Source organism: Muscardinus avellanarius, assembly GCF_963383645.1.
Source record: "Muscardinus avellanarius genome assembly, chromosome: 4".
NCBI classification, from domain to species: domain Eukaryota; kingdom Metazoa; phylum Chordata; class Mammalia; order Rodentia; family Gliridae; genus Muscardinus; species Muscardinus avellanarius.
In genome coordinates, this window is record NC_137789.1 from 16999542 (window position 1) to 17143720 (window position 144179).

At 41.1% G+C, this 144179-nt stretch overlaps 3 protein-coding genes across 3 annotated transcripts in view; 1 reads left to right on the plus strand and 2 right to left on the minus strand.

Moving 5' to 3' along the window:
- NSMCE2 (NSE2 (MMS21) homolog, SMC5-SMC6 complex SUMO ligase) overlaps window positions 1-21775 on the minus strand; it is a gene marked incomplete at both ends in the record, with an annotated part of 246769 nt that extends 224994 nt beyond the window's left edge. Inside the window, 1 exon segment of the mRNA XM_080693640.1 lies at window positions 21619-21775. Within this exon segment, the coding sequence (XP_080549766.1) occupies window positions 21619-21775 (157 nt within the window).
- Window positions 21776-36152: 14377 nt separating this feature from the next.
- On the plus strand, window positions 36153-108905 carry WASHC5 (WASH complex subunit 5; the record flags this gene model as incomplete). The annotated part of the gene is made up of 28 exons (XM_080694629.1): window positions 36153-36338; window positions 36819-36964; window positions 37701-37785; window positions 39273-39373; window positions 41828-42020; window positions 44078-44230; window positions 50947-51060; window positions 52958-53129; window positions 58186-58313; window positions 61389-61518; window positions 64523-64635; window positions 66004-66170; window positions 66248-66323; window positions 67973-68083; window positions 69343-69483; window positions 70991-71071; window positions 75250-75351; window positions 76535-76714; window positions 91094-91218; window positions 92869-93031; window positions 93435-93537; window positions 93626-93705; window positions 97400-97503; window positions 98254-98383; window positions 100206-100302; window positions 103263-103416; window positions 105603-105690; window positions 108849-108905. The coding sequence occupies 28 exons, from the start codon at window positions 36153-36155 to the stop codon at window positions 108903-108905; spliced, it is 3480 nt and encodes a 1159-aa protein (XP_080550755.1).
- Window positions 108906-111639: 2734 nt separating this feature from the next.
- SQLE (squalene epoxidase) lies at window positions 111640-130084 on the minus strand (the record flags this gene model as incomplete). The annotated part of the gene is made up of 11 exons (XM_080694566.1): window positions 111640-111832; window positions 112577-112664; window positions 113944-114040; window positions 114465-114607; window positions 116481-116576; window positions 119014-119185; window positions 119339-119452; window positions 120906-121002; window positions 122364-122544; window positions 127714-127966; window positions 129794-130084. The coding sequence occupies 11 exons, from the start codon at window positions 130082-130084 to the stop codon at window positions 111640-111642; spliced, it is 1725 nt and encodes a 574-aa protein (XP_080550692.1).
- Window positions 130085-144179: the final 14095 nt, after the last annotated feature.

A 144179-nucleotide genomic window follows, 5' to 3' on the forward strand; every position in this document is an offset into this window, starting at 1 on the left:
GGAATGCGGTGATACATAGTGTGAAAAGCAGCTTACTGAGTGTTCAAATGCATTCAACAAGTGCTCAAGGCCATTCAGTTGGGAAAGAACTGTGCTAAAACCTCTGGACAGCACATGCAAAAGGATGAAACTGAATCCTGACTTCAAATCACACATTAAAAAATACTCAAATCTAAACATAGTATCTAAAACTATAAAACTCTAAGAAAAAATAAGGGTGAATCTAGATGATCTTCGATTTGGCATTAGATTTTTAAATATGAACAAATAACATGAGAAACAACAAAGTTTAAAATTGGACCTCATAAAAATTTAAAACTTCTATGCTTCAAGGAATATTATCAAGGAAGTGAAAAGACAGCACATATAATGGGAAAATATCTGCAAATTATATTTTTGATAAAGGACAGATCTACAATATTTTAAAGGACTGGTAAAATTGAATTTAAGAATGAGCAAAAGATCTGAATAGACATTTCTCGAAAGATACAATTGGCCAATAAACAAATGATACCACTAGGCATAAGGGAAATGCAAATCAAATCCACAGTGAGACACTAACACGTACATGAATGTTCAAAGCAGCATTTATTAACAATATCCAAACAATAATTTATTATTAAAAATACAACATCCATCAATAAACCAACATCTATCAGCTGGCAGATAGACAAAATGTATACTCACAGAGTAGTATATACTATCTATCTATCTATGGATATAGACTGGTATAAACAGAGTGTATATTATGGATACAGAGTGCTATGTTCAGAGAGTATAATATTATTTAGGCCTAAGAGAAACAAAGCCGGGCGTGGTGGAGCACACTTATAATCTCAGCATTCTGGAGGCTGAGACTGAAGGATCCTGGTTCACAGACAGCCTCAGCAAATTAGTGAGGCCCTCTGCAACTCAGTGAGAACCTGCTTCAAAATAAAGAATAAAAAATAGGGCAGGGGGTGTAGCTGGGAGGTCGAATGCCCCTGGGTTCCATTCCCAGACCGGCAAATAAATAAATAAATAAATAAATAAATAAATAAATAAATGAAACAAAGTACTGGCTCTTAGATACTGCACCATGGATGAACCTTGAAAACACTAAGGTGAAAAAGGCCAATCATAAGAGACAATGTATTATATGAATCCATTAACATGAAATATTCAGGATAGGCATATTTATACCATTAAAAGGAGACTGCTTCTCTTTTCATCAGTGATTTCATTACTTAAAGTACACCAAAACATGATGCTGAAAATCTGTCTAGTGTTTACAGGTGGAAAAAGTGATGTGACTTATAAAGAAAATACATGGTCTAGATAAACTCTGTTCAGGTATCCGTTAGAGTGCTTTTGGTGGTAAATGTAATATTAACGAATCAACAATATATATATGAAATAAGGTATTTTTTTAATAAAAATGCTGTGACGAAAGACTAGCAGGAACCTAACTCTGTCAGTATTCAGTAATGGTTCAGTATTCACTAATTCAGTGTTTGCAGAGACTCCACAGGATGTAACTACCATGAAGAATAAGAATTGGCTTATTCTTATTCTCTTGTTCTAAAAGATAGATTCTTTTAGGTGAGATTTGAACTGTTGACATTACTTTCTGATAATGTACAAATTCAATATTTATTACAACCCATGTGCCAGAGGAAACAAATACAATATCATTAAAATCCTTTCAATTTTTCTTTGATTACCTGAGTATTCCAAAGAATGTGGGCGCAAATTAATGAGGACTATCATTTTATAGGAATAACTCTCTTTTGAATATTTTGACTGTATTTTGTTTAGGTAAGTCACATTAAGTAGCGATTGCCTTATCATCTTAACCTACTAAGGGCCCTTCCATAGTTTTCATGTCAAATATAAAAAAAATATTTGTTAAATATTAATAAAAAGAAAACAGACTGATCCTTATATTTGGGAGAAATTTTCTATGAAGAGACATTTATCAGCCGGGCGTCGAGGTGCACACTTATAATCCTAGCATTTGGGAGGCTGAGACCCGAGGATCGCGGTTCGCGGACAGCCTCAGCTACTTAGCGAGGCCCTGTGCAACTCAGTGAAACCCAGTTTCAAAATAAAGAATAAAAAAATAGGGCAGGGGGTGTAGCTCAGAGCTTGAATGCCCCTGGGTTCCATTCCCAAACCCACACACACAAAAAAGAGACATTTCTCAAAAGAGAGTTGGGGGAAACTGTAGAATAGAAAGGTGATAGCTAGGGTATAGGATTTCCTTTTTTGAGGTGATGAAAATAACTTAAAATTGACTGTGAGCTGGGCACAGTGGTGCATGCTTTTAATCCCAGTACTTGGGAGGCTGAGACAGGAGGATCACAAGTTCTGGGTCAGGCTCAGCTACTTAATGAGACCCTCTGCAACTTAGTGAGACCCTGTTTCAAAACAATGAGTAAAATAGGGCTGAATAAACTGACTGTAATGATGGTTGCCTATATCTTATTAATATTCTTAAAACACTAAAAATTAAAGCATTTGGATAGGCAAATACTATAGTATGTGAATAATACCTCAATAAAGTTGTTAAAGTCACCAAAGGAATAGAAATCAAATGACATTCAGAGAGAGTGATTAAATGGGGGGAATTTAAAGAAAACTAGGTTACAAGAGTAAGCTCTCATTGAGTAGAAAGTTTAAGGTGATAAACACTAAATTAATTCTCTGCTGAAATAAATTTCATTATAGCAAATTTCATTCCACTGTGAGGAATTCTTTTTATTTTATATTTTTTTTAATTTTTTGTGGTACTGAGGATGAAACCCAGGAGCATCCTACCTGAGCTATACCCCCAGCTCTATTTTTTATTCTTTATTTGAAACAGGGTCTCACTAAGTTGCAGAAGGCCTCACTAAGCTGTGATCCTCCTGCCAGCCATCTAAGTACTGGGATTACAAGCTTGTGCCACCAAGCCCGGCTGTGAGGATTTCTTAATGTACTAAACTTAATACCTTTACATACAAAGGCAACTGGGACTGGCAGAGGACATGCTGACACGTGACACATGCACCTCACAGATGCTGTTCTGGATCTGAGTACTATCCTCGTCGAACTAAGCTTTGAGACTACAGGCAAGCCACTGAGCCCTCTGAGCCTCAGCTCTTGCTGGTCAAATGTCTGCTTTGCTTTCACAGGATTGCTCAGAAAGCACACATCTGTAACAAGGTCTATAAATTTGTGGAGGACATCTTCATATCTTTATATTTCTAGCACAGTGCTTATCAGCTAATGGACAGTTTGTGAAAATTTGGAATCTTTAGAAAATATAAAGGGCTTTTGGAAAGGAGGGAATTAAAATATATCAACTTCAACACAGATATATCTGACTATAAAAGAATTTAGCAAGTAAAATTTTTTAGTTAACTCCTCACAGTGGAATATACATATATATTCACTGAAAATCACTTCTATCTTCTCCATAATTCCTTTTCATATATCACCTTATATTTTGGGTTTGTAAAATGTTACCATTAGCAGTGCCCTTGAGATATGAGACTGTCACCATAGAATGACTTTTACCTGGACAGGGCCTAACCAGGAAAGAAAGCACAGCTCAATACTAGCCTAATTACACCTTTTGTTTATGTACTGTTCATAGCTACTTTTGAACAAAACTGGCAGAGATGAATAGTGCAACAGAGACTATGAAACACAAAGCCAAAACTCAGTCAGGAACAGGACATTACTAACTGGCTTTTCAAACTCCGTGTCTAGTGGTGGGAAGGCGGCCTCACAGACAAGGGCGTCCAGAGAAGTGCTCTATTGTTTTGATGAATGAATGCACACAAGTACAGAGGATCCAAAGAAGAGATCACTTTGGTCTGGGCCAGGGAAGAATGTGCATTTAAAGATGACACTGATGCTTAGCTCTGAGATGACTCGGTGCCCCACATGCACTAGACAGACAGAACATTCCAGGGAGACAAGTCATGTGAAGAAAGGCAAGAGGTTTACAGAGCACATCCAGCGGCACTGAGACCCAATGTGCAGAAGGAGGGGCTAACCGGTGACGTCAGGAGCATTCTTGTAAACTATACTCCACAGGTTAAAGTGGGCGCAGAAATGAACAGCTACCACGTATTGGAGAACAAATGCTAGATGTTTCAGTCAGATGTAGAGAAATGATCAAAGAAAGATGATTAACATAGACAATGCATGGTAATCAAGCTTTACTGATATAGTCCTAATTTTACAATACTTTTATTGGTATATTATATACATATGTCATACTTAAGTATAGGAAAAATATACTTGGTGTGTTTCCCTCCAGCTTCCGGTCCTCCCCCATATGTGTCACTGAGATCGGTACTGGTAATTTCATTTATGTACATAGCATTTTTAAAATTGCTACATTAAAAAAAAAAAAAAGCTCAGCAGAGAAACCATGTAAATCAACTATTAGCATCAGCACAGGATGGACTCTCCAAAGTGTTTTACTGAGAAATATCCTCCTCAGATGTAATGGCTCTTCAAACAGCTATCTCTGCAATGGTCAGAGATGTGGGTCAATGCTAAGTAGAAAAGAGAACTTATTTTAAAGGTTCAATTCTGCAATTCAGAAGGGCTAAGTCACACTCATAAAGGAAGATGGGTTGAAAAAAATCATTAAAATGCGCATTTCCAATCCGATTATTGTGATTTAAAGAAAAACTTCTTCCAGAGACACAGTACATAGTCTTCAGTCAACCTCAAGGCTAGGCTTATTAATTTATTATATAAAGTGATACTAATTATGTTACCTATGTACCCCACAGCAATGCTGTAAAAATTAGATGAATGAAAACACAAAAAGCATTCAGAACATACCAAGCACACAAAAGGCACCAGGAGGTGGCTATTAATGGGCTGCATACTAAATAGAGTTTACCAAAGCTGTGTGCGTGCCAGATACAGAATCACGTTGTTAGGTCATAAAGTAAAAGGTCACTTACTGATTCTTGCTTGAAGCAGATAGACTGATAGTCTCCTCCTCGTTTGGAACTTAGGGTTTACTGCCATGGAGTTCTCTTATCATTGCATGTACACATATTTGTCTTATCTACTAACTAAATCAGCCTTTTAAGGGCATGGACTGGTGATTGATCAACATAAAATGCTAACAATTACCTAATAACACCAAACAAATTCACATAGAAGCTTTGAATCAGTATTCTACAGGAAAGGGAGAAGTGACCATGTCCAATTTCTGCACAAAAGCAGAGGAAAGTTAAATGTGTTGTCATCACCTAAAGTTTATGAGACAGTAACTCTAAATTTTATAAATATTCTTTCCCCTTCCTGGAGCTACAAAGCACTGCCCATAACTTCACACCCTATATAACTTTTCCATCTTACACTTCTTTCTTCTCACTTATTCAACTACATCATCATCGTTGCTGTTGTTGTTGTTAGCACTGGGGATTGACCCCAGAGTCATTCTACCCCTGAGCTACACCCCCAGCCGTTTTGTTTTTGTTTTGAAGAACAGTCTCACTAGATTGATAAGAGTCTCACTCTTTGTTGAGGCTGCACTCGAACTTGTGATCCTACTGTCTCAGCCTCCCAAGCACTGGGATTACAAGTGTGTGTCACCATGCCTGCTTCTTGCTACCTTATTCTTGATCAGACTCTGCAGCCATTTTTAATAAACACAGAAGCAAGGGGGTTAATAAAAGATGGCCTCCAACTCCCCTTTCAATAAGCTGAGGAGACACAATTAACTAGAGATGAAAATGACTGTGTCATCTTCCTACCAGCAGTCACTATGGCCAACAAGCCCTCTCACTGAAGGGGGAAGGAAGCGTAGAAGGGCTTTCTTTTCACTTCAGTCTAGGGTTACCCCTCTGATTTTACAGGGCCTTCAAAGAAATCCGTGCAAGGAGTGTGCCTCTTGTAACTTGGTCACATGTAAAAATGCATGCAGCAAGACGCACATCTGTTCGGAGCTTGCCCCAAAAGGAGGTTCCTAACTCCCACCCACAGAGAGAAAGCCAGCGCCGGAGGCAACACCCAGGGACAAGCAAATTAGCATTTCCAAGGCCAGCTGCTGACAGGCTTAACTGTTTACAGCAACCAGAATGTGCTGGCTGCTGAAGTAACGAGGCTTAACCTCTCTGCTTGCCCAATACCATGAGAAAGTAATTTACCACATCAGCTACAAAATATCAAACTATTCTAGATGTGGATTCAAATTAACATCTGACATTTCATACAGAAGGAAATATTAACTGGATCCCCAGAAGTACATCATTTTTCATCATTTTTCATTTTAAGCTAGCTAAACAATCTGGGGGAAAAGCTAAAATACCAACCACACTAGTGGGGGAGAAGTAGCAAGTACAAAAGAACCAATGGGTAATATCTCATTCGACCAACTAGTTTGATCTGAAGACTCCCCAGAACTGCTAGCAAGTTGCAAAACTAGTTAAGACCCCTAAGGTCTTGCCTGTCTCTAACAGTCACAGAAAAGTGAAATAACCTACACAACTGCTGTGAAACAAACAAGAGTTGATACAGCCACGTGTGGCGATCAAGCACAGGAAACCTGGCTAGTCCAAGTTCAGATGCTAAGATTCTGATTTTAGTTTCATCTCTCCCCCCAAAAAAAGTCAAAACAACTCATATAGATTACACGTTGAAAGAATATTTTAGATATGCTAAGTTAAATAAAACACTGCTAAAAATTTCTTACCTTTTGTAATGAGAGCAGTAAAAAAATTTCAAATTACACATGTGGCGAGCACTATATTTTTATTAGACAGCACTGCTATATATAATAATACTCTACATTCATATATAATACAAATGTATAATTTCATTTATAAGGTACAGTAAGGAGAAGGAGAAAGAATAGGCCGGAATAGTAATCTCTAGGATAATTAAATTGGTTTCAACTATGTGAATTGTCAAACAAATAAAAGCTCCTTTCTGTTTACCACAAGCCATAAAATTTTGAGTCTTTCTGCTTCTACTGTGGGTAGCCACTTTTGCTTTGTATTAAGCTGGTCTCAATTCTTTCCAATGATCAAAGATAGATGACACAGTGCTAATCCAGTTTTGGTTTGTTTGAGTGTATGTGGTACTAGGGATTGAGCTCAGGGGCATTCTACCTTTGAGCTATACCCTGGCTGTATTTTATTTTTTATTTGGAAAGGGTCCCACTAGGTCACTGAGAGCTACTAAGTTGCTGAGGCTGGATTGGAGACTACAAGACTACAATCCTCCTGTTTCAGCCTCCCAAGCACTGGGATTACAGGTGTGCGCCCCCACCCTTCCACACCCCCAGCTCCAATTTAAAAAATCTGACTATGCAAGTCCAATTCAGTTTTTTTTTTTTTTTTTTTTTTTGGTGGTACTGAGCATGGGACCCAGGGGGCATCTAGCTCTGTGCTACACCCCAGCCCTACTTTTTATTCTTTATTTTGCAATAGGGTCTCACTAAGTAGTAGTTGAGGTTGTCCTCAAACAGTGATCCTCCTCTGCCTCAGCCTCCCAAATGCTGGGATTACAAGCGTGGGCCACCACATCTGGCTCCCCCCCCCCCTATTCATTTTCAAACTCTATTAGGTCACTGAAACCACACATCAAATCTAAGCCTTGACTCCCAAGATTAAAAACAAAAAAACAAACAAAAAAAAGCAAGCAGAATCTAGAAAAACCCAGATGGTATTCAGATACTATACATACTCTGTTTTAAAAAACCAAAGAGTGACTCATTTAGTATTTCAAAAGTGACACCCTAATGTGAATGGGAGAGCTTAGCAAACAGGAGAACACAGCAAGCAATTATTTCCACACAGGTCATCATGTGGTGAAACCAGGCCAACTTTCAGGTTGCTGCAGCCAAGGAAGAGAGAGCCCTGCAGGTGGCAGAATGGCTGGGGTTTATAGAGTAAGACTCCTAGGTAACAGGAGGGGAGGGGAGGCGCCAGCAGCCAAAGCTTTCTTCTCAGTAGCTCTTAAGAAAAAAGAGAAGCTACTCAACTTTCTACTAAGAAGCCAAAAGGAAAGGAAGGCATGTTCCACACTCTTTCACATGCTAAAACTGTCCCTAGCACAATTCACACACTGAGAAAAGGATAATAGAAGTATAAATCTTTTAAATGAAATTAACAACAAAATTAAGGTCCATCAACTCAGAAGAATAAATACTATTTGTACTTAAGAGATGCATGAGATGTATATTTCTGTTTTGGAACAGGGCCTGCGTGGGTAACTGGTAAATGGAAGAGTGACTTGGATAACTGAAAATGAAGGCAGCAGAGATAAGAGGTCAGATACCATCCCCCTTGGATGCACTGATATTGAAAGGTCATACTCAAATAGCCATCCATTCTTCCTTCTTTCCTTCCTTCCTTCCCTCCTTCCCTTTTTTCTTTTTCTTTTTTTTTTTTCCTTTCTGTGGTATTAGGGATTGAACCCAGAGGAGCTACACTTCCAGCCCTTATTTTTATTTCAAAACAGGGTCTAAGTTACTACGTGCTGGCCTCAAACCTGCTATCCTCCTGTCTCTGCCTCCCCAGTACTAGGATTTCAAGTGTGTGCCACCACACCTAGCTGAAAGGTAACAGGGAGATAGGGGTAGGGAGAGTAGGCTAACTTTGTAGTTCTTTAGTTTCTCTGGTCTGATACAATCAAAACATTTTTACTGTTTAAGGATATGTGAAAAAATTCAGACCCAAACCAATAAATTCCAATAATTTAATACCAAGGGTATATCATTTTCTTAATCCTAAATTTTGCATCGGTCCTTAACACCTGGGACTACTTTGTAAGAAGTGTTCTGATGCCATCTAGTGGCACATTTCCTGCCAAATGAGATCCAAGGCCTAGCCCAGAGTTTCCCAAGTGTGTCCCTGGACCAACAGCATCAGCACCACCAGACAATCTCTCAGAAAAACAAATTTGGGGCTCATACAGGCCAACTGAAGCTCCAGTGTTAGGGCCCAATGACCTGTGTTTAATAAGCTTTCTAAGTGATCTGAATGCATCTTCAAGTTCGAGAGCCCTTGGGGTATTCTTTACAAAAAAAAAAAAAAAAACAAAACCAAAAAACAAAAAACACTGGAGCTTCAGTTGGCCTGTATGAGCCCCAAATTTGTTTTTCTGAGAGATTGTCTGGTGGTGCTGATGCTGTTGGTCCAGGGACACACTTGGGAAACTCTGGGCTAGGCCTTGGATCTCATTTGGCAGGAAATGTGCCACTAGATGGCATCAGAACACTTCTTACAAAGTAGTCCCAGGTGTTAAGGACCGATGCAAAATTTAGGATTAAGGAAATGATATACCCTTAGTATTAAATTATTGGAATTTATTGGTTTGGGTCTGAATTTTTTCACATATCCTTAAACAGCAAAAATATTTTGATTGTATCAGACCAGAGAAACTAAAGAACTACAAAGTTAGCCTACTCTCCCTACCCCTATCTCCCTGTTACCTTTCAGCTAGGTGTGGTGGCACACACTTGAAATCCTAGTACTGGGGAGGCAGAGACAGGAGGATAGCAGGTTTGAGGCCAGCACGTAGTAACTTAGACCCTGTTTTGAAATAAAAATAAGGGCTGGGAGTGTAGCTCCTCTGGGTTCAATCCCTAATACCACAGAAAGGAAAAAAAAAAAAAAGAAAAAAGGGAAGGAGGGAAGGAAGGAAGGAAGGAAGGAAAGAAGGAAGAATGGATGGCCCAATGACCTGTGTTTAATAAGCTTTCTAAATGATTTGAATGCATCTTCAAGTTTGAGAGCCCTTGGGGTATTCTTTACAAAAAAAAAAAAAAAATTAAGTTCCAAGTCTTTAAAAATTAATTAGCATGGTGGCACACACTTGTAATCCCAGCATCTAGGAGGCTGAGACAGGAGGATTGTACTTTGCAGTCAGCCTCAACTACTTAGTGAGGCCCTTTGCAACTCGGTGAGACCCTGTTTCAAAATAAAGAATAAAATTTTAAAAATTAGGTTATTACATTAACAAAAGAATTGATTTTCTCATTTTGGAAAGCAATTTATTTTTCTGCATTATGGATCCAAATATTCTTATTAGGGAAATAGTCAAGAGACATATACTACCACGTCTATATATGGATTCAACACCTAAAAAGCACAGAATGAGTCCCAACCTCTGAAGATATTCACTGAATACCTGAGGTCTTCCTTCTCAGAAGACCAAGTTCAAAAGGACGACCAGACACATTACTCAAAAAACACCAACAAAAAGAAAAAAAACAAACTACACACACACACACACACACACACACACACAGTTTAAATGCAGAAAGCCCCATGCAACAAAGAAAACACATAAATTTCTGGACATCAAAATATGGCACAATTCTATATTTTAAGGGGAGAAACACATGAAAACCAAGAAAGTCAAATATCGGCGACTTTAAGGTTAAGTGTCACCTACCCTATGTGGGCCACGTGAGATCTGACTGTGAGGCCTGGCCGGAGGAGGCTGAGAACAAAGGACTTTAGGAGTGGCGGGAAACTGTTTCTAACCATTCCTCCTGCCCGTAGCCTCATAAATCTACCTGTCCTGGCCTGCGGTTAAAACCACCAACTGGAGGAACACACGACAGTTTCTGCCCCCCCCATGCCCCATAAAAAGCCCCTAGTCTGTAAGAAAGGGGCTTCTGACTCATTGCCCCCCCCCCAGTTAATTGCCTCCTACCAGATTTTACTCCAGAATAAAGTCTGTTTTTTCTGTGGAGCTGTGCACTCCTTATCCCGTATTTCCCAACACCCTAGTGATAACAGACACCAGTGCAAGCCTACTGTCTCCTTCTGCTCTGTACAGCTATGTTATAAAGTCATCAGGACAAAAGCAGGTGTGAAGTAGTCTTGTTAAACTACGTCTTTTCCACTTAGGTCTTAGATGAGAACCTGATTACCTTAAAAAGCAACCTAAAGCAAGGGTTTAGTAAAAGACATCCCATATTGACTGGAGACATTTCCACCCCTTTAATTCAGCTTGATATATGACCTTCCTGGAGCTGAGGGGAGAGGGAGGGAAGGGGAGGATGATATACATTTTTTTAAGTTCCTGTTTATTCATAATTACAGGGTTACATGCTTGAAAATTTTAAAAATATATATCAGGAGATATATATCCAGCTTGGCTATTGGCCCTGTCATAATTAAGCACCATCCTTTACTCTGGCTCAAACTACAGACAGCACTTAGAAAATAAGCAACTCTGAGAAGCTAGCTTTGCAAACTGAAGCCCCAGACATGACAGGTGCCATCATGGACATTACTACCGATGACATAAGTAGATTAAGGAATTTCAGACTTTCCCTATTGATTGGTTTCTAGCTTGTCCTTTCAAAATATAAACGTAGACCCTCACACATACACAAAACAATCATTAAACTCTAACACTGTAAGGAATACCATAATTGGGTGAGTTTCTGAGAAAACTTTTCTTTCCTTTTTTCTTTTCAAGCCATTACACACAAGGTAGTGAAAAGAAGTCACAGGAATATGGGTCAGGTAAAACAAATTTTTAGACACACCAAGATTTATTTGATTTTTTAAACAATAATCTTCTTCCTCATCACAGGCATCACACAGAAGGGTATGGTTATGTGGTACGTGGCCCATGTACCACGTCACACAGCTCAGCCAGTTCGGATGCTCTTCTATTACCTAACTAATTCTGGCCAAAAATGAAAATTCTAAGTTTTAACATTTCTCATTTGCAAACCAGAGTATCACAGATGTTATACAATTGCAGTAAGAAGTAAATACAGCAAATAATTCCTGGTACATCACTAATAGCCGTTAAGGATTAATACCATCCATCAATACTTATTAGGAGGAGGGAAGAAAGGGCACAGGGAGAAATGGGTCCAAACTCGGATTCCCTGTCTACACTTGGTGCATGCCCTGTGCTGTTATTCAACTCAGTGCCCCTCGCTCCCACATCTGTAGGGGAAGGGTAATGATCTGTACCGTGCTCAGTGATTTCCCCACATGCACTATTTAACAGGAGGGACCTACTGACCAGGACAACTCCCTTTTCTTCACTTCCTTTACCCCTTCTGTGAATTGTTTCAACAGGAGGCATGTTCCAGGCCAGGGCTAAACAATATGCTAATGGTAGCATACATTTAATGCTAGCACCTCACATTTTTCCAAGGCACAAATCAGCATACATAGAATTTTACCAGTGGAACAATATGATGGCCTTGAAGCTACTCTAATATATAGGATTTATAAACTTTAGAGCCTTTTACCAAATAAATCTCCCACATGCAAATTTGCTCCAGTGTTTGACATGTAACTGCTAAACAACCAGCTCTCCAGTTGTTGGGGAGGGACTGACTTGTGATGATCTCCCTTTCCCATAGGTGAGGCCAATACTCCTACCATGGCTGTTGCATCTCGATATCCAAATTCTACAATCGCTTGACTGAACGATTCGTTCAACAAGCATTTGTGTGTGTGTTGGGGGGGGGGCCTGGGGATGCAACCCAGGGGCATTCTACCTCCGAGCTACACCCCCAGCCCTATTTTTTATTCTTTGAAAAAGGGTCTCACTAAGTTGTGGAGAGCCTCACTAGGTAGCTGAGGCTGGCCACAAACCTAAGATCCTCCTGTCTCAGCTTCCCAAGTAATGGGAATACAAGTGTGTGCTACCACACCCGGCTCAATAAGCATTTAAAGAGAACATTATATAAAGTTTAGTGCCAGGCTCTAACAGTATGAGCATTAAGGATGACTATACATGAATCCTACCTACCCTCAAGGACCTGTAAGTCCTTGTTAGGGAAACAAAACAAATAAGAAATGCAAGGGGAACCTCTGAATATAGGGAAAATCCTTAATTGCAGGCAGGCAGAACAGTAATAACCCAAGCATTATTTACTTAGAGAACCTTTAGTATTGTTTATGCTTTCTACTTTCCAATTTTCAAAAATACATGTAGAGCCGAGCGTGGTGGCGCACGCTTGTAATCCCCATACTTGGGAGGCTGAGGCAGGAGGATCATGCAGGTTCGAAGCCAGCCTCAGCTGGCTTAAGAGGCCCTGTTTCCAAATAAAATATAAAATAGGTCTGGGAGTGTAACCCAGAGGTAAAAGGGTTCCATCCCCAGTACCACCACCAAAAAAATAAAAAATAAAAAATGTAGAAAACATTTAATCAAAGTTGACTAATATGTGAGTATGTATGTATACATGTGCAGATCAGTTTCTAAACCTCTGCACCATTGACACTTTACACTGGATATAGTGTGTGTGTGTATGTGTGTTTTACTAGAGACTGAACCCAGGGGCATTCTATTTTCAGCCCTTTCTTTTACTTTTTATTTTGGAACAGGTCTAAGTTGTGAAATCTCACTATGTTGGTAAGGCTGTCATCGAACCTCGGATCCTCCTGTCTCAGTTTTCCAAGTACTGTGATTACAGGCATGCACCACCACACCAAGCTCACACATATATGCATGTGGATATGTGTATATATATGCAGATATGAATGGGGTGAACATATGGGCAGAGGATATATAGGATCCATAGATGGGGATGTGTGTATATGAATGACTGAATTAGACTATTAACTAGAGGAAACATTTCTATAGTAATTTCACTCTTGGGGGTTTTTTTTGTGTGTGTGGTGGTACTGGGGTTCCTGGAAACTCTTCTACCTTCGGGCCACACTCCCAGACCTATATATATATATATATATATATATATATAAATATACATAAATGTGTATATATATATATATATATATTTTTTTTTTAATTTGGAAACAGGGTCTCTTAAAGTCAGCAAGGCTGCTGGCTTTGAACATGTGCGATCCTCCTGTCTCCGCCTCCCAAGTGCAGGGATTACAAGCGTGCTTGCACATGGCTCTCTCTCGGGCTTTAAACAATTAATCCATTTTTTTTTTTTTTGAGGTACTGGGGATAAAACCTCCAAGCTACAACCCCAGCCCTATTTTTTATTCTTTATTTTGAAACAGGATCTGAGTTGCAAAGGGCCTCACTAAGTAGCTGAGGCTGTCCGTGAACCAGGATCCTCCTGTCTCAGCCTCTCAAATGCTGGGGATACAAGCGTGTTAATCTGTTTCCGGGTGTTACTGTGTTATCAGGTACATACAGGCAACAGCAGGTGATAGGGTGCCTGACAAAAAGCCCTGCTGTCATGGGGCTCACATTCAGGACAGAGACGGAGAACAAACAAACAAACAAACCAATTATACAGTATGTTAGAAGGTACAGTGATGAAGTAGCAGGAAAGAAAACAAAGCAGGGAAGGGGCCTACGGGTTCTGGAGGAATGGGATGAGGGACATGCTGCAATTCTGAATTCCAAGGGCTTAAACATGACAGGTAAAATACTTATGCCCATATTATCAGACTATGTGTTTACAAATAACTTCCTGAGCATACAGTCTGGAATAAGTCTGAATTTCAGCAGACTTAATCATAATCATGGAGGGAGTTTACTTTTTTTGGTTCAGAACTAAAGGGAAGAGAATGCTATCAGATGTGGAGAAGCCCGGCCACACACCCTCCCACTGGCTCTCCTCTGCTCTCTGCCCATGCCCAGAGTCTTTGAGCCTGTCTCATTCCAAAAGGCACCCCTCCTGCAGCAAGACGGAGGGCGAGGCATCAGAGATGCCCTAACCGCAAAGGCTCCTTTCAGCACCAAGGTGATGACAGATTATCGACATAAACATACTCATGAAAAAGGAGAAATGCTCATGAGAAAGAAGAAGGTGACGAGGGGAAATAAGGTGAATTTTACTGTGGTAATTGTTTGCAGGCTAACCTGATCATAAAAGGCTGGTTTACATTCATTATGTTCAGGTCCTCATCTACATCATTGTGAAAATTCTCCATGAGTCTTTTTATCACTGTGCTTCTCTCCTTCAAAAATTTCTCATCGGAAGCTCTTTTTATTCAATTTATTCTTTTTATTCAATACAGTCTACAAATATGCCACAACAATGAAGAATAAACAAGGTCATGGAAACATGAATATATTGGCAAAAAAAAGGAACTGAGATTTTCTAGAGCAAGATTTTTCTGTAGGCACTGCCCCCCTTTTTTGTTAATCTACAAAATATTCACTTTTAAATTTATTTTCTTTGTGAATAAATAAAATATAATTTAGAGTATATAACATGATGTTATTATATAGGTATACACTGTAGAATGGCTAAATCCAACTAATTAACATAGCCATTACAAATACTCTTATAGGTATTTGTGATAACACTTAAATCTTACTCCTTTAGTACTTTCAAATATATGATACATTGTTTTTAACTATGGTCATGATGCTGTACAAGAGATCTGAACTATGTATTGAGCTTATGTCATGATATTGTATAACAGATCTCTCGAGCTCCTGCTCAATAAGCTTTTATCCTTTGACCAGCATCTCTTCAATCCCTCTTCCTCCCTATCCTATCTCTGGTTAATTACGATTCTACTCTATACTTTTGAGTTTGGTTTTATTACATCCCACATATAAGTGAGATCATGTGGCATTTGCCTTTTATGTCTGGTTGTTTCATTTAACATAATGTCCTCCATGTTCATCCGTGCTGTTGCAAATGACAGGAGGAGCAAGGTCAAAAAAGTCCCCATTTAACAGGAGTCCTATAAAAGGAAACAGTTCTCTGGATGGAGAAATGAATCACAGCCTCCAGAATGTGAGTTTCCTAGGAAAATAATCCTTGAAAACATCAGGTGCTGACATATCAATCAGATCTGTAAGTGATTTCAAGTGATTTGTACCCCCAGCCCTATTTAATTTTTCATTCTGAAACAGGGTCTAAGTTGCGGAGAGCCTAAGCAGCTGAGGCTGGCCATGAACCTGCAATCCTCCTGTCTCAGCTTCCCAAGTACTGGGATTACAGGTGTGCACCACCATGCCTGGCTAAGAAATTTTAAATGTGAAAACAAAATGGCTGATTGCTCTTTTTTCCTAAAATAAGGTGACAAGTAATAGTGACCGTAATTTTCTGGGATTTTTTTCTGAAATATCCAATTTTTAGGGTTAAGAATGTCTTCTTCAGGAGTGAAACTAGAATATTCTCCCCAAAGCATCCAAACACAGAACTAACGCTTAACATTTACAAACGTAAGAGGTCAGTGACGCCTGAGGACTGCAAATGGAATGTTTCACACTGATGGCTGTTCTTCATTCCAAGTGTGAAGTAACTGTTATAAGTGAAATTTTCTTTCTTGAATGGTTGGGGACTAAAATGAGAACAAAGGGAATCATATTTTAAAAGGTGATGATTCTGAGCGAGAGAGCACGTTTTCAATATGAAAGGACATCATTGTATATACATATTCATATATATCCCCTAATGATTGACGGTATCACTTCTATCAGACAGACTGCAACTGGCTCAGTGGAATCAGCAGGAGGGAGAGGTGGAGGCCTGTCAATCAGCACTAAGCTAGCTATAGTTAGATGGGAACGATCTCTGGTGCTCCAGTGCACAACAGGATGACTATGGATAACGGTAACATTCTATATACTTCAAAAGAGAAGAATTTTCAATGTTTTCACCACAATGACAAAGTCTAAGGAGAAAGATATACTTAACCTGATCAGAATATAATATGCAATGTATACACATATAGCACCTCATATATATGTCCGATTTTTATAGGTCATTTAAAAAACAAACACTGGAAAAATGTGTCATATTGAATATTAATTTTTGCTATAAAAATGTTGAGGTTTTAAGCCAGGCGTGGTGGCGCACACTTGTATCCCAGAATTTGGGAGGCTGAGACCGGAGGATCGCGGTTCGCAGACAGCCTCAGCTACTTAGTGAGACCCTGTTTCAAAAAATAAAGAATGAAAATAGGGCAGGGGCTGTAGCTCAGAGGTTGAATGCCACTGGGTTCCATCCCCAGACACACACACACACACACACACACACACACACACACACACACACACAATGAAGTTTTAATAGTTTTTTATATAATTTGGCAATGAGAAACTCATTTAATTTACAATTGACTATGATTTGATTTCTTGGCAATTATTATGTATACTTAAGAAATTCTTGTGAAGAGCAAATATATACCTACAAATTATTTGAAAACATAATGAAATTTTCTTGAGTTTTAAACTAATTTTTTAAATTAGAACTATGCTTCATAATATTTCATTATATGAAATCAAAATGCTCATTAATATTTTAAAAGCACTGCTTTCCTAACAATCTCTCACTAAACTACTCAGGGTGAGGGGGCTTTCTCTCTACAGAGAATTTTTGTCATCTACTGCCTGCTTGTAAACATGCAAACTCAATTTTTTAAGTCAGCGGCTAGTTCTCAGAAAATGGCCCCTGGGATACTACCAGGGGATCCACAGGTCAGAACTATTTTCTCAGTAATTTAAAAATTACACTTGCTTATTTTTGTTTTTCTGTATTGGATGTTTGCACTGATGGCACAAAAGCAATTGTGGAAGAAACTATTGGTGCCTTAGCATAAACCAGAGTGGTGGCACCAAATGTACTAGTGTAAATCATTTTCTCTTTCTTCCTCCATGCACTGGTGGTAAAAAAAAAATGTCAAGTAAGTTAAGAATGTCCACAATGAGCTAGTACAATGATTAAATTTGTTCAATCTTAATCATTAAGTATATAACTTTTGCTATTTTGTGATGAATTGGAATATATGCATAAACTTGTGCTGGGTATCAAAGAATGACTGTTGTCTCAGGAGAAAAGCTTGTATAATTGAGTTGCCAACTCAACTAGCTGCTTTTTCATGAACCATCCTTTTGAATGTAAAGAATGACTAACAGACAAGCTAGGATTGCTGATTATTTGGGTATCTGGCAGACATTTTCTTGTAAATGAACAAAGTAAGTGTATTATTTCAGAGAAAACTGAAATAACAAAATGAAGTTTTAAAGACAAAAGGAAAATTTTGAAGAAACCGTATTCACCCTTGCTCGTCTCCCAGTTTAGGCTTTTCTGATGGGATTAGTGGTTGAAGGACAGCCTCAGCAAATAAGACTCTCATCCATCTAGAGATACCTTGTATCTCTAATGAAAATAAAAAAATGAAAATAAAATGAAAAATGAAAATTAAAAAATGAAAATAAAAAAATAGGGCTGGGTGTATACCTCAGAGGTAGAATGCCCCTGGGTTCAATCCCCAGTATCTCTCACACACACTAAAAGGAAGAACTATTTAGTATTCATCTGTACTCTTTTTAAAACCTAAAGCTAAATTATACATAGAATAGACACTGGGTAAATATTTGTTGACTATCTTGTTATTCTAACTCCTGGTATTAATTCAAATGCTTACATGTAGTCAGGTGTGGTGGCGAATGCATGTAATACTATTACTTTGGAGGCTAAGACAGGAGGATCACAGCAGGTTCATGGCCTTCCTTAGCAACTGAGTGAGGTCCTCTGCAACTTCGTGAGACTGTTTCAAAATAAAAAATAAAATAGGGCAGAGGATGTAGCTCAGAAGCAGAACATCCCCTAGATTTAACCCGCAGTACTACAAAAAAAAGGAATATGTTTTATTTATGTGTGTCTCTGTATGTACACATATATGCACTGAGTTCACAAGTACTCTAAACGCCTGTTGATTCTGTACCTATCAAGTTCTTTAGCTCACTTTTCTTTCCACGTAACTTATTCAAAATTTAAACTAGCTGGGCGTGATGCTTGTAATCCCAGCATTTGGGAGGCTGAGACCGGAGGATCGTGGTTCATGGACAGTCTCAGCTATTTAGTGAGGCCCTCTGCAACTCAGTGAGACCTGGTTTCAAAATAAAAGAATAAAAAATAGGGCAGGGGGTATAGCTCGGAGGTCGAATGTCTCTGGGTTTCATTCATCCCTAGACCCGAAAAAAAATTTTTTTAATTGGCTTTTTTTCAATAAATTCAAGACTATGTATTTCCTGAAAAATTAATCCACTATGTAATTTTAATAAGCACTTAATAATTTAATATGGCTCTAAAGCAAAGTTTGGCAATCTATGACCAAATCCTCCCCACTAGCTGTTTTTATAAATAAAGTTTTATTGGGCTACAGCCATTGTCATTAATTTACATACCATTCATGGTAGTTTTTGTACTACAACAGCAGAATCACAAGAGTTCATGAGACGATATGGCCCACAAATCTTGGACAATATTTGCCACTTGGCCTTTTAGAGAATAATTGCCAACACCTGCTGTTGAACATGGGCCTTTTGAAAAATTATGATTTTGTTTCTTTTTATCTACACAATGATTACTATCTTTATGCCAAAATATAGTCCTATAAAAAACAAAATAAAATAATGAAAACCTCTAGTTAAAACACTCAAGAATCCTCAATACAAATCCTGACAAAACTGATGAATTCTCCCAGGGGGCATGTTCTAAGGTTTCTCTTTTATGGTTTAGGATGGTAATGTGACTTTTATCCAGGCCTATCTACCAAAGCCAAATATCCAACACCATCAAAAATATACTACAAAGCAGGTTAGGCAGAGTTAAAACCTTTAGAGACCACACACTAAAAAGAGTATGGTGACATTTGCAGCTAGCCATGAATGAACAATTGGTGTGGACCCGGCCTTCCTGCTATGAACGACTATCAAGCTGGACAAAATATATGAATGACTGTTTTCAGACAGTAGGATGACAGGCAGACCAGAAATGTAATTAGTGCAAACTGTGCCTGCACTTGGGAGGACAGTGCATGCAGAACACAGCCACCGAGAAGGAGCAAGGAGGGGAATGGCTGCTTGGCAGCAGCGGTTTGCAGATTATGAAAAGGAGCTGGGCAGATAAAGAGCTCTAGGAACCTGCACAGGGATCCCCTTGAGTGGCATGCTAACTCCCCAGACACTGAGGAACAATGGCTGAGAGCTGCAATGTGAACAATTCTCAGAATTCATGCAGGACTGAGAGACATTTGGATTCTGTCCAGCCAGAGTAGAATATATTTTATTTATATTCTGTCACTGAACACTCAGGGGAATCGACAGACACTCCAAAAGGGTCACTTTCAGTAGGGCTAATTTAGCCCTCAAGAAAGGCTATAGAAGATACCCCTGACAAAGCTTCACAACACCCCTGGAAAGCGCCACCTAACTCACAGATTACTTAGCTCCCCACCAAACATACCTCAACACTCTAAAGAAAGATAGGAGAGCCAGGCATGGTAATCCCAGTACTTGGGAGGCTGAGACAGGAGGATATGGGTTCGCGGCCAGCCTCTGCTACTTAGTGAGATTGTGTTTCAAAATAAAAAATAAGGGCTGGGCATGGTGGCACATGCTTGTAATCCCAGCCCTTGGGAGGCATAGACAAGAGGACTGCACAGGTTCGAAGCCAGCCTCAGCTACTTAGTAAGGCTCTCAGCAACTTAGTGAGACCCTGTAGAAACACCAAATAAAATATAAAACAGGCCTGGAAATATAGCCCAGAGGTAAAAAAGTCCCTGGGTTCCACCCCGGTACCACAAAAATACATACATACATACATACATACGTAATAAAATTTTAAAAATAAGCCAGGAGCGGTGGTGTACACTTGTAATACCAGCATTCGGCAGGCCGAGACCAGAGGATTGAGGCTCGTAGACAGCCTCAGCTATTTAGTGATGCCCTCCATAACTTAGTGAGACTGTTTCAAAATAAAGAATAAAAAATAGGGCAGAGGTTGTAGCTCAGTGGTCGTATGCCCTTGGGTCCTATCCCCAGACACACACACACACACACACACACACACACACACACACAAAAAAAAAAAAAAAAAAAAAAAGAAGAAGAAGAAATAATCAGGCTGGGGGTATAGCTTGGAGGTAGAATGCCCCTGGGTTCAATCCCCAGCACCACCAAAAAAAAAAAAGGAAAACAAGAAAATCCAAATACTTGAGGATAAAGTACAAAAGTACACACAATGTCCTTGCAAAGAAGCAGCCTTATGATAGACTTAGCCGACAGATGCTCAAATAGATGATATAAGCAGGCTTCATGTACTCAAGAATGGAAAGAAATTATGAACATGACTAAAGAGAAATGGAAAAATAGAAAAAAACAGATTCTACTCAGTTCTTTATTATGTCTTCAACAACCAAAAAATGTAACATCTAAAATACAAGTCAGATGCAGAGCACTCGTAGGTTCAATCTCAGCACAGAAAAAAAAACATGTAAATAAATAAAAAATGGGTAAAGTTCATCAAGGTTGAACTTCTCTCATTCTTGCAGAGGTCTTTCTTTTGCTATCCCTGGCATAACTGTAGTCTACCTGTTGGGTAATCAAGAGAACTAAGTTTAGTTAAACTATAGAAGATAACAGTATCTCAACTACAAATAGGCCTTCTAGTTCACAAACATCACAGAGCTGGGGGACTGCAAGCTCCTTGAGGTCAGAAACGCTCTGCCTTTGACCATAATTCTGGTACTTTCTGGAACCTGACTATATGAACGCATAGGAATGACTCAGTCTTATTTTACCCTCAGTAAGTTGCCAGGTAATAGGTAGAACAAGATGTGAAAACAGACGCCCAAGGGGATTAAATCATTGTCCCAAGGTGCTCAAAAGGCATCCCTGAAATGATGCCACCACAAAGTGTTATTCCAAAGTAGACACAAAGAAGCTTGAAGTATTACTTACTCTGAGTTTCCACAAGATCCAAAGCCACGCTAGAAACGGTGTCCATTCCGGAGCTGATACAGGCTTGGAAGTTTTTTAAGGAGGAGAGAGCCGACTCTACCCCGCTGAAGGATATGAAACCAGCTGAACCCGAATTTGAACTGGAACGTCCTGGCATCTTGAAAAATTATTACCTAAATTTTCAAGCACAGTAACAAGAGTTGTAAGTCAGAAAAAATAATTGTGTAAGAAAATAGTACAACTGTAAACAACCATATGACTGTATTGAATATCCATGTACCACACTATTACCTACATTTACTATCCCTTGAGAGGACACCAGAGTGTTGTACCATTAAGTGGGTCATCAAACACAGATGCCCATGATATATACACAGGGTAACTTCATTTTTTTAAAGAAGATGAATACTGTCTTTCAAAAGATTTTTTGATTCTCTGAAGAATTCAGTAACAGCCTAGCTCTTAATAGCACATAGCACAAATGGGTGAGAAAAACAGACAACTTATATATTTTTTTAAAATATGAAAATAAGCTGGGTGTGGTGGCACATGCTTGTAATCCATTTGGGAGGCTGAGACAGGAGGATCACGGTTTGTGGACAGTGTCAGCTTCTTAGTGAGGCCCTTTGCAACTCAGCAAGACCCTGTTTCAAAAATAACAAATAAAAAATAGGGCTGAGGGTATAGCTTGGACTGCCCCTGGGTTCCATCCCCAGTACCACACACACACACACACACACACACACACACACACAAGAATACTAAAAGTTTAATAAGGCAGTATTTTAAAAAGATGCAATTTTTAACTTAACTGACATACACACATTGTGACCTGTGAAAACTAATTTTAAAAAAATAACAATCTTTTACTGACATCTCCTCTGGGTTCTAATAGGTTTATAAACTTGGTGAGACCCCAGATTCAGTCAAAGGTGAATTTCTACTTAAGCTTTCTTTTTTTAAGTTTGGCTGCAAACTTCCTAAAGCCTAATGGGAGTCACTCAGTCACTACCCTCAGAGGAGACTAATGCAATATTCCCAGGATTCAACAAGATTATGTGAAAATGGGTTGTTTTATAAAGAAGTCTAGTAACTCCCTGAGCCCCTTTTCCAAGTGCACTCCCACCACTGTGTTGCCATCAGCCATGAGGCTCTCATAAGAGCTGAGCACACAGATGCCAGTAATATCCTCTTGAACCTCTATTACTATGAGCTAAATAAACCTCTATTCTTTATAAAGTACCCAGCCTCAGTATTTTGTTATAGCAACAGAAAGCAGATAAAGACAATTAAAAAGAGCCTATTATTTATCTATTAAAAAAAAAACTACTCTGAAGATGGGCATGGTTGTACATGTTTGTAATTCCAGTACTCGGGAGGCTGAGACAGGAGGATCGCAGATTTGAGGACAGTCTCAGCAACTGGTGAGGCTCTCTTCATCTTAATGAGACCCTGTTTCAAATTAAAGAATAAAATAAAAAATCGAGCTGGGGGTAGAGCTCAGAAATAGAATGCCCCTGGGTTCAATCCCTACTAACACACACACACACACACACACACACACACACACACACACTCACACACACTTGAACTACTCTGAGGATTAAATGAGCTTAAAATGCATAATAAAACACTTAGATAAACCGCAGCAAATAAATCTTTAAAAACAAGAGCAAGGTGAGCCTGGTGAGTTTGTGATCCAAGCAGTCAGGAGGCTGAGACCAGAGGATCACAGTTCACAACAGCCTCAGCTACTTAGTGAGCCCCTCTGCAACTTATTGAGACCTTGTTTCAAGATAAAGAATAAAAAAATAGGGCAGGGGGGTGTAGTTCAGAGGTCGAATACCCCTGGGTCCCATCTCCAGACCCCCCCCCCACACACACACACCAAAAAAAGAGCAAATTTTATCATCAGCACATGGGACACAGATTCTTAGACATTTTGTTCTGTCTGTGCCACCTAAAATTATATACCCTTGGTGAAGTTACTTCTCTATCTCCAATTTACTCCTGTTTTTATAAAAAGGAGACAATTCTATTTATTTCACAGCATTACTTCAAGGATAAATTAAATTTTGTAGTTTTTAAAAAACTGTCTGATCTTAAGAATCAGTTTGAACACTTACTAAAAACACATATTTATGGGCAATTATCACAGGCCTATGAAATCAGAGTTCCTCATGGAGACCATGAGGAAACTGTATTTTATAGTCTTAGGATCAGTCAAGCATGGAGAACATCAAGATCTCTGTGTCCCCTCTGCTCCAGATTCTGATGTTCAAGCTCTACCCTGAATGTCACAGGATGTATAAATGGGCTCTCTGAGAGATAACAGGCAAAGATGATGAGCTAGTGTCCTTATGAGAGACACTAGAATTGTCTTTCTCTGCACCATGTGAAAACACAGCAAGAAGGCAGCCATACACAAGCCAGGAAGGAGAAAGGTCCTCACCTGCACCCACCCGCGCTATCCAGCACCCTGTTTGGACTTCAAGCCTCCAGAACTGTGAAGGCTCCATCCCTGTTGTTAAAGGTGCCCATATTATGGTACACTAACATCTTCAACTAAGACAATGATGTCTTAGGGTTTAGATCCGGAAGGTCCCCCAGAGAAGTGCATGTGTTGGCAATTAACAGTGTTTAAAGGTGTAATCATTGAACTAGGGCTCTAATCTCCTTAGTGGATAAAAACCATTGCTGGATCAATTTTTTTTTTTTTTTTTTTTTTTTTTTTTTTTTTGCGGGTCTGGGGATGGAACCCAGAGGCATTCGACCCCCAAGCCACACCCCCTGCTCTATTTTCTATTCTTTAATTTGAAACTGGGTCTCTCTGAGTTGCAGAAGGCCTCATTAAATAGCTGAGGCTGTCTGCAAACCACAATTCTCTGGTGTCAGCCTCCTGTATGCTGGGATTAGAAGTGTTAGCTACCACGCCTGGTTTGGATCAGTAATTTGAACAGATTTAAGGGTGGTAACTGTAGGCAGGTAGGGTGTGGCTGGAGGAGGTAGGTCCCTGCGGGCGTGGCCTTGGAGACAACATCTGTCCCTGTTTCTTCCTATGTTTCCTTTTCCATCTGCTTCCTGGCTATCATGACTTAAGTACCTGTCCTACCACTCCTGGCTGCCATGATGTTTCTGCCTTGAAGCCTGCTGACCATGAACTGAACCTCTGAAACCATTAGCCCAAATAAACCTTTCCTCCTCTAAGTTATCCGTGTCAGGTATCCCATTCAGAGCAACGGAAAACCCGGTATGTCAAAATTAATGCAATCTAGAAAAAACTAGGAAAAATCTACCATATGCTAGCTATCCTTACTATTTGTATGAATATGAAACTTGCATTAGTCCACTGAATCTTCACTCTTACAGAAACCTGAGAAAAACACAGTCATGCCCTTCGGTTATGCTGGTATATTTCACAGAAAAGGATTAAAATTGTGATTGCACTAAGAAGCAAAGAAAGATGGAATAGATAACACTTTTCTCAATTACTCCCAGTAAATAAAGCTAAATACATAAGTCGAAACAATCTCTTCTTTCCCAGACCCTAATAATACCATTTAAAATACGATTGTAGCTTTTCGCAGTTACTCTATTTTGTAACTCAGAAAATATTCTCTAAATGAATAAAACAACTGCCTTGGTCACCCCAGATCCTTTTCTCTCTTTCACACACATTCTTCATAATTTCATCTAAAGACTTTGTTCATCCTGCTCCTACCACGAGAACACCTTCTTCTCACTTTTCTGTCTGCTCCAATCTTGTCCACCTGCTAAATTATAAATGTCTGTGGTCCCTTCCAAATTTATATGTTGCAATGTTAATGCCCAAGGAGATGGTATTAGGAAGTGGAGCTTTGGGGGAGGTAATTAGATCAACCTCATAAATGGGATTAGTGCCCTTATAAAGGATGCTCCTGAGAGCTGCCTTGCCCTTTCACCAGAGGACACAGTCAACAGGTGTCCTACACCAGGAAATGAGGCCACTACACACTGATTCTGACACCCCCTTGATACTGAAATTCTCAGCCTCCAAAACTTTAAGAAGTAAGTTTCTGCTACTCTGTTTATATTTTTTGTTTTGTTTTTGTACTGGGGATTGAACTCAGGGGCAGTCTACTTCCAAGCTACCTCCCCACCCCACCCCCTTTTTTCTTTTTGTGGTACTAGGGATGAAACCCAGGGGCATTCTACCTCCTAGCTACACCCCCAGCCCAATATCTTATTCTTTACCTTGAAACAAGGTCCCACTGAGTTGCAAAGGGCCTCACTAAGCAGGTAAAGCTGTCTACGAACTATAACCCTCCTGTCTCAGTCTCTCAAATGCTGAGATTACAAGCGTGCAACCACCACACCTGGCTTCTCCCCAGCCCTTTTTAATTTTATTTTGAACCAGTCTCACTAAGTTGCTGAGGCTCAAAGCTGCTGAAGCTAGCCTAGTACCTACAATTCTCCTGTCTCAACCTTTCAAGTACTGAGATTACAGGCATAAGTACACCACCCCTGGCGTACGGCATTTTGTTGTAGCTGTTCAAATTGACACTGATACAATCCCTCACAGTTCAGTTTAAGTTAATGGTACTGTCCCTGAACTTCACCTCTGGGGAGCAATGAACAACATCTGAAGATACTTTTGTTACTTGACTGAGGGGTGGGGTTACTCATCAGCACCTGTAGGCAGAAGCCAGGAATACTGTTAACATCCCGGAATGCACAGAACAGTCCCTCACTACAAAAACCATCTGGCCCCAAATGTCAAAATGCATTGGTTGAGAACCCCTGGCTTTTTTCTACCTCTTTTTGGATCTTTCCCCTGAGTAAGAGCAATTTGTTGTCGTTGTTTTTGTTCATTTTGCTCTCCAAGACAATTTACAACAAAATTATGTATTTCTCAAGGTCTTCCTTACATACTATTTACCTCCTCTCACAAGTCTGGAAGCGTTTCTGTTGGCAGAGCCAATTGTAAACAGAAAAGTAAAAACACTTCCCTACTGGTCCTCTTCTTCATGCTTCTGTATAGCATTATGGTAGACACTGAGCAATCACTTTATAGATTACCCCGACCTCCTTGAAATCCACAGTGGCCTAGTACGACTTCCGCCAGAGCTGTCTCTCTTCCGTTGTATGTTATCTCTTTCTCGCTGCCACGATATCTCCATATCTCCCTACACCTACCTCTCCCCCCCTCACCCCCCCCCATTATAGAACTTAACACAGCTATTTGCCCACACTGGGAGCTCCTTACACTACATCACTCACATGTTCTAGATGGCATAAGAAAGCTCCTCAAACAAAAGAGAGGATCAATAAAGACTTCTCAAACAAAACAGAGGATCAATAAAGACTTGTTGACAAGGCCGGACGTGGTGGTGCACGCTTGTAATTCCTGAGCTTGGGGGGCTGAGACAGGAGGGTCGCACAGGTTCGAAGCCAGCCTCAGCTACTGACTGAGGCTCTCAGCAACTTAGTGAGACCTTGTTTCCAAATAAAGTATAAAATAGGTTTGGGAGTGTAGCCCGGAGGTAGAAAAAAGCCCTTGGGTTCCACCCCCAGTACCACCATAAATAAATAAAGACCTGCTGACAGACAAATAACAATAGCGAACACGGCTACTTCTGGTCACCCACGGTGTGTCGTGAACGGTGCCCTGGGCTGGGGCCTCACGGTGATCCCCACGGCCATCGACAGGTGGGAAAAGGAAACTGAGACGCTCAGAGTTCACACGAAGGAACCGCTCAAGGCACCGCTTTCACTGCCGGCTCGGGTCAGATTTACGTTTTTAAAGAAACCCATGGCTTTTCTCACACACACTGAGCGCCGAAGGATGGAGACTGGCCTGGGGGGGGGGGGTCACTGCCGCGCCCCCACTGCCGTGACCAGGACCCCGAGGACCCGACCCAGGGGCCCTGCCGGCGCCCCCGAGGGAGGTGACGCCTCCTCCACCGCCCCCTCGCCCGCCGCCGGCGCCTCACCCGGCTGCGCCGCAGATCTCCGCCCGGTGCACCCTGTCTTCGCACGCCGGGACCCCCAACTCCTTTCTCCACCTCCCTCCGCCTGTCGCGACAACGGCGAGCGCGGGGTCCGACGTCATCAGCCGGCGTCGGTCACGTGACGCCCGCCCGCTCCCGCTCCCGCTCCCGCGCGGTCATGTGACGCCCGCCGGCACAGCTCCTGCGTGGTCACGTGACGCCCTCCGCCCGGCTCCCGCGCGGTCATGTGACGGCCGGCGGAGGCCCGCGCGGAAGCCGGGATCTGGGCAGATCTAGATCTGTAGATTCGGGCCGCGGGCCGGAGCTGACCCGTGCGGCTGGGAGGGCGCGACCCGACAGCGGACCGCGCGCGGCCGCCGGCTCTGCGCGTGCGCGGCGGGCGCGGCCCGGCTGACAGGTGAGTCTAGTGGGGAGCGCGCCTCCCTGCGGGGTCCCAGCTCCCTCCTCAGGCTGGGCCGCGCTGGCCCGGGGCGATCCGCACCGCGGCCTGGGATGGAGGGCTTTGGGGGCTTTCTTGGGGCTGAGCACTGCCGTCCACATGAGCATCTCCACGTGGGATTCATTCCGCACACCACTTCGGCGCGGTGGCAACGATCTTCAGCCGCTGGGTCCGCATCCGATCACCCTTGCAAGTTTCCGGAAGCCCTGCTGTGCAGATGATGTTCCTCTAAGGACTGTCCAGAAAACTTAAGTGGTTCGCGAGGGCTTTTACACGAGCCCTGGTTTGAACTCTAATTCTGTCATGGGTTGGGAGTTTGGGCACCATAATTCCCTCCCCGTGACATGGTAATGCCAGAGTCCTTTGCATTTCAAAACAACGTTCTCCGGGTCCAGATTCCTCTGTGGTTGCACAGGGGAAATTAGTAATAATAATAATAATAATAATAATAATAATAATAATAATAATAATATTGCTCAGAGAAAGTTATAGAATCTGGTCTTCTGATTCCAAGTGCTTGGAGCTCTCTCCATCATAGGTGATGGGGAGAGAGGAACAGGTTTTTACTGCCTCTGCCCACAACTAAGAAGCAATCCTTCACCTGGCTCTGTCGGGATTCATAAATCAGACTAGAGTGACCAGGCTCATTTCAGAACTCTTCTGGAAGAGATGCCTGTCACATTTATCGTTCACAACGGCCATTACATTTTGTCCGTGATCATGGATGCGTGAAGACCAGTGCTTCCTTCTTTATGGAACTGAGGTTTTGTGAAAGGCTTGTCTTTTGTCCTTGGAGTAGGATCAACTGGTGCTTTCTCCAGGTCAATTTAATTTCCTGAAGAAATTTTGTACTGTCCTTGTTTGGTGTGCAATGATGCTATGCTTAGTTCTTGAAAGCATGTTTTGTTTTGTTTAACTGGGAATTGAACCTAAGGGCATTTTACCTCTGGGCTAGAGCTACCTGACTCTACATGACCTGTCTGATCCTACCTCACTCTACATATCTACCTACCTGCCTCTTTTTTTTTTTTTTTTCCAGTACTGGAGATGGAACCCAGGAACATTCTACCTCTGAGCTACACCCCCAGCCCTATTTTTATTTATTTATTTTTTGAGGGTCTGGGGATGGAACCCAGGGGCATTCGACCTCCAAGCTATACCCCCTGCCCTAAATTTATTCTTTATTTTGAAACCGGGTCTCACTGAGTTGCAGAGCGCCTCACTAAGTAGCTGAGGCTGTCCACAAACCAAGATCCTCCTGTCTCAGCCTCCCAAATGCTGGGATTACAAGCGTGTGTCACCACGCCCGGCTTATTTTTTATTCTGAAACAAGGTCTCGCTAAGTTACTGAGGGTCTCTATAAATTGCGGAGGTTGGCTTTGAACCTGTCTCAGCCTCAGTGGGAATGCAGGTGTGTGCCACTGTACCCAGATGAAAGCATAATTTGACAATTATTTCCCTCAACTGGAAATCACATTTCCATACCAAGTTCTTAGAAATGAAGTTCCCACTGCTTTATTACTTGTAAAATAATAATAACAACAAAAAAACTGAGTGAGATCGCTTGTTCCACTTCATGCCAGTAATAATATAGTATAACCTACTTTTGAGAAACTTGTTCTTTGTGAATTTTCTTAATCCCTTGCACCAGGAGGACCTCTGAAAGAATGATTTTAATGTAGCTTCATCTATAATGTTTATTTGTACCTTATTCTTGAGTAATTTTTTGAAGATTCAAACAGAACTTAATACTTTTAAAGCTCCTCTTAGATTGTTGCAACCTGACTAGGTGACTATGTATCTTTAATGTTGGGTGTGTGTGTGTGTGTGTGTGTGTGTGTGTGTGTGTGTGTGTGTGTATGTTACTAGGAACTGAACCCAGTGACATCCTACCTCTACACCCCCAGCCTTTTTTTTTTTTTTTGGCAGTACTAAGGATGGAACCTGGGGGCATTCTACATCTGAACCACACCCTCAGCTCTATTTTTTTATTCTTTTATTTTGAAACAGTGTCTCACTGAGTTGCAAAGGGCCTCAAGGCTGAGGCTGTCCATGAACCTCCATCCTCCTGTCTCAGCCTCCCAAATGCTGGGATTACAAGCATGCACCAACATGCTGGACTACACCCAGCCTTTTTTATTTATTTATTTTTGAAACAGAATTTAACTAAGTTACCATGCACTGGCCTGGAATGTGTGATCCTCTTATAACAAGGGTACTTTGATTCTGTTCTTCTCTGCTGGTCCTTCAGCCAACAATGAATGGGGCTGCTTACAGATAGACCAACCAAGTAGTATTGGTACAGATTGTGAAAATTCCATCTGTTTGGAAAGTATAACTACTCCAGGTTTTGGAAGTCTAATATAAAATAGTCCAACTAAGTTACAAGTGTAATATGTAACTAAGTGATTTCCTTACTTTATTTAATCTGGTTTTAACTTGAGTCCAAAAATTTTGCAAGAGATGCTTGCATTATTAGAGATAGAAAAATCAAGTGTTCTTCATAAGGTGAAATAGATTGCAGTGAGTTCATTTCACAAAAAGAATACTAAATGTAACCCATAATTTGCTTTTACATTTAAAAATTCAATATCAACATTTGTTTTTCAGAATGTTAGACAAGGCAGCCAACCCAGGTAAAATACAGGTCCATAACATTTGTGTTTCGATTGCCACACGTACTTATTTTCTTACTCTCTTTACGTTTATCTGCAGTGTAGTCAGGTGCTGTGGCACATGCCTGTAATCTCAGAATTTGGGAGGCAGAGACTGGAGAATCGCAGGCTCCAGGCCAGTGGCCAGTACTTGAGCGAGACACTGTTTCACAATAAGAAATAAAAAGGGCTGGAGTGTAGCTCAGTGGTGGGATACTCCTGGGTTCAATCCTAGTACTATAGACACACGAAAAAGTTACCCACAGTATGATTCTTGAGTAAAGTCCTAAGGATTAAAAGGAGAGATCAATACACAGGATTCGTGGTTTATGTCATCATGCCAGGCCTAAGCTTCCCTGAATGAGTGCATGTAGGTGCTCTGTATATCTGCCTGCCTGTCCATTGGGAGAGATGGGAAGGAGGGCAGGTGAGGGTGTAATGTTTTTTTTTTTTGCTTTTAAGTATTTTCTTCAGGGTCCCGTTGTCTCCCCTATCCTAGCATTTGAAATCTGGTAGCAGTTATTGGTGGTAACCATAGCTTGGTCTTCTCTTCCTGAATCTTGAGTTTCATCCTGCATAGCCGCCTGGGTTTTTTTGGTTTTCAGAAGACCTCAGTATGTTACTAATTTGAACATTGTTTATTATTTGCCCTTTTCCTCTCTCATTTCCCAAAATAAGACCACAAAAGTACAGAATATGACATTAAAAGCCTGGTAGATCGCAGTGTGGTATAACAAGCATCACAAAAGAAAACAAAAAGGACTTGTTTCTACCTTCATGTGTGTTATTATGGGATTCCCTCCTGAGAGAGAGTTCTAGACCTCTGTCATGACTTCTTAGCAACCCTTGCTCTCAAAACTGATCTGGGTCAACTCCGGTTCTCTCTCTGTCCCTCGCTCACTCTGCTCCAGCCGCATCAGCCACCTGGCTAGCCCTGAAGCATATCGGGGATGTTTCTGCCCTGGGACCTTTGCACTTACTTGTAACTCTCTTGGATCACATTATCTGTTGCTGCATAACTAACTACCTTACAACCTAGGGGCTTAAGACAATAGACATTAACTCACACTTTGTGTAGTCAGATATCAGGGGTCTGGCCTTGGTGCCAGAGCCCTTAGGAGTTTGCAGTTCAGCTGTGAGGGGTCTGTAGCCCTATCTGAAGGTTCGGCTGGGGTTGGGAGGTGTCTGCTTCCCAGCTGACTCCCGTGGTGTTTGGCAGGCTTCAGTCCCTTGTGGCACGTGTCCCTCCACGGGGCTCTCTCACATATAACCATGTGCCCCTAGAGCTAGCGAGCCAGAGAGTGAACCTATGCTAGGCACAGGGGCACTTACCTTGTTCTCCCAGCTACTCGGGCGGATCTCATTTTTTTTTTTTTTTTTTTTTTTTTTGGTGGTGGTACTGGGGTTCCTGGAAGCCCTTCTACCTCCAGGCTACACTCCCAGACCTATTTGGAAACAGGGTCTCTTAAGCCAGCACAGCTGGCTTCGAACCTGCACGATCCTCCTGTCTCCGCCTCCCAAGCACGGGGATTACAAGCATGTGCCACCACGCCTGGCCTACAGGCGGATCTCTTGAGCCCACTAGTTTGAGACCAGCCTAGGTAGCATACTGAGACGCTGTCTCAAAAAAAAAAAAAAAAAAATAGAAAAGGAGTCAGGTGGGTAGCACACACGTGTAATCCCGGTACTTGGGAGGCTGAGACAGGAGGATCACAGGTTGGAAATCAGCCTCAGCTACTTAGTAATACTCTCAGCAACAAAGCAAGACCTTGTTTCAAAACAAAATATAAAAAGTGGTGGGGTGTAGCTCAGAGGTAAAATGCCCCTGAGTTTAATCCTCACTACCACAGAGAGAGAGAGACAGACAGACACACCAAAGCCCAGAACTCAGTGTATTTATAATGTAATCAACAGAAGTGATTTCTTTCATGTCTGTCATATTCTATTCTACAAGAGGGAGTCAGTACTTCAGTCCCCACTCAAGGGAAGGGGCCTAGCTAAGGTGTGGTCACCAGGAGGCATGTCACAGGGGACCATCTTGGAAGCTGTAGACCATATGCAGACACCCTGGATGCTACTCCCTCGCCTCAGTTTTCAGCCTGCTGGCTTCCTTGACTCTCTTCCATCTCATGTCAGGACTTCAGCCTCTCTACCTTCTAGGGCCCATGATCTCTCCAGCAGCATACCCAGATGTCAGGCTCAGCAGCTCAGGCTCACAGAGCACGAAAGATGACATTGCCAGACCTTGATCTTGCACTTCTCTTCTGCAGAATTGTGAGGAAATGTGTTTTTGTGGTTCAGCCATCTAGCCTGTGGCATTTCATTACACCAGATTGAGCACACCAATACATGGGCTCACACTCAAGGGGAAGAGAAATAAGGCACACCCCTCCCGAGGAGCAGCATGAGCGAGCTAGATGGCCAGGAATTGTCAGGAGCCGTCTTTGGAAAAGTAGTTGCCGCGGTAGTGTGATCAGGTTGCTCTGTGAACCCTTGGGACCAAGACAGATGATCTCTTTAAGAGAAGCCACACAGGCCTAATGGAGGGTGCTCGAAACCAGGAGAAGAGGAGCGTATCAGGGCTAGACTGAGAAAACAACTTACCCACTTAACAGAATTTTCTAAAACTTCCTCAAGTCTAAGGAGTTAGTTTTTGTAAGTCTTTCTCCCTTTGTCCTCGTGTTGCTCGGGGCCTTCCCTGTGGGAAGCCGTTAAGGTTTTCCCCTAAAAGAATATTTCTGATTCAGCTGACTGTCCTTCACCCAGAGTCAACAAGGTTTGGGGTCATGAAAGTTCAAAGTCTGAGAGAAGATCAGGTGGTGATGGCACGAGGGTACTGAATGACCTACCTGTAATGTATGTGCTTTGGATTGGTCTTTATTGTATTCTGGTGGTGATAGCACAAGGTTATTGATTGACCTGTAACTGTACAAATACCTCTAGAGAAATAAACCCATAGTTGGCCCAATAGAGAATACTGACCCAGGAGTAGGGGTCGACCAGTAAAGATATTGACCCAGGAGCAGGGGTCAGCCAGTAGAGATAGTAGGCTGGCTGCCCCTCATGTTAGAATTAAAAAAAAATTCTTGGAATCAAATTCTTAGAGTTAATTCTTCATCCTCACGCCCTCTTCGGAACCCGTACCTTTGCTGGCTGGCTCCGGCACTTCCCTCCGCCATCTCTTCCACCCCCATATCTCTGCACTGGCCATGGGGGGACTCTAGGAAGAGGGCACAGGGCTGTGTCATGGGGCAGTGCGTTCATTTGTCTCTGTGATGTAGATGCTTAGCAGAGACAACTCGGGCAGTGCTGAGATCTTGCTGTGTACACCAACAGTTTCACAACAATAATGGCTTTCTGTTGGTTGTTTGGCTCATTGGCTGGTTGCTCTTGTTTTTCCCCAGCGAAGGCTTTTCTTCTTTTCTTTTTACTTTGCTGCTGCCTCCCCTTCTCTCCCTGCTCCTCCTCCATCAAGCCGCCCTCCTTTTATGTTTTTCTCTGTTTGCATGGGCACATGTAAGTTTCTTTTACCTTTCTTTGTTTTACAAAATGGGAACATCCTACTCATATGCTTCTGCATCTTAATTTTTCCATTCAATAAATAGCTCTCACAAATCCTCCAGGTCAACAAATAAAGCTCTAATTCATTCCTGTTCATGGCCACTTAAAATACCTTACTGGTGGGCATTTACTTGGTCCCCAGATGTTTGTGTTGCTTCAGGAAATAGCCTTGAACCTATATCCCAATATGTTGCTGCTTGTTTTTCCAGGGGATGGAATCCTAAGCACAAGAGTGCTGAATTAGACAGAATATATTTTTAATTTCAGTAAGTGTTTTGGTCCATTTTATAAAAAGACCAACAACTCACATTTCGTCAGTAATGTACATCTCTAATCCTTACCTAGAGAAATATGTTTTTAACGGGTGCCAGCCTAATGTAAGTAGAATATTTTGGTATATTTGCTTTAATCTATGGTTCCTTTGCTGCTAGTGAGTTAAAGAGCTTCTCATACAGTTGTTTGTCCTGTGGATTACTCCTCCTGAATTACCCCCTTTGTATTCTTGCCCATTTTTCAGTTGGGCTTTTAATTTGTTCCTTGTCAGCTGTGAGATCCCTTTGCATATTTGACGAGCCAATCTCTGTCTGCCTTCTGCATTTCAACTCTACCTTCCAAATCACATGCCAAGGAAAAAATTTAAGTATTATATACTAAAACATGCCTTTTTATAGCTTCTGGATTTCCATGTTAGTCACTTGTTTGTTGCCATGACCAAAATATCTGGCAAGAACATTGTTGAGGATGAAGAGTTTATTTGGGCTTATAGTTTCAGCAGTTCGGTCCATGGTTGGCCACCTTCAGCACAGAAACAGGATGGCAGCAGAGCTTGGTGGGGAAACACTGGTCTTGGCCGTCTTCTTCACTCTTTTAATGAATCTGGCTTTCTCTAGGAAGTGTCTGGGAAGCTTCTTCAAAATAGCTTCTTACGACAACCTATAACCTACTTAGCAGGAACACTTAAGAATCTAGGTGTTTCTGGTATGCAGCTGTACTTGACAACCACTGCACTAGAAGAAGGATTGCTTAAATATCTTCATCTCCAGCATGAAAAACAGGTACTCAGCCCATAGTTGGTTAAATATTAATGTTTGCCTTCAAGAACTTTCAGAATTTATTAATGGTGACTGAAATAGTATGCAGGTGATCTAACCATCCCTGAGATAGTACATTGAAATACAAAAGAAATGACTAATCAATTCTGCTAACAGTCCTAGACACCTAGGTCCTGAATTATTTGAGACTTTTGGACCAGTTTGACTTAGTGTTTATAAATCATTGCCACAGAATTTTGTAGAACTTGGCACCTGTAATTTTAAAAGGAATCTTGGACCTGTTTATACCTTAACCCTGTAATTCCACTGAGCAAATGCCTCAAAAAATTATGTACAGGGATGTGTCTCTGACCCATTTATATTGTTTGTAGTTCTTTGCTAAAATATCAAACTATAGGGGACAGCTTAGGCAATTAGGGTACACTGGAGCCACACATGCCCAATGGTTCTTCCTCTCTCACTCAGCAATTATCTAGCTCCTATTTTTTTTCTCTTGAGAAGTAAATAAATAGCTAAGGAAGAGGCCAAGATTGTTAATCAAGCAAAATCACTGTACATGGAAAATGTGAAGAATGGTGAATAAAATGCCCTTCCTTCCACTTCAGAACTCATTATTATATTTTTTAGCAAACCCAGTAGAAAAACAGTACGTATGTGTTTGAAAGGCTTATATGCATGTTTCTTATCAAAATGGAGATTTACATGTTCTGTTTGTATTATACAGTTTCTTTAATGGAGCAGCCAGTCAGTCTGCAAACCTGGTTTCATCAGTGATCTACAGACCGCGGCTCTGAAGCCATTCCCACTGCCCGGGGTGGACTAGTTGATCATCCTCACGATGCTGGACTTCCTGGCCGAGAACAACCTGTGTGGCCAAGCCATCCTGAGGCTTGTTTCCTGTGGCAACGCCATCATTGCTGAAGTGCTTAGGCTCTCTGAGTTTATTCCTGCTGTGTTCAGGCTAAAAGACCGAGCTGACCAACAGAAATATGGAGACATTATATTTGATTTCAGCTATTTTAAGGTACTCTTCCTCTATAGCATTCGTAATTGTTCGATTTTTGACAAAAGTATATTTTCCCTGGAAACCATGATTCTCTAAGAGGTCAAATAATTATGGAGAAAGTTGAAGAAGAAAGTTTTTGAAGTAAATTTAATATCAGCTCCTATCTTGAAAATAAATTAAAGGTATTATATGAAAACCCTAACATAATGTAATCAATTTTTTTAAAGGCAGCTGGCATAATGTATTTGACCTGGAAGTATCCTGCTCTTAAAAGCATGCTAATCTTGGTTGCAATTCAAGTTCATTTCTCTCAAATGGAATTGATATTTAGGCTTAGCTATCTTCATTATTTTCTGTTGCTCTGCTTTAAATTTTGATATGTAGGAAGATAAGAATGAAAAATTTTAAAGACTATTTAGAAGCTGTTCCCAACAAATGTGCTTTTACTGACATTTCACATACATGTGTTTTTTGTTTTTTGTTTTTGTTTTCTCTTAGGGTCCAGAGTTATGGGAAAGCAAACTGGAAGCTAAGCCAGAGCTACAGGATTTAGATGAAGAATTTCGGGAAAACAACATAGAAATTGTGACCAGATTTTATTTAGCATTTCAAAGTGTTCATAAATATATTGTAGACTTAAACAGGTATTGATTAATTTAGTAAAAGGTAATTCTGCTAATAAATAGTGGAGATGGAGAAGGGACCCAGTAGAACACACACACTTTTCTGAGTTACTACAAAATTTCCCAGTTTATGTCATATATAATTGTCTTTTCCTTCCTGGGGCACCGGAAGGACCTAAAACTATTCGAGGTCCCCTGTAGCCACGTGCCAGGCCCTGGTTCCTCCCTCAGCCTTCCCACTCATTGGCCTGCTTTCTCCTCTCCCCAATGCCCAGCAGGAAGTGGGTTTTACTGTAATTTCCTCTTGTGAATTATCTTAATAAATGTAGTTATACCAAGTCACCTGTGTAGTATGGAATCATATTCTAGCATATTACATATGAGAAGTGAAAACTAAGAAACTTATTTTATAAATCACCTTTTTGTCTCAGGTATAGTTTTTAAGATTTTATTATTTATTTATTTTCAAGTTGCTATTCCATGTTCTTATGCCATTACTCCTAAGTTAGCTATAATTAATAAATTAGAACCAAGAAATATTCCCTTTTCTGGGCACAGCCCTAAGTATAAATCTGTGGCCCTAAGTCATATGACTTACCGCTCATAAGGTGCTAAGATTCTTAAGAGCATGAAGGACCACACACAAGTCAAGCCAAAATGCCTGATGTCCTGTCTTGTCTCTTAAAAATCTTTCCTTCTTAAAAAATATTAAAGTTTCTCTTAAACAGAAATAACTTGCGCTGGGGTTTATTTCTAGATATCTAGATGATCTCAATGAAGGTGTTTATATTCAGCAAACCTTAGAAACTGTGCTTCTCAATGAAGATGGAAAACAACTTCTAGTAAGTAATAGTGACCACATAAAATAAAAATTCAAGAATATGAAACTTAGCAGCACTTCCCCCCCACCCCCCTGAAAGGTACAAATTTAAAAAGAGGAAAGAATACCATTCCTTAAATAAGAAAATAAGCTAGCTGGGTGCCGTGGCACATGTCTGTAATCCCAGTACTTGAGAAGTTGAGAAGGGACTATCACAGGTTTGTGGCCAGCCTCAGTAATTTAGCAATGCCCTCCACAACTCAGTGAGACCCTGTTTCAAAATTTAAAAAACAAAAAAAGAAATGGGGCTGGATTCAGAGATAGAATGCCCTTAGATTCAATCCCTAGTAACACACACACACACACACACACACACACACACACACTCACACACCAAAAACAACAACAACAACAAAAATTAGAAAAAAATGCCGGGCGTGGTGGCGCACACTTGTAATCCCCGCGCTTGGGAGGCGGAGACAGGAGGATCGCGCAGGTTGGAAGCCAGCCGCGCGCTGGCTTAGGAGACCCTGTTTCCAAAATGAAAATGTAAAAATAGGTCTGGGAGTGTAGCCCCGAGGTAGAAGGGCTTCCAGGAACCCCAGTACCACCAAAAAAAAAAAAAAAAAAAAAATTAGAAAAAAATAAGCTGATAACTATCGTCTAACTAGTAGTCCGTATCTGATATTCTTATCTAGGCATGGTGACACACTCCTGTAATCCTAGTACTTGGAATGCTGAGACAGGAGGAAGATCACAGGTTCAAGGCTAGTCTCAGCAATTTAGTGAGACCCTGTTTCTAAATAAATAAATAAATAATAACAAAGATAATAATTGTAATAATAAGTGACTGGGGATGTAGTTTGGAGGTAGAATATCCCTGAATTCAATCGCCAATGCAAAAAAAAAAATAGTTCTTAATTACTTTTTGCAGCTCATATGTCTAGCCTGGCACCTGGTACATATGACCATTTAGTAACTCTAGTGAATATGTGAATGAACGATGACGAGGTATTCATAATATTGGGATTCTATTTTTGTATCCCAAGTAAAATGCCCAAAACAGGGCAACCGAAAGATAATCACTATGAATTAAAATTATTTTTTGATTAAATCTTTGAAGCCCATTCCGCACAGATGTTGAGAAGCCTTTACAGAAATCCTTCATTTGCCTTGAAATATAAAGCCTTAAAAAGGAGTTTGACCAAAGTTGTTTTTTTTTTTTTGAGGTACTGGGGATGGAACCCAGGGGCATTCTACCTCTGAACTACACCCCCAGCCCTATTTTTTATTTTGAAATAGGGTCTCACTGAGTTGCAAAGGACCTCCTTAAGTAGTAGCTGAGGCTGTCCGTGAACTTTGATTCTCCTGTCTCAGCCTCCCGAATGCTAGGATTACAAGCGTGCGCCACCAAGCCTGGCTCCAAAGTGATCTTTTTACCCATTGTCAACTTTGCCCCATAGATATGGATATGCCTGTGAGTGCAACTGTTGTCCTTTCTGTTTGTAGTGTGAAGCACTCTACTTATATGGAGTTATGCTGCTGGTCATTGACCAAAAGATTGAAGGAGAAGTCAGAGAGAGAATGCTGGTCTCTTACTATCGATACAGGTATCTGTGGGCGAGGCCTGCGCTCTGGATGAAATGCAGTGCATGTTCCTGGACTGCTATGAGAACAGCAGCAATGTGAGGCAGGGTGCAAAAGCATGAGATTTGTCTCTTCTGAACATAGAGCAACTATTTTGTATCTCATTTTATCATTATAAATTATATACCAGTGAGACCTGTTTTCAAAATAAAGAATAAAAAACAGGACAGGGGGTTTAGCTCAGAGGTCAAATGCCCCTGGGTTTCATCCCCAGACCCGCATAAAAAAAAAATTTTATATACCATAGAAATATATATAAAGTACTCTGGTTTATATTAGTAGAGATACAGAGGTTATCCTGTTCATGATTTCAGTTAAAAGAAAAAAAGCAACTCTGAATTCTGAATTTTTTATACTTTGAGGATAAGTTTTAAAGAGTTTTGGAAGTCTGTTGAATGTTCTTTTTGTTTTTTAAGTTTTCCAATATGTCTCTCTGGCAGACATAAACTAATAAGTTTTCTGTTATCATTGTCAGTTCACCAACTTGTAAAAGTTATCATTGAAGATTCAAGTTGAAAGTAAATTCTCACCCATATATACATAGACACAAAAACAAAACAATAATACAGTCCAGAATCTTGTACTGTGCATGTCTGTACAGAGCTGTGAGTCCTCAGGAAGTCACATCCTGAAAGCAGGAGCCACCCTACCAACCTTTTAATTTCATTGTCTAGCATGCATGTTTTTAATTGGTTGAATGAATGAGTCAAACTAGATACAAGGTCAATGTCAGAAATAGATTCAAGGAAAAAACAATCAATAAGCAGGAGTCATTAGGAACTTGAGCTGAAGATATGAGTGGAATGAACATTTTCAAACTTAGAAATTAGGACAACAAAAGGGGGCAGGAGAGGAAGGACAGACGGAGGATTATTTGAGCACATTGTATTTTCAGCCGCACCGTCTCCTCAGCTGTAAATTGATCTTAGGCTCCTCAGCTAGCCTGCTTCCTTCCAGCTCTGTTGGTAGATGAAAGTAGCATCTACCAGTGTGTTTCACTTACTCACATCAGCTTAGCCATGAACTGTTTTAACATTTATGGCTTTAAAAATATGAAACTCAGATGACCTGGCCTATATTTCTGAAAGTAGCCAGAAAACAAGCAATTACTAATGTAAAGAAGAAGAAAGAAAATGTTCGTTTCTCAAGCCCAGCTTTGAAAAGGCTGGCTCTGTCCCTTTGGGCACAACAGTTGACTGATGAGAATGTAAGCATCTATTATCGAAGTCACGGAAAGCAATTGCAAGTCAGTGTCGTGGCAAAAGGGATTCTCGTCCCAAGTGTAAGGTCCTCCAAGTCTAGTTCATTTCTTTCAGACCCTGAAAAGTCACAGGACTTTTTAAATTAGATCTCCACAGGAGGAGCAGCTTGCAAAGAAAACCAGTTAGTATGAATACCATTTTAAGTTTACATTAATTTTAAAATGTTTTTAATGTGTCAGGTGTTTACTGTTTCACGGTTTATAATTCTGAAAAGCAAAATTCTGAAAAAAAATATATATGAATGTATAGACAGACATAGTAACTCAAACCTGATCTAACCTGAAATTATTTGAAGTCACAATCTACCCAGAACAGATGTGAGGTTATCTACAGTATTCACTTACCTGACTGTTATGACTATTCATAAATTCTGCCCCATAATTATCACTGTATATTGATCATGGGATGCCAACTTATACCCTGCTGGGGTACTATATCGTATATTACCTAAATATCATATTGCTTTTTTATATATTTGAAAAATGCGATATTCTGAAACAAATCCAGCCCCAAGGATTTTGGAAATGAATTGTGGACCTTTACATAGAACTAATATCCATCATATAAAGAAGCTTTTGTGTGTGGGGGGGTACTGGGTTCCTGGAAGCCCTTCTACCTTAGGGCTACACTCCCAGACCTATTTTATATTTTTTTTTTATTTGGAAACAGGGTCTCTTAAACCAGCCCGGCTGGCTTCGAACCTGCGTGATCCTCCTGTCTCCGCCTCCCAAGTGCGGGGATTACAAGCGTGTGCCACCAAACCCAGCATAAAGAAGCTTTTGAACACTAGAATTTTTTTTTTTTTTTTTTTTTTGGTTCTAGGGATGGAACCCAGGGGCATTCTACCTTCGAGCAATACCTCCAGCCCTATTTTTTATTCTTTATTTTAAAACAGGATCTCACCAAGTTGTTGAGAGCCTCACTAAGTAGCTGAGGCTGGCTTTGAACCTGTACAGTCCTCCTGTCTCAGCCTTCCAAATGCTGGGATTACAAGCGTGCACTACCACGCCCAGCAACAAACTGGAATTTTTAATATTGAGGTTATGAAGGGACTTGTGGGCATGTCTAAATGCAGTTCCCCACTTGGCTGGACTTTGGAGTTTCTAATGTGTGCGGTTTGTGTTGTCCTTTATTTCCCATTGTGAATGTGTTCAGTGCTGCTCGGTCTTCTGCTGACTCAAATATGGATGACATCTGTAAGCTGCTGAGAAGTACAGGTTATTCCAGCCAACCAGGAGCCAAAAGGCCGCCCAACTATCCCGAGAGCTATTTCCAGAGAGTGCCTATCAACGAGACCTTCATCAGCATGGTCATTGGCCGACTGAGATCTGATGATATTTACAACCAGGTAGGAACTAACTCTAGTAGGATCTTAATAGTTTGAAAGACTGAATCTGCTGCTTCTTCACTTATTCCTTTTCCTTTCTCATCTGCAATAGTAAATCACAGCTAGAAATGATTTTTTAAAACCATTTGAGCTATAATAGAAACAGAATAGAGGAAGGAGAGAGAGTAATTTCAGCAGAATCAGCTATTTTAGAGAGAAGATGGGATACAAGTAATTGGAAAGAAGACTCATTTTTTTAATCATCCATTCAGGAAACATTGAGGATGTGTTCTGTGCCATTCCTGTGCTATTGCTGAAGAAGGGAGCCATGGTCCCAGCCCATAATTAGCTTGTAGGCTGGGGTAGAAGACACCTAACTGAAGGGTTACAGTGATGCAAGCTGAATGTGACCGCAGGCAAGCTCCAGGGGCCACTGGAGAAGCAGAGGGCGTCAGGCCAGACTGCAGCCTCAGCAGGGTCGCAAAGACCCTGCAGTGTTCAAAAGTTCTCCCTCTGCCCTTCCCAGGGTGTGTAGCATTCACTTGCTTAAAAGAATACCAAAGAAAGTTACCATTTGCCTTCTCTCTTCTAAAGAAAGCACCATTTTATGTATTACATATTTTTATTACTGGAAGAGAACACATCTGGACCAATGATAACTCTGGATATCATCTCTCACAGAACAAACCTCCTCTGTACAGTTCTTTAGGCAGCCTGTTCATTTGAAGACAATTCAAAGTTAAAAGCTACTTGCAGATGCCGGGTTTTCATAATAACTTTGTTATTCATTGAGAATTCAGTCTAAACCGGCATCATAGAATGTTTGTCTATATACCATTTTCTCTGTTCCTCACAATAATCTTACACAGTTGATGGCATTATCCCCATGTCACTGTTGAGAAAAATAAGCTTAAGTAATCATCACGAGGGCACACAACTGGTAGCAGAATCGTGGTTTAAATTCAGTCCTGCCAGTGCGCTGTTTGCACTCTGCCGTCCTTACCATGTCTCAGTCCTCCATTCTGCCTCTTCTCACTCAGTCTGTTTTGCTTGTGTCTTAAGGCAATGTATCTCATTTTTCTCCTTCCCGGCAACCCTCATTAACACAGGGGTTAAACTGCGGTGTTCCGTGTCATTCCACACTTTGCCCTCCACCTCCCTATCCCTGAATGGATTAGATTCTCCATCTCCAGGTAATTTGGAACGAGGCGTGGAAAACAGTTGCTGAGTATGGATTTACCCACAGTGTGTGAAACTTGAATCGTGGGAGGGAGGGCAGCCTCATCCAGCCAGATACATAAACTGTGGAGAGAGCAAGTAGACCCATCAAGGGGAGAAAGAGCGAAGACACCCTGATTCACAGCCACAGGCCCTTCCTGTGGTCCCTGCAGAGTCTTTCTGCAGGAACCATGCCGTGTCGCTGTGTCTGTCCTTGTAATAAGTTCTCGCCTCTCTGCTTCTGGTAGCTCAAGAAGGTAGGTGCTCTGTAGCAACAAAGATTCCTAAAGCATTCGAGGATCCTCAGTATTTAAAAGGCAAGGAGCAAAACAACTCAGCAAAGCATACTGAGAAGAAAAAAATGGTATCTGGGAAACCAAGGGAGAATTTCATCCCTGCTAGAAGTGAAATGAGAGCTCTAAAAAGCAGCATGTGAACTGGGTTAGGAAATTCCATTGGGATGATGGTTGTGGTCAAGGTTCAAGAGTTGCTGAGCAAACAGGGAGTGATAGCACAGCAACAGTGAGCAGAGAGTGTCTGGCCTCGGGGGCTGTCTGTGACTGGAAAGACACAGAAGTGGACAGCTACCCAGAGAGGCCAGGTTAGGACCTGTTTCTTTCTTTTAAGGAAAAGACACAGAATTGCAACAGTCAAAGACTGAAAGGAAGAAAGGATATTGTGGGGGTGGAGATGGGAAGGAAGACCCTGGCTACCAAGCACACCCTGAGAATTGCTTCTAGCATCCCAGTTATTAAAGGTGATGGGCTTTGGGGAAACTGGTATGTCCTAGAAGAGATCACTTAAGGCAAGTACAGGTGCATTCAGATGCTGCCAACTGGTCCCTCTTTGGGGTATTGCAGGTCTCGGCATACCCTTTGCCAGAACATCGCAGCACTGCCCTGGCCAATCAAGCCGCCATGTTGTACGTGATCCTCTACTTTGAGCCTTCCATTCTTCATACCCATCAAGCAAAAATGAGAGAGATAGTGGATAAGTACTTTCCAGATAACTGGGCAAGTATTACTCATTTTTTTTCTCTGTAGCAAATTGATTATAGAACCAACTTTATAATCTTTAGGCCCTAAATTCAGAGGTCATAATGTCATAAATAATGGTGCATAAAATCACTTGGGCAGAATTAAGTGTGTTGAGAATTCTATAAATTGTCACATGCAAGGGCTTAATCAGTCAATAAAATTTCCTAACAAGCCCAGTAGTATTTTCTTTAATGGATATTCTCAAGGTTAAATGATTTGTTAAAAATATGTCTTGTAGCTGGGCGTGGTGGTGCACGCTTGTAATCCCCGCGCTTGGGAGGTGGAGACAGGAGGATTGCGCAGGTTCGAAGCCAGCCGCGCTGGCTTAAGAGACCCTATTTCCAAATTAAAAAAAGTATAAAAATAGGTCAGGGAGTGTAGTCTGGAAGTAGAAGGTTTCCAGGAACTCCAGTACCACCAAAAAAATGTGTGTGTGTGTGTGTGTGTGTGTGTGTATGTGTGTGTGTGTGTGTGTGTGTGTCTTGTAAGCCGGGTGTGGTGGTGCACGCTTGTAATCCCAGCATTCGGGAGGCTGAGACTGGAGGATTGCGGTTCACAGACAGCCTCAGCTACTTAGTGAGGCCCTCTGCAACTCAGTGAGACTCGGTTTCAAAATAAAGAATAAAAAATAGGGCAGGGGCTGTAGCTCAGAGATTGAATGCCCGTGGGTTCCATCCCCAGACCCACAAAAAAAAAAAAAAAAAAAAAGTCTTGTTTTAGTTACTGAGAATGCAGCTAAGTTACATAAAGATTTTTAAATACTTTTTTCTATTGGTGCATTATAGTCATATATCTTTAATGGAGTACAAGATGGTAGAGGCATATGTGTACACATCACTCATTTAGCCCTTCCCCGATTCCCACCCATTCCCTCCTTCCTCCCTCCTCATGTCTGACTTAGCGATTGACTTTGATGTTTGTGAATGTACACGATGTATGGGAAATTTTCTCTTCCCTCCTCCCATCCCAGTTAGTTAGGTGGCCTTATTTGCTCATCTGCAGTTTCTCCTTTTTCATCTAGAGTTTCTCCTATGGCCCTTTTTTCCCCTAGCTTCCACATATTAGGGAGAGTATCCAATTTTTTACTTTTTGTGACTGACTAATCTTAGTATAGTCTTTTCCAGTTCCATCCATTTCCCCACAAATGACATAATTTTGTTCCTCTTTGTGGCTGAGTAAAATTCCATTGTGTACATATCCCATAGTTTTGTAATCCATTCACCTGTTGATGGACATCTTGGCTGGTTTCGTAGTTTGACAGTTGTGAACTGTGGGACTCTGAACATAAATACGCACGCATTAGTTTGGTAGTTTGGTTTCCATTCCTTTGGGTAGATACCCAGAAGTGGTATTGCTGGATCATACGGAAGGTTCATTCCAATACTTTTCTATTTTATGAAAATAAGCCAAATTCATCTAACTTGTCATTTTGTGCATAGGAATTGCAATTTTTATAGTAAGTTTTAACCATAAGATGACTGTGATGGATGAGTTAAGGTTTACATTACTGCAGGGATGTGCTTGTAACTTTTAAACATCCTTTCACATGATTCTTTGGTGTGTATGTGATACTGTGGATTGAACCCAGGGACAGTCTACCTCTGAACTATAACGCAGCCCTATTTTCATTATTTTTATTGTAAAACAGGGTCTCGCTAGGCTGAAGAGAGTCTGACTACTTGCTGCGGTTTCCTCAAACCTGTGATCCTCCTGTCTAAGCCTCCCAAGTACTGGGATTACAGGCATGCACCACCATGCCTGGCAAAAATATTGATTCTTAAAGAAATAAAATTGACATACCATACCTAATGCATATAAAATAGTTTCGCTACAAAAAGCAGTTTTATCAAACTGCAGCGAATTAGATCATATTCTCAGGTAGTAGATTGTTCTACCTTTTTTTTTTTTTTTTTTTTGGTGGTACTGGGGATGGAACCCAGGGACTTTTCTACCTCCAGGCTGTACTTCCAGACCTATTTTATATTTTATTTGGAAACAGGGTCTCACTAAGTTGCTGAGAGCCTCACTAAGTAGCTGAGGCTGGCTTCGAACCTGTGACATCCTCCTGTCTCAGCCTCCCAAGCACGGGGATTACAAGCATGCGCCACCACGCCTTGCTTGTTCTACTTCTTACTACAAATTACAGCTACTGAATGAGAGACCTGAAGTTGAATGGCAGCATGAGAGGAGCAGCCGACAATCAGGAGGTGATGGTTCCTGTCCCTCTATGAGTCATACTCATGAGCTCCGAGCTGAGCTGTCAAGAGGAAAACTCTTATATCTTACTTCGTGTTCCTAACCTTAATAAAGAAATTTTGACTGTAAATATTATAATGATGAGCATATGTAGTACTAAGGAAGGTTAAAATCCAGTTACACAACACCAATAAGATACACACCTAAGTAAGGCATGGTCTCACATGCCTGTAATCTCAGTACTTGGGAGGCTGAGACAGGAGAGTCACAGGTTCGAGGCCAGCCTTGGCAATTTAACAAGACTCTCAGTAACCAAACAAGACACTATTTCAAACAAAAAATGAAAAAAGGGCTGGGGGTGTAGTTTGGAGGTAGAATGCCCCTGGGTTCAATCCCCAGTAACACACACACACAAGCAAGCAAACATACATATACACCTACAAAAACACTATACCACAAACACTTGGCATGAATGGCCTAACAAAAAAGATACACCAGTTAAACTAGTGAGAAAATACCATACAATAGAGAATGTTAAAGAAAACATTAATAGAGATAAAAGGGATTATTTGTAATTTTTTGGTACTGAAGATTGAACCCAGGAACATTCCACCTCAGAGCTACACCCCCTAGCCCTATTTTTTATTCTTCATTGTGAAACCAGGTCTCACTAAGTTGGGGAGGCCTTACTAAGTAGCTGAGACTGACTGCAAACCTGTAAGCATCCTGTTTCAGCCTTCAAAGTACTGTGATTACAAGTGTGAGCCAACCATGCCTGGCTTGTAATATTAAAAAGAATAATCCACCAGGGTGAATTAGCAATCATGAACTTAAATACGCTTAGTAACATACTCAACATATATAAAGCAGAAACTCATAGACTCACTAGGAAAAATTGACAAACCATAATCATGGAAATTTTTGAAGACACCTCTTTCTACATTTAATCTGCTCCTCCTAAACTACATAATGTTTACCATGTATATTTAAAAATGATAATGTATGAAGTTCAGTATAACCTTAGACTTGCATAGTATCAAAGTGTTACACCATAAAACTTAGAGGAAATGGTCAAAACTGTTCTTAAAGGAAATGTATAACTTTAAATACATTTACTTAAAAACAAGATAGATTAAAAATAAATAAGTTGGCCATTAAGTTCAAGATGTTAGGAAAAAGTAGGGTGAAAAGAATTCAATAACAAATATATAATCTGAAATTTATTGAGTTAGAGAAAAAGGAAACAAAAAAGACAATACAACCAAAAGCTAGGTTTTTTTTGTTGTTGTTTTGGTTTTTTTTTTTTTTTTTAGGTGGTACTAGGGGTGGAACCCAGAGGCTTTCTACCTCCAGGCTATACTCCCAGACCTTTTTTATATTTTATTTGGAAACAGGGTCTCGCTAAGTTGCTGAAAGCCTCACTAAGTAGCTGAGGCTGGCTTCGAACCAGTGCAATCCTCCTGTCTCAGCCTCCCAAGCGCAGGGATTACAAGCGTGCGCCACCATGCCCAGCTCTAAAAGCTAGTTTTTTGAAGAGTTATAAAATAGATATTTACTAAACTGATGGAAATGCAAACATGCAAAATTAATATGTGAAGTTTGAGGAAAGAGGCCTAAGATACAATAAAGATTGTTTAAAAGTTTTAAGAAATTCATGAGTCTTTTGTTAATACATTTGAAGATTTAGCAAAAATGGATAATTTTGTTAAAAAATAAATTACCATATTTTATTTCAAATTTAATGGAGTTTTTCTTCCATTTTAATATTTTATAGGTTATTTATTTATTTATTTATTTATTTATTTTGCAGTACTAGAGATTGGACCCAGGGACATTCTACCTGTGAGCTACACCCCCAGCCCTATTTTATTTTTTATCTTGAAGCAGGGTTTCAGTAAGTCGCAGGGGGCCTCACTAAATAGCTGAGGCTGGCCGCAAACTGGCGATCCTCCTGTCTCAGTCTCCCAAGTACTGAGATTATCAGTGTGTGCCACCGAGCACAGCTATAGGTACATTATAATTATACATAATATTGGGATTTGTTGTTACATCTTTGTGCATACTCATAACTTAATTTGGTCAATTTCATTCCCCAGTAAAATAATTATCAATTTTTATATGTTAATACACTTTTTTGTAAATTGAACCCAGGGGCATTTTATTTCTAAGCTACTCCCCCAGCCTTTTTTTTTTTGTGTGTGTGTGGGGGGGGGGGGAGGGAGAGAGACACAGAGAGAGAGAGACACTGGGAGAGAGACTGAGAATTTAACCCAGGGACATTTTACCTCTGAGCTTGTTTTGAAACAGGGTTTTGCTAGATCACTGAGAGTCTCATTTCATTGCTGGGACTGTCCTCAAACCTGCAATCCTCCTTTCTCAGCTTCCCAAATACCAGGATCACAGGTGTGTGCCACCATGCCCAGCTACCCCCATCCCTTTTTATTTTTTATTTTGAATCATGGTTAACCTTAGGTTATTTTTTTTTTTTTTTTTTTTTTTTTTGGTGGCACTGGGGTTACTGGAAGCCCTTCTACCTCTGGGCTACACTCCCAGACCTATTTTTACTTTTTTTTATTTGGAAACAGGGTCTCCTAAGCCAGCGCGCGCGGCGGGCTTCGAACCTGCGCGATCCTCCTGTCTCTGCCTCCCAAGCGCGGGGATTACAAGCGTGCGCCACCACGCCCGGCAACCTTAGGTTATTGAGGGTCTCAGTAAATTGCTGAGGCTGGGCTAGAACCTGCAATCCTCCTATCTTAGCCTCCCAAGTGCTGAGATTACAAGTATGTGCCAACATGCCCAGCATAAAAATTATCAAATTTGATTCAAGAAGAAAAGAAAACATGAGTAGACCAATAGCCACTAAAAACAATAGAATTGGTGATCAAATCTCACCACCAATTAGTTCTTATCAAAATAATAATAATAGTCATCAGGACCACAAGATTTCACAGGCAAGTTTTAGCAAACCCTCAAGTGGTAAGTAATCCCAGTCCCAGTTTTATACAACCTGAAGTGGGTAAGTAAAGAACTACAAAATAATGCTTTATTTTTCTGTTTTTCTCTACCCAGGGATTCTCAAACCGTAACCTGGGAGCCCCAAAAGGTCCCCAAGACCCTTTCAAGGACTTAGATCAAAATTGTTTTTTTTTTTTTCTTCTTCTTTTTTTTTTTTTGCAGGTCTGGGGATGGAACCCAGAGTCATTTGACCTCCGAGGTACATCCTCTGCCCAATTTTTTATTCTTTATTTTGAAACAGGGTCTCACTGAATTGCGGAGGGCCTCACTAAGTAGCTGAGGCTGTCCACAAACTTTGATCCTCCAGTCTCAGCCTCCCAAATGCTGGGATTACAAGCATGCACCACCACGCCCTGCCAAAAAACTGTTTTGATAATAACACCAAAACCTTCTTTGCCTTTCTCTCATTTTCTCCCACATACGACTGCATTTTCAAAGACTGCATGACAGGGTCACAGTGGCCCAAAGGCAGTTGATGTGGAAGTCCCGCTGTCTTCAATGGAGCCAGACGTTACAGAGATCTGAAAAGTTGTAAAGCCATGCCACTCTTCACAAGTTTTTGAAAATTTTTGTTTTTATTATTTAAAAATATTTATGGGAGCCAGGCATGGTGGCACATGCTTTTAATCCCAGCATCTGGGAGGCTGAGACAGGAGGATTGAGGTTTGTGGACAGCCTCAGCTACTTAGTTAAGGCCCTTTGCAACTCAGTGAGACCCTGTTTCAAAGTAAGGAATATAAAGTAGGGCTAGGGGTGTAGCTCAGAGGTAGAATGTTCCTGGGTTCCATCCCCAGTACCTCAAAATAATAATAATAATAATATTTATGCTAGTATGTAATAGGTTTGTTATTATTTTAACTAAATTGGTAGTATTTTTTAATTTCTCAATTTTAACATGGAATATGATATGTGTCGATACTTTTTTTTAGGAAGCTCTTAAAGAGTGCTCAGTAACTTTTTTTCTTTTGGTATTGGGGGTGGAACCCAAGGGCATTCTACCTCCAAGCTACACCCCCAGCCCTACTTTTTTATTCTTTATTTTGAAACAGGGTCTCATTGAGTCCCAAAGGGCCTCACTTAGTAGCTGAGGCTGGCTACAAATTGTGATCCTCCTGTCTCAGCCTCCGCTCAGAAACTTTTAAGAGTATAAAGGATAAAAATATTTAGAGAAACTTCTGCTCTAATCATAGCTATTGCTTTACTTTTTTTTTCTTTCTTCCTGTAAAAGTTTAACAAGCAGCAGCTTGAAAGGAAAACTTTATTTCAGTTATTTTTCCATGAATAGACGCTTTATTACTCTTGTTCCAAAATACTCATAAGGAAGCATCCTCATCTGTATATTTGGAAAATCTTGGACTAAATTCATTGATATGAGTTTAAATTGGAAAGAGAGGACAATATCTTGTGTAACTTATTTTCCCAACGCCTTGCCTTGAAGTGAGTTGTATGGATAAATATTGAATGAATGTCTCCTCTTTCAGGTAATTAGTATTTACATGGGGATCACGGTTAATCTAGCAGATGCTTGGGAACCTTACAAGTCCGCAAAAACTGCTTTAAATAATACCCTGGACCTTTCGAACGTCAGAGAACAGGTATGGACCAATCGGCAAGGATCCCCTAATAACAGCAAGCCTTGCTTGTGCAGTAGGAAATGAGCTAAGTAGATTGGGGAATGGTCACATACGTATTTTATTACATGGCTAATGGAAAGTAAAATTTGTACATCAGAATAAGAACGATAATTCTATGTTTTTAACTATGTGGTATAGAATTGTAGATTTTGCTCCTCAGGAAGACTGAGTACCCAACAACAAATCACTTGAGATCTGGCCCAAATTGACTTTGTTCACTTCTGTTTAAAGACCATGTCCCAAGCCAAGCGTGGTGGCGCAGCTTGTAATCCTTGTGCTTTGGGAGGCTGAGATAAGAGGATCGCACAGGTTCGAAGCCAGCCTCAGCTACTTAGTGAGGCTCTCAGCAACTTAGTAAAACGCTGTTTCCAAATAAAATATAAAAAAAAAAAAAATAGGTCTGGGAGTACAGCTCAGAGGTAGAAAGCCCCTGGGTGCCATCCCTAGTACCACACACACACACACAAAAAAAAGACCGTGTCCCATAGATAGAGCTAGTTCCAGAGTATACTGGAATTAGTATGTTTTGATCAGTAGGATGAATGCCAATGATGGTAGCTGAATGTAGATAAATTATGTCACTATGATTTCAAATCACCATTCTAATGTAGTATTTAGTTTACTTAAGCATGAAGACTCAAAATGTTTATTATTAAGTTAAATGCTTACATTTTGTTTCTTTGATAAGAACATTAAGCAGAAGGTAATATTTGAATAAATAGAGGAATAAAAATAAAGTAATTTATTGAGATGCATATGTGATATTTCTGAATAACTCTTATGCCCAGCCTGGCTGTCTATGTTCTCGAGTTTCCAGTGTGGATAAAACACTGTTGACTCCAAAAACTTTGTCATGTTTTATTCAAAGAGATCGAATCCTATAAATAATGTACAAAATAATTTCAGTGTTGGCATATCTCCTAGAAACGTATTAGAGAAAGTGGCACTTCCATAGTATGACATCAGAGCATAAATATTTTATTATTATTATAACTCCTTTTAAAAATTTTATTTTTATCCTTTGTAACATTTTAAGAAGTTTCTTGGTAGTTTTAAGCTAATTTGACTAGGTTAGTGGTGTTTAACATTTGATTTTTTCTTGAACAAAGCAGAATGACTAAATTTTCAAAAAGCTGGTTTGTTTGAAAACTCAGTTTTAATATTGAGTTGTGTTTCTTGTTAAGCTTCATATGTCTGTGGAAGTCTTAGCTTTTGCACATGTCTGCTGTATTCCCCCTCTCTTCTCAACAATAGTAGCAAGAACAGGCACCTTGGCTTCTGTCTTCAAGTGTCTTTTCCATCTATGTTTAGAAGTGATCTGAAAAACCATCCATTCCCATTCTCCATTTGGCATTTGAAGAAGCCGATATGCAGAAGCCAAACCTACAGTCTCAACAATGTTTAATCACCACCCAAACTAGGATTTACCTCAGAATTTCTAGTACAGTCCACTTTTCAAAAATGTCCCAAACCAGTTGCTTTTGAGCCGTATAGCTATGTCATTCATCTCATGTAGAAATGCTATTAGAAAGAAAGAACAAAGCTGCATGTGGGGGTGCACACTTCTATTCCCAGTATTTGGGAGCCTTGACAGGAGGATCATAGGGCCAAGGCCAGCCTCAGCAACTTGGCAAGACCTTGTTATAAAATAAAATAAAATAAAATAAAATAAAATAAAATAAAATAAAATAGGGCTTGCAGTGTAGCTTAGAAGTAGAACACCCCCTAGGTTCAATTCCCAGTACTACAAGAAAAAAAAAAGATTATTTGTCAGAGGATTTCATTGAATGTGATTCATTTTCAATATAAATCATTTTTAGAGGTACTTCTAGTCTTGCTTTGTTTTCGATCTCTGAAGGCAAGCAGGTGTGCGAAGGTCAGTGAAAGAGTGTGCGCCCAAGTGCAGCAGTTCCTGAAGGAAGGCTATTTGCGGGAGGAGATGGTCCTGGACAACATCCCCAGGCTTCTGAACTGCCTCAGAGACTGCAACGTTGCTATCCGGTGGCTGATGCTTCACACGGCAGACTCGGGTAATGCACAGAGCGGTGGCCATTTCTGTTGCCTTCCACCAAGGTTTCCAGAATCCAGCTCTACTTCACAGTGCAAGGTGGTTACTTGGGGAGAGAGCCCTCGTGCAAAAATCAGCTTGCTTTCTTAAGCTAGTTCTTTTTGTGTCAACTTCCGTAAGTCAGTGGCCTACCTTTTCCCTGTTTTTTGAGCCTCATAACTATATGTTTAGGCCCACATATTTGCCTGTCTGGCAAATGCTGGGGAACATGGGGACATTTATCTCCTATGTTCAAAGAGCTCATCACTGATGAAATTGGGGAGCTCAGATGTATGTATATGTATGAGGAAAGATGGCTGCAGATCTGTGGAAGGCAGAATGGGTGTCTTAATCCCTGGAACCTGGAGATATATTATATTCCTAGTAAAGTAGGATTGAGGCTGCTAATTAGCTAACCTTAAAGTAGAGAGACTATGCTAGATTATCCCAGTAGATCTAGAGTAATCACAGATGTCCTTAAATTGATAAGAAGGAGGCAGGAGAGTAGGAATCAGAGGCATACAAGCCATTGCTAGTATTAAAGATGGAAGGGCCCACAAGTCAAGGATTACAGGCAGCTTTTGGAGGCCGAAAGGGCAAGAAAATAGATTTTCCCTTAGCGCTTCCAGGACAAACCCGACCCTGCTGATGTCTTTATTTTAGCCCAGTGGACCCTAGTTCAAATTTCCCAACTCTTAAATGTAAAAGAACACATCTGATTGTTTTAATCTATTAAATTCATGGTGAGTTGTTAGAGCAGCCATCAGAAACTGGCGCAAGGTTCAAGGAAGTAAGTAGGAGCCACATGTGTGAGGCATCTGGACCATGGGTATGGCTTGAGTCCAGAGCAGAGAGAGAAACACACAGGGTAGAAACCAGAGGAGGCCAGCAGCAGCTAAACTAATACCCCTGAGCTGGCCAGAGCTCTTCATATGCTGTAAAACCGTTTCTTACGACCAACATTAATTAACTACTGAATTCACTCACCCAGGGCTGTGTTCATTCAGCAGCCCCATCAAGCCCTCTGCTTTTTGTCATTCACCCAACTTTTCTGAGCACTCCCCTGAAGCAGGCACTGCTTTCAGCACTTCTTGGGTTTGGTTCGGTTTCGTTTCGTTTCAGATGAGACTAAAAAAAAAGTCACTAAAATAACTGTCCAGCCAGACACTGTGTAGCCTCCCGCAGTGACATGGTAGCCCAGTGTCCCTACTCTTCCATCCAGAGGTTCTTGAGAGCCCCTGCAGCTCCGCTGTTTCCACTTCCTGGAGTAATCTACAGTGAAAACAGCAGCTGAACTTCTTCGTCCCACCTGTCTGTGAAAACGTGTGGGACTTCTCCGCAGCCTTCTCTCGAGCATCTTAAACCTTTCTCACGAGTGCTGCTTTCCAGGTTTTTGCATCGTTTTGCTTGTTGGCCCAGATCCATTTACGGTTTACCCATTGTGTGAATACTATGGCTGATGTACTTAATCATCAGATCGGTCTGTTTTCAATGAGCTGAGCGTGTCTTCTGCATAAGCTCCAGTTCTGATTTCAGGGTTTTACGAGGCCGACTCGGCTGCTATCCACCCACCCAGAGTCTTCCATTTACAAGCGCGCAGACCCCTCGAGCCCTTGCTTCATCCTCCCATAAACCCAGCAGTGTTTTTCTAGTGACTCAGGCTCAACTTCATCTTCTGTGCATCTCTGCCCGATGGTGCCCACGCCGGAAGTTAGTAGTCGTCTGGATTCGTGTTCCTGCCAGGGGCAACCTCGGCTTGCCAGAGGTCTGGGCTTTTATCTTCAGCCACATCTGTTTTTCATTTTTGTGCGTGACAATTGTCTGACCTGATTGCACAAGCATTTGATTTACCAGAAACAAATGATTTGCCTGTTTGGGTGTGAGTCAGACGTGGAGAAAGTAACTGCTTCTTTCGATTTTGTGGTGTTTTAGTGGTAGTATATGGAAAGGCAGGCAGGTTTTCCCGCTGCCCCTGTAGCCCTCTGGGGGCCTTCCCCAGCCTCTGGCTGCTTCCCCGGTGCCCTGCAGCTGGAAAGGAAACTTTGAACAGGCAGGGCAGGCTGTCAGCGGAAGCCTGACCCTGAGGTGAGCTTGGTTCTAGGGTCAGTTTGAAGGGAGATGATCAGGCCATGGGAAGACTGAAATCAACCCTGGCTTGTACAAAGGAGCTAAATGTTAATGCACCTGGTAGTGTACAGTGTATTTACCTGCATACTTATGTCCCCTGTCTGAAAAAGAAGCAAACTGATTCCAGAGGTTGGCTCATTAGAATTAATATGAAGCTCAGTAGAACGTCTGAGGTTGGGGGTATTGCGTCTCATTTGGCAGATGCAAAGCTGAACAGTTGCTCTTTGTGTGTTCAGTGTCACCAGCTCAGTCTGTTTCTTCCCAGGCAGTTCTGGAGAATGCTTGAGAAATCAGAACCCTGTAGTTTCCCACAAAAAATAAAACGAGCCCCTTCTCCAGGTTCCCATGAGTCTCATCCTGATGTAGCAACTGAGAAATCAGTTTATAAAATAGCCATCTGCGAGAGAGAGAGAGAGAGAGAGAGAGAGAGAGAGAGAGAGAGAGAGAGAGAGAGAAGGGGAGGGGAGGGGAGGGGAGGGGAGGGGGGAGAGAGAGAGAGAGATAGAGAGAGAGAAGGGGAGGGGAGGGGAGGGGAGGGGATGGGGGGAGGGGAGGGGGAGAGAGAGAGAGAGAGAGAGAGAGAGAGAGAGAGAGAGAGAGAGAGAGAACAGCAAAGATCGCAGACCTCACACTCCATCAGCTCTAAACTTCTTAGCAGTACCTGCTATCTTAATGTTTGCATTTGGACTCTACTTGCAATTTAGAGAGCTGTAATTTATATTTGCCTTATTCTTCTTTCTTATTCTTGTCTTTTAGAGGAATATAAGATGTTTATTTAGGAAAGTGGGGGTGCAGTAATAAAAGAAGGCCATGAAAAAGGGGTTAGAGTGCAGAGGAAGGGTCGGCCTGTGTTCCAGCAAAGGGTTATAAGAGGGAGACAGAGAAGAAAGGGCCACTTCCCCGGGGTGAGAATGGCATGGGACAAAGAAGTTCCGCTCCAGAGAGAGGCCTGAAGTGGTCTGTCATATCCGGGCGCGGAAAATGGCCTCTTATTCTTTCACGGGTAAATCATTGGCCCTACAAACTGATCTCAACAAAAATCAGTACTTTTTATTGTATACTTTTAACTTGATTATTGTATTTGAAATGGTTCTGCTTGGCAGCTGCTAGGCTGCCTGTGAATTGGGGCATCTGCTGTTTTGTCTGAGTTGAGTGCTGTCTAGTTTTATGACCTTAGCCCAGTCCCCTTGGGCTCCCTGTGCCTGGGTAGTGGAGAGTCCGGAAAGCGTCGGTGCCTGCTGTGCCCTCGGGCTCCACGAGGAGCAGGGTGGCCGCAGGGCTGGCTCCTCCTGTTTGGAGAAGCCACAACTCTGTGTGGGTAGTCCTGGCAGCCCCCAGGCACCCCGGGTTTGATGACTCAGTTCTAACAGGTCTCAGAGGACTAAGCATATGGTAGGACTCCCGGCTGCCATTTAACCCTCGCAAAAGGATTGAAAGCAAAATTAGCAAAGGAAAAGGACACATGGGGTGAAGCCCAGAAGAACCGAGGTGCAAGCTCCCAAGATCCTCTGCCAGGGGAGCCGCACAGGCGCTCCTAATTCCCCAGCAGCAACTGCAGCAGTATGAAGAAATGTTGCCACCCAGGCAGCTTCCAGACTCAGTCCCAGGGTGTTTGCTGTGGGCTGGCCGTGGAGGCAGCCTCTTCCTGGTGCATACCCAGACTCTCAACTTCCAGAAGAGAAGTGACGTTCAGCATGTACCACATCATTTGCATAGTAGGCCATTCTTACCGGTTCTTAAAGTGGTGACAACTCTTCCCAAAATCCACGTTCCTGGATACCACCTAGGAGCCGACCAAACCAACCTTTCTAAGGAGAGCGGTCTGGGGCCTCCCTGTCCACAACGGAATGGTTCAGAGCCCTGCCTAATCCAAAGCAGCTCCAGCCAGACAGGACACAAGGAGGCCACCTGTGTATGAAATGGTGCCAGAAGGCTCTGCCCCTGCGTCTGAGGCAGTCATAAGCCAACCTCCCAGTTCTTACAAACTTGGGAAACTTCTGCAGCTTCCTTCTTCATTTGGTATATCCTGGAACAACATTCCGTATCAGATTCAGTTTTCATTTGCCACTTCACAGTTCACTTGTCCTCCATAGCATAGATATATCTCTTTCACCACATTCTTTTTTATCGTTATTATTAGGTGCATCGTCATCATATCATATTGAGGTATAGAGTGACAGAAAAATACTTGCACACACTCTGGGCTCCCTTCCCACTGGTCTTTCCCTCCGCCTCTGCTCTTCCTCTGCATGTCTTTGAGATTTAAATTGGTAATTTTGTTTACATTCATAGCATTATTTTAATGGTTATATTTGTGTGGGGGGGTGATGAAGATTGATACACCTTTATTTATTTATTTTTTTTTAGAAACAGGGTCTCACTAGGTTGATGAGAGTCTCACCACTTGCTGAGGCTGTCACCAAACCTGTGATCCTTCTGCCTCAGCCTCCCGAGTACTGCAATTGACAGGCATGTACCACCACACCCAGCTCTGTTCCATTCTTTATGACTATTCTCCCATCTTCCTTCCCTAATCTCCTTCAGTTACTCCTTTGGTGTCTCTCTCTCTCTCTCTCTCTCTCTCTCTCTTTGGATGGGGATGGAACATAGGGGTCAAGCTACACCCCAAGCCCTTTTCATTTTATTTTGAGATAGTGTCTCAAGAAGTTGCTGAGGGTGTCATTAAGTAGCTAGGGCTGGCCTTAAACCTATGATTCCCCCACCTTAGCCTCCCAAGTACTGGGATCATAGGTACGTGTCACCACACACACCCATCACCTTCTATCGATAAACATTTTGCCTAATACTTCTCAAAAGCTCAAAATGCGGGAAAGTATTTAATTGTTCATCTTATTTCATAGGTATTTGCTATACATTTAATAAGTGGATAACTCTTTCCTTCCTATTTCTAGCCTATGACCCAAACAACAAACGCCTTCGCCAAATCAAGGACCAGATTCTAACAGATTCTAGGTACAACCCCAAGATCCTCTTCCAGCTGCTATTGGATACTGCACAATTTGAGTTTATACTCAAGGAGGTAAAAATATCAAATAACGATGACCAGAGTCTTAGCTCTTTGTGTGTAAGTGTTTTTTAGACATATTTAGCAAGCCCTTCCTGCCTGCTGTCACTGAGGAGGCATTGATGAGGAAAACACACAAGATGGTGGAGGGTGGAGGGCATGGTCTAGTGCCGAGGACAGTCGCCACTCAGAATCACCCTCGTGAAACTAGACAGACACACCAAGATTTGTGCTCTGAAGGGAAGGAATCACACTTCTCCGAGAGCCTAAAAGTAAAGGATCCTGTCCTAATCTAGAAGACTTGCCTGAGAACAGAAGCCAGAGCTCCTGAAGGGCCTGGAGAAGACTCTGTCCGAGTGAGCTAGACAAAAGAGGGCATGCTGGAAAGCATTTCAGGGAGAGGAGATGGTACACAACGGCAGACCACATACGACGGTGAGCCCAAAGGCTGCATCACTGATGACACTGTAGCCATCTCAGTTTGTGTAGGTACACTCTGTGATGTTCACACAGGAGACTGCCTGATGAGGCATTCCTGAAAACATGTCCCTGTAGTTCAGCGATGGGTCACTGTATGTCTAAGTCCTCTTGGCTAGGGAAGAGCATGGCCAGTCCAAGGGCCCGAAAGACCAGTAGGCTGCCCAGGAGAGGATGACAGAGAAGTGATATGAAATGAGCCTGAGAGGTGGGTAGAAACCAGCCTATGATGCCTACAATGGACTTTGCAGGATTTGTCTTTATTTTAAGGACCTGTTGTAAAAGATAGGGTGGGTGACTGTTTAAAACGGTCACCCACCTTCCCGGGCGTGGTGGCGCACACTTGTAATCCCAGTACTTGGGAGGCTGAGACAGGAGGATTGCGCAGGTTCAAAGCCAGCCTCAGCAGCTTAGTGAGACCCTGTTTCCAAATAAAATATAAAATAGGGCTGGTGGTATAGCCCAGAGGTAGAATGCCCCTGGGTTTAATCCCGTTCTAAAAAAAAAAAAAAAAAAAAAAAAAGAGTCTTAGTGACTAAGTAATTAGAGCCTACTGAGGGAAATTCTGAAGGTAGCCTTAGCCCTAAAGAAGCCTCTCTTGGTTTAATAAAAATGGTGGCTACCTGGGAATGCTCAGGCTCTACAGCAGTCACCTTGGGGTTTGGATCAGGCAAGCTCAGTATCTCGCCTCAGACATGCCCTGGTTCTCAGAACCCGTCCTCTCATGGTCTAGTCTGTGGTATACTAGATGCTCCTCAGTCTTCTAGACATGCGAGGACACTATGTTCCCTGTTAAGTAGTTCAGAAGAAGTAGATGCTGCTTATCAACATAATACTATTGCATCTACTAGAGGTTCTCAGTGATATGTCTCCATATGATTTTATATAGGAGTGCTATCTCTTTTTAAATCTCTTTAACAGTTGCGGTGCTTTTTCTCTGAACAGCAGTTAGTTATTGAATACCTACTCTGTTCCAAGCTAGGTGCTAGGAATTAAGAATGCTGCGAGAGCATGTAGGCGTTATCAGTATAGTGGGAAAGAAAAGGCCCAGAGGGGAATCCAGGCGAGGGCCAAGCGCAGGAGCCAGGCGTTGCCTTAGGTGATGAAAGGCAGCACTGACCTTGCGGCTAGTGAGGACGGCCACGAGGAGAAACCCTTAGACCACTTAACCCGTGAACAGCAGCACCAGGGGCCTGGGTCTGTTTGGTTCAGTGGAAATCAGAACAGGTCTGACCGAGCCTATATTTCTAAGTATAAGCCAGCTCTCTGGATTCTGTTGAAAATAGCAGAGGCAGCTTCCTTCCGTCTGTTTAGGTAGAAAGGAAACAGAAGACTGTCTCAGACACTCATGAAAGGACTTCAAGAGGAGAGAATTCTAGTAGATAGAAAAAAGAAAACTGCTGGATACAGTCTGAGCCAGGAAATGACATTTTTGAATTTCTGAACTTTGACCTTCAATATTACATTTATTTTCCTCTCTCCTGTCTCCCACCCTAACCATTTCTAGACTCATTCTCTCGATTCTCCTGTAAACAGAGTAACTGGATGTGTTTTTCATCTGATCTTTATATGGCAGTACATTTCCTTACTCAAGGGCCATCTGCCGGCCCAGTTCTACCTTACAAGATGTGAGACCCGGAGGTTCAGAGAATGAGTGTTTGATGGGCCCGAGGCCATTCTGTCTATAATGAAGGCCTCCGAGTGCTTTTGTGACGGTGCTTTGCCAGCATCAAATGGCAGTGATTGATCCCAAAAACTCAGAAAGATGGGTAGACTCCATAAGTAATTCTCAGTGCTCCTCACCCTCTTATATTTTACTTTATTGTTTGACCTTCCTGTCGGATCAGCAAGATGCCTCCTCCACAGACCCCACAGCACCCACCCAGCCTGGAACCTCCCCTTACAGAAACAGTCTCCCTCTGCTCTTCATCTTTCAAGTGCATCATGATACTGACAGATGAAGAATGAGCATTCATGCATATTTAGCTCCAAAGAGCCCAGTGAAATAAATCCTATATGTGTCCTTTAGTAAGAAATAATAAGCTTTCTTAAAGTTTCTTTTAAGAAACTTTAAAGCCCTAAATTAGACTCTTTTCTCCTCTGCCCAAGTCCTTATAGGATTTAACTTTTATGAAAGATTGAGTTAATAAACAGAAGTGATGTATAAAATAGCAGAGGACTTTCACTGGTAATTTAGGTATTTCCCTGTCATCTGGCAAGATTATACTCAAATTTTCCGACTAGTTAAATTGAATCAAAGGAATTGCTGCCTAGAAAGGACGTATAGCAGTGGGCACTGATAGGATTTCATGTTAGAAAGCTGATTCCTGGGCCTGCCTGACCCAAACCTTCGGGGACAGGCCTGGGAAATCAGGGCCTTTCAGGCCCTTCAGACTGTACTTACGTGCAGTTGATCTGAGAAGCACAGTGTTGGCAGTGGGCTAGCACGGGCCTCGGCTTATAATCCATAATAATGCCGAAGAGGTAGCGCTGAGGTCCATGTTAATTGGGGCATACATCTGTAGTAAACTGTGTTTCACGCTGGGCCTCTTTTTAAACTGCCTGAGGTGGATTTTCTCTCGAGTAAATAAATCTTCTCTGCCTTGCCAATAGATGTTCAAGCAAATGCTTTCAGAAAAACAAGCCAAATGGGAGCACTACAAGAAGGAGGGCTCGGAGCGGATGACGGAGCTCGCCGACGTCTTCTCAGGAGTGAAGCCCCTGACCAGAGTGGAAAAAAACGGTAACCGCTGAGGGGGGAGCTGCTGGGTCTGAAACGTGTTTGCAGATGATTCAAAGCCTTAGGAACTGGCCAGCGGGAGTCCGTATGTCTTCATCATGGTCTGTAAAGCTCTGAAGGTTCGTTTAGGCTGCCTCTAGACTCGTGCTCTCTCGGGCTGTGTTCACACCTCTTCTGGACCTCAGGCTTCATATTTTGTCTTTGAAATATGAGATGAACTACATTATGCTGTGAGACTACAGTGCACCGATAAAAATATCTTTAAAACTACAGAACAAAATGAGATTAGGTTGAACCACTGGTTGTTTTTGTTTCTTTGTTTTTGGGGGAAGATTGAGCCAAGAGGGAGTTCTACCTCTGGGCTACCCCCATCAAGCCTTTTTTATTTTTTGAAACAGGGTCTTGCTAAGTTGCTGAGGCCTCGCTGAGTTGTTGAGGCTGGCCTCAATCCTGCAATCATCCTGTCTCAGCCTCCCGAGTACTGGGATTATAGGTGTGTAGCACCACACCCAGCTAGGGTTTTTAAAACTCTGTCTGGTTCATAGATCAAGTTTATTTAGAGAATCATAATCTGTCTTCACTCCCATAATATACAAAACTCAAGCTAGTTTATGTGCATTTGAGGGAAGAATACATAGCTCTTGTGATTTTCTCAGAAGGATATGTCATCTAAGAATATTAGCAATTACTGCCAGGCGTGGTGGCGCACGCTTGTAATCCCCACGCTTGGGAGGTGGAGACAGGAGGATCGCGCAGGTTCGAAGACAGCCATGCTGGCTTAAGAGACCCTGTTTCCAAATAAAAATAACATAAAATAGGGCTGGGAGTGTAGCCCCGAGGTAGAAGCGTTTCCAGGAACCCCAGCACCACCAAAAAAAAAAAAAAAAAAAAAGAATATGAGCAGTTACTAACATAGATCTCTGAGATGCTTGTCCTCTGATCTCTCGGTTCTTGTTAACTCGTGTACCTGCCATCTACTGGTAGAAGGTGGTCCTGCAGGCTGATTTTGAAGTTGTTACTTTATTAATATGCCTTTATTGGTACATTATAGTTTCACATAATAATGTAAATCATGGTAACAGTTTTGATCTGCTTCTTTTAGAAATTTTTTTCTATAGGAAAATTGTGGCATCACTTCAACTTTTTAAAAAAATAAATAATAACCTTTCAAATTGTTCTCAAAAGACCATTCTGAATTTTTTCTTTTTCTTTCTTTTTTGTAATACTCTTAGCTATACCCGTTGCTCTGTTTTATTTATTTTGAAACAGAGTCTCATTAAGTTTTGAAGGGCTTCACTAAGTTGCTGAGGCTGGTCTCAAACTTGCAATCCTCCCGTCTCAACCTCCCAGTTACTGGAATTATAAGCATGCACCACCATGCCCAACTCCATTCTGAATTTTAAAGTGACAGATTAAGCTCTTTTTATTTTATTATTTTATTATTATTTTATTAAGCTTTTTAATATCCTTACATATCAGATTTATTTCTGATGATTGCTTACTAGTATAATTTTTAAAAAATAAATAACTTTGCCGTCATCAATCAATAAGAGCTTATGATTATTATATTTTGGCTTTTGTTGATTTGTTTGATGCCATTTAGTTGATCTAAAATAATATTTCCAGAGTGTGTGATTACTCCTATTGAAAAAAGTCTGCAAGTTTATGATGATGTGTAAACTGGCAATAATGTTTTACAAATCACCACATTAAGACTAAAAACAAAACAAAGGAAACACCTACAACGATCTGACCACATTTGTTGTCTAGAATCAGCCTCATTAATCTCTGCTGTAGTCGGTTTTTTGGTCCTTATCAGCACTAGCATGGTTTCAGGCATCATTCACATATTCTGATCATTTCACACTTTTTTCTTGGCTCTTCTGTTTATCTCAGCTTAGAAAATATTTTCATAAAGTTTTTTCATTTGATCCTTACAGCCCTTTGGAATAAACACCTTTAGCCTTGTTTTATATTTAAGAAACCAAAGCTTAAAAATGTAATCAGTTGCCAAAGGTAACTAAGGTCCAGCCCCTGGATCTAGCTTGCGACTTCAAATTCTAAACTTTGTGTCCCTACCTTGTAGCTCTCCCTCGGTCTCATATATTAAAAAAAAAAAAACCTTCAAATATATCTAGTATGTCTCATGCCAATTCTTGAAATGACTTAGATACCAAGCCCTCTTAAGAAAGTGCTGCCATCCCATTGATAAACTGTGGGCTATCCGCCTGCGGAGGTGCAAGAATACAGCCTTTGAGCCTGACAGCGAGCCGTGAAAACCGTGGCGCTCCCATCTAGCCACCGGGTAACCTCACACACAATTCGTAGTGTCTCCGAACATCGCTTCCTTATCTGAGAATCTACTAATCCCAAGTTCCTTGGATGCTGTGAAGGCTGAAGACGACCAGGCTGAGAACTTTGCCCTCACGCTTAGGGTGCTCAGAGCCACTTCCCTCCTTTTGCTGCCATGTGAAGTGTCCCTGCTTGTGCACACCGATGGCATCCTGCGCTGTCCAGATTCCCCACAATGCCACTCAGACCTTCCGCTTCTGGCCTGCTCTCCCTCTGCCCGCTAAGCCAGGCCTCGAAGCCGCTGCTCACACTTGCCCTGCGTCTAGCTCGGATACCCTTCCTCATTTCTCTCACTCTCCCTCACTGTCCAGACCTTGCCCCAGCCTCTCTTCTCCATGGAAGCTCCGTCACATCCATCAGTCCCTTCCCACTCCTCTCCACACCCACTGCCCCGGCAGTACTTACTGCGGATATTCACACCCGGGCCCTTCATCCTTTTCTGCCAAGTTTTATAGACGAAACTATTTATGTAGAAAGCACAGGGAGGCGCATGCTCCAGAAACTTCTATTGTTGTTTGAAGATTCCTGGCAGCAACATCAGGCACGCAGTAAAAACTCCAAGAACTGGATTTGTAAAAGATTCTTTATTAAATTTAAATCCACAGCCATGGGAATTCTGGATTTCAGCAGTCTCTTCTTGTTTCTGTATTAATAGAAAATCTACAAGCTTGGTTCAGAGAGATCTCAAAACAGATATTGTCTTTAAATTATGATGATTCTACCGCTGCAGGCAGAAAAACTGTACAACTAATACAAGCTTTGGAGGAGGTAAGGAGAGTCTTCTTAAATTATGGTTTAACCGGGATCAAGAATCTTGCCTTATGACCCACCCAACAGTTTACTTCTAGAAATATATCTAAGGGAATATTTCATCAGAAGCAAAAGTAATATAGACTAATATTTTCCCTGTGCGATTATATAAAATGTCCTAAAATTTAAACAATTAAGTGACTAATATAAATAGAATGATAACAAAACGCAAGATATTTCAACTTGAAGAAACATGTGGTCTTGAAAAAGTTATGAAAACAATATAGAAGCATTGGGGAAATGGTATGAGATGATTAAAAACAAAATTGTGTATCCTGGCCAAAAAATAGGAATATGTACAGAAAAATGAAAGTAGTTATATAATTATAATATGCTCATGTGATATATTTTCGGGAAAATAATTTATATTTTACTCACAAAAATTATTATACCTAAAACAATGATTGTTCCTCACCACTCTTAAAGTTTTAATTTAATTCAGTTTAAAGTGAAAAATAATATTGTCATCAGAATAATAAACATAGAGTCTTCTTGTTGGTAGTGAGGACTGAACCCATAGGCATTCTACCTCCAAACTATACCCCCGTAATCTGTAACCCTGTCAAATTAGCGTAATTGTGCTTTTTAGAGATATAATTAATACTTATTTTTCATTTGACAGACTTTCTTCTAGGTGTTTTCTTATTTCTTTGAGGTTTTTATGTTGGTCACTGTGAATGACGATGCAGAATAATAAGCCATAATGAACATACCAGAGTTTCTCATTCCAAAACAGTTATAAACTTGTACTGTTTCTTTTGTTTTGTTTGAGGGACTTTCTAGTCAGTCCAACTACAAACAACTTTGTAAATCTTAAGTGCTCGTTATCCTTAGCTTTATTTAGTTTCTCATATGGCCCAGGCTTTTTGATTTACATACATGTAAGTTTCAGGACATTGTTCTGTTGTAAACAATATATCAAAAGAACTGAATAATGTACACGTGGCAACACATTGGTTGTGATATAACTTGTGGCTCTTTTTAGGAGTAATTCACATCTTCAGAATTAAGAGGATTTCCCCCAATATCTATTTATAGTAAAATGGAAAATGGGAGCCTTTGCTTACCATGTCTCATATATATATGATAAAAATCAGTGGAGCATATTTTAATCCTAGAAATGTATGTATGTTTTTGTGACTTGCTTATGTATTTCTAATTGTTAGGATTACAATTAGAAGTACATAAGCAAGTCAAGAAGTTGGATACAAATTTTATCAAGAAGTTGTAAGTAATGTGCTCAATTTGAAGCCTTGTTTTCAAGGGAAAATGAATCCCACAGAGGCCATTCAGAATTTTTAAATTAAATTTACTTATGCAACACAGGTCCAGGAATTTCACCAGTTGGAATCAAATCTGCAAGTATGCCAGTTTCTCGCAGATACTCGCAAGTTTCTCCATCAGATGATCAGAACCATTAACATTAAGGAGGAGGTCCTGATCACGATGCACATTGTCGGGGACCTCTCTTTTGCTTGGCAGTTAATTGACAGGTAAGGTGGACAGACTGACATTTGCCCTTGATGCAGGCTTCTAGGAACATCTTCTTAGAATTTCTCTCTTTTTACAGTTTCACATCCATCATGCAAGAAAGCATAAGGGTAAACCCGTCCATGGTCACTAAGCTCAGAGCCACATTCCTGAAGGTAAGCAGGGAACAGTAAGATTACACTCTCCGTTAACACAAGGAAAGAGTTGGCCTTCCTTCCCACCTCCCTCATTAATCAGCACAAGATTTCATCCTCCTAGGAAGTTTGATCATTTCAGTATTTTTATAGGTTAGAAATTGTTGGCTTGCTTGGCGTGGTGGCACATGCTTGTAATCTCAGTACTTGAGAGGCTGAGACAGGAGGATCTCAGGGTTGAGGCCAGCCTCAGCTACTTAGGCCCTCTGCAACTTAGGGAGACCCTGTTTCAAAATTTTAAAATAAAGAATAAAAAATAGGACTGAGGGTGTAGCTTGGAGGTAGAATGTCCCTGGGTTCAGTCTCCAGTACAGGGAGAAAAAAATTGTTGGCAATTTTTTCCATTACAGCATAGTTTTAAAAGATGCCAGAACTATTTGAAGTTTTAATTAGGTTGCAGTGTCTTACTGAATACTCTTTTTAAATGAAGAAAGTGATGTTTAAAAATTTTATCAATATACTAAAAATATGGCTCCTCTGAGTCCTTTATTCTCTGGATGTAAATTAAGTCCTTTTACTTACTCATTTAAAAATGTTTTATTGAGCCTACACTGCAAACCTGTCTGTATTCTAAAGGTTAGAGAATCACTGTGGACCACGCAGGCACGGCCCCCCTTGCTCTTGCTTGCAAGGTAATTTCAGAGCATAGTCAGTGAACAAATTGTTTACTCAGTGTCTTATGACAGAATTAGCAGATAAATCAATTCCAGAATGCACTTTTTAAATACTTAACATCTCTGTCATTGTGAGTTAATATACTTATTTGATGGCCTATAATGGCTTAGTTATCAATATTTAATTTCTTTCTGAGTGTTACTTTAAAAAATGGCACTTTAGCTGGGCATGGGGGCGCACGCTTGTAATCCCCGCGCTTGGGAGGCTGAGACAGGAGGATCACGCAGGTTTGAAGCCAGCCTCAGCTGGCTTAAGAGACCCTGTTTCCAAATAAAATATAAAATAGGTCTGGGAGTGTAGCCCGGAGGTAGAAGGTCCCTGGGTTCTATCCCCAGTACCACCAAAAAAAAAAAAAAAAAAAATGGCACTTCTTATGCAGTGGCATCTAAGATTGGATGAATTCAGTAGTCTACCCATCAAAATGTCTACTTTCTACAGAGGCGTTTCTTTTGTGTGTATGTGTATGTGTAGTATTGGGGATAGAACCCAGAGATATCCTACCTCTGAGTTACAACCTCAGCCTGATTTTATTCTTTTATTTTGAAAAAGGGTCACACAAAGTTGCAATGGACCTCATTAAATTGCTGAAGCCGGCCTCGAACCTGTGGCTCTCCTGTCTCAGCCTGCTAAGTACTAGGGTTACAAGCGTGCACCACCATTCCTGGCTCAGAGGGTTTCTTATCCTCTGTGGTGCATTGGCTTTCTGACTCCAGCCTGTCTCAGGATCACCTGGAGGGCTTGTGCAACCCAAATCCACAGGCCAGCCTTGACCTTTAAGTCAGTCTGGGGTAGGGCCAGTTCCCAGGTGACGTATAGTGGTTGTTGCCCTCCATTGGGTAAGGCCCAGGGTTTTTTTGGTGTGTTATATTTTCTGGAGAGATTTTTAGGACATTTTTGAAATGGAGAAACAGATACACATCTTCTCTTTATTCCAGCTCGCCTCTGCCCTGGATCTGCCCCTTCTTCGTATTAACCAAGCGAATAGCCCTGACCTTCTCAGTGTGTCTCAGTATTATTCTGGCGAACTGGTGTCCTACGTGAGAAAGGTGAGGAGTGCGTGCAGGTGGCTTTTACTGCCATCGGCTCGCTGCATTCTAAATACAGAGGTACATGGGGGCCCTGTGAAAGGTACATTTATGTTCTTTCCCCTTTTCAGATTTAATCCCAGAAATTTGCAATATCTGAAAACAAAAGGTTTTTGGTTATCATCGTTTGTTTTTTTGTCTGTGTGTGTGTGTGTGAGCTACACCGCAGCACTATTTTACTTTTGATTTTGAGACAGGATCTCACTAAGTTGTGGAGGGTCTCATTAAGTAGCCGAGGCTGGCTGGGAATGTGCGACCCTCCTGTCTCAACCCCCCAAGTACAGAGATGACATGCAGGTGTGTTTTACTTTCAAAGATCCTTCATGTTTGTCATTTTAATGCTGATGGTATCGCTGTTCACTGTATAGATACAGAAAGTGAGGAACAGGAATTAGAGTAGCTTCTTCTAAGTCAAAGAGCTAGCTGGTGAGAGCGTCGGGTCTGGATCCAACATACCCTCATCAGAACCCACTCAAGTTTTCGTGGGGATTTTGTGACGGGTCCAGCCCGTCAGCGGTGGGGCTGAGCAGGAAGGAGAGTGCTGACAGCCCGAACAGAAGCACACGAGCCGGGAGTCGAGTCAAGCAGGATCTCGTTTATTTTTTTTCAGGCAACCCAATTTAAAGCAAATAACCACAAGGGGGATTTCCAGCAGGAAACTATTCTAACCTATCAAGCTAAAGGTCACTCTTGCATGAGCAAAGCACATAACTTGCAGCCAATCATTATCCAGTGCACGAGGGGTTCATGAGCACGGAAGCATTATATGAGCCAGTAAGGCTCAACATTACCAAATTGGGCTAGCGGGGGCAAGGGGAGTAGTTACGCCCTCCATATCCGCTCGGCGCTACATGTTGCTGATTCATCGGAAGTGCTGTCAGGCGGTAGTGCAGACCCCAACAATTTTGGTCTTTGTTTTCATAACTTAAGATGGAGCAAGAAGCCAGACAGGCCAGAATTCAAATTTTCTCTGTCACGAACTAACCAAGTATTCTGCAGTGATGTCACTTGGCACCTCTGAACCTCAGCCTTTTTAACCTTGGTCATGTTGGCGCACTCAGTGTGCGAGGGAGGGAGCCTGTGCCCGCAGCGGTGAAGCTGCTCGGCATCCCTTCCATAGACGAGCTGCTGTCATACACGCCGCCGCCCCAAAGATTTGTCAGCCGAGAAGAACAAACCAAGATGTTCAGTTGTATTTCCCCCTTTCTCTGTCGCTAAAGGTTCTGCAGATCATCCCAGAAAGCATGTTTACATCTCTACTAAAGATCATAAAGCTCCAGACCCACGATATCATCGAAGTGCCCACCCGCCTCGACAAGGACAAGCTGAGGGACTACGCTCAGCTCGGCCCGCGATACGAGGTGCTGCCTCTTTTTTAACTTCTGCCTTTCAGTAGTGAAAACTCCAGGGTAGCATCGGCCTGCATTAGCTGCCACCAGACCAATTGGCCCCAGACCAATTCTGAATTGATTTCTCCTACTCTCAGTGATAAACATGGTTTACCAGTTTATTTTATTTTATTTTATTTACTTGCTTACTTATACCTTTGAGCTGCACCCCCAGCCCTTTTCATTTTTTATTTTTAAACAAGGCCTCACTGAATTGCTGAGGGTTAAGTTGCTGAGGCTGTCCTCGAACCTGTGCTCCTCCTATCTCAGTCTCCCAAGTACTGGGATTACAAATGTGCCCCTCTGCACCTGGCTCTGGTTTGCCATTTTCCGACAGTCATGCTTTTATTCTTGACATCTTCCTGGTGTCATTTGAGGCCTTGCGTGCCTGCGCATTCTCGGTAGAAATGGTACTCAGCTGGTCACCTTTCTCTGGAACAGTTTTAGTAAATCCATCCTTGTTATCCTTGGGCTAGATGACATACAATGCTCCTCCTTTTATTGATACCCCTTCATTTACCATGGTTTCCAAATAAAACATCTCCAAGTTGAAAATGTCCCAAGTTAAAAATGAATTAAATGCACCTAACCTGTGAACATCAGAGCATTGCCTACCTACATAAATATGCTCAGAACATAGGCAAAAATCATCCACTTGGAAGCCTATTTTATAATAAAATGCTTAGCCTCTCATGAAACTGGTAAGTACTGTACTAAAAGTGGGAAGCAAACTGTATGAGTACGATTTTGCACCATAGTTAAGTAAAAAAATAAAAATCCAACCAGCAGAGTTGATCCCAAACTAGTGGCTCAAAATAATCTATATTCCATTAACTGTTTTCTTCTCTCAGACTTTTAAGCCCACCCAGTAGTGGAGTAAGCTCAGAAGTTGTTTTCCCCAGATACCTCTGATTTTCTTTCTCCCTGGACTTAAAGTTTAAAGATTTAAAAGGTAAAATCAAGTGAAACTTGAAAATGATGTCCAGTGTCGGTCTCCCATTCCCTGACACAAGTCCAAAGGAATACCTCAGGAATTCAGATTAGCTACCATGGCATTTCTGTGTTTATTCTGACTCCAACTACAGCGTCTGTATTTTTATCGGTGTCTCCTGGTGTTGCTTGAAAAGAATGTGAAGGCCTAGGAAGGAGAGATTTCCTGTCAGTCTCCATTACCGTTTTCTAGCTGGAAGAGACCATCTTTATCACTGAGTCCTGCTCTGGATTTTAGAATGAGAAAACTGAAGCCAAAGAAGGGGAAGTGCTTTCTCAAAGGTTCGAGGACTGGCTGATGTCTCCTGACTCAGTTGCCCAATATGTCTCAACAGTCTCTGTGCCTGTGGACACTGATGTCCTTTAGGAAGCTACATATTCGTTTGTTTTCGTTTCCCACTCCAGGACTGTGAGGCAGTTATTGTAGCCTTCCATAGAAACGATGAGTCTTTTCCAAATTCTTCATGATACCTCTTCTTCTTTGCTAAAGGTTGCCAAGCTCACCCATGCCATCTCCATTTTTACGGAAGGCATCTTAATGATGAAAACGACTTTGGTCGGCATCATCAAGGTAACATCTTGGCGCTGGTCTGTGTGGCTGTGTGGATGGTTGTCTAGGTTTCCTGGTAACTGTCATGTGTGGAAGAGAGAGTGATGTCATCCAGATGTTTCACATCCTGAATTTGGTTTTACTCATTCATTAAGGGAAGAAGAGAGCATTATAATCTTTATTGCTCATAATAATTGAAGGTAATTTATGGCATCATAAATTATGTATTTAATAATTTATAAATTATGAATTGTAAATTGTTAATTTCCTTTTTCACTTAAGGCTCTCAATCTTTATTGTTTTCCATTTTAAAAATTGAGATATAATTTGTTTACTTTCCACCCATTTAAAAATATACAATTTAGTGGTTTTTAATATCTTCACAAAGTTGCCTAACTCTCATCGCTATCATATTCTGGAACATTTTCATCACTCTGCAAACATGCAAAAAAGAAACCTGTATCTATTATCAGTCACTAGCCACTCCTACCTCCTCCCAGTCCCTAAGAATCACTAACCTGCTAGTAAATGTTTGTCCCAAAAGTTTATTTAAAACTAAGAAAAAGATCTGTTTCACTGAATTTTTGACATAGCAAAGAAAACAAAATGGCTCATTTTCTTAGGCAAAATGTCTTTCTGTTTTGTATTTCTCCCTGTCATCTCCTTTTTTCTTTCCTCTTAGTATTTTTCTTTTGCATCTCAGAAGCAGAGAGCAGATATAACTATATTCCTTGCAGACCACGCATGCCGGCTTCTTTCTTCCTTTAGTTTTTTCGGTCTTCTCCTGGAATCCCTGTCCCATCCCATTCCCCATAGCAACCATTCTATGTGCTTAATATATCCCTAAAATATGTAATATCCTCATTTTTAGTCTATGCTATTATTTCATGCATGCTTCTATTTCTGGTTAATCTTAATTATGGGGCTCTAAATCTCATTCTTTCCCCAGCTTTGCTCACTGGTTACTGTCTTTGACATTTATTTATGTTGTTGTATAGGCCACATAGAATTCTACACTTACTAAACTCTTCCACAAGAGACAGACACCTGGGTTCATCACTATCACAACCAGTATCGTGATGAACATCTCTCACCTGTCCCTACTCCCCACCTGTTCAAGAACTTCCCTAAGATCTGCGTACTCAAGAATGGACTCTTGTGACTTAGGGCCTCTTTATACTTACTTTGTCTCAGTACTGCTAGATTGCCTTCTGAAATGAACAGAGTCTACCCACATCTTTGTTAGCACTTGGTATTATCCATTATCTAATTTTTCCCCAAAGAGTATAAAATGATATCTCATTGATATTTTAATTTAGAGTCCTGGGATGACTTATGATCTACCCATTCCCATAGTTCATAGTACTTTTATTTTTTAATTTCTCTGACATGAATAGAATCTGAATATTTTTCACTTAAAAAAAAAAAAATGTAGCCGGGCGTAGTGGCGCATGCTTGTAATCCTCGCGCTTGGGAGGCGGAGACAGGAGGATCACGCTGGCTCGAAGCCAGCCGCGCTGGTTTAAGAGACCCTGTTGCCAAATAAAAATATAAAAATAGGTCTGGGAGTGTAGCTCCAAGGTAGAAGGACTTCCAGGAACCCCAGTACCACCTTAAAAAAAAAAAAAAAATGTAGCCGGGCGTGGTGGTGCACACTTGTAATCCCCGCTCTTGGGAGGTGGAGACAGGAGGATCTCACAGGTTCGAAGCCAGCCTTGCTGGCTTAGGAGACCCTGTTTCCAAATAAAAATATATAAAATAGGTCTGGGAGTGTAGCCCGGAGGTAGAAGGGTTTCCAGGAACCCCAGTACCACCAAAAAAAAAAAAAAAAGTATAGCTCTTGAATTGCCAGGTTATAAGAGATGTGTTACTTATAATCCAAGGAAACAGAGGAAATGAACCTAAATGTGAATAGAACTTTGGTTTGTGTTTTCTGGAAATAGTCTTTAAAAAAAAAAAATCATTGCTACCCTGAAATTGTAATAGAATCTGCGGAGCATTCTTCCAGCCTGATTCCAGTATAATTAGGATGGTGACTAGAGAATACACATGCTGGTTACTCGCTTCTAAGCAATCCCTACAAAATGATAATACCTAGCACTGCAAAGTGGCTGGTAATAAGGCCTAATAATGAGCAACAATTATCAAAGGACAGACTGCTTAATAAAATATACATCTTTCTCCACAATCTTTCAGATAACAAGAGCAAAAGGAATAATTACCAACCAATTTTATTCAACCCAGTAGACTATGGCAGTCAAACAATAACAAATTAGGGCTTTTGGAAGGAATCCTATTGTCCTCACTAATCTTTAACCTCAGAATGTTAAGGATATATTTCAAAACCTTACAAATGTATAGATTCATTTTGGTCAATAAAACTTAAACCAAGTGAAATATACATTAAAGTGTTCATTGTTAGAGATAGCCAAAAGGAAACAAAGAAAAACAAATAATATAAACATCCATTAATAGGGAAATGTCTAAATACACCGTGGTGCATTCATACTCTGGATTGCTCTGCATTTATTTGAAAAGAATTTGCCATTGAAATGTTTCCAAGATAGAGAATTTAACAAGGAAATTGTAAAACAATGTATATTATGCTATGTCATTTGATATGTGTTATACATGTATGTATGTATGTACATTTTGCTCCTGCTTAGATTTTTGAAATTAAGTATGTATGGATGAATAGTTAGATATATGAGTAAATAGAGAGCGGTCTAGAGGTTACGTATGAAAATCTGTTGATACCTGGGGAAGGTGGGCAGGGGTTGAAGAGGATTGTGAAGAAGGGGCTATATGAAAGCATCTTTCCCCTGGCTATGAACACTTCTATAAATTAGTAAAAATTCAGGAATAATGGGAAGAGCCACTGGAGCCCTTTAAATTCATGAAAACATTGAACTTTGTTTCACCGAATCTATCCCTTTTTTTATTTTTTCAAGTGAGTGTGGACTGGGGATTGAACCCAGAGGCCTCACACATGCTAAGTATATTCTCTGCAACTGGACTACATCCCCAGCCCCTGAATCTCTTTGTAATAAGTTTCATGTTACTTCGATTTCGTCCTCAATGATTATATATATTTGTAATTACCTTTTATTATATAATGAAGCACAGGTACTAAAAGCTATAGAGATAATTGTACAGGGTTAGGGGTTATAATAAGGTAAATACCAGTCATTCTAATGACAGTGTAAGTCAAGAATATAATTTAGCCAGCCCCTGCTTCTGCATTCCCATCCTGTGCCCTAACCTAATCTCAGCCTCTCTTCATTAAATTTTGTTATTCAAGGGTAAGTTTTCAAACACTATAGTTCAGATGTTCCCATTTAAGAAAAATAATGTTGTTTCTCTTAAGTCTGTGTTAATCGACAGGTTTCTTCTCCATCTCTTTCTTTGCTTACGGTTGATCTGTTGAAGAACCCAGATCATTTGCCCTCCTGGGTCTATATCATCTAGATTCTGCTGATTGCACAGTCTTCATGGAACTCGGTGTATTTGTCTGGCTTTTGTATTTTCTGAAACTTCCACTAAAGCTGTCTTCTTTGAAGTTTAATTGAAACCAGATGAAATCTGTCATTTTAAATTTTAAAATAATGGTCCCTTACAAATTAAAAGGCCTCTGTCTTCACCTCCCAAGTACTGGGATTACAGGCATGCTCCACTGTGCCCAAAAAAGGCACTTTACTTTTAATGAAATGATTCAAATGTAAGACAATTAAAAACTTTCCGTACTGTAATCCCAGCATTTGGGAGGCTAAGACAGGAGGATCGCGGTTCATGGACAGCCTTGGCCACTTACTGAGGCCCTTTGTAACTCACTGAGACCCTGTTTCAAACTAAAGAATAAAAAATAGGGCTGAGGGCATAGTTCAGAGGTAGAATGCCCCTGGGTTCCATCCCCAGTACAAAAAAAATTTAAAAAAAAACAAACACTTTCCATACTTATCATCTTTGAACCGTGTTGTAAAATTATCATCATGAAGCTTACTGAAATACTCCTGATAATGTGACAGGTTTAACAACTCTGTCCAAATAACACAAGATCAAGTAGGGAGAGGAAAGGAAAAAATGCAAATTATTTAGAGGTGTGGTAGGAAAATTGGACACCATATCATACCTCTGAATTTCTTCAGGACTCACTTTTTCTAACTACCATTTAATTAATTTATTTTTTTATTTCTGCTTAGGTGGATCCAAAGCAGTTGCTAGAAGATGGAATAAGGAAGGAGCTGGTTAAACGGGTCGCTTTCGCCCTTCACAGGGGACTGATATTCAATCCTCGAGCCAAGGTACCAAATGACCAAAATGGGTCTGTCCTGTTCTCTTCCAGCTCATGACAAGCTAGGACACCAAGGCTTTCTTCTTCTCTCGTGTATACCTACCTCATGGTACCAACAACTGATGTGCTTTTTAATCCTATCATAGAATGTATCTACATTATATGAAAATTCTTTTAAAAACCAGGGCTTGGCCATGTGAGGTGGTGTATGATTTTAATCCTAGTACTTGGGAGACTGAGGCAGGAGGATTGCAGTTTGCAGGCAGCCTCAGCTACTTAGTGAGGCCTAATAAAACTTAGTAAGATCCTGTTTAAAAAATAAAGAATAAAAAATAGGGCTGGGGGTATAGCTTGGAGGAAGAATGCACTGAGTTCCATTCCCAACACCACACACACACAAAAAAAAAAATCATGGCTTCTTTTCTTTACTAATTGGACCCCAAATTTAACAATTGAACTGATATTTATGATTCAAAGTACTTTTTTTTTTGTCACTGCTGTGAATGGAATCCAACGCCTCCCACATGCCAGGCAAGTGCTCTACCACTAAGCTACGCTCCCAGCCCGATTAATTAATTAATTTTCTTTTATGCTTATATTTTAATTTGAGACAGGGTCTCTCAAAGTTTCCCAGCCTGGCCTTGAACTTAAAATCCTCCTGCCTCAGCCTTCTGTGTAGCTGGGACTGTAGGAGTATGCCACCATGCCTGCTTGGCTCAGAGTTATTTCTGTAGTTAAAAGAATTTGTTAATCCCAAGGGAATAGGCACTACAAAGGCTGTAACTTCTTATTTCGCTTTATCTGTTAGGAAATATGGTATTTTTTTCTCAAAAGAAAAAGAAATAAACCTAAAATTTACATCTAGGGTGTTCTTAACCTCAGTGAATTTCACTTAAAATATTTTAAGTGTTCTAGAATCAGGTGTGTTCATCAAATGACATGAGAGAAATCATCAATATGCTTTTAATATTGTGTCATGTAGAGCTCGCTTCTCAAATGAATGAAATATATTCTTTACTGAATGTCTGACATCACTTGACATTAATACTACGTAAAGTAAGAAATAAGTATTTTCAAAGTTAAAATAAGCTACAAATCTGGGCCCCTAGTTGATATCATTTGAAAATGACCTGGGGGTTAGTGGTTGACAGTCTACTCCAGTGTAATAGACTTACATTTCCCCTTTTGTACAGCCAAGTGAACTGATGCCCAAGCTAAAAGAGTTAGGAGCTACCATGGATGGATTCCATCGCTCTTTTGAATACATACAGGACTATGTCAACATTTATGGCCTGAAGATTTGGCAAGAAGAAGTCTCTCGTATTATAAATTATAATGTGGAGCAAGAATGTAATAACTTCTTAAGAACAAAGGTACCTAAGAAATTTTAAGATTCTCGACTGTATTTGTTATTTCTCATCTTTAAAATATATACTCTAAACCTCAGAGACACGAGCAAAACAATTTACTTAAAATAGCTGCTAACAGTCAGTACACATTAGATGGTCTGTCAGAGACCATCAGGAGCCATCGGGTGGCAACAAAGTCAATATGGCACCTGACCTCAAGAAGTTAGACATAATTAAATGGCTGTAGAATGAAGCTGATTGCTGGAATCATTACAGTCAAATGGCAGAGTGCGGTGACTTAGGACTTGTTCAGTCGGGTCCTGTCTGATCAGGGTCCATACCTAGTAATTCTGTGTGTAACCTGTTGCAGAGCCTCTGAGCTCCTTCTGTAGCAGCAGCAGCACTTTGAGTTCCCACCAGTAGTTATGATGAATCCACTTCTTTCCCTCCCTCACCAACACTATCTCCACTTTTTACTTTAGCCATCATAGTGGGTGTGAAGGGATATTTCATTGTGGTTTCAATTTGCACACCCATGATCACTGATGACAAGCATCTTTTCACATGCTTATTGCCATTTGTGTATTTCCTTTGGAAAAATATTTGTTAAAATCTTGACTTTTTTTTCTTTTAAATTTTTTTATTGGTCCATTATATTCAAACATCATATTGGGGTAAAAAACTTGTGTGTACAAACATGTACTCATCGCTGATTTAACCCCTATGCAATTCCCACCCCGTTCCCTCCTCGTCCCTCCCTCCCTTGCTTGGCTTAGTGATTGACTTCGATATGTTTAAGTACATTGTGTGTTTTAGAGATTTTCCTCTTCCCCACTCCTTTTTCCTCCTTTAGGTTGTCTTGTTTGCTCCTCTATAGTATTTCCTTTTTCATCTAGAGTTCCTCCTATGACCCATTTCTCCCTAACTCTCACATATTAGGGAAAGCATCTGATTTCTTATTTTTTGTGACTGACTAATCTCACTTAGCATAATGTCCTCCAGTTCCATCCATTTCCCTGAAAATGATGTAATTGAGTTTTTCTTTTGATGGCTGAGTAAAATTCCATTGTGTACATATCCCACAGTTTTGTAATCCATTCATCTGTTGATGGACATCTTGGCTGGTTCCATAGTTTGGCTATGGTGAATTGTGCAGCTATGAACATAGATACACATGCATTAGTTTGGTAGTTTGGCTTCCTATCTTTTGGGTAGATACCCAACGGTGGTATTGCTGGATCAAATGGTAGATTTGTTTCCATTCTTCTGAGGATTCTCCATACTGTTTTCCAAAGTGGTTGCACTAATTTGCAATCTCACCAACAATGTCTTAGAGTTCCCACTTCTCCACATCCTTGCCAGCATCTGTTGTTGTTTGTGTTTTGAATGATGGCCATTCTAGTTGGAGTTAGGTGAAATCTCAGGGTAGTTTTGATTTGCATCTCTCTGATTGCCAGTGATGTTGAGCATTTTTTCATGCATTTATTGGCCACTTGAATTTCTTCTTTTGTGAAGTGTCTATTTAATTCATTTGCCCATTTTGTTATTGGATGCTTTATTTTCTTAGTGTTGAGTTTCTTGAGTTCTCTGTATATTCTAGATATTAGTCCTCTATCGGTTGTGTAGGTGGCAAAAATCTTCTCCCATTCTGTTGGCTCTTGATTGAGGTTTTTGATAGTTTCCTTTGCTGAACAGAAGCTCTTCAGTTTCATGCAATCCCATGTATTGATTATCCTTTTAATTTGTTGTGCCTTTGGGGTCTTGTTGAGGAAATGTTTGTCTGTGCCTATGTGTTGCAGTGTTGGACCTATGCCCTCTTCAAGGAGCTTCAAGATCTCTGGTTTAATTTCCAAGTCTTTGATCCATAATGAATTGACTTTTGTACAGGGTGAAAAAGTGGGATTAATATCCAATTTTCTGCATATGGTTAACCAGTTTTGCCAACACCATTTGTTGAAGAGGCTATCTTTTTTCCAGTGTATGTTTTTGGCCCCTTTGTCAAAAATCAATTGGCTGAAAGTGTGTGGACTTGCTTCTGGGTGTTCTATTCTGCTCCATTGGTCTATATATCTGTTCTTTTGCCAGTACCATGCTGTTTTTATTACAATGGCTTTGTAGTATAGTTTAAAGTCAGGTATTGTGATTCCTCCTGCGTGGTTTTTGTTGCTGAGAACTACCTTGGCTATTCTGGGCTTTTTGTTATTCCAGATAAATTTAAGGACTGATTTTTCTATGTCTGTGAGGAATGATCTTGGTAGTTTAATGGGGATTGCGTTAAATCTGTAGATCACTTTTGGAAGGATGGCCATTTTAATGATATTTATTCTGCCAATCCATGAACATGGAAGATCTTTCCCTCTTCTAAGATCTTATTCGATTTCTTTTTTCAGTGTTTTATAATTTTTTTGTAGAGATCTTTTACCTCCTTGGTCAAGTTTATTTCTAGGTATTTTATTTTCTTGTGGGAGATCCTGAGTGGAAGTATCTTCTGAATTTCTTTTTCAGTGGATTTATGTTTGGTGTACAGGAAAGCTTCTGATTTTTTAAGATTGATTTTGTATCCAGATACTTTGCTGAATTTGTTGATCAGTTCTATAAGTCTTTTGATTGAGTTTGTTGGGTTTTCTAAATATAGTATCATGTCATCTGCAAATAGTGAAAGCTTGAGTTCTTCTTTTCCTATTTGTACTCCTTTGATTTCCTTTTCTTGCCTTATTGCTCTGGCTAGAGTCTCTAGCACTATATTGAAGAGAAGTGGTGATAGTGGACATCCTTGTCTCGTTCCAGTTTTTAGGGGGAATTCTTAGAGTTTTTCCCCATTTAATATGATGTTGGTGTGGGGATTCCTCCCCGGGACTTGGGAGGGAGAGACCTGAAATGAAGACATGGACAGTAGTCTCTTGGACCACTGACAACTTTATTCTCTAGAACTAAGTTTTTATACTTTTTTTCCCTGCACCAAAACCACAACTTCAACAGAAAGAAAAACATCAAAGTACAATCTCAAACACAATGCAGAATGATTGATGTAGAACATACGTCATATGTTTGCAGAATACAATCATGGAGGGAAAATTAAAAAACAAGGAGAAACAAAGAGGCCTGGTTAAAGATTATTAAGAGCATGATTACAGCCAGTTCCCGCTCTCACCGGTGGGGTTGGGGGTGAGAAATTCCGGAAAGACCAGAAGTCACCCAGAGTCTCGGAAAGCTTGACCTTTCGCCAAACTGCCTTAACTCTTTTGGAACCTTTCGTTCCTCAGGTTTCTTCCATGTCCTCCATCATTTCCCCCCTTTTTATTAAGTTGAACGGCAGCTGCAGTGAGAGCAAGGTTAGAGGCCTATGATTCAGACAAGGCTCTCCAGACCCATCCGAATCCTAAAATTATAAGCATGAAACATAATCCTATAAGCAACAATTGCAATATTCCAGCTGGTGTTTTTTATCAAGTTTGACAAAGGATTATCATTTATAATATTGTCCAAAGCATTAAAAAATTTATCATCATATTCAGAGGAAAGTGTATGAGCAAATGTCTCCTTAATTTTTTTTTTTAAGGCATCAATATCCAAAGAGTTGTTACTAGAGATGCTGGCTAGATGCTGACGAATAGAGTTTTACTTATATTTTGTATGGTTGTATTTTAAATTGGTGACACAAAATTGACTAATGTTCCAATGACATCTCAAGGATAATCGATATTGTTTTTATTAATTGACTTTTTATCCATTGTAGAGCTTTTCTGAATTTATTTATTTTATCCAAAAACTGTTGATCTATCTTAGTTTGTTATTCTCATACAAATATGAGAATGATTATGTTAATTAGTTATACATTTTTTATTTTAGATAGAATTATGTAACGCTGTACCTGTAACAGCACTCACAGAGGCAATGGTTATAAATTCTACTATTTATAAAATGATCTATTTAATAATTTGTTGTTGTCGTTGTTATTGTTTGGCCCTAAAAGGCCAGCAGCCACAATGTAAGGTCTAGGTGGAGCCAAATATTCATTGTTTTAAAAAATTATATAGTTTGTTGTCAGAAAGAAACATTATTTTGATACTTAGATTTAGTAATATTTTAGTATATAATATTCTTATTATAATAAACATTATCATTATGCTCTTCATCACAATCAGTAAAATACCCGTATGGCCCCCAATTTACAAAAGTGAAATTTTTATGAGTAGCAATCTGGGCCAATTTTGCTTTACATGTGTTTTAATATAACAGAGCATAATTTTAATTAATTTTTTTTAAGAAACTGTTTTACATGGCAAATCTAAGGGGGCTAAGAAAGTAATGGTGTAATTACTCATATGATGAGGAGCCATCAAATCAGTAGCATTAAGTAAAAAGAAAAAGCAGCAAAAATTTAAGGTGTAATCCAGTCCCATTGTTAACATTGTATCCCTACCATTGGGGAAATATTGGAAGACATAGGTCAATTCCCCCAAAACAAATAGGTAAAGTCTCATATCCCAATGTGAAGTTTATCAATTCTTCTTCTTCATCTGGATGGCTTAGTGGCATCTTCTTCCAGGGCCAAGGGGTGGCATTATTCCTGAATGGTTGGTGAGCACTAGTGGTGCATTATCTGTCCAGTCAACAAGCTTTAAGTCCAATATGTGTAGTTGTCATCTCTCACCCCTGAAGCACAGGACAATATGGCAATTATTGCTAAAAAAACATCTTGTCTGGTGTCACCCGTCCTCCTGCTTCTTTAACTATAGTCTTTGCCTTCTTACTTAGATTCTTTATTTGTACCCATGTCAGGTAGGGTTTCTTTTCCAATATCTGCCTCTGGTGAAGCTGGAACCATAAGTTTTTCATCTTTTTTTCTCCACCGGAGTTTTCATTCGGGGGATCCAGAATTGCTCGCCATTTTCTGAGGAGACAAGAGCATAACCTCTGCCTAGGAAATATAATTTTCCTGGCTTCCATTCATTATTATGGTCCTTAACCCAAACTGCCTGATGTAATAATGGCTTCTTCTTTGTATGGAAATGCTTCTCTGCTCTGGTAATATCAGAAGAATTTTTAAAATTTAAATAGTTTAAAGTATAAAGAGTTGTATATAAAACTTCTCTGGGGTCCATATTTCCCCTCTTTTGTTTAGAAAGAAGAAGTTTAATAGTAGCATTAGCACATTCAACCAAGGCTTGACCTTGGGGGTGTAGGGGACGCCAGGAACATGGGAAATATTCCATTTAGTAAGAAACTGTTTAAATGCTTTAGAGGTAAAAGCAGGTCCATTATCTGTTTTTATTTGTAGAGGCACTCCCATAACCGCAAAAGTGTTTACTAATGTCAGTATTGTTGCCTTGGAAGTTTTACTTTTAGTAGGTATTGCCCATGTAAAAGAAGAATAAGTATCTATAATTATCAAGGCTAAGGAATAAAGAGGCAAAGAAATATGAGTAAAGTGTACCTGCCAGAGATCATTAGGTTTTAGGCCCCTAGGTTAACACCTGCAGGTTGTTCAGTTAAATGAAAAGGCCGGCATATGGGACAATTTTGTATAATTTGTTTTGCTTGAGAAAAAGGAATTTTATATGCTACATGTAACCTGTTGGCATTTGAATGAAAAAACGTATGTTCCTCCTGAGGTGAGGAAAAAACTGCTGCCAAAAGAGCATCAGCACCAGCGTTTCCTTGTGTTAACGGGCCAGGGAGATTGGAGTGTGATCTAATATGGGTAACATAAAAAGGCTCAGATTGGCGTCTGATTAAACATTGGAGCCTGAGAAAAAGTTGCGTAATAGGTGCAGGGCCATCAGGGATATATGCGGTTTCAATACCAGGAAATAAATTAACTACATAAGCTGAATCAAATACCACATTTAAAGCACAAGAGCATCTTTCTAACAATGCAATCAGAGCAAACAATTCATTTTTTTGTGTAGATTGATAAGGGGTTGGGAGTTGTCATTTTAAATCAGGACCATAAATGGCAGCCTTATGTTGTTTAGTAGCATTGATATAATAAGTGGGAACTTTAGAAATGGGTTGTGAGACAACAACAGAATTAATAACCCAATCACATCTAGTGAGGAAATTCCATAACTTTCCTTGAGGATAATGAAAAGTAATATTATCAACAAAATCAGCCAAAGCAATTTGTAATGAAGTATAAAGATTAAGAAGACTATGAAAGGTTTCTTTGTTAAACGGCATAGTAATAAATTTAGCATCATATTCAGAAAGAGAAATAATCCCTTTTCTACCTAAAACAATTAACATAGAAACATGTTCAATATAAGGGGTGATTGTTTTTGGCCTCTTATGAGGGTGGGTATACATCCATTCTAATGGTTTGTCTTTTTGGACTACAATTCCAATAGGTGTATTAGGAGTTTTCATGATTAATAATCCTATTTTTTTTTTTTTTTGCCAGGTTGATATCATTGAACAAATGCCTCAGAAATTCTTTGTTTTATCAATTTTAGCTCTTGTTTTGCCTGGGCAGTAAGCACCCGTGGACTATTTAAGGAAGGATCCCCTTCTAAGGTGGCAAAAAGATGTTGTAAGGCATAATTTGGAATTTCAAGAGTGTGTCGAACCCAATTATTGTCTCCTAACAGTTTTTGCATATTATTTAAAGTACAATTGGCCGGAATGTTTATGCGAGCAACTTTGGGTTTTACTGTTTGTTTTTGCACCACATAACCTAAATAGTCATAAGGAGGCATTGTTTGAATTTAAATCCGCAATACAAGGCTGGAGCAAAATGTTAGTTCCATCAGCAGTCTCAATAGGTAAAATTTCTTTATTTTGATATACACTATCTTGTACTCCCAAACCTACTAAAGTAGTAGGGGGTTTTTGTTTAGGCCATCCTTTTGGCTATTCAATTGTTCTTATAATAGATATGTCTGCTCCAGTATCTAGCATGCCTGTGAAAGGCCGCCCCTTAATAGTAATAGTAAGAATAGGTTTATTATTTTTTTGTAAAAAAGCAGTTAACCCTATGATATCATTATTTTTTTACCTTTCCACCTGTTTCTTATTTTTAGTGTTACACTTAAAATAGGGAAGGATTAACAATTGAGCAAGCTATTCTCCTTTCCTTATCTCCACATTATCAGAGACATGGATCAAGATGGAAATTACCCCCATATAATCCTCATTAATTACACCAGTATGTACCAGAAGGCCCTTCAAAATATTATCACTGAGACCAAGAAGTAATCCCACAGTATTTTTTGGAACAGGGCCCATATATTCAAAATCTATTTTATGAGGATTATTAACAACCAACAGTCGTTGAGAATGAGGGGCTGGTAAATACATAGCAGCACTTCCTTGAGTGACTGTAGCAAGAGTCATTACATTTTGTAAAGTTATAGAAATGGTCTTGTCCTTAATTATCATATTTTCCAAAAGTCCTTTTAATTTTTTGAGTTTTTGTTCAGAAAATTGTCCCTCATTTTGTTTGGGGTTGAGAGAACATCCCCTTATTAGTTTCCCATATTTTATTTTTTTTGTAACTCATTTCCATTCTTATCAAATTTAGATTTACATTTACTTTTTCAATGTCTCCCCTTCTTGCATCTAGGACATATCCCAGGGAGTGTTGATTTCTCCCCCTTTTGTCTGTAGTTATTTGTTTGTAAGGGGATTCTACATTCTTTCTTTATATGTCCGGGTCTTTCACAATTAAAACACTTTTGCTTATCTATATCCTGTATTCTCTTGGTTTCGATTGCCGCTATTGGTGCTTTATGTTTCACTGTTCCTGTATTTTGACATATCTTCATATACTCTAAAACATTCCCGGCCTCTCTAATGGGCCGGATAGCGGCCTGACAATCTTCATGAGCATTATCAAAAGCTAGTTGCTTGGTTAATATTTTCGACAATTCTGCGTTATTTATGGTTTTCTGAATAGAATCCTTCAGTCTCCCAATGAAGGAACTATACTCTTCAGTGGGTCCTTGTAAAATTTTTGTAAATGGCTCTCCTGTTCCTGTATCAATTTTTTTCCAAGCCAAAATAGTAGCTTCTCAAATCCAATATATATGCTGCAGTTGTACATTTTGGATCTGAGTTGCTTGGTCTGACCAAGCCCCAGTTCCAGTGAGTAACTCATAAGACAACTGAGCCTGATTTCCCCGAGCCAACTGATCACGCATAATTTGTTTTGCCTCCTCACTGAGCCACATTTGCCATTGTAAATATTGCTGTCCTGTAAGGACCATCTTTGCTACTGTATAAAAATCATAAGGGATCCAGTTCTCTGCCCAAGAGTGCAAGAATTCAATGCAGTAATTAGAAGCGGGCCCATAAAGCATGCATGCCTTTTTGAAAGAAGAAATAGTATCAAATTTAAGCCCTCTCCATTCAATTTGCTGCGGCAGACCAGGGTTAAAAGTGACAGGGAAGGTAAAAGCTAAATGAGCAGGATAGTCTCGAATTTTGAGAGAAATAGATTTAGGCGAGACTGGATTCATTCTGTGCTCTAAAAGATTTATGTGGCTTTCTGCCACAGGGGCCGAAGGGGGAGCAGGTGTGGGCGCCAAGATGCTCACTCCGACTTCTTTTCCTGGGCTTTTGGAGGCAAACATTATGTCCTTTTGTTTTTTGGCTTGATCTAAATCTTCCTTCGACAATTCATATACTTGAAGTGATTTTTTAGTTTCACTCTCTATGTCTAAAGCCTTGCCGTCAATTTGTTGAATGGTCATTTTTAATTAAAGACTAAGTGACCCACCACTGAGGGAGGATTTTCTCCCCTTGCCAATAGGCTGTCATAATATTTTTTTTTTGAACTCTGTCCCATATTTCTTCATCTAAAGTTCCTTCATCAGGAAGCCAAGGATTATATTCTACGGCTAAATCATAACAATTTTGCAACTCTTCTTGTGATATCTTTATCTTATATTGCTTTAAAAGATAATGTACTAATTTTGTAAAAGGATTCTTACTTGATTTCCCATAGTTGCTTACCTCTTTCTGCAGCGGCCTCCTCCCTCTTCTCTTTGGGGGCTCCTTCAAGTCCCTGATTGCGGGCGCCACATGTGGGGATTCCTCCCCGGGACTTGGGAGGGAGAGACCTGAAATGAAGACATGGACAGTAGTCTCTTGGACCACTGACAACTTTATTCTCTAGAACTAAGTTTTTATACTTTTTTTCCCTGCACCAAAACCACAACTTCAACAGAAAGAAAAACATCAAAGTACAATCTCAAACACAATGCAGAATGATTGATGTAGAACATACGCCATATGTTTGCAGAATACAATCATGGAGGGAAAATTAAAAAACAAGGAGAAACAAAGAGGCCTGGTTAAAGATTATTAAGAGCATGATTACAGCCAGTTCCCGCTCTCACCGGTGGGGTTGGGGGTGAGAAATTTCGGAAAGACCAGAAGTCACCCAGAGTCTCGGAAAGCTTGACCTTTCGCCAAACTGCCTTAACTCTTTCGGAACCTTTCGTTCCTCAGGTTTCTTCCATGTCCTCCATCAGTTGGCAGTGGGCTTATTGTAGATTGCCTTAATAATGTTGAGATATGTTCCTTCTATTCCAATTCTCTGCAGTGTTTTTTATCATAAATGGATGTTGAATTTTATCAAATGCTTTTTCAGCGTCTATTGAGATGATCATATGGTTTTTGTCTTTGATTCTGTTTATATGATGAATTACATGGATTGATTTTCGTATATTGAACCAGCCTTGCATCCCTGGGATGAACCCTATCTGGTCATGGTGTATGATTTTCTTGATGTGGTTTTGAATGCGTGTTGCTAGTATTTTGTTTAATAGTTTTGCATCCAAGTTCATCAGAGATATAGGCCTGTAGTTTTCCTTCCTTGAACTGTATTCGGTTTGGGTATTAGTGTGATGTTGGCTTCATAGAATGTATTTGGGAGAGTCCTGGTTTTTTTCTATTTCCCGAAATAGTTTGAGTAGTATTGGGGTTAGCTCTTCTATAAAGGTTTTATACAATTCACTTGGGAAACCATCTGGTCCTGGGCTTTTCTTTGATGGTAAGCTCTTTATTGCTGTTTCAATCTCTTTGATTGTTATTGGTTGGTTTAAGTGTTCTATATCTTCTTGACTCAGTTTAGGAAGGTTGTATTATCTAGGAAGTTGTCGATTTCCTCCAGATTTTCCATTTTGTTGGAGTATAGTTTTTCAAAGTAGTTTCTGATAATCCTCTGGATTTCTACGCTGTCAGTAGTAATGTCTCCTTTTTCATCCCTTATCTTCATAATTTGGGTTGATTCTCTTTTTTTTAGTTAGGTTGGCTAGTGGTTTATCAATCTTGTTAATTTTTTCAAGAAACCAGCTTTTGGTTTTGTTGATTTTCTGTATTGTTTTTTTATTCTCTATTTCGTTAATTTCTGCTCTAATATTAAAAATTTCCCATCTTCTGCTGGCTTTGGGGTTCAATTGTTCCTGCTTTTCAAGGGCTTTGAGGTGTGTCGTTAGGCTATTTATTTGAAGATTTTCTGTTTTTCTTATGTGAGCACTCAGTGCTATAAATTTTCCTCTTAATACTGCCTTCAAAGTGTCCCAGAGGTTTTGATATGTTGTATCTTTATTTTCATTTGTTTCTAGAAATTTCTTGATTTCACCTCTTACATCTTCTATTACCCATTCTTCATTCAGAAGTGTGGTGTTCAGTCTTCACATGTTTATGTTGTTTCTCTGGGTCTTCTTATAGTTGATTTCTAGTTTCATCCCATTATGGTCTGAAATGACACAGAGAAGTATGTAACATTTATTAAATTTGCTAGTGCTCATTTTGTGTCCCAGGATGTGATCTATTTTGGAGAAGGTTCCGTGAGCAGCTGAGAAAAACGTAAACTCCGCTGTAGTTTAGTGAAATATTCTATATGTGTCCAACAGATCCATTTGGTTAATGGTGTTCTTTAGTTCTGAGGCATCTTTACTGACCCTTTGTCTGGAAGATCGGTCTAGTATTGTGAGAGGTGTGTTGAAGTCTCCCAGTATTATTGTGTTGGGATTTATGTGTGACTTCATGTCACAAAGAGTTTGATTTATGAAAGTAGCTGCCCCTATGTTTGGGGCATAGATGTTGATTATTCTTATTTCCTCTTGCTGGACTATTCCTTCTACCAATAAAATGTGATCTTCTTTGTCTCTTCTAATAAGTTTGGGTTTGAAGTCTAACTTATCTGATATCATAGTTGCTACTCCTGCTTGTCTTCGAGTACCATTAGCATGGATTACCTTGCTCCGGCCCTTTACCTTGAGTTTGTTCCTATCTTTACTTGTAAGGTGTGTTTCTTGTAAGCAGCAGATGGATGGATTCTGGCTTTTAATCCATTTTGCCACTTCATGTCTTTTTATTGGGGAGTTGAGGCCGTTTACATTCAGTGTGATTATAGAGATAATTTTTAATTCCCAACATGTTAAGATCTTATTTCTGTTTGAGATACGTTTATTCTTCTTTGCTTAGTTGTCTGCCGGATGGGAATTCTTGTTTCTTTGGTTCTGCCGTGTATTACCCATTTCCTCTTTGCAGTTAATCTCCTTGAGTATTTTCTCTAGTGCTGTTTTTGAAAACATAAATTCCTTCAGTTCCTGTTTGTCATGGAAGCTTCTTTTTTCCCCGTCTAATTTGATGGATAGTTTTGCTGGGTAGGAAATTTTTGGCTGGAAGTTGTTTTCTTTCAGAGTTTGGAATATGTTACTCCATGCCCTTCTGGCTTTCATGACTTGGTTTGGGAAGTCTGGAGTGATTCTAATTGGTTTGCCTCTGAATGTCACATGGCCTTTTGTTGCCTTTAAGATTCTCTCCTTGGCTTCCACATTAGTCATTTTGACAATTATGTGGCGTTGGGAACCTCTTCTCTGATCCTGTCTAAAGGGAGTTCTATAAGTTTCCTGGACCTGTGTATCGACCTCTTGCTCTATGTTTGGAAAATTTTCTGCTATTACTTCCTTGAAGATATTATTGATCCCTTTGGTTTCATCTTCTTTTCCCTCCTCTATTCCAATTTTTCTTAGGTTAGCTCTCTTAAAATGGGCCCATATTTCTTCAATGTCAGATTCCTGCTGTCGGATTTTTTTTCTGAATTAGAAACTATGCGTTCATTTTTGGAGTGATCATCTTCAAGAAGCGAGATTCTATTCTCCATGTGGTCTAATCTGTTGTTTATACTTTGAATTGAGGCCTTTATTTCAATGATTGCATCCTTTATCTCTTTTTGACTCTCTCTGAATTCTTTTCCAAAGTCCTCTATTATTTCTACAGTTATTTTCCTAATTTGATCTTCTAGAAATCTCTGGATTTCTGTGTTATCAGATTCTGATGTTGTGGGGTTGTGGGCATTCACTGCTCCATTGTTATTTCTCTTTCCCATAATTTTATAAGTTTTTGTCTTCTCTGGGTTCTTCCCTGGGTCACTACGAGTTCACTTAAGATGCTCTGGATCTCGAGTCTGTGGTATCTCAGTCACCACTACTCCTTTACTGGGTTGTATCACAAAGTCTCAGACCCAGGGAGTCAATCGAGGCTGCTTAGACTGTGGGGGGGTGCCAAGTTGGGCGTTCTCCAGTGGGGAGTTGTGACTATGGTGTGATATCTCTGCCACTGCCACTCCCCCACTGGGCTGCACTGCTAAAATCTCCGACCCAGGGAGACTATCTGCACAAGTCCTTGGGAGTGCAGTACTGGGATTTCTCCCCTAGGGGCCGCAATTTGACTCACGGTTGTTGAGTGCACTGATGGAGCTGTAGTGAACTTGGTGGATTCACAGCTGCTGCCACTGACAATAAAGCACCACTGCCACGCCCTCGGCCGTGATGCTAGCCTGTTTCTTCTCTGGTTTTGAGCTCCACTCTGAGTCCCTACCCGGTGTGCTGTGCCTGGCCCTTGGGAGCTTTAGATTTTCCCTGAGCCGAAAAAACTGTTGACTGCCGCCCAGCTGTTCAGCACCTGCTCACCTCGGCTCGCTGTCCACCTCTCCTCTCTGGAGCCTGGTGGCTGGTTGAGTGCGTTGGTCTTCAGCCGTCCGGTGAACTCACTGCTGCTGCCGGCCATAAGGCGCTGCTGTCGCATCCTCGGCTGTGAGGTTGGCATAGTTCTTCTCAGGTTTTGAACACCGCTGAGTCCCTGCGGGGTGTGCTGATCTCGGCCCTTGGGAGCTTTAGATGCTCCTTGCGCCGAAAAAACTGCTGACTGCCGCCCGGCTGTTCAGCAGCTGCTCACCTCGGCTCGCTGTCCACCCCTCCTCTCTTGTGCCTGGTAGCTGGTCGAGTGCGTTGGTCTAGAGACGTCCAGTGAACTCGCCGCTGCTGCCAGCAGTAAGGCGCTGCTGCTGCGTCCTAGGCCACGAGGCCGGTGTACCTCCTCTCTGGATTTGAGCTACGTTCTGAGTCTCCCTCCTCTCTGGAGCCTGGTGCTGCTAGGGAAGATGTGGACCGCGCCGCAGCTCCGGCTGCTCTGGCTGCTCCTGGCGCTGCCACGGCTCTGGCTGCTCCGCGCCACAGCTCTGGCCTCTCCGGCTGCTTCACTCCGTGGCTCTGGCCGCTCCGCGCCATGGCGGCCGCGGCACTTCGGGGTGATTTCTTTCTGGCGTCTCGTTTTTCCAGCCCTCTTTTTCTCTGTCCCTTTTATTTACAGTTTTTATTTCTTTGCTGGTGGTGTTTTCTGGCTCTGAAAGGCGCTGGTTTTCTGGTAATAGAGATCGATTGTTAGCGGGACTTGTAAGTGCCACTTTTCTCCGTCGCCATCTTCCCAGAAGTCCCCCTTGACTTTCTTTATATTGAAGATTGAACCCAGGCACATTCTACCTCCAAGCTGCACACCCAGGCCTTTTCATTTCATGTTGAAATGGGGTCTCATTAAGTTGCTGAAGATCTCACTGAGCTGCTGAGGCTGTTCTTGAACCTACGATCCTCCTGGATCAGCCTCCCAAGTACTAGGATTACAGTACTTGACTAGCATGCCTCACTGCCCTTTTCTTTTTCTTTCATTTTTTTTAATTGAGTAAAAAGAAGCACCAAATATGTAAGTGCCAATGTTGAGATTTTCATCAGTAGTTAATTAAGAGCCACTCTTAATGTTTTTATGTAAGGGATTGACATGATTCCGGTGATTTTTTCAAAAGTTGAAGTATTTTCCAGACTTAGGATATTTGGAGTTTTTATATTACTCCCAATAAATGTCAACTAATAAGAAAAAATAAAAAGTTTTTCTCTTCTCACTTTGCTGTAGTCACTTCACGTTTTTTACAAATATTTTTTAATTAACATATAATATTTCTGAGAGACTATTAGTATAGCTTTAAAAGTTTCCTCCTGGAAACCAAGGGACATTTATTGTTACTTTCTATGCAATTTATCTTCAGAAAATTATGGAAAAAGATGCCTGGACTACCTTATTTTAGATGTCCTAAATATTTATGGTTTTGTCTTCTAGATTCAAGACTGGCAAAGTATGTACCAGTCCACTCATATCCCAATACCAAAGTTTACCCCTGTCGATGAGTCCATCACGTTTATTGGTCGACTCTGCAGAGAAATCTTGCGGATCACAGACCCAAAGTAGGTGTTTCTGGATTCTGCTGAGCCTCCAGCCCGCGGGCACGCTTGTCTGAAGCACTATCCCTGTGGTTCATGCCCCATTCAGGCCCTCCCAGTCCTCAAATCTTGTAGTTGTTACCTCACACCCTCACCCTTAAAGATGGCTTCCTTCTCTCTTAACCCAGCACACTCTCTTCCCCTTTAGTATGTGTGGTCCTAGGGATTGAATACAGAGACATTTTGCCTCCATGCTGTACCCCCAGCCCTGTATTTTTAATTTTGAAACAGGGTCTTGCTAAATTGCTTAGGACCTTGCTAAGTTGCTAAAACTGGCCTCAAGCATGCAATCCTCTTGTCTCAGCCTCCCATGTACTGGGATTGCAGGTGTGTGCCACCACGCCCAGCAACCCAAGCCCTTCTAACAGTAGCAACTCTGAGCATTTAGCCTGCAGTTTTCTTAGTACATTCTACATATCCAGTCTATCCATTAGAACAGTCTTAGGAGGTAAGCATTGTTATTATACCCATTTTAAAGATGGAACCACAGGGAAGATTTGCCATTTGCCCAGCATCACACAGTTGATCAGTGGTAGACTTAGAACCCAGAATACGTGCTAGGCCCTCTGACTCCGGACCCTGTTCCAGGGCAGACCGCGGGGCTCTGTGCACAGCGAACCCCAGTCTACATTAGTGTCATGTAAGTTCTGCATTCAGCAGGGACTGGACAAAAATCCCATGCACTTGAGACTGCCCCTGACAATATTCTAGGTGGGCACCACAACACAGAGACTGGCAGGTGTCTCTTGTGCGTCCCATGGGACCCGTTTTCCTTCTTTCTCATTAGAGCCAGACAAAGCAGTTGGCACTGAGCCCAGCTGAGAGAAGGGCGGGTTCATGTCTTCTACTCTGGAAATGGAAAGAAAGGTGCTGTAGAGAGACAGCAGGCTGACAGCTGAGCCTTACCTGGTCTCCTCAGCATGATTCCGAACCCAGAACCCAACTCGGTGGGAATAAATGCCCAAAGCCCATGAGGCAGCATTTGGAGGGCCTGGCGTCTAGCTGATTTTACCTCCCTGGGCCGATGCGTGGTCACCGAGCGAAGATGGTGGGTACCTAGAGGTGGAGTTTAGCAGGCACAGTTCACCGACTGTGGTAGCATGCTGGTGATCCCAGTGACCTGACAGGCTGAGTCAGTTTGAAGCCAGCCTGGGCTACTTAGGGACACTTTGTTTCAAAATAAAAAAAAGAAAGGGCTGTGGGTGCTGCTCAGTGATAGATTGTTCCCAGGTTCCATCCCTGTACTCAAAGAGAAAAGAAAAGCTGGGTTTGGAGGCACATGTCTATAATCTGAGTACGTGGGAAGCTGAGACAAAAGGATCACAAGTTCGAGACCAGTCTCAACAAGTTAGCAAGACCCTCAGTACCTTAGTGAAGTCCCGTTTCAAAATAAAAAAATAAAAAGGACTGGGGATAGAGCTCGAATGTACAATGTCCCAGAGTTCAACTCCCAGTACCAAAAAGAAAAGAAAGCAAAAAAGGAAAGGAAGAAAAGGAAACATGAGTCGTGTGCCTGTTGCTCCCATTCAACTCCCTAAACCCTGTGGAGACCCAGTGTCTTAGGCTGAGTCCTCAGCTGCCCCGGGACTCGGCTGGGTGCTGCTTTTGTTTCAGGATGACCTGCCACATAGACCAGCTGAACACCTGGTATGATATGAAGACTCATCAAGAAGTGACCAGCAGCCGCCTCTTCTCGGAAATCCAGACGACCCTGGGGACTTTTGGTCTGAACGGGCTGGACAGGCTTCTGTGCTTCATGATAGTCAAGGAGCTGCAGGTGAGGCTCGGGCCGTGCAGGGCTGCGGCTCCGCGGGGCGACAGGACCGTGCTGGGAAGTTAAACTTTACCTTCATGCTCTCTTATACTGACACCAGGCGTGCATGTGTTTACTGGGCAGGTGGGAACTGAGAGGTAACTAGAATTTCTCTGGCCGGCATGGTGTTTTTATGGGTAGACTCCTCTCAGGAGTCTCATCTTGGAAAGAAGAGTTTTTATCTTTCAAGTCAGCAACTCCTCCCTGTCGGGGCCGTTTCTCAGAAGAACCTGGGTTGCTGGTCTCCTCGGCCAACGTATTTAGAGGCTGTGTGGTTTGGGCGCAGTCTGCTCTACAGAGCATTGAGTGCACAGGACCATTTCCTCATCTCACCATGTTTGGTTCTTCGCTCTTGCCTTCTTTTCAGAATTTCCTCAGCATGTTTCAGAAAATTATCCTGAGAGACAGGGCTGTGCAGGATACTTTAAAAACCCTCATGAAGGCCGTCAGCCCCTTAAAACGCATCGTGGGTAAGTGTCCTGAGGGTAAGTGGCCTGAGGTGGAGGTTGTACTGTGGCCTCTGTGCATTAGCTAAATAGAAAATTGTTTTCATTTCAGCAAATTCAAATAAAATTTATCTCTCTGCCATTACCAAAACACAGAAGATCTGGACTTCTTACCTCGAGGCTATAATGAAGGTATGTTGTCATAGAAATGGGGGCAAATCAATGCTATATTTTTAAAGTTTTTAAAATACCTTTATTGCCCAAAGAATGCTACTCTTCTTTCTTTTGACATTAAAATAAAAATATTAGCCAGGCGTGGTGGCGCACACTTGTAATCCCCGTGCTTGGGAGGCGGAGACAGGAGGATCGCACAGGTTTGAAGCCAGCTTCGCTAGCTTAAGAGACCCTGTTTCCAAATAAAAAAATAGGTCTGGGAGTGTAGCCCGGAGGTAGAAGGATTTCCAGGAACCCCAGTACCATAAAAAATAAGTAAAATAAAAATATTATTGTTTATTGTTATTTCTTAGTTCATTTATTATCTTCCTTTCTGGGGCTATTGCTGACTAGGCTCTTCATGGGCCTATTTCCTCCCTTTTGCTCAAGGAAACTAGTTCTTTTTTAAATGCTTTTGGCCAGGGGTTGTTTCCATGCAAGGAGAGAGACATTTTCCTCCAGGTTCATTTAATGAGCTAATCTGTCCATTCACAGACCCGGTCTGCCCCAAGTAGCTGTTAAAAGAGGAAATTTGTCCCTCTCCCTCCTATGTCCACACAGATGTTAGGAAGCCACACTCTTTGGGCCATACATTAGTCTCCCTGTATGACTAAAACACTGTGTCTTTGGAAATGGAGATGAAAAACCTATAAGGAGATTAATTGGCTGGATGGAAACCCCAGTTTATCTTAGAATCTAGTCACCTACTTTCCTGCCTTTACCTGTGGCTGAGGCTCCCAGGGACCCTCTGTGTCCTCCGCATGTTCCTCTCTCATAGAGAGCTGAGATGTTCAATAACACTTTATTAGACACCCGTGATGTACAAGAGAAAGTGACTGGAGAGACAGTTGAATGAAACCCTTCATGTCTCCTCACACAGCTTGCTTACAGAGCAGAAGGAAGAGTGGATTTCCTGGTAGGAAACTAGGATTGATGGCTAAAAGTGTCACATACCATAGGAAAAGTCTAGAATCTAAGGGATTTAGAAAAGTTCCATTCTTAGCTGGGCTTGACGGTGCACGCTTGTAATCCTAGTACTTGGGAGGCTGAGACTGGAGGATCACAGGTTCAAGGACAGCCTTAGCGATTTAGTGAGGCGCATAGCAACCTAGTGAGACCCTCTTTCCAAATAAGAACTAAAATTGGTCCGGGGATGTAGCTCAGATGTAGAATGCCTCTGGGTTCAATTCCCAGTACCACAAAAAATAAGTAAAAGATCCCATACTTTTATTGTATAACTTATTTATTAAAACAGTACTGAGTGTGTAGGCCAGATTCATAATTTATTTCCCGTAATTACGGTGAGTAGTTTTTTTGTTCTTTTTGTTTTACTTTGAAATGCTAAAGGAACAATGGATGGTGTAGGCCTTCAGTCCCCTCGATGTCCTCTTGTCCTGTCGTGCTCACGTTTCCTTCATGATCTTTAGGTACTGAGAGCTTGCTTGTTAGGCCAAGTTTCTGATTCCGGGAGAGCCCTGTAGGCGGGGAGGAAAATGGCCCACAGTTGGACAGGCCGAGTCTGAACTCCGTGGGAACCTAGTGAGATGACAGGACCCTGCGAAGGGCCCAGAGGTGTCCTCCCTACCCACCCAGTGCTCCTTAGCCCAGCAGCCACTGCAGACTGCTGTCAGCTAGAGCTGCTGGTGACTCACTGGTAGCCAAGTGGTTGTATCTGGGCCAGTGATCTCTATATAAAACCCCAAGGAAAACGCTGTCTTTCTTCTCAAATTAGGGAACTTGCAGTCACTGACACAGTGTTGATCGTGAAATATCCTGTGTGATGGTGACAGCAGCTACTAGTCCCACAGCTGTTGAGCTCTTGAAATGTGGCTTGTGACTGACACTCAATGTATAGTTGTGTTTCATTTTAATTAAATTTAAATAACCACATGAAGCCAGGCGTGGTGGCACACACTTGTAATCCCAGCATTCCGGAGGTTGAGACACGAGGATCCAGGTTTGCAGACAGCCTCAGCTATTCAGTGAAGCCCTTTGCAACTCAGTGAGACCTTGTTTCAAAATAAAAAATAAAAAATATGGCTGAGCATGGAGCTTGGAGGTACAGTGCCCCTGGGTTTCATCCTCAGATACTGGGAAGAGAAAAAAAAAAAAAAAAAAAAAAAACATGAAGCAAGCAGCTGCTGTCCTGGACGGTGCCACTGTAGTAAAACCTTGGAGAAAGAAGGGGAGCCAGATCTCTCTAAATAGGCAGATGAATAGTGAGTTTATCTCCCAGCCCAGGCACTTTGGTCTTTTAGTAGCTTCCTAAAGCTGGAAGTAAGTACCAGAAATAAAAACGTTGATCACCCAATTGTAATAGTCACTAAGTTAGAACAAGTTACATTAAATTGGCCTTATTTGTTTCCATTTCTCAATGATATTTCCAAGAGAATCTTTTACATACAATATCTTACACATAGAGGGTTAAGCAAGGAATTTTATGGATCATATAGAAAGTTCAAGACTCATGTGTATGGAGGGGGTAGTGGGGCATTCCACCTCTGAACCATACCCCCAGCCTAATTTTATTTTTTGTTTTGAAACAGGGTCCTTCCAGGTTGCAGAGAGTCCCACTATATTGCTGAGACTGGCCTTGAACCTGCAATCCTCCTGTCTCTGACTCCCAAATACTGAGATTACAGGCATGTGTCACCATGCCTGACCTCAGGACTCTTTTGAGGGACCTGAGAAAACAGTTTTTTCTTGGCCTTGCTTCATTCTCATTTTTAGATAGTATGTTTCTCTGTTAAAAGACTTCTTATTTATCAATAGCATCTTCACATCAGTGAAATAATAATCTCATAAAAGAAGTGGTCCAAAAGAATTCACTTAGCCCTGTGACTGTTACACGCTCCATTTATGTAAATAACTTTTCTCCAGGCTGAGAGGCCGCTCTCTTCCTTCACTCGTTTCTGCCTCCAGTGACTCACAGGAAACACGCTCATTATTTTGGAATCCAGATAATCACATGACCTGTAATTCTGTGTGACATGGACCTATGTATTCACCAGATTTGAGTACGCTGGAGCAAAACGGCGTCCTTAGGACTTGAGAAAGTTCAGGTTAGGATAGGTAGCAAGGTACCAGGCTGCTTATAGCAGCCACTAAACTTGGAGTTTACTCCAAAGTCAAAAATATTGTTTCAACAAAAGCATCTTTGAGCCAGACATGGTGGCACACACTTGTAATCCCAGCATTCAGGAGGCTGAGACAGGAGGATCACAGTTTGCAGACAGCCTCAGCTACTACTTAGTGAGGCCCTTTGCAACTCAGTGAGACCCTGTTTCAAACTAAAGAATAAAAAGTAGGGCTGGGGTGTAGCTCAGAGGTAGAATGCCCCTGGGTTCCAAACCCAGTGCTGCAAAAATAAAAAAAATTAAAAGAATCTTTGATAAAAGAACAGCTGAACATTATGACATTGTGGGTCACACCGTCACTCTTAGATGTCAGGCTCCTTTGAGGTTGGCAGAGGGAAGTTTCCCGGGACATTCCTTGAAGGGTCTCTAGTGTTCCAGCGGGTATGTCTGGTCTTAACCTTGGGCCGTTCCAGAGAGTCTTTCTGTGTCCGTGTAGAGTGCTGTGATCCCTCCAGTGGAAAACTGCCACCCCGTGTTGGCCTCTGCTCACTGTGAAGTGCTCTGAGCCACCTCTTCTTTCTCGCGATTGTTGACAGGTAGGGCAGATGCAGATTCTGAGACAACAGATCGCCAATGAATTAAATTATTCCTGTCGGTTTGACTCCAAACATCTGGCAGCTGCTCTGGAGAACCTCAATAAGTAAGCACCAGGATTTTACACCACCGTCCGCGGGCCTGGGTTGCTCATCATCCAAGTTCCCTACTTCCATCAGTTCTTAACTGTTTTAAGGTCTTTGGGGGTAAGAGATCTCTCTGAACTTCTAGGCCTCCTTCACATGGATTAAAAAAATCTCTCTTTTTTTTTTTTTTTAAAGCTTCTCCCTCAGTATTCTTCTCTCTTACACTCTCTCTTTGAGGAATTCATTATTCTGCCAATATATGTTGATCACATAATAACTGACACTGTGCTAGGTACTTGCACTGATTTGGAAAGCAGTTGTTGCCAAAGTGCACAGCGGGCTTTCTACAGGGCTGACCACTGACCACACAGAACACAGGAGAGCATGTCAATCGCGGGAGAGAGGATGGGCGCACGTCCTGGGGCACACGCGTATCCTCACCCTCACCAGCACCCTCCATCTTATACTGAAAGAGAATCCACAAAGCAGTGCTTCCCACAAACTAGCTGTTGAAAACAGTTCAGCCAGTTCACAAAATCTTAGTGGTAAGAGCATTTGATTTAGGTTGAATCCAAAAGATAAACTGGTTCTAGGTCAAAGTCCCCACTTCCAAGTCATCACAGGCATGATAATTGGGAGTTAGAAGTGGGGAGTTGCTGTTCTGTGGAGGAGGAAAAGGAGGCCTGGAAAAGCACATCACCAGCCTGTGCTAACTGTTGTGTAATTCAGCGAGTGGCTCGTATTGACTGGTGTTATTTTTCTCCCTTTAGGGCTCTCCTGGCAGACATTGAAGCCCACTATCAGGACCCTTCACTTCCTTACCCCAAAGAAGATAACACCCTCTTATATGAAATCACAGCCTATCTGGAGGCAGCGGGCATCCACAACCCACTAAATAAGGTTAGTGTTTAAAGCATAGAGTGGCCGGGTGTGGTGGCACGCACTTGTAATCCCCGCACTTGGGAGGCTGAGACAGGAGGATCACACAGGCTCAAAGCCAGCCTCAGCTACGTAGTGAGGCTCTCAGCAACTTAGTGAAACCCTGTTTCCAAATAAATATAAAATAGGTCTGGGAGTAGAGCCCAGAGGTAGAAAAGCCCCTGGGTTCTACCCCCAGTACCACCAATAAATAAAAAAATAAACAAACAAACAAATATAGAGTGGTGTGGTGGGCATTGCAGCGTGAAATAAATAAAACCATAGAGTGGTGTGGTGGGCATTGCAGCGTTAAATAAATAAATAAATAAATAAATAAATAAATACAAATATAGAGTGGTTTGGTGGGCATTGCAGCGTGAAGGGCAGGCTAGCCCAGGGAGCAGGTCACAGTATGAGAATACTTAGAGCAGCAGGGCTCAGAGCCTGGCCTCTGTCCGGTCCCATTCCCCGCTCCCGAGCGATGACCTCACCACCCCAGCCAGGGTCAGGGCTGTGAGAATCTAGTGCTGTAGTGTTGGTCAGAGCTGCGCCAGTGTGGGAGGTTGGTGTGGGCTTTGTCTGGGGCCTGGGGCCTCACTGCTGCTCTGCGTCTGCGCAGTCTGTCTGACGGTGCTTCTTCTCCTGGCCGACAGGAGGCGCAGTCCAGTGTGCAGCTGCTCACTCCTTCCTTCAGGGCTCAACTCCAGAATCCTCACGTTTTATCATAGGTTAATGCCACATCATTGGTGGCAACGCCCATCCTGATCTGACACACGGCTATTTATACTGCTTTGTTTTCCTCCCCCATGTGAATATTCATGCTTTGCTGCAGAAATACTTTGATTTAGGGCACTACCCTGATGACTTCCTAAAATGTATGAAATTTGAAGATCTGAAACCTCAGCTATCCGTCAGGTTTTGAATAAAACATTACGAACCACAATAGCAGCTAACATCTTTTGAGTGGTTACTCTGCGTCAAGCACTGCGTTAACCCTGGATCATGTCACAGGCCTTTGAAGGATGCCCTTATCAGGGAGGCAGCGAGGTGCCACTCTGAGTGGCAGAGCCAGGGGTCCAGCTGGAGCCTGTGTTCCTAACCAGCATGCCACCCTGTCCCTCATGGACAGGTGAGGCCGTGTGTGCCCTTGGAGGGAGACCGCTCTGTGACAGTAGCCAGGCCCAGCCAGTGACAGCAGCGGGCTTGGCTTTCTACTTTGCACCATCACTAGCTGCTGCCTGGATCTCCTCTTCTCCCTTCCAGACACTTTGTGTGTGTGTGTGTGTGTGTGGTACTTGGAATTGAACCAAGGGTGATTCTGCCTCTTAGCTACACCCCATCCCTTCTTATTTTCTTGTTTTGAAGCAGGGTCTCGCCAGGTTGCCGAGGTTGTCCTTAAGCCTGCAGCCCTCCCTCAGCCTTCCAGGGTCTAGGATTTACAAGCGCGTGGCCCACGCCCAGCTCTGCCTTGACCACTCCTGACCATGCTCTCCCCTCCAGTTCTGGCTCATCACCCTGACTCCTCTCCTTACTAATCCCATTAGGGATTTGGAGAGAAATACTGCAAATCTCCAAGCAAAATCACCTTTCCAGAAGGACTAGGTTGTGATGGAGGTATTTAAGTTGGATGGAGTCAGGGGTGCTCAGTAAGACTGTGAAGGTAGAAACTGAGCAGCACCGTCTGAGTTTTAGGGAGTCTGAGGAGCGAATTGAAATAACATGGAAGTTTTCTATTTGGAAATGTATTCTGTGTTGTTGTACAATATAAAGAAGCCATCCATTTTTCTCACCCTTTTCGTTACAGATTTACATAACAACAAAGCGTTTACCCTATTTTCCAATTGTCAACTTTCTGTTTTTGATTGCTCAGTTGCCAAAACTTCAGTACAACAAAAATCTAGGTACTGTATAACATTTAATTCTTTATACTAAGTAGCAATGACAGTAGATTGATATTCAGATAAGAGGTCTTTTCTTGGTTAATTGCTTCTTATGAAATCCCTGTCTCCTTACCTCTGAAATCTGACACCCCTACATGAAATATAGAACGTGGATTGAAAACCAGCCAAGCGTAGTGTTACTTCCTCGGGGCTAGTGATCCAACCTCTACGGTGTGTGAAACCCAAGCACCTGATTATGGTGTGAAAGAAACCTGTGGGATAATGTTCTGTTTTTTCAATAAGCCGGGTATCTCCTGTGCCTCAGGACTGTACCTGTATGAAGAATAACTATAGGTAAGGAGATAAAACTAATACATGAGTGTCTTCTACTTATGATTACATGTCAGATACTTAATACAAACATTGGATACCAAAGGATTTCAGTGTATTTGTCCTGTCCCGGAATAGAACTCTGATTTGTTGGTCATTTATTAATTTGTTTTGTACATATTTATAATTACCTAACAAATTCCCAAGTACTTTCTCTGTCTCCAAACTTTATACCCAACTAAGTGAAATTTTTAAAAATCCACTATAATGTTTAATTCATTTTAAAAGTACTATAAAAGCATTTCTACAAATGTCACTGTATCTTTTTTCAAAAATGGAGATTCCAAAATGTATTTCTTCCTTAAGCTATTTCCTCTTCTATTTCATAAGCTTTTTTAGGGCACAAATATGGAGTCTCCAGAGTGATTTTATTCTCTCACTCAAAATTCTCCATTGAGTTGGGCATAGTGGCGCAGGCTTGTAATCTCAGTACTTGGGAGGCTGGGTCTGTAGGATTGCAGGTTCGCGGCCAGCCCTGAAACAGTGAGGCCTTGTTTCAAAATAAAGAGTAAAAAATAGGGATGGGGGTGTAACCTAAAGCTAGAATACCTCTGGGTTGAATCCTCAGTACCACACACACCAAAAAAAGTCCCCATTGAGCTGGGCCTGGTGACATACACTTACATTCCTGGTACTTGGAATATTAAGACAGGAGGATCTCAAGTTAGAGGCCAGCCTCAGCAACTCAGTGACTGGGGATGAGGCTTGGAGGTAGATTGCTCCTGGGTTCCATCCACAGTACCAAAAAAATATTAGAGATTCATCTTCTCTCTTAGTGACCCTGTGTTGCTTGTTTTTCTTCTTGTGTTGTTTGTCATCCTTGTATTATAATAATATTATATTATTATTATTATTATTATTATTATTATTATTATTAGGTACTGGGGATTGAACCCAGGGATATTCTACCTCTGAGCTACACCCCAGCCTTATTTTTATTTTTTTTATTTTTTTGTGGTATTGGGAATGGAGCCCAGGGGCATTCTACCTCTGAGCTACCCCCCAGCTCTATTTTTTATTCTTTATTTTAAAACCAGTACCACACTAAGTAGCTGAAGCTGTCTGCGAACCACAATCCTCCTGTCTCAGCCTCCCAAAATACTGGGATTACAAATGTGCACCACCACGCCCGGCTTACTTTTATTTATTTTGAAATAGGGTCTCACTAAGTTGCTGAGACTGCCCTCAAATGTGTGATCTTCCTGTTTCAGCCTCCAAAGTGCCGGGATTAAAAGCATGTGCCACCACGCCCAGCTCCTGTGTTGTTATTATATAAGAACATTTTTTCACAAAGTGTAGCTTGTCTATTCATTTGCCTACTGGTAACTTTAGTGAGCAGAAGTTTCGAATGCTGATGGTGTCCATTTTTTTCCTTCTAATTAGTCCTTTTCTATGTCTTGTCTGTGAAATCCTTGCCTATCCCAAGGTCACAAAGATATTCACTTGGGTATTTTTCTAGAAACTTTTTGGTTTTAAGTTGCATATCAAGATTTGTAATCTATCTCAAATTCTGTTTTGTGTATAGCTGAGGCTGGAGTCAGGTTTATTTTTCCCTGATAAGGCTGTCCAGTGTCAGTACCAGTCACTGAAAAAAATGTCTCCTTTTCCACTCAATTGTTTCAAATATCCATGGGAATGTAGCTGATCAGATAAGGGTGGGGTTATTTCCAGACTCTGTTCTTTTCTGTCTATCTATTGATCTTTCTTATGCCAGTACCTCTTGATTTCTTTTACTTTATAGTCAGCCTTGAAACGAGGCAGTGTTAGTCTTCCTGCTGTTCAAAGTGTGTTTCTGTGCTCTGTCTCGTTTCCAGTACAGCCATCAGGCAGAAGTCCTTAATGGAAAAGCCAGTTTTACGTTCACTCATGCCGTAATTTTTCTTCTTCTACTGCCTCCACTGTGGCAGATTCTATTCTTGTGTAATATCCAACATTGTTGTGTTTTTGTTTTGGGGTGTGTGTGTGTGTGTGTGTGTGTGTGTGTGTGTGTGTGTGTGTCTGAGGCTTGAACTCAGGGACATTCCACCTCTGAGCTACTCCCCAACCCTTTTTATTTTGCTTTTTATTTTTGAAACAGCATCTTGCTACATTGGTAAGTCTCACTGTATTGCTGAGGCAGCTCTTGAAGCTGCGATTCTCCTGTCTCAGCCTCCCAAGTACTAGGATTACAGGTGTGCACTACCACGCCCAGCTTCAACATTGCTTTTAAGATATTTTATCCAGAATTCTAATTGTTTTCACTCACAAGAATAGGGTGTCTAGTATTCCATGAGGCCATTAACAGAAGTCTTCGTTGGATGTGATTTTTACTTTTATCTATTTCTTAGAGTTTTCTGCAATAGCATGCACTAATTGTATAATCCAAAAGAAATAGCAAGTATATTTATAAAAATCAGCAACTACTTCAGTGTTCGGAATCCTTCGGGCCACTAGGATGCTTCTTGAGTCCTGTGGCGAGTTCAGAATTGTCATTCCTTCTAAATGTCACTGCCAGTGATGATGGCCCCATCACCTCAACAGGCGTGAGGGTTAATATGTAGCGAATGTGTCCAGGCAAGTGCCTGACTTGGCCTGTAATTTGTCCCCTGCAGGAATGGTCTGCCGGAAGCCTGCCGACCCTGTGGACTGGCCGCCGCTGGTCCTGGGGCTGCTCACCCTGCTGAAGCAGTTTCACTCTCGGTACACCGAGCAGTTCCTGGCCCTCATTGGCCAGTTCATCCGCTCCACAGTGGAGCAGTGTACAAGGTACAGGAGACCCACCAGGGGCGTCCACCTCGCGTGCCAAGCTCCTCTTACTATCGCCCTCACAGAGATGAGGACGGCCGTTCGTCCTCCTCTGCAAAGCAGGACGGGCGCATATCCTCATTTGGAGCAACCGCCAGGGCAGCCATCCCTAGTCACCCTGCTGGGAAATCTCCTGTCCATGTGCTCACAGGGATGGCTCAAGAATGAGTCTTGTCCACGATTAGTAGCCACCGTGGGGAGGACAGTGTAGTCGCGTTCTCTGCCATCTCAGATCCAACTCAGAGCTGAGCCGGGCCCTGCACTCCTGCGGCGCCGCTGCCCCACGCTTGGGTGGAGTCAGAACCTGGACTCAGCCCAAGTCCCAGGGTGTAATGAAACAGGAATCACCTTGAAGTTGCTATTTGACACAAACTTGTTCACCTTACTTCCCCATAGTATGATCTTAATTCCTTCCCCCTCCTCCCCAACTGTGGCTTTTCTAAAGTAGAAAGAAAAAAGTTATTTCCCTGAGAATCTGGGTCCTCAGCCTCCTTCTCTGCTACCCTAGAGGGTCAGTGGGCTAAGTAGCTTCTCCATCATGTTACACATACAAAACATGAGATTACCACTTGGTCGTCTTGCCAGCATTAACTAAAGACTACTAAGATCAGTCTCCTGATGAGTCTTCACAAAACACTACTGACTCCAAAAATTGGCAGTGACTGCAGTGACTAGACCAGTGCCATGAAGATACTTATCAGTGCCTTAACTGACCTCCCCACAAGTGCACAGCTGCCACCAAGCCAGCCCTGGGGGTCATCGGTCATCCACACAGAAGCTCACACAAAGTGAGTGCTCACTCACAAGTGCTAAGTCCACCTCAGCACAGTAGTCAGAGTCAGTGTAAAGGAGCATCCCAAGATTAATGTGAAGGGCCACCTGGAGTTTCAGAGACTCATCGCCAGGTGTGGTGGCACAGATCTGTAATCCCAGTGCCTGGGAGGCTGGGGCAGGAGGATTTTTTGAACTGAATAATAGAAAAGAGCCCAGAAAGATATGGAAGTATCCAGAATAAAGTTATTGCAATCATAAAAAGAAAGCAATAGCAACAGAGCTCTGAACACCGAGGGCTTGAGGCCCAGGACCATGGAGAGGGCTGAGGCCTGCAGCCCAGAGTACAGGGGTGACTGGGAAGTGGCCATCCGCCTGGCTGTCCCTGACCCCAGTTCCCTCTGTGTCGAGCGTTGCCTGGGCCTCCTTCCACGGTCTTCCCCTCACTGATAGCTGGAGAATCACATGTGGCTCCAGGCCAGCATGTGGCTGGCAGCCCTGGAGTGGCCGGCAAGACACGGAGCTCAGCTGTAGCTCAGCACTAGGTGCGTGGGGTCCCCCCCCCCCCCGCCAAAGCAGAGCACGCACACTGCGCGGTTGAGAGCAGCGAGGACCTCCTTGGCTGTGGCCACTCTTGAGCCTTTTATAAAGCAGCTGATCATCAGAGAACTAGATCAGTGCCATGAAGATATTTATCAATTAGAAAATGCCAATATCTGATTTCTTTCTCAGCCCTATAAGAGTGCTTTGTAATAGTTACTGGAGGAATGAATACATGAGGACTCCATGTGAAAAATTGATAGGCACTGTATTTATTTGATACCTTCACATAACATAATAATGTACCAAACACAATCCCAGACCCAGAGATATAAAGATGGAGTGTGGCCCAGGCCCTCAAGGAGTTGACTTCAGATAGGAAGCCAATGCTCAGAAAAAATGAAGAGTCTCTGAGAGTGACCCTCAGGATAGTGATCCCAGGAACAGGGCATCCACCCAGGGAGCCGGGGAGGAGGAAGTGCCCCAGCTGAGATTGAATATGTCTAGGCATTTACTTTCAAATAATTGTGTGGAACAAATGTAGCTGCAAAGACTCGGGGATGAGAAAGTGGAGCCTGCCAGGAGAGGGGGACCAGAGGGAGATGAGTGTAGACAGGCAGCGGGGATCTTATTGTAAACCAGAGAGACTGTCCTGTGGGTGGGTTCCTACAGTCATCAGAGCAGGCTAATGGCTTGTTCAGAATCAAGAGAGTGCCCTATGGATTGTCCTTTATATGATACTCTGTCTCTTGTCACACATTCAGTCTTTCAGGGTTTTGACTGAGGACCTATCATGTGTAAGAAAATGAACTGATCCAGGCTGTCCTCTCTTTCAGCCAGAAGATACCTGAAATGCCCGCAGATGTTGTGGGTGCCCTCCTGTTCCTGGAGGACTACGTGCGGTACACAAAGCTCCCCCGGAGGGTAAGCCGCGAATAGTACAGGGCATTCCTAAAGACAGATCTGTGCACAGATGCTAATGTGGTTTTGCTGGACTGAGCAGGAATGAAGCAAAAGGCCTCCATCCCTGAGCACTGCTCTCCAAGTCCTGCCTGCCTGCCCCACCAGGCGGAGTGCTTTGAGAGAGGATGGAGGGGGACTCGGCCGCCTCCTCTTCTCACTACCTGGTGGCCTCCCCGAGCAGCTCCCCTGGCTCAGGGGAAGGGAGCTCAGTGCAGTGGGCAAGCCAGGAGGGGATTCCTAACTGGCCAGGAAACAAGAGAATTGCAGGTCTCCCTGACAGCCTGGTGCCCACAGCTACTTTGGTTAAGTTTGTACCCTAGCCAAAGTTATAAAGGACCACTGCTTCCTAGGGTGAGAGACTACTTTTACCTTCTAAAAAATTCCTTTCACAATTAGTTCCACTTTGGTTAAGTTTTAGTTCAAAGAGGAAAACTTGGTACTGAAATATAAAAGACTTTCACTAGATGCTGAAGTCATTTCTCATTTAAAAATATTAGTAAGTCAGCAATTGAAGGTACTTTTTTTTATAACAAATGCCATAGGTAATGTTTTAAAAATGAACTAGCAATGCCATACTTAATCGTGAAATGATAGTGGCATTCTCACTATCTATTTATAATTCTCAGGATTATAAAAATCCTATCATGTGATGATACTGATTCTTGTGCTACTTTTGTTGCACAGGTACAAGATAACAAGAAATGAAATTAAAATATAATGCAAATTGGGAAAGCCTCATTTATATTATTGCTTGAGAATGTAATTGTCTTACTTGAATACGTAATAGAACCATGTGAAAAATAATTTTTAAATGAGCTCAAGCTGATTACAGAATAAATGTACAAAATAACTACCCTAATAACCAGTTTAAAATATACTGTTGAAAAGGTCCCATTTACAGAAATGACAAGGAAAAAATAATTGGGAATAACCTCCACAAATAATATGTAAGAACATTGTAGGGAAAAAAACATAAAATTTTGAATCCATGTTTCTGAATGAGATTAAGTATTATAAAATGTAGTTCTTTCTAATATACAGATTTACTGTAATTATAATAAAAAGCCTAGGTAATTTTTAACTTAATTTTTTAAATTTCATAGAATGTAACCCAAGAAGGACTATTTTTTAGGAAACTATTAAACATTTTATACCATATGTTAAAACATTGTAAAACTGCAAAAGTCAAAATAGTATGGTACTAGCCGGGCGTGGTGGCGCACGCTTGTAATCCCAGCATTCGGGAGGCTGAGACCTGGAGGATCGCGGTTCGCAGACAGCCTCAGCTACTTAGTGAGGCCCTCTGCAACTCAGTGAGACCCGGTTTCAAAATAAAGAATAAAAAATAGGGCAGGGGGTGTAGCTTGGAGGTCAAATGCCCCTGGGTTCCATCCCCAGACCTGCAAAAAAAAAAAAAAAAAAAAAAAAGTATGGTACTGGTATGAAACTCAAAAGTAAGATCCATGGACAAGATTATGCGGTCAAGGAAAACAAGGCATAAAATTGTATCTCAGGCAAATTAGCATCTCAAACTGAGCAGAAAGGAAGTACCAACACTCGCTTTCTATTGGTAGTGTCCCAGTCAACACTTAGTGCTTGGGACAATTCATTCTGTGGTTGGAAAACAGGGAGTTAATTCCTTCACATCATCCATGTTATCAAAATAAATTACAGATGAATTTCTGTGAAAGGTGAAGCAAATAAATTAGAAGTTTTAGACAGATGTGTATCGGCTTTTACAATGTCCTAAATGTAACACCAAAGGAGGAAACTATAAAGGACAGACTTAGGGGTTGGATCACAATAAATGCTGAATGTAATTAAGATTCTGTTAAATGTCTCTCAAAGAAAAGAGACAAAATCAAAAAGACAGGTCTCTTCATTTATAGTGTGCTCTTCCAACTCAAGATTATCAACCCAGCAGGGAAGAGTGGGCAAAGAAATTAACAGGCAGATTTTACAAAAAAAAAAAAAAAAAAAATACAGAGGGATAAACATTTGGAAAATGCTCAACTTTACTGTCTCCAAAGGGCAGAAACCAAAATAATAGTAAAAGTACTGTTTCCACTCACATGATTAGTGAACAAATGTTGACTCAAGCTTGAAGTGGTTTGGAGAAACAGGACTTCTCAGCCATGCTAATGGAAGTATACACTGGCTGAACCTTTGTGGAGGGCAATTTAACTCTCTATTTAAGGCTTTAGTAAAATATTTACTTTGAGGAGAACAATTCAGCTCTCTTTTTAAGGCTTTAGTAAAATATTTAAAATATTTAGTAAAATTTTTACCCTGATCCCCAAAATTCCACTATCCAATAACCTGGGGGTCTCAGCATCTCTTCTGTAACACGTCCTAATTTCAGTGCAGGAATTCACAAAGATACATGCAAAGATGTTTATAAGACTTTGCACAGATAGAGGACACAAGATTACGTGCTCCCAACTTTGAGAGAGAGGGTATGTGTGTGTGTGTGTGTGTGTGTGTGTGTGTGTGTGTGTATACCTCAAATTAGTTGTAACTTTCTCAAGGTGGTTAAGATTTGAGAATATCTAGCTGTCTGACTTGTTAAATTTCCTCTCATTAGTGGTGATACCTTTATAATCAGAAGAAAATTAGCCACTGGTTATAAAAACTACTCCAGGACTTGGCCACCACCTAGTTCCACATCCCACCCATTCCAGCCTCAAGGCTTCCTCTAGAACAGTTAAGGGACATGTTGAGGACCTTCCTCCTCGCCCCTCCAGTGCTTTCTCCTTAGGCCCCTTCCTCCATGGTCATTAGCCAGACATCCTATTCTTCCTGGGTTGACCATCAGTTAATAAAATGTGTCATGTGGCCTGAGATTACCTCTTAGTACTTTCCAGAAGTGTAAGAATTCCTGGCAGTTCAAAGTGCCCTTAAGAGCCAAGTAGGAACTCATGTTTGGAGCCAGAGAAGTTGCGGCCTCCCTTCCATATCAGTGCCGAGGAATGCGACGCCAAGACAGAGGCCACCAGAGGTCTATCTGCTTCCGCAGCTCTTCGCATTACTCACCTCGCCCCTGAGGATAGCTTCATGTACGTTCATAGGAAAGTTTTGAATTTAACACTGAATCATTTAACTCTTGTTTAATATTTCAGGTTGCTGAAGCACACGTGCCTAATTTCATTTTTGATGAGTTCAGAACAGTCCTATAATTTTTTTTGTCTACTTCTTTAATGAAAGGATTGCCCTTAAATCTTCTTACCACCACTAAAATGAAGTTGGAAATGAAAAGAAACCCAACTGCTCATAAAACTGCATTTCCCTCCTTCATTGTGGGAAACTTCGGACATTCTGATGATGAAGATGTATCTCACAGCACTAGTTAATATAATTAATATTGTTTAAATCATGGTATTATATGAAATTTATATCACGTAGAAGCAGAACACATTTTTGTACGGCCTCTTATAAATGCTGAATGTAATTGTTATGTATAAATCCATTTAGTTTTATGTTCTAAGGAACTATTTGTGCAACTCCAGATTTTCAGTAAAATAGTATTACCAGTACCCAAAGGCGTCCTTCTGCTTATGATTTAAAAACGACATAGCCATCCTGCAAAAATCCCTGCTTGAGAAATAAGAGATGGCTGAGATGGCTGTAGTAGGGACAGCAGCCCACCCACAGCAGACTGGAAGACACCTGGTGGTAGCCAGACTAATCACATATATAGTAACTGTACGATTCAGCCCCACGTCATGGCGGTCTTTTGATGTCCAGGCTTCACTATCCAATACCCTGGGAGTCCCAGCATCTCTTTGTAACACTTCCTAATTTCAGTAGCTTCTTCTGCCTTTTTCCTTCTTGACCCCAGCTGCCCATGATCATAGTGCTATCCCTAAGCTTTTTCTTTGTATTATTTTATTTAGTACAGGCTTAACCATAAGCCTTTAACTCTCAAATGTCCAACTCACTTCCTCATGAAAATTACTCTAAAATAGGAGCTGCCATTCTTCTTTCGCAACTTGGGATGTTGACAGCTTGGATGAGAGCAAGATGTTTTTGCTCTGAACCTCGAGCTAGCTATGTTTTCTGGAGAGGAGAGAAGCCAGCAAAAAACACTGGATCTTAGCTCTCCCCCAAAGGCCCATGCACTGAGGGCTTGGTCCCCAGCCTGTGGTGCTAAGGGGAGGTGGTGGAACCTTCAGGAAGTGGGGCCAAGTGGGAGGAAGTTGGGTCACTGGGACACTTTGAAAGGGACAGTGAGGCTCTGGCCCCGAGCTACGTGTTTTCCAACTTTAATGAGGTGAACAGACTTCCTCTGTTTGCAGCCCAAAGCAATAAGGCTAAAGGACCATGGACTGGAACCTCTGAAACTGTGAGCCAAAATAAACTTTTCCTTCTAATGCATGGACTATCTCAGGCATTTTGTCACAGCAACAGAAAGCTAAAACAAACAAAGCCCAGAATCTAAAAGTACTTCACAGTCATTCAGCAAACTGTAGAAATACCACCACTTTATAGTCAGGTGGTAAACTTGTTGAGTCCTCCTGCCACCAGCTATACCTTGTTGCAAGCCAGCCTATTAGTGTCATCTGTAAACTTAGGGCTAAACGATTTTTCAAGTTCCTTCACTTTTCCAGTTTTATGATGTTATTTCTTATCAGAGGCCTCAAAACCTAAGATACCGAAAGGAAAAAAGGGTAAGACTTTACAAGCTTTATTTCACTCTCACAGCCTGAAGGATTTTAACCGAAGTCAGTGGAGGGGAAGAGAAGCTTCGAGCTATGCCCCAAGGCCAGGAAAAGATTTTAAGTGAACTGTTGCTCAACATGTAAGAAGCTTAGAAATCTCATATACTGCAAGTTTCAGAAAAACCACGCCTCATATCTTATTTTCATCTGTAATCAGCCAAGAGTAAGCTCACAGAGATGTTTAATTCTCTGATACAAAAGTCATAAGATGCTGGAAAGGCCAGATCCCTGGAGACGACTGGGAAAGGGAGAGTGAGCCTCATGGAAACAGGTGAAAAGTCCCCATGCACTCTGCTAAAACAAGACCGGGGACAGCTGAAAGGGATTTTACCAGTGATTTGGCCAATGAAGTATTTTCTCAAGTTAAAGAGAAAACTGAAAAAGCAAAATGAAATTTTACTGTAAAAGCTACAAATCATTTTACTCTAGTCATTAGAATCTGAAGTCATTTTCCAGATTATTTACTATAATTTATTTTCATGATATCTGAAGATTTGCTGAGATGAAAGCTTCCATAACCGTTCCACATTTACTATAAACACTAAATTCTCACTGGTTTTCAGGCACTAGGGCAGGTCTTACAAGTATTTATTTGTTCATTCACTTTTCTTGAGAAAATATCATACAGTGGACTTTATAACGCTCTTGATTGCTATTCCTGGAGAGTGTGAGACCTGAGAACTCAGCAAAGAGCCTTACCAAACTGTCTCACTGGCTAAATGAGGGACACAGGTTCCACAGACATTAAGACATCTCCAAAGTCAAGAGTTACTCAGAACAGGTTTCACTCCTCACTCTGCACCATCCCTCTTGGTTTCTCTTCCATTATCATGAAGCTATGTAAAGAATTACACGAGAAGCAACAGGACAAGAGCGTTCACTCGTCGTTTTATTCACATGTCCCAATGACTCATTCTAAATACTGAAATCAAGAGAAAAACTGCAGTTCCTCAGTATTAGCACTAATTTATGGTAACAATCATATCTTTTAAATATCTAACTTATTTTACCCTTCATTTTCAACTTCAAATTATGGCATATATTTACATGCTTATTTACAAAAACTTCAAAAACAAAGTAATCCCAATGTTGGTCCAGGTTTCCACTTTAGAAGTGGTATATTTCTCTGCTATATACATCCTCTTCCAAAAGCTCTCAGAGGACTTGAGTTCCAAGTGGTTCCCTTCTAAACTTAATGAACCACATACTTAATTTCAGAGTAAATTAGAGGAAATATTACAGAACACGCTTTGTACAATATAGCACCACTACTGAAAATGGCTCGGGGTTTTGTGATCCAAGGTTCCGATTTAAAGCAAAAATACGTAGCATAGACTGCAACGGCAAAGAAGTGTCCAATCAGAACTAGAGGGTTAGGAGACAATCTATAATAGAAAAATAAAAGAAAAAATTGTTAGGATTTAGAAATTAAAAATTGTAAAAAATTCCAACTAAAGCCTAACATATATTCCACATTTGAGAGGATTTTACAAACCTATCTATAGATGATGGTAAGAAAAAAAGTCTTTTCTTACATGAGAGTACTTGGATCTTTCAGAGAAGCCAGTATACTCCTCTTACTCGCATCCGTAAGTCATATATTTTGAGCTATTTTCTCACAGTACACTTAGAGATCCTAGGCTGAAGTGTTAGATGACCTGACCTACGTTTTTAAAAAAGCATATCAGTATAGATATTCAGATAATTGATGAATGGGAAATGACTTAAAGAATTCCACTTTGTAGGTTTCCAAGAGTAGTTCCTTGTATGCCTGACTGCAAAAACTTATGCTGAGTTTCACGAGTCCCTCTACTTCAATCAAATTAATTTCTAATCAAATTTACTGATTATCCATGGCTCCCACGGATCAGCTCATGTGGATAAACCCACAGGTGAAACAAGCTTCCATTTTGATGGAGGGTTTCCATCTACACCAGTTCTACTCCATGCTGTCTCCTGGAGGTCACACGCAGCACTAACTGCTGCCTTCTCATTTCGAGGGTCAGCTTCTGATGGGGATACTAACAGGTAATGAAGTGACCACGTGTGTAAGGAAGAAAGACGCACATAAACTCAAGTCCTAGGAAGTACGGACCATGCATTTCCTCTGTGCACTCAAAACAACTTACACAGAAAGCAGCCCAACAGGACCAGATACACATTCTCCACCCAGTTTGAAATAAAGAAAACAGGCTTTTCTTAGTTGGTGCAGGGAATCTAAAATAAAATTTAAGAATTACTCTCAATCAAAATATTCACACATTTATATTAGGGCACTAGTGTTATGTCAGGGAAAAAAAGGATGCAATTGGTAAACTTGTTCTAAGTTCTTTTCTCCAATGTTTCATTTTTTAAAAGTCTCATTGGCAGATACAAATTTATAATGTAAGAATTCAAAGGTTTAAAAAATGCTTAGAAAAGCTGGGCATGGTGGTACATGCTTGGCTGAGACAGCAGGATTACAATTCTGATGACAACCTCAGCAAGTAGTGAGACTCTCATCAACCTAGCAAGACCTTGTTTCAAAATAAAAAATAAATAAAAAAATAAGGCTGGGGGTATAGTTTGGAGGTAGAATTCCCCTGGGTTTAATTCCCAGTACCAAAAAAAAAGAAAAAGAAAAAGAAACAAAAAACCAGCTTAGAGGCTGGTGGCTCCAGCATTCAGGAGGCAGAGACCAGAAGACTGTGGTTAGCAGACAGCTTCAGCTACTTAGTGAGGCTTTTCACAACTCAGTAAGACCCTGTTTCAAAAAAATTTTTTTTAAGATGAAAAAAATAGTCAGGGTGGGGGGGGGCTTAGAGGTACAGTGCCTTGGGTTCCATCCCCAGGACTGGGGAGGGGGGGCTTAAAAATAACTTAGAAAATCTAAAAACTTAAAATTTTCTTTTTACCCAACAGCTATTTTAACTTCCTTGCCAATTTGAACAAGGTCGGGAAGAAAAAGACCATACCACATCACCTTTTAACACATGACCAGAAAGACCTCCTATCACAATCTTATTTAAGGATATGCATGATCTACTCTGGTGCAGAGAAATTGAAAACAGTAAATACATTATTGAAGTATTGCTTTAATGTTGTCTAAGCAAAGTCAACAGTCTTCCAGACAAAGTGATGAATACATGATGACTGCCGAGGAATGAAGTTTAAGCCAGGAGTGGTACAGTAAGCCTGTAATTCCAGTACTTAGGAGGCTGAGACAGAAAGATTACAGGTCTGAGGTCAGCCTCAGCAACTTAGCAAGAGCCTCAGAAAATTAGTGAAACCCTGTTTCAAATAAAAGATGAAATGGGTTGGGGGGTATAGTTTAGAGGTAGAATGCTCCTGGGTTCAATCTCCAGTACCAAAAAAAATAAAAATGAAGTTAAAAAGAACTACCAACATGGGAGTCAACAAAACTTGAGTAACATTTTGATATCTGGATTAATTAACTTTCTTTCCTATGCAAGAAATCTACAGTTAGCAATGTTCATTAAAAAATGTCTATACTTACCATCTGTGCCAGAAAATAATTCATACAGAGCCTGAGCAAGAACATTCACAACAAAGGAATGAGAACTTTTTCTTGACCAATAGAATGATTTCTTAGCCTAAAAATGAAAAAGATCACTTATTACATAATAAGGGAGGGTAACATAAGCTGATGTTTATAATAAGCTCAAACTGATACTTATCCTGAGGACTATCTGCAAATTATGTCTTGTGTTTGCCACTTACAGTAAAATAATCATTTTCAGAGCAATGGGTGATATGGCTCTGAAGCTAAATTTACAAGCTCGACAGTGGCCCACTGCAACCTGGTGTTATGTAATATTAAAATAAAGACGTTTACAAATTTCCTAAGATTTACAGATCGCAATTCAGGTTCTTGAAGCCTGAACAAGACTGTTTAAGAGCCATTCTGAAGCACAGGCTCCCAAGTACAGATTTCCAAATCAAAGCCCCACTGCTCTTAGGCCATAGAAGGCAATCTATTTTGTGTCATTTTTGTCAAAGAAAAAAAAAAAGTCTTACCTGGAAAATAGCTGCATCATCATAAAGGTCAGGAATACCCTTAAGCAGTTTTCTCCATAGTTTTATATCTTTTAAAGCAACAGTCATTCCTCCGCCAGTAAGAGGATGCCTCAAATTATATGCATCTCCCAAAAGAAGCACACCTGTAGAGAGAGTAAGATCAGGACATCCTAGAGCGACAACTCGAGACAAAACAAAGATCATGCTCTTAACTTACAAACATTATGATGAGCTAGTAAATACAAAGAATGTGAAGATACAGGGAAACAAATTATGACTCAAATCAGTTGAGGCAGAAGTTCAAGGGTCGGTTCACAACCAACAGTTACAGGGTACCTACTATGTGCCGGGCACCGGAGGACTGGTCCATTGTCTCTGCCTGCATGACACCCACATGCAGATCTAATTTTAAGTCCAACAATGTCAATACATTTACAAATGTCTTTTATCCAAAAAATTATGAAAAAAGGAAAATAAAATCTACAGGCATAAAAAGCAAATCTTCTATTAAAAGATAAAAATCGAGATGCCTTTGACATTTCACAATAGTCATGGTCATAGTCACGTACCACAGAGAAATGACCGCTCGGCTCTAAAATAAGTAGGCCCCAGGAAGACCTTGTGTTCAAGTAGAAGATAAAGTAGGCCTTTCATCAGATATTAAGTTAGGAAAATAAACTTTAGCTGAATCTTATCTGAAGATTACTTCTCTTGAATCAGAAACCACCTCACAATGTGGCTGTGAGTGCACCACCTAATAGAGCTGCAAGATTCAGGCTCCTACTAATCCTTTGCCAAACTGCTTAATGACCTGCGGCACAGTGACTTTTAAACAAAGCATGGATTCAGTTTTTATCAGAGAAATAGACAATGGACAATGATAATAGTGCCAAGGTAGTAGAATTATGGATAATTCTTTTTTGTAAAGTTATCTGTAGCTAATTTTAAAACTTATCATTATAGTTGGGCGTGGTGACGCACGCTTGTAATCCCCGAGCTTGGGAGGCGGAGACAGGAGGATCGCGCTGGCTTAAGAGACCCTGTTTCCACATAAAAAAAGTTAAAAAATGGGTGTGGGAGTGTAGCCCAGAGGTAGAAGGGCTTTCAGGAACCCCAGTACCACCAAAAAAACAAAACAAAACAAAAACTTATCATTATAATTAATATGTACTAACTTATAAAAAGAAAGCCTCTAAAAGTTCGTTCAGATTTTTATGAACTGGGCATGGTAGCATATGCCTCTAATCCCAATACTTGGGAGGCTGAGACAGGAGGATCACAGGTTTGAGGCCAGCCTCAGCAACTTAGTAAGACCCTGTTTCAAAACAAAAAAGTGAAAATTTTAAGGCTGGGGGTGTAACTTGTATCTCTAGATTTTTACATATTACTCTAACATCCTCATTAAAAAGCCACAAATTCTCCTCCACGACACACGCCCAGTCGCAGCATTTGGGATCTACTTCCACCGTGCTAGTGACTTCGATGGCACTGCTCCATTCTTGCTTACACTGCAGCTTACTTCTACAGCAGGCAGAGTCTCCTGTGCTCAGGAGCAGTCTGGAGGCTCCCGCTCAGCCTCTCTCCAAGCTCTACACACGATTCCCACATCTCCACTCCAACACTCAAACCCAGTATGGCCAAAAGCGAAAGCATCACCTCTCCCCAAATACAACTATTTTTCCTAGTCCTACTGAAGCCTAAAACCTGGAATCAATAGAGCCCAGAACCCCTCCCCACCACACACACACACACTTGCCTTCTCTAGGGCAGTGACTGGCATGAGGACTTAGACATGGTCAGTATTATATAATTATACTGTAAAGTCAATTAATTTTGGTATTAGTAATACATCAACCCACAGTACCGCATTATCTCAGGTTACTCCCAGCAATATCAAGTTAATCCACAGTAACTCATCCTCTGTCCCGTATGCTCCTCACAACAGTATAAACTTAATTACATCTGTGTCATCCGGAATACTGACTCCTGGATAAAATAAGTCCAAGAAAATAATACCTCGCTTGTTTACTGGTGACGGAGGAAGGAAGCTTGCTGGCATAGACCTCAAACGGGAATTCTGCGCAGCTTCCAGGAACATTTCTTTCAGGTGATCTGCAATAAAGCCCACCGACCCAAATGAATGGTCTATGACACTGTGACGTCAAGTTATCACTTATTTTTTATCAAGTATAAACAAGTACTATTCTACTATACATCCTTTATGGCTGTTACATCCCTCATGATAAATCAAGAATTAATCAGCTATTTTATTAATAAATATTCACTAAGCGCCTCGTTATTCATGCTAGGGAAGACTAACATAAGTAGAACTGTAGACAGCTGAATAAACAAAGAAATTAGAGGAGGAGTTGACGATATTAGGTATTCATGGCTCCTCCGCCATTTCTGTTCTCAGTGAGAGCTGTAATAGAAAGTTTAATTTGGAGTTCATTATGAGACTTTATGAGATTTTTACACATCTTTAAAAACTCATAGTTTTGGGGGGTTTTTTTTTGATAATGAAAGGATGTAGGAAAAATGTAAAGTGTTAATTCTGACAAAAGAGCTGAAGAAATAGCTTACTAGCAGAGTGTGTGCTTAGCATACACAAGGACCTGGTTCAATTCCCAGCATGGAAAAAACACTTATTTTCTTTATAAAACTTAAGAGAAATCCTGCTTGTTGAATTTATGATTAGAGTAACAGGAAGCTATTCTTGTATGAGTACTTTTTTAAAAATTCCAATTCTATTCAAGCTACCTTTAAACTAAGTACAATCACTATGCTTAACAAAACAGAAATAAAGTAAAATGAAAAAGATTTTTGGGGGGAAGGGTAATGGGGATGGAACCCAGAGGCTTTCTACACTTCCAGACCTATTTTATATTTTATTTGGAAACAGAGTACTAAGTAGCTAAGGCTGGCTTCAAACCTGCATGATCCTCCTGTCTCAGCCTCACAAATGCTGGGATTACAAGTGTGTGTCGCCACACCTAGCTGAAATCGATTTTTAATAATGATATTTTTACCATATGCATATGAAAACATTTGAATTTTCACTCAAACCATTTTTTAAGTTTTCAGATGTGAAAATTAGCAATGTAATTTAGGAAAAGGATAGTTCTAATCCTGTATGAACAGAATGGTTTCAACATAGGCATTCGATTCCTTCAATCTCATACTGGGAACTTTACGATAGTTTGTTTCCTATACAAGTAGAAGCACAAAACTTTAAAACTGAAAAGCATCTCAGAGATGAGCTAACCCAACCATTTCATTTTATAGATAAAGAACGGAAGCCAGGCGTGGTGGCACATGCTTGTAATCCCAGCATGTGGGAGGCCGGGACTGGAGGATGGCAGTTCACGGACAGCCTCAGCTATTTAGGAAGGCCCTTCGCAACTCAGTGAGACTGTTTAAAAAAAACCACAGGGCCGGGATGTAGCTCAGTGGCAAAACGCCTGCTTTGCAGGTGTGGCACTCTGGGTTCGATCCCCGGTTCCAAAAAAGACAAAAAAAAGAACCCCTTTAAAAAAAAACAAAAAAAAACTAAAAATAGGGGTTGGGGTGGAGCTCAGAGGTAGAATGCCTCTGGATTCCATCCGCAACACAACAACAAAATAATAATAATAATAATAATAATAATAACAACAACAACAACAACAACAACAACAACTATTGAAGCTCAGAGAGGTAGAGCTGGCCCATACCTTTAAAATAATTTTTCTAGAATACATGTTAATTGGTAATATATTTCACCTACAATTGTCAGAATACATTAATTGTAATTAAATCTTGGCAGCTGTCAGTTACTTTTAAAAGAGAGGTGGATAATTTTCTCTGTCTCATTTCATCTAGATTTGGATTAGGGATGCTCAACTTGTATCCGTGGCAAAGCTTAAAACGTTCTAGATTTGAAAGCATTTTAGATTTTTGGATTAAGGATGGTCAAGTAAAGTCTATGTATATATTCCAAAAACTTAAAACCATCTGAAGTCAAACATTCCCAGTCCCAAGCATTTCAGATAAGGGACACTCCATCTGTAGTTTATCCTTGGAGAAGCTAAGTAATCTCCCTGAAGCTTAGTTCTCTCGCCTGCAAAATGGAAATAATGATGATGTCCACACCTCACAGAGTAGTTTCATAGATAAAAAGAAATTGTTTATGAAACACTTCTTATACAGCTACCATTACTATTAAGACCAAGTACAAAAATAATTAAGCATAAGAGATATCTCAAGAATTCAAAGACCTTAGACTGCTGTCGGACTATCTTTAAAAATACTATATATGCTAATATTATTCTGAAAACTATGCTTCGATTACTACCACAAAAACATACAGAAACCCTTTTTTATTTTAATTCAGAGTTTGTTTTCAAATAGTTCAACGCCAGTATAATCATGCTGGCTGGATGCATTTTTTACCTGGCATACTTACCTCTGGCCTATTTCAGATAAAGCATTAGGGGGAACTGGAGATGAAGAGCCTTTTATATGATTTGCTTTCAGACTGTAGATTACAATGGGAATAAAATCCTGTTCTTACCAGGGATTTGTGGGTAAATATGTCCAATTATGTATTCTCTTAAATTCCTTGGCATTTCTCCACGAATGTCAACAAGTACTCGAGTTTCACTGGATGAAATCTGATAGATGAGAACTGGACTTGGATTAACTAAAACAAGTTCAGCATGATCGGCTTTAAACTGTGGTGCATCCTAAAAAATTAAAATGTTACAATAACTTTCAAATTTCTTTTTTCTTTTCTTTCTTTCTTTTTTTTTTTTTTTTTTTTTTTTTTGCGGGTCTGGGGATGGAACCCAAGGGCATTCAACAAATTGCTTTTTTCAACAATTCTACCCCTACCATACCTTCATAAGGAAGCCAACAAAATGAGATGAAACAGAAACTTTACTGGAGACCAGATTTTTCCTGAACTTGGAGAAAAGCCCATCTGCAACAACAGTCAATGGAGCATGCAGTTCCTATGACAGAAATATTAAGAATACTCTGCTAAATGATAGAAAATACACAGAAAGATGTTCATTCTTAAAAAGAAAAAAGTATAGAAAGATTTAAATATGTCCTAAAATAACATTACAGAGGGCAGCTGAAGCCCTATGTGGACTTAAGATAATGCAAGGCCATTCGTTTTTTGGATACTGGAGACTGAACCCAGGGGCATTCTATCTCTGAGCTGCACCCCTAGCCCTTTTTATTTTTTATTCTGAAACAGGGTCTCACTAAGTTCCTCTGCTGGCACTGAACCTGTGCTCCTCCTGCCTCCCGAGTACTGGGATTATGGGTGTGTGCCGCCAGGCCTGACCCTGACCGATCTTTGGAGACACTTCTCTTGTGTTCCTGGGGATCATCTCCCTTTGCAGCTCTATCACTGAAACTATCAATGATTACGCCCTGCTCTGATGGACAGAGGGAAAACAACCTCAAGGTAGCATGAACCACAGAAACTAAATCTCATTAAGTGCCAGGAGTAGCCTGATTCACTCTAGAATTTTTAAACTTCATATCATGCTTTTTTATTTAAATTTTTTTTTTTTTTTTTTGCGGGTCTGAGGATGAAACCCAGAGGCATTTGACCTCCGAACTACACCCCCTGCCCAAATTTTTATTCTTTATTTTGAAACAGGGTCTCACCAAGTTGTGGAGGGCCTAAGTAGCTGAAGCTGTCCTTGAACTGTGATCTTCCGGTATCAGCCTCCCAAAGGCTGGGATTACAATTACAAGCATGCGCCACCACGCCAGGCTCATATCATGCTTTTTAATCAGTAGCTAGAACTTAGAAAAATTTTTATACAAATGACTGTATATATTTATATTACTACACTAAGAGCAGAGAAAACTTTGCAAACCCTTTATTAGAGTACAATTTCTAGAGGATGGCCCAGTGGAGCAGCCCAGAAGGGTCCTTTGGACCTTTCTCTCTACTACACCAACATAAACACATACTAAAAACTATTTTATTTTGTTATTTCCCCCAATTCTCTTACTTCTACCTATAACAATTATATAGAGCACTAATACTGTATCGCACACTTAAAAATTGTTAAAAAGATAAACTTAAATGTCTTTTACTACCATTGGGGAAAAAGTAAATAAGGCTAAATCATTTTTTTAGAAATTTCTACTTTTGTCCTTCTGATTTAACTGCTCACTTTCTCTTACTCATGTTTTACATTGAATCCTTTTTTTTTGTCCCCTTCTATTTCTCTTTGTTTCTCTGATGACGTGTTCCTTATTTCAGTTTGTGATATTGTAAATATGTTGGGTTTTGTTTGAAAATATTTTTATAGCACTGTGAGGTGCTAGAGACAATGCTGCAGTCTGCAACCCATTCTGTTGCATAGGCAGTCCACTGGATGAATTACAAATCAACAGAGGAAACCATCTCTTAGAAGAGATGACACTGGGAAACCTTACCTTGATATCTCCAGTCTCTTTATCCTTGTACTGAACTCCCATCACAGCATCATCTTCCTCTAATAACTGTAGCACAATGCCTTCAATAAACTTTACACTGAAGGATAAACAGAAATAGATTTCTATAGAAGCTCATTTGAGCAATTTATACATAACAAATTCCTTATTCTCTAGCCCTAGTTTACCCATATGAATTGGCCATAAGAGTGTGTAGACACATGTGTATAGAAAAAGTCTGGTATAACAAAAAGCAAAATCATTAGTAATTTTTAGAATTACGTGTGGTTTTTATTTTGTAATTTACTAATACTGAATATATATTACAAATGTAATAATCTTAAAAATTGCTCTTATCATTTATTTATTTATTTATTTGGTACAGGGATTGAATCCAGGGCCACTCTACCTCCAAGCTATACCTTCAGCTTTTTTAAATGTTTTTGTTTTGAAACAAGTTCTCGCTAGGTTTTGAGAGTCTTCTACGTTGCTAAGGCCGTCCTCAAGCCTTCAATCTTCCTGTCTCAGCCTCCCAAGTACTAGAAATACAGGTGTGCACCACCATGCCCAGAATGATTTTAGAAGTATTTTCAAAGGGAATGTTTGATTTTTATTTTAACTTGTTAAAAAATAAAATGTATAAAAAAAACTTAACATATCCATTCACTCATGGGTAGGGGAAGAATTATGGTTTATCCATCAGATTATTAAGACTAGTTATTTATAGTCAGAAACATTATATATAAATTTTATGATCTTTGTATTTGGGCTTTTCCATTTTTATACAATGAATATATTCTACTTCCATGGATACCAAGTCTTTTCAATCTCCAGGATAAGTCCACTTATGTTACTTACTGTTAACATTTAAGTCTATGTCAATCACATAGACTTACGTGATTGTTCTCATGTTTAAAACTTCCTTAATTACAGTATTTAAAGGTTACAGGCAAATACTAAGTTAATAATCAGAAAAGCAGTCAGTCCTGTCACACTAGGTCTTCTTGAGAACAGGAATTTCTCTTTGCAGTCCTGTCTGGCTTTTATAAAAGGTATCTTACCCCAAAACATAAACTCCCTAATGAACATGAATCAATTTATGCCTTACTATACAAGTATATCCTCAAAATCCCAATCAAATATAAATCGTAGAATTTTTATTTAGTCAAAAGACAATTCTCTACAGCTGGATGTCATTCAAAGGAAAATATTCAATATTCCTAACAAAGGCACTTAATTACTAAATATTCTTCTTAGTTTATTTTAATTCGTCTATGTTCTGGACTATGCCCAAAATTTTCATGAAAATTTATGAAATCTTATTTGTACTAAGTTTCAAAAGGCCTCACTAAGTAGCTGAGGCTGGCTGAGAACCCAGGATCCTCCTGCTGGGTCTCCCAAGTACTGAGTTTACAAGCATGTGCCACCACACCCATCATACTTTTGAAGTTGTGGTCTTACTTGGGCTCTGCCATGGCTGCTTTCCGGAGACTCATGATGAATCTTCCATGGTGGAAAGCTCTTCCACACTGCACCTGATTGTTTTCCGAGAGAGGGTAAGGAATTTGAACCTCTGATTTGCTTTCATAATCATGAACTATGTAACCATTTACAGTCTGAGCATCAAGACCTTCTACTGTATCTGCAAAATAATTCAGGTCAAAACAGTTTTGTTAAAATACCAGAGTTATAGTAGGTATCAAGGACACGAGACACTGAAAATGAGTCTTTGCTTCATAAACTACAAGACCATTTGAAGAACTAAGCAATTATATAATATTTCAGAAATCAAAATGTTTCTGGAAAGCAGTGGGAATCATAGCAAATCTGTAGTATCATTTAAAGATAAAACCATTATTTCAGTTCTGCAATTTCACTTCACCTCAGAAAGATAAGCAAAAAAATACAACATGAAGCCCGGGTGTGGCAGTGCACACTTGTTTTTTTTTTTTTTTTTTTTAATTGGTGCATTGTAGTCATATATCACATTGGAGTACAAGACTTGAGAGGATATACAAGCACACATCATCCAATCAGCCCTCATCCAGCCCCATCCCATTCCCTCCCCCTCCCTCCATCCCATGCTTGTTTGGTGATTAACTTTGAAACATTTGTTTATGTACCTCCTGCCTTTCAAAGAGGCTCCATCCTCCAGTATTCCATACCCTCTGATTGGTCACATTAGTTGCTTCACTATAGGGCCCTTTCTATAGCTCAACCTCTTCCTGTTGCCCCTTTCCTCCTAGTTATTGCTGATTAAGGGAAGCATCTGATTTATATTTTCTGCGATATTTCTCTGTGCATGCCACGTTGCAAGTACCGATCCCACTCTTGATGGCCCCAGTAGTGGCCTGGCTACCCGGTGGACTGATCCAGACCTCGCTGGCTCAAGCAGCAGCCTTGCCTCATGGGAGGCCCCAATTCTGGTCTCGCTGGCCCTGACACCAGCCTAACCCCTCAGCTGGCTCCAATCCTGGCCTCGGAGGCCGCAATAGTGGCCTTGCCTCACGGAAGGCTCAGATGCCGGCTGTTGGCCCCGGCACCGGCCTAACCCCTCGGCAGGCTCCGATCCCGGCCTCGGGGGCCCCAGCACCGGCCTAGCCTCGCGGCAGGCTCCGATCCCGGCCTTGCTGGCCCCAGCACTAGCCTAACCCCTCGGCAGGCTCTTATCCTGGCCTCGGAGGCCTCAGTAGCGGCCTTGCCTCATGGCAGGCTCCGATGCCGGCCATTGGCCCGGCAGTGCACACTTGTAATGCCAGTACCTGGGAGACTGAAACAGGATGTAGGCTTGCTGCCAGCCTCAGGTACTTAGTGAGGCCCTCAACAACTTAGTGAGACCCTGTTTCAAATAAAGAATAAAAAATAGAGCTGGGAGTGTAGCTCAGAGGTAGAATGCCCCTAGGTTCAATTCCCAGTACTGCAAAAAGAATAAAAAATGAAAAATAAAATACAACATGAGATGAAATAAGCAACAATCCTCTCCCAGTTAATCTGTTCTGCCCATAAAAATATAGAAACACATTCAGTTCTTAATGCTTTTTTCAACGTATAGCTAAGTGGATCGCGCGCGCGCGCTCGCTCTCTCTCTCTCTCTCTCTCTCTCTCTCACATACACAGAAATAAAAAGAATAAAAGTAGTATGGGAACGAATTTAAAAATAAGAAAAAGTAGGCCAACCACGGTGGCACATCCTTGCAATCCCAGCAGCTGGAAGCTGGGACAGAAGAATCGAAGATGCGAGGTCAATGCACAGTAACTTAGAAAAACTGTTTAAAGAGCTGAGGGTATAGCTCAAATGTTGAACATCCAGGGGTTCAATTCCCAGTACCACCAAAAAAGAGAAGGAAAAAAAAAAAAAAAAAAAAAACTACACTTCCCAAATCTACAGAAAAAGTAGATTTCCTAAGCCAAATGGAAAGGATAGGATATTTCCTAAACTTTAATGATTTCATATTATCTAGTAAAACTGATTTAAGAAACTACAGAACAATTTTTGGTAAATTAAATAACAAAAATTAGCAACATACAAAACACGGAAATCATTAGATTTATGTTAAAAGGATTTTCTCAAGTTTAAAATACTAAAAGATATTGGAAAAGAAAAAAATTGGCAAAAAATTTAGCATTTAATTTTATTTATTTAGTTATTTAATTAGTTATTTGATTATTGTTGGTACTGGGGATAGCTACCATTAATAATACCTACCACTGAGTTACACCCTCAGCCCTGTTTTATTTATTTTGAGATAGGGCCTTGCTAAGTGCTAAGCTGCCCAAACTGGCTTCCAACTTGGGATCCCTCCTGCCTCAGCCTATGTAGCTGGAATTAGGGCATGTGCTGTCACAACATGAGAAAATACATCTTTAAGGTACCAAATGAAAATTAAGTTTAAAAAATTATTTTAAAGATAAGATTAAAACAATATTTTGGAGAAAACAAATCAAATCAAAGATTGTTTATATGTAAATATAAAATCAAATCATATAAATCAAGTTAATAAAAATACTATTTATATATAAAATTTACTCAATACAAGAAAATACTAAGATATCAATAATAATGGCCAAAAAGTATATTCATAACTCACATAAAACAACACATAAACACTAAAAAAATTAGAAAAAATGGTTTAAAACTTGGTTTTTAAAAATCAAAAGAAGTTTAGCAAGACACCAAATCTATCAAAATTGCTTTTGTAATTATGATAAAACATATAAATCCATATGTTACTTATGATGCATAACATTTTAGAAAGTAATTATAGCAATAATTACTAAGAACAATGAAGAAGTTAAGCATCTTTTGAGCTAATAATTTTAATCTTAGAAATTCATCTAAGAAATGTATCCTAAAGATATAATATTCAATTTTTTTGTAGTATTAGGGATTGAACCCAGGGGCATTCTACCTCTGAGCTACATCTTTAGCCCTATTTCTTATTCTTCATTTTGAAACTTATGAAGGGTCTCACTAAGTAGCTGCGGCTTGTCTCAAACCTATGATGCTCCTGTCTCAGCCTTTCAAGTACTGGGATTATATGTGTATGCCACTATGCCCAGTTCATAATATTTAAGTTTTTTAAAAATTTGAGTTACATGCAAGAGTTAAGTTTACTACAGTATTATCTACATAAATAACTGAAAATAACCTAAACATTAATCTAAGTTCAAAATGTAATAATTACATTATGAAGTATCAATCAAGAAAATACTATGAAGACTTAAAATGATAAACAGTGACTAGCAGAATGAGAAATACATATATGTCAAAAAGTGAACTTTAGCACATATATTATATTACAGAGACATGAAATATGTCTAAATATGCCATATTTGTGCCTTCCCCCCAAAACTCAATTCCTATGTTGAAACCCTAGTCCCCAATGTGATGGTATTGAAAGATAGGGCTTTTAGGAGATGATTACATCAAGGCTTAATAATCCATTTTGTGCTAGTATGACAATATCTGTGACTGGGTAATTTACTTCTCATTCCGGAGGTTGGGAAGTCCAAGATCAAGAGGATTTCACCTAGCCTATGAGAAACCAGTGAGGCTTATTAGCCATGACCATGGAGATGCCCCCTAAATAACCCTGGGTTCCATCCCTAGTACCATAAAAAAAAAAAAAAGACTTTGTGTTTAGTCATTAGTTATGGAGCACTTCTGGTTGCCTGATGTTCAAATACAAAGTTAACAAAATCCTGTCTTTGAATGTAGTCCTATCTCTTTTTTTTTTTTTTTTTTGTGTGTGTGTGTGTGTGTGGTACTGGAGTTGAACCCAGGGACATTGTACCTCCAAGCTACACTACACTCCCAGTCCTATTTTATTTTGAAACAGGATCTCACTAAGTTACAGAGCGCTCACACTCACTAAATTGCTGAGGTTGGCCTTGAACCTGCAAACCTCCAGCTTAGCCTCCCAAATACTGGGGTTACAAGTGTATGTCACTGTGTATAGTGTGGATTTAGTCCTTTCTGCTTCAAGAGAGGCTCTCATGCAAGATGGTGGCTACAGAACCTAAAAGACCAGGCATGTGGTTTCCCTTCTTTATAAAGCACTCTTTCCTTGGTTCCAGGCCCTGCAGTCTTCTGCAGGGCCTTCTTCCTTCTCAGTCCTTCACTGAATGCTACACATTCAAGGAAGTTCAGTCTTGAACTTCTTGGTGAGGTCTTTGTCTTCTAGTCTCATGGAAGCACAACTTTTCTTTCTCTCATACCTAACTTCTGATTCATCAGCAAGTCTACTGATTCTTCCTTCAAAATATATTTCCAGAATGTGTCCACTTCCCACACCTCTACTGCTGTGCTCCTATTCTACATTAACTCTTATGGGTTCTGGAATCTTCCCCAAAACGCATCCCTGTTTCTGCCCTTACTGCTTCATGACCTTTTCCACACAATAATCAAAATAAGTCTAACCCCAATATTTTTAATAATAGTTTTTGTTATGTTTTGGTACTGGGGATTGAACCCAGGAGCATTCTACTCGGAGCCACACTCCCAGCCTTATTTTATTATTTATTTTGACACAGGGTCTCGCTAAGCTGTTAAAGAATGTGACTTTTATGAACTTTTCTTAAAATTCTCCCCAATGACTTCCCTTTGGAGTAAAAGCCAAATCCTTACAGTGGGCAGCACAGTCCTGTGGGCTCCAGGCCTCTGTAATCCACCTCATCTCTAGCTGCGCCTCTCCTCTCACCCACACCAGCCAATCAGGCCAGGCTGGCTCTTCCCCCAAGGCAAGGTTCTCCCATTTGAGATGCTCTGCTTGGAATCTTTTCCTCCAGATAGCAGGGCTCACACCCTCAACTCCTCCAGCTCTTTACTCAGTGATATCTTCTCACCATTTGAAACTCTCAACTCTCTATCCCCATTTTCTGATGTTTTTCTAAAGCCCACTAGGACCTTCAAATATACTATAGATGCTCTAAATGTTATTCATTATCTTTTATCACTCCCTCCTTACCCACTAGGATGTATTCTCCATGAGGGCTGGAATTTTTGTTCCTTCTGTTCACAACCAGAGCCCCAGCACGTAGAACAGAACCTGCCATACCACTGATGCTTAAAAAATACTTGTTGAACGAATGAATGTATGAATGTCACTCCTTTAGTCAAGCTCTCCCTCTCTCACATCATCAGTTTCTCCCTCTCTGCTTAATCATCTCTTACCAGAAAAAAAAAAAATACCTCCAGCACCCAAATGTGTGGTACTGGAGATGGAACCCAGGGGCATTCTACCTCTGAACTACACCCCCAGCCCCTATTTTTTATACCACATAACTCTTCTGAAAATCAGTATGAACTTACCTCCAAGACCGAGCTCTTTTAGAACATGATAACCACCTGGCTGCAGAAGCTCTCCGACTATTCTGTCAGGCTCTTTTAAATCTCTCTCAATTACTGTCACCTTTCTTCCATCTCTAGAAAGCACTGTTGCCAAAGCAGAGCCAAGTACGCCAGATCCCACGATGATAACTTCTGGATCATTTAAAGAAGATGTTGACATAGAGGTAGCTGCTCCTACTAAGTTTGTTTCTGAAATGTTGATTCCTTTTCTGTGCTGTTTAATACGAAAAGGCAATTATTTTCCAAATTTGTCAACTTTAAATTGTGCTATAGCCATATATATGAGCTGAATTTTTGCATCTTGGACAAAAGCTAGAACCCAAACATTATTAAACCAAATGAACTACATTTTAAATTCCAGACCATATATATAAAAATCAATGATATCAAGATAGCAATTAAATTAAGTATATAATATTCCGATAAAATTAGGTACATATTTCTTTTTCCAAATGTGGTATCTAGAAATTGGCTGTTATACATATTTAGAAATCTATACTGGGCCAAATATAATACATATCTATAAAGGGATACAAAGACATTTTACAGGGCAAGTTCTATCATTAATCATTCAATTTTTCAAATACCTACTGAGAATCGACCTAGTTTCTAAGGAATAAGAAGAAAGCATGAGGAATTCACAAAAATGAAACTAATATTGACTACTGGCAATCCAATTTTCCTACTCCAAAATTTTTCTACATAACATGATGATAGTAACAGCACCCAGTCATTTGGACTAGTGCTCAGTGACCCTAGGGGAAATTATCTCAGATAAAAAAAAAAAAATCAGTTTTAAAAATGAAATTAAAGATCCCCTGTCCCTCCATGTCCATTCCTCTAATCCAAACTTACCACAAAAGTTGAGTTGGCAATACTCAAAAGGGTTAGGTTGAAGGCCATATACTACCTTTACACTAACAGTAATAGCTACTATTTATTAGATGGTTGTGGGTCAGACATTTGGCAAATATGAAATCATTTCACTCCCTAAATATCAGCAAAGTCAGTGCCATCCCCACCTAACAGAAAAGGTAAATTAAACAATTTGCCCAAAGTCTCACAGCCGCAAGTGGCAGAGCAGATATCAAGTACCTCTCTTGTATAAACCCTGCTGATCTGCACCGTGGATATAGCAAAACAATGCAGATCCGGAACTCTACCTTGCTTTGTAGTTCACTCATCTTAATGCTAAGTCACTAACATCCATGCCTCGATGGGTCTCCTGCAAAAGTCTCTTGCCTGATTTCCTGGCTGCCATTCTTGTACCCTTAAATCCATTCTCCATCCCACAACTGGAATGTTTCTAAAAGTAAAAAGCAATCATTATTTCCCCAGTGCTTAAAACCTCCTATGCTCTTGGAAAAAGACCAAACATCCATGTCAAACACAACCTTCAGCATCTGGCCTCCTTGGTTCCCTGAAGTTAAGGAGTCTTAACTTCCTATGTATTTTAAGACCCAACGTCTCATTTAGGAACATCACTATACTGTTAACACCACTCAATTGTTCGCTTGAACCGGGACACTGCATTCATTTACTCAATGTGCCAATGATTTGGAGGAGGAGAGCTTCCTGCCAAGGCTTTAAAATGTTAAGTATTTGTTACTGCTTTTCAAATTGTTCTGTCACTTTCCCCAGTCAGCTGTCACTTTTTATTAGTGGACTTACCTGCAGCACATTTCTTTTTTCTCAGATACATATACAAGCCTTAACCAAGTATTTAAATAAAACACTTTTATTTTCAGCAGCAAAACTGATTCTGTCCCCCTTCAAAATTAATTCTAACATTTCACTTACTTCACATTTCCTAATCAAATGGATATCCAGCCTCCATCCAAGGATCAATCGGTGCTAAGTTAAATGTTTTCAATCTTTCCTAATATCAAGGATGTAACCAAGGCATAGTGCAGAAATTTAAAAGTTTTCTCAACTAAACGAGAAATTATACTTAGATACTAGAGTATCTAAGCTGCGACCTTCCACCCTTTAAAGAAAACTTACACTTGAGTGACCCCAAACCAAGTTGAAAGCAACCTACCCTCCTGGACTCCAGTTGCTCCTTCTTTTCGGATCCAGGGGGCGACTTGGCCCAGAAGAAGCCAATAAGAGGCAAGGCAGAGAGAATATCAGAGAAGAGGGCGAACTGGGAGCCACTCTGCTGGCGCCCTGGGAGGCCCGCGTTTCGGTGGCGACAGCGGTAGGAAAGCACCAGGCCCAGCGACAGGAAGACCAGCACGCACAGGAGGAGCTCCTTGTTGGCCAAAGTGATGAAGTCCCCGCATTTCTTATAAAAATAGGTAAAAGTGGCAAGGCCGAGAAAAGTCCACATGGTTCCCAAGGCTTCTTTGGTGGTACTGTTCAAGTCTGAGATCGTTTTCCCCTCCGATAGGATTTTGGTAATCAAAGGTGCTCCCCAAAATGTGGTACAAAAAGGAGCACGAGGCACCGGCCGAATTCCAGTAAACACCGTTCCAGGATTACAAGTGAGGCGTGATCAATTTTTTAAATCATATAAAGTTAGTATAAAAGCATCTGAAAGATAAGTTGTACAGAATTTAGAAAACAGTATTACAAATCCACCTGCTCTAACAGCTCCCGAGTAGATAGATGCTCTTTCCTCCTTTTTCAGGCAATCCGTGTATTCCTATTTGTTAACGGGATTCCCGAGGGGGAGAGATGCAGGTGATGCTGTGTGTTGCCGTGGCTCCTCTGGTGTACAATCCTCCTCTTCCCTCGAGGGCCAGCAGCAGGTGCCCGTTCGGAAGGGGCTGGGGACGGGCGAATCCGAGGGCTCCCGGCGCTGGGAAAGCCGCGCTCTCGCGGTGGCGCGACTCTCGGCCCGCCTCGGGCACGCGCCGGGCCGCCCCGACGCAGAGGCGGGGTCCCGGGAGGGCGCGGGCCGGGGCTGCTCGGCGGGCTCCGGGCTCACCAGCCCGCGACCCGGCTTCCTCGCGGGCGAACGGCCGTGTCCAGAGAGCCTCACCTCAGACGGCGGCGGCTCCGGGCGGCCTCCTCGCCAGCATCCCAGCGGCGGCGGCGCTCCCGCAGTAACCAGAGCAACCGCCGCGCTCGCCCCGCGCACACCCGCTCCGCGCGCTGCGGCTGCCGGGCCGCCCCGGCGAGGACCAGTGGGCGGGGCTCCGCCAGGGTCCGCCCCGTCCTCCAGGCCCCGCCCCGCGCCGCCGCTGGCCAATGAGGGCGCGCGCCGCACGGTAGGCCGAGGTGGCGCTATGGCGCGTTTGGCCAATCGCAGGCGGCGCAGCCCGCGCGGCGACGCCCGGAGAGGCGCTAGGGCGATGTTGCGTGGTGTAGGGTGGAGACGTGGGAGTGGGCGCCGGCCGCCGGTGGGCGGTGCCGGCTGGGGTGGGACCCGGTCGGCCCGAGCGCCTGGGGCCCAATGGACTCCTCCCCGACCCCGCCCCTGGAGTCGCACCTGGAGACGGAGGCGCTCCGACTGAGGAGAAACCGCCTCACGTCGGAACGTGCCCCATTGATGCCCGGGTGAAGACCAGCCCCGGGGCCTCGGCTCCTGTCACGTCAGGACAGAGGGCGGGGAAAGAGACCTGAGTACGTGGGGAATGTGACGCGGGCCTCGGCCGTGCTCCCACGTGGTCTAGCGGTTAGGATTCCTGGTTTTCACCCAGGCGGCCCGGGTTCGACTCCCGGTGTGGGAACATAGAATTTTTTACTTTAAGAAAAAAATTAAGAGATAAACCAAACCGAATCTAGAATTAGTGAGCAATGCCAGAAGAGACAGCCAGGCTGAAGAGACACTGCTGGGTATGGCCCCTGTGCTCTCGAGAGGGCAGAACCCAGGGGACGGGACGATGGCAGAGATGACATAAGATGGATGGGGAGGCAGCCCTTCTCTCTACCTGGAGCCGGGCGTGGTGCCGCCTGCTTGTAATCCCAGCATTCGGGAGGCTGAGACAAGAGGCTTGAGGTTTGCGGACAGCCTCCGCTACTTAGCGAGGCCCTTTGCAACGTAGTGAGACCCTGTCTCACAATAAAAATCGGGCTGGGGGTGTAGGAGGTAAGAGTGCCTCTGGGTTCCATCCCCAGTACCACAAGAATCAAAAAGGGATATTGGGGTTCTTGTCTTCTGTCCGTCTGTCTCTGTCTTCTCGCCCCCGCTCCCTGGTTCCCAGCCTTTCACCACCAGGTCTACAGTGTCTTCTGCACGCGCTTCCACCGTCATATATGGCCTTTCCACGGGCCCAAAGGCAGTGGGGCCCAGTTACCATATATTGAAACCATGAGCCAAGATAAACTTTTCCTTCATTTATCTGAGGCATTTTGTCACAGCAAATGAAAGTTAACACTAGTGGCGTGACAAAATCACACCTTATAAGTGATCAAACCAAAGCCGGGCATGGTGGCACACACTTGTAATCCCAGCACTTGGGAGACAGACAGGAAGATCTCGCTTCGCTGACAGCCTCGGCTACTTAGTGAGGCCCTTTGCAACTCAGTGAGACCCTGTTTCAAAATAAAGAATAAAAAATAGGGCTGGGGGTGTAGCTCGGAGGTAGAATGCCCATCCCCAGTGCTGGAAAAAAAAAGAAGAATAAAACAAATATAAGTGATGAAACCAAAAGTTAAACTTATCTCCAAATCTGTGTCCCCCAATACTCTTATTATCAATAAATGCCCTAACTTTCCTGTTATAAAACCAAGACTTTCCCCAACAATATTTTTTCTTGTTATTAATAAATTGGCTGTTTGAAATCTGCCAAGTTAAAAAGGTTGCAGAATCAATTCATTGTGTGAGGAATCATTTTCCTGGTAATTCTTCAATGAACTCCTTTTTGGTATCTGAGTTCCTGTGTTAGTAAAATAAGAAGTAGACCGTTTTATAGCTGACTACAGTTAAGGATGCAATATCACCAAGATTGTTTCTTGCTCACTCCTGTATTTGATACTATCATGATATTTTTTTTTATTAAGTAGGTAATGTTTTAATCCCTTGAAAGCAATCTTCATGTGTTTGTAGCTCTACAGAATTATCCTAGAGGGTCAGGTCCTCAATCTTTTGGGCAGCTCAAAATCTACTTCTGAAATTGTGACAAATAAAGCATTGGTAATACCTAGCGTAGGGTACATGCTGAATGCCTATTTTTTTTAACTGAATTAACGGTACGTAAGCATTACTTAAATATTTTTGAATCTTGACAAATCTTCTTTGTTGAAAAACATCAATCTGTCACTTAGGAATGAACTGAAAACAATGAAATGTAATGCAAAGTCAGTTATTGGCAGAAAGTAAGAGTGTTGTCAAATAGGTCCATGAGAAATACTTCTATAACCATGATGAAAGCTAATATATTTATGTATAGACAGTATTCTAAGTGCTTTTCATATATTAGCTCTTGGTGTTGGGGTGAGTCCTCAGCTCAGGAACTCAAGGTCTGCAGGGTCCTTGGCTAATGTGACGGAAAAGAATTTCAGCACACGCCAGTTAGAGACATGGACAAAGGTTTATTTGGGAAAGAGAAGGAAATACACATTCAAGAGAGAATGCAGGCCACCTCAAGATGAGGAAGGCATATTGGAGAATTCAGGGTTCTCTTCTTATAGGGGACTTTCGTGAGGGGTGGGCTAGAGAAGGTATGCGAGGATGAGCTCAGTCCGGTAGTCCCAAGGCAGTTTATGATGGGCAGGTGGTCTGGTCAGCCTTAGGGTGGATGATCTTGGGTTGATTGGGGTCCTCATTAGTTGATTGAAGGATAAGCTGGGATATCCTAAATTATAGGTTTTCTCAGAAATATTGTTAACTCTAGGATCTACAGGTTTCCCAAGAATTTATGGTAGAGTCAGGCCTGGGAAAGAGAACTGGTTTGTGGACTAGAGGCAGAAGCATTTCAGCTCCAGGTTCTTATGTCAAAGTTATATTTTTACTTTTTCTTCCTGTCTGCCTTCTTTCTACTTACTTATTTCTTCTATTCTACATCATTGGCAACACTATCCGTAGGTACCGTTTTTAGTTCATTTTTCTAGAGAAGGAAACAATGCACAGAGGAGTGGGCACATACCTGATTCATAGCAAGGTCTGAATCCAAGCCCAGAAAATCTAAATGGGGAATCTAGGAATGTTTGTTGTTTTTTTAATCTTCAGCACTAGTTATCTTTTTTTTTTTTTTTCAGTCCTGCAGATGGAACTCAGGGGCATCCTACTTCTGAGCTATATCCCCAGCCCTATTTTTTATTCTTTATTTTGAAACAGGGTCTCACTGAGTTGCAAAGGGCCTCATTAAGTAGCTAAGGCTGTGAGCAAACTGAAATCCTCCTGTCTCAGCCTCCCGAATGCTAGGATTACAAGTGTGTGCCACCATGCCCAGCTCTAGTTATCTTAAAGAAACAAAAAAGCACACATGATCTCTTTATTCCTTTATTTAGGTATATGTTGGCCCAGCTTAGTACACCAGGCCCTGATTTATAACCTTTTTAAAAGTACCAGTCTCAGTCGGGTGTGGTGGCACACACTTGTAATCCCAGCACTTGGGAGGCTGAGACTGGAGGATCACAGTTCACGGACAGCCTCAGCCACTTAGTGAGGCCCTTTGCAACTCAGTGAGACCCTGTTTCAAAACAAAGAATAAAAAACAGGGCTGGGGGTGTAGCTTGAAGGTAGAATGCCTCTTGATTCTATCCTCATTACCACAAAAAAAATAAATAAAACTGCCAGTCTCAATGCTGGGAAAAAGCTTTGCCCCCTTTCTTGAACTATCCATTCTTTAAGACCCAGATTTTAATCATTTCTTTTCCTTCAGGTTTTCATAACTCTACCTCTTTATTTAGCAGTCACCAAAGTATTATAATTATCTATTTTCTAAATGATTCAGCTCCCTAAGGCAAGGTTCATAACTTACTTCATATGAGAAGCATTTTTTAATGTATTGAATACTGTCTTCCCTTTCTTCACTCTATCCCTATCCCTTTTTTTTCTTTTTCTTCCCTGCTCCCTTGGTGGTAGCAAACAAAGCCACTTAAAAAAAATGTCTTTATTTGTAATACATTAGATCAAAATCCTCAAAACTATTTTGCTCACAGTTCACCTCATTCCACAATTTGAACTCTTTCATTGTTCAAAATCCCTCAGCACTTATGATCTTTTACAAATTCTAGTTACAGGTGATAAAATCGGTTGTGTTAACATGGAACTCGGTTTTCATTTTCTTTGCCTCCTTCAGTACTGTTCATCAAGACATAATTAGAGTGTCCATCAATCCAACCTAATGTCATAAATAGGAAGTGTCTGTTCACGTCAGGAACCACGTTTGGTTGGTGCTGAGAATAAAGCAACACACAAAGCAGCACCTGTCACTTTGGAGCTTAGCATCTAATATGAAGATAGCAGTCAGAAGTAATTAAAGATATTATGTGTGTCAAAAATAAGAACAAGCAGATGTTGCTCTAGAGAGTAAGAATCTATAAATGAAGCCAAGAGTCAAGGAAGGTTGACCAGAGGGAATTACTTTTAAGCTAATGTTATAAGAAGTACTAGGAACCGGGCCTATATGGCACAGACTTGTAATCCAGCATCTGGGAGGCTGAGACAGGAGGATCAAGTTCAGGACAGCCTCAGCTACTTAGGCCCTTTGCAACTTGGTGAGACACTGCTTCAAATTAAGAATAAAAAATAGAGCTGGGGTGTAGCCCAGAGGTAGAATGCTCCTGTATTCCATTCCCAGTACTGCTAAAAAAAAAAAAAAAAAAAGGAATTACTAGGAGCAACCAGTATAACCTCTGTCAGTATCAGTGATCACACTTTATATTTTTCTTTTTCTTTCCCACAGGTGTTTTCTTTTCTTCCCTTCTCCTCCTTTAGTACAACACTTATGCAAGCAGCCAACAATTCAGGTTTTTCACTGTTGATAGCAGTCTAATTGGGAAAACAAAGGTTCTACTCCTCTGAGCAGTCCAATTCGGAATCTTTTCATAAGCCTCAATTTTGAAACTAAAAGAGATACTCATTCACCTGGCTATCCTGATTTTAACTTACTGCCCAGCTTTAAGCTGCACTTCGTCTCCGAAGGTGGCAATCTATAATGACCTAGCCAGCTCCTCCTCATCCATTCTTCTCTCTTCCTTGTGGTACTGCCAGGCTGTCCCATTTCTCTATAATTTAAAAACAGCTCCTGATGGTATCCGTTGGAATTCTGCCTAGTGCCGCACAAGGAAGAATCTAAAAAAAATTTTTTTCCAGGTAGGGCCCAACGCTTGACCCCAGGGAAAGGGTGGCTTTTTTTTTTTTTTTTTTTTTTGGTGGTACTGGGGTTCCTGGAAGCCCTTCTACCTCCGGGCTACACTCCCAGACCTATTTTTACATTTTTATTTGGAAACAGGGTCTCCTAAGCCAGAGCGCTTGGCTGGCTTCAAACCTGCGCGATCCTCCTGTCTCTGCCTCCCAAGTGCGGGGATTACAAGCGTGCGCCACCACGCCCGGCTAAAGGGTGGCTTTTATTTCCTCTCTAGGGGAAGGAAGTGGAGGGGAGCTCTCCCAGGCATCTCAACCTAGGGAGGGGTGGGTGTGCCCCGAGGACTGGCTGGAAGAGCCAGGCAATCACAAGGGCTCATCCACACTGCAGGGTGTGGGCAAGAGTCATTCCTCTTGGGGTAGCAGCTCCTGAATCAAAAGACAACTCACAAGGAGGGATGAGCTGGTGTTCACAAGGAAAAAGGGGAGCAGGCACACTGAGTGGGGGCAGATCCCGGAGAGCCATCCCCACAGCTGACCCTGGGCGGTAACTTTCTAGGGCTTGGCTGGTGTGACTCCTCCTGAGAAGGGCCTCGGGGGCCCAGAAGCATTGTTCATCTGATGGCTGGTCCCTTAAGTATCCATCTCAAACTGTGACTCTTCCCTGCCGGCCCTTCACGGGTGGCTCAGTGGAGAGCTCACCACTGTCAGGGCTGGTGTCCCCGGGAATGGTGGGCAGGCCCCTCAGGGGGATTTGGGCCACAGGTGAGTTCTGACACTCCATCAGGAATTTCCTGATATCCTGGCGCCTTCTGGGGTGGTTAGTTCCCAGCTGGGATGGCCCAGCTTGGGGTCTGGCTGCATTAGCCGCCCGCCCCTTCAGCCCCTCAGTAGTTGTTAAAATGATTCATCCTAATGTGAATCTCAGTGGACCATTAGTTAAGGAGGGTGGAGAAAGGAGGAAAAGGATTGTCAAACAAAACTACCTTAAAGCAAGTTTTTATCACTGCTACGTTAGCCTTGCACTACAAGCTATTTATTTTTCTCTTCCTCCCCCACAAAAAGGCATTTAACAAAATTATTTCACTGAGGTAATTTAAACTGATAAACATTTTTGGAAAGCAACTAAGCATTATGCCTTTAAAACCATTTATGTCATTCAATTCACTAATTCCAATTCTAAAATTCACCCTAGGGAAATAAGTAGACATATATTCTAAAAAAAAAAGAAAGAAAGAAAGAAAACTAAACTGTAAAACCAAAGAACAAATCACAATCACAACATCAAAACAAAGTAAAACACACACACATACACATCACCCATTTGTAGCAGTGTTATTTTTAATAGCAAACAAGTAGAAATAATATAAACATCCAATATCAGAACAATTCAGTTGCATGGCGCATCAGTTCATTATATTCTGAAGCCACTAGAAACCTTAAAATTTTTTTTTTTTTTTTTTTTTTTTTTTTTTTTTTTTTACGGGTCTGGGGATGGAACTCAGGGGCATTCTACCTCTGAGCTACACCCCCTGCCCTATTTTTTATTTTTTATTTTGAAACCGGGTCTCACTGAGTTGCAGAGGGCCTCACTACGTAGCTGAGGCTGTCCGCGAACCGTGATCCTCTGGTCTCAGCCTCCCGAATGCTGGGATTACAAGCGTGAGCCACCACGCCCAGCTTGAAACCTTATAATTTTAAAACAAGTATAAATAACGATAAGAAAAAGTCAAGACATATATATGTAATACACATACACATACACACACACACACACACACACATACCATATGGTCTAGTTTTTTGTTTTTGTTGTTTTCTGGTACTGGGGATTAAACCCAGATACATTCTACCTCCAAGCTACAACCCAGCCTGATTTTATTTCCTATTTGGAAACAGAGTCTCACTAGGTTGCTGAAAGCCTTGCTAAAATTTGGAGGCTGGCTTTGAATCTTCTATCCTCCTGTCTCAGCTTCCCAAGTACTGGGATTACAAGCATGTGCCACCATGTCCAGCCCAGTATTTAAAAAATTTAATTTGTGTGGAATGAACAGTAATACTGCTTGAAAGAAATTATGTAAATTCAAATGCAGAATAGAAAAGTAATGCTAGTTTTGTCATTATACCATGGTTTCAGAAATGGGAAACTGGCTGAGACAAAAGCCAAGAGTAACATAAAAGACAACAGTCACAGTAACATCATCTACCACTCCACCTCCTGTCATGAGTGAGATTTTTACAGCTCTAGGGAGAAGGCCCATTTGGTAGACTTGAAAGAAGACCCAGTCATTGTCATAACTAACTCCATTTTTGTCCCTCTAATTTGTTCTGAGTCCAACTTGTCTCAAATTCCACAAACAGTAAGCCCTTCAGGCTTAGATGGAAACTGAGGCTGCCCTTAGAAAAATCATCTCATGAGGAAACCCAACTGCCTCTCCAGTAATAATGATTCCCTGGTGCCCGTGGAACCACACACAACCAGACCTGAGATGCTGATCAAGCAGCCCAGGTTTGACCAAGACTGCATGCTTTTTGCTCTGACCCCACTTTTGTTCCTTCCCTATACAATCCTGAAGCTTCTATCAGTACCTCAAAGACAGGGCTTAGGACACAGGTCCCTTGTTTCTTCCCAGTGTAGCCACCCGAAATAGTAAATTTCTTTCTTGCTTCACCACTGGTCTTTCTTTGAACCCTTGGAGCAGTAGGTGGCCAGATCTACTCTACTGGGAGCCCTGAGTCAGGCCACCGGCCAAGAACTCCAGTGACAGACCCATCTTGGATGCCATGGGGTGATGAGAGCAGGCCTTACCCGGGTATTGGAGACTTAACACTTGCATGACTCTGGAGGGCTGTGCGGCCGTGAGGGTGTGAACTTCCTGCTACTTCTGCAAGTATATGTGTGGCTGTGATCTTACCACTGTAAGGGAAAAAAGAACCCACTCTTTGAGTAGAAAAAAATATGTTAAGTCTTCCTTTTAATTCAGAAGAAACTGTGAAATGAATCACTTGTAAATAAGAATGCTTCCTTTATTCCCATGCTGCTGAATACTTTGTACCAGCAAGAAAAACAGAGAATTCAGAATATTTACTTCTCATGGAGCCAAACAAAGAACCTATTTGCCAATTCATGAAACCGAAATTCATGAAACTGAATTTACTAAAATGCATAAAACTCCATCTTTAGATGGTCATGGTGGCATAGACCTGTAACCCCAGTAATTGGGAGGTTGAGACAATGTAGTGAAACTCTCAGCAACTTAGTGAGACCCTGTTTCAAAACAAAAAGTTAAAGGGGCTGGGGATATAGCTTAGAGGTAGATAGCCCCTAGGTTCAATCCCCAGCACCAATTAAAAAAAAAAAAAAAACACCCTTTATCCCATTTCTACACTGTTGCAATTCAGATCCAACGGCATCAAGTATGATTAAATTTGTTATGTTCTTCATAAGGGAAAAATCTCTCTTCTGATCTTATTTTCTAAGTAGAGGCAAGGACTCCTGCCAAATTGTTTTACTAACAGAGTTCATATTAACCCATACAAATGTGAATGTTTATATTCCCTATAGATATCATGGCTTGTGAAACAGGTTTTATGTAATTGTCAGGAGTCATAAAACAGTGTAGGTGCTTGTGATGGGACATTCTGTACCTGTGGTTAATTTCTTCAGATGCAAAGTAATTTAAATTTGAAAATGCTATTTTGTTATTTTCCATCTTAAACCAAATCCTTTGTTTCATGAAGAACAACAACAACAAAAATCAGTACAATCTCCTGGCTCTTTGTCACAGATGCTTACAACAAGTGTTGTAAATGAAAGTGTTTTTCATAGTTTGCAAACTTAAAACACAATATACTCTTGTGCTTTTCCAATACCTTATTCCTTAGGGTTCCTGAGATGAATCATAAAGAATCTCCAAGTAAGTTTAGTTTGGGGATGTACTGCTACTTCTATTTTTAAAACATGTGGATGACATATTTCAATTTGTTTTCATTAATAACAATACTTACTGTGATGCCATCATATTTTATATATTTATTTTATTATTATTTTTATATGTGAGACTACAGTCTCACATCATAATGTGGATCGTGTTGACAGTGGTATATATTCACACAGAACTCGGTGCCCTTCTACCCCTCCCCCCAACTCCATTATATTTTAAATACTATGTCAAAAGCTTTGCGAACCTTTAATTTTATGGCAACCTTGCAAAATAGGCATTATCTTCACTTTACAAATGAATGGATTTAGGCCCAGAGTGATTACTTGCTATGTAGATCAACTGATTGACAATTTTGTACCAACTCACAGTTGTTGCCTTATTATTGAATTTTAGCTTCAATAACAACCAATAATTTAATTAAAAGTAATTGAACTCTTAGTTGTCTGTGGTAGAATGTTACTGTAAAACTTGTCCTAATCCCAGCACATGGAAAGCTGAGACAGGAGGATGGCAGGTTCAAAGCCAGACACAGCTAATTAGAAAGACCCTGTTTCAAAATAAAAAATAAAATAGGGCTGGGATGTAGCTCAGAGGTATAACACCCCAGAGTTCAATCAAGAAAACAAAGAAACAACTTGTCCTAAGTATTAAGATTTAAGATGACTTGGTCATTACTTTAAAACACACACAGGTAGAAAGATTCATGGGTGAGAGTCACAAAAGCATCGAGCAATTGAGCATCAAGCCACCCAGCATTGAGCCAATGATGCTCGATGTTTTCCCTCTTTTGGAAAGCAGAAAGTCACCCTCAATAAGTCTTAAATACCTTTATTCATTACCTTTTGCTTTGTTTTTTAACCATAAAACAATGCAAAAAGATACAATACCCTTACCAGTATCAAGTGTTCCACAATCATGAAAGAAGAAATCATTTACATAAATCCCACCAGCTACCACCCCTTGCAGCAGCCACACTTGGCCTTGTCTGGCTCCACAATCCCAATACTTATCTCTACATTTTTTGCAAAAAATATTTTCAATCCAACAATGAGATCAAATCCTGGGCAACTTCTCTGAGTACTGACCTCCCTACACATTTAACTTCTGTGCTAGTAGTAAAAAAAATGGGAGGAGGAATAGGATATAGCTAATATTTTCCAAAGCATCATTCCCATTCCCATACAGTAGATGATGAGGTGAGTTACCAGATCCACAGACCAAGTACATCAAGAGACAAAAGAAAACTGCCAATCCTGGCACTAAGGAATCTTGGTGCTCAAAGACAACAGTCCTTGGACACTTGCTCTGAACCAGTGGGTTAATTATTAGCAAAAGAACCCAGCTCCTGATGTGATCAGGAATTGCATAATAAAAAATTTAGGGAAAAAACTCAAAAATTTAAAAACATGAGTCAGGATCCTACCTCTTATTCTGGCTTTGTCAAGGCAGTAAGATCATCACTATATAGCCAGTAAGAACATACTATCACTAGAATATCCAATTTCTTGACCTATTGCTTTTAAAACTCTTATCTTAGCAAGGCATGGTGGCACATACAGGTATAATTACAGAATTATACTTGTAATCCCAATACTTGGGAGGATGAGACAATATGATCACAGGTTTAAGGACAGCCTCAGCAATGTAGCAAGTTCTCAGCAACCTAGTAAGACCCTATTTCAAAACAGAAAGTTAAAAGGGCTGGGAGTATAGTTCAGACGTAGAATGTCCCTGGTTTCAATTCCCAATACCAGTTTTTTATAAAAAATCTCTATCCCATTTCTACTCTATTGCAATTCCTTTTGGAGAGCAAAAACCCGAGAGCACATTCCTAGAGTCCTGAAGGAAATATTTATGAGTTTATCAAGAATGATGGTCTTTAAAGAAAGAAATTTCTAATGATATTCAACACATCAGCCACTAATGACTACTAACACATATGACTACTAAGCACTTAGCAATTATCTAGTGCAACTAAAGAATTGGGATTATATTTCATTTGAATTAATATAAATTTAAATAGCTACATATGGCTAAAGGCTATGGTAATAGAGAATGCAGTACTACTTGCTACAAAATTTAATATTTGGCAAATAAAAATGCATTTGAAAAAACATGAATCTCTTAAAACCTAACAGAACAGCAGAAAATCACAGTTTTTGCTCAAAAAGACTCTTTAGGTAAGCTCTTCAGGACAGTAATCATCTATTTCCACTCAGTGAGGCAAAAAAAAATAAGGTAATTCAGTGACAATTTAAATTCTCACATCCCAGGATTACTCTTTACATTTTACTTTAAAGTTTTTCCTATCTTTTTTTACATTTAAAGAAAAAAAATTCTCCTTCGTCCTTGGTGGTGTCCTTCACTGGACAACCCTGATAACCTGGTGATCTGGGTCTTCCCATCCTCCAAAGTGGAAGGTTGACTTTTTCCAGTTTTTGTTGTTTTTGCAAATACACCAAGTAAACTTTGGAGCGCAATGATCAGAGAATATCATGATGCTAATGGTCCAATAAGAGGAAAGACCCAGGTTCAGGGGCTAGGGACAAGGTGAATTTGAGGCTGAAAATGAAGGGAGCAGGGCCATTTCCCCTGAGCAGCTTTTCCAAGTCCATTCCTGGGGAAACCCCCCCACTGTCGGAGACCCAGAAGACTTTTCCATGTGAAGTTTCCGGTGCTGACTGAGGTAGGCACTTCTGCTAAAGCATTTTCCACAGTCATCACATCTGTAAGGTTTTTCCCCTATGTGGGTCCTCCGGTGCCTGATAAGGTTAAAGCTCTGACTGAAGCACTCACCACAGTCAGGGCATTTGTAAGGTTTCTCCCCTGTGTGTGTCCTTTGGTGAATCGCCAGGCTGGAACTCTGGCTGAAAGTCTTCCAGCACTCAGAACATCTGTACGGCTTCTCTCCTGTATGCGTCCTCTGGTGTCTAATGAGATGGGAGCTAAGGCCAAAACTCTTTCCACACTCACAGCATTTATATGGTTTCTCTCCTGGATAGATTCTGCGTTCTTCTACCACACTGCACTTCTGATGCAAACCTTCTTCATATTCAGAACATCCCCAAGATGTCTCTCCTATGTGCGTCTTCTGGTGTGCGAGAAGGTTTGAACTTCGACTAAAATTCTTCCCACATTCTGGACAGTGATAGGGTTTCTCTCCTGTATGTATCCTCTGATGCTTTATTAGAGTAGAATTACAACCAAAGCTTTTTCCACACTCAAGACATTTATAGGGCTTCTCACCTGTGTGTGTCCGCTGGTGGCGAATCAGGCTGGAACTCTGACTAAAACTCTTCCCACAGTCAGGGCACTTATAGGGTTTCTCCCCGGTGTGAGTCCTCTGGTGTTCTATTAGGACGTAGCTATGGCTGAAGCCTTTTCCACAAACAGGACATTCATATGGCTTTTCGCCTGTATGTGATCTATGATGCTGGATAAGGTGAGAGCTGCTACTGAAACTCTTCCCACACTCAGGACACTTATAGGGTTTTTCTCCTGTGTGAGTTCTCTCATGGATAATAAGATGGGAGGTATTGCTGAAGCTTTTCCCACACTTGCCACACTGGTAGGGCTTCTCCCCTGTGTGTGTTCTTAGATGCTGAATCAAGTGAGAACTATTGCAGAAGCATTTCCCACACTCAGAACATTTAAAAGGCTTTTCTCCTGAGTGGGTCCTCTGATGAGCACGCAAATGAGAATTATTACTGAAGCTTTTCCAACATTCTGAACATTTGTAGGGCTTGTCTCCCAAGGATAAATTCTGTGGGACGGAGGCACTGGTAAGTTTCCCTGAGTCCCATTCCTGGCAATTAAGTTTTTCCTCCTCTTTCCCTGTAGAATTTCCCAGAATCTCTGGCTTGCCATTATTCTCATAGGAGTCATGACACCAAATCTCATCTTGTTGGGCCCATGTCAATAGCATTCCTTTTGTATTCTCATTCTTAGAATTCTGTGGCCCATGTCTTTCAGACCATTTTGAAGCTCTCTCTTGAAATTTATCTGCCTTAGGACTACTGCATTGAACAGTTCCCATATTCTCACTTTCTTCCCCTGAAAAAATAAGCAAATGTTTAAAAAATATTCCCCAATCTCTGCTGGACAAGGAAATTCTGAGTTGCACTGGCAGAGAGGGAATAACAATGTAAAACTGCATAACATATTTTATTCTAAAGTTCTTCTTCTTCTTCTTCTTCTTCTTCTTCTTCTTCTTCTTCTTCTTATTATTATTATTATTAGTAGTAGTAGTAGTAGTAGTAGTAGTATTTTGCAGTATTGGAGAT